Raw genomic sequence first — 102,306 nt, forward strand, 5'->3', positions numbered from 1 at the left:
TATGTCGTCTAGTTAGATTTGAACATTTTCGATGCATTTTTCTCTGATCTCAGGGGTTTTGCGGTGAGTGCAGTTCGGCTGCTGATTGTTGTGTTGGTGCAATGTAACATTCAGACTGGCATTCAACTGATTTGCATGTGATTGAAAGTGTTTTACAGTTAGCCCCTAAAGACTCACTGGTTCTGGATCATACCTCGTATATCTCATACTTAGATCTACATATCGACCTATACATTATGTTGCCACGAATCAGCGACTTATGTAAATAACGTAGAAACAATATTTTTGAAATAAGTTTGTATCTTAAACACAGCATTTTCTTGGCCCGTTCCCCTTAATACGTTACATTATGAATTAATAAATCAGTGTGCAGCCGAAAAAAAGCGTATAAGAAATTATATGTATATTATTTTGCCCTAAAAATCTTCGACAACCAATTTAAAGATGTTACAAATGTTTCCGGGGAAATTGTTTACACGTATCTGTCTTTTTCATATATATAATGTGATACTTGGTTGATCTGTAAAGGCAGACTGGTAATTAACTAGCGACTATATTCGTTTAGTTTGAACTGGTTCTCCGAAGAGTCTCAAAGAAAGCTATTAAACTCGCTCACATATACACTCAAGCGGCGCCATGAGTTCTCTGCTGTGTACGTATCGTTTTTTTCAATAAGGAAACTAAAGATCTGAAATAAAACCGGTGTACGCGTTTAAAGCAGTGCATTGTCTTATTTTACAGGTTGTAGGTTTATATTGAATGTACCCTGTGTGCAGTGCATTTGTGGTGCACGTCTTAGTAAAACTGGAGTTAGAATTAAATAGGTTTTATTTTGGCCTTTGTGCTGGCTGCACAAAGCAAAAGGCCAAAATTGCAGATTCTGATATTGCATCGTACTCTGGTGATGATGAGGATGAAGGTATAGTTACCAATAACAAAATAAATGGCATTCGCACAAATAATGATGTTGGAAATGAATAATAAACAACATAATGCGCATAATAATAATTATAATTACAAGACGATCCGGTTTAAATCGCCTCCATTTTTCACGATAGAATGAATAATATAGTACTCAGTGTTAATATGGATCTGATATAGAGATCCTAAGGGCACTGCCAGAGTGATACGATTTTTTAAACGTAGCTACTATTTTCTCCCTTCCCATCTCCTCCATCATCCATAGTTGTCATCCGGGAAATGAAACAAACTGCAGACCTTTATATCTGGCGTGATTCCTGTATGCCATTAAATGCTTTCACATGCAGCTGGCGGTCTATAGCTTTAGCAGGCAGTTAACACAACATTTAAGACTTCTGCTGGAGAAATTGAAACGCACAACGAGCGTGTCCATCAAAAGCACATCAATGGCACTTTGGGAGCGAAACCTTCCAGTTAACAATAAACCTTTAGGTGTGTATGTGTGTGTTTTTGTGTGTCCAAGAATGAAGTGGGTCCGTTTTTCTTTATTTTATGCAATCATTCATAATCCCACGACAGGCCACCTTCCAAGAAATATGGAAAAATCAAGTCTGTGACCGCCCTGTGGTTCACTGCTTTGACCACAAAAACATATTGGTTGTTATGTTTTGACAACTTTTTGACAGCCGTCTACTTTAAACATGTGCCATCAACAAGACTGAAATTTGCCTGCATGTAGTTCGTCTTAGCAGCCCCATTTTTATAACACAATTCATGCTATTAACGATGGAAATTTACAGCTGAGCATAACTTTGAATAGACGTTTCCTCACTTTGCACAGGCTTCAGGCGCGTAGGCCGTGGAATAAATGTGCTCTTTCTGTCTTGCGCTGCGTAATTTGGATGCCAGTACAACCGGGGTTTGAACATTAATAATGATCTCAGAGAAAAGCCACTAGGCTGCTGTCAAATCCCACAGTGGAGTCTCAGAAACCTCTAGGGGTCATTCAAATAGCTCAAGAAGGGTCCATATCAAAATAAGGAATCGTCATATCTCATCATTATTTAGTTATCTCACTTGAAACTTATTATATAGCATTAAAAAAATACGATTTTAAATCTTCATTCAGTCGGATCGTTGCTATATTCCACAGCTTTTTGACAACTGAACAATTATTCAATGCCAAATCAACAAGTGTCTTCTCAAGTGTGTGTATTAAGTCTAACTCCATGGTGAAATGGGCATCTATTTGGCGGGACACTGTGTGCGCCGCTCCAGTAAAGTGTCTGTGTCCATTGTACTTTGGGATGTCTCATGTCTGGACGGACCACATGTGCACGCCGGCGTCCACCTTGGCGATGGCGCTGGGTTGTTGTGACTGTAGGACTGTTGTTAAGGTGTTAAGGATGAAATAATCTAAACCTGAATAAAGCATGAATTATCTGTGAATGGAATACCATCCCTGAAGCAAATACAAACAAAAAAGGCCTGATGGCTTTCACCCGGATAGATGAATGGATAGAAATCTCACTTGACAAATAACATGACATGTTAAGGAACGGTAAATGATTAACGCCACTTTGTTTATTTTGAAGCTTGGTTTGCTTACCTCGAGTACAGCGCCACAGGGCAGGCAACAGGCTTGGCCTTGTACAGTTATGACTCATTGTTGTTGCTGCATGTTGCTGCTGAATGATTTCATTAGACTTCCTTGTATGATAACGTTAAGACACATCTTGCCTACTGTCGATCATAGTTTGAATCACGTTTTATTTTACCCAGTATGTATTTATGTGATTTTGCAACGCGAAGTTGCGAAAGGAATCCGGACATTTAAGCTTAATTTATTAAAATCAATGCATACGTAATAAGATGTTCAGTCGAACTTGATTAGCTTAATCGTAAACTATATAAATAGTGCATGTAAAATGTTTATTAACTAAAATAGAAAGTACATATTGAACGAGTAGTAATACAATAAGGACGATATTTATCATTTGGAGCCCAAAAATAGCTTATTGTGCTTTATAAAATTGCAATTTTCTACGATTAACACTCACATGTTATTATAAAGTATATATTGGCCTCATAGGCGGTATAACCCTGTGTTTAATGACTGTTCCTCAAAAGGCCTTGTATTAATTTGCTATTTTTCACATTTGTTTAATCAAACACACATCATGATATTAAATAATTACAAAATAATAGTTTTGTTATTGTGATTTACGTTGACACGTTACCTCTACCAAATTACTTTAATTTACAAAAACATAAAAAATAATGCAGTCCCACATAATGTATTATAGTGTTCAAGAAAGGATGCACCTCCCCCATAGACAAAACATTATGTGGCCTACATTTCAACATTTCCGTGGTTACAACACACACCACCTTCCATCCTTGATTCTTAGTAGTAAGTACAATAATATTAGTTCATCATTGTTTGATGAACTAACAATGTGCCTTTTCGGCACTTTTGTTTAAATTTCCAAAGTACTGTTTTTTTTCAGTGCCAATAGGCCTTCAACACAAAACCCCAAATGGTTCAGAACATTCCTGTATAGCCTAACTGTGAACAACATTTAGCTAACATTATTCACCGTTAGTCATTTTGGGCTTTGAAAATGTTTAGTTTATGATTTATAATTTTGTTCATTTTCTGTATCATTCTAAATTACTTGATATGTTGTTTACGTTTTCTGTTTATATTTTCTGGGTTGAAGTTTAACTCTTGACATATCAAAGGAAGCAGATGAGACCAATAGACTTTTTTTTCATTTTCACTTTACGTCTATAGGCTGCATCCGTCTTTTACACACTTGAGTGGCAGCTTCTGTTGATGGTTGATGGTTATCCTTAAATAACAGATACAATACCAGCACAATTACACTGCAATGGGCCAAAACTAATGCTGGATGTTGAAACTCTGGTAACAAATACATTGAAGGCTCCACTCCACTAAGTCCATTTCCTATAGCAAAGAATAGACGGAGAGCGACTGGTCATAAACACAAAGCAGCAGACCGGACACGCACGCGCGTGCACGCACACACACGCACACGCACACACATACACACGCAAAACCACACACACCTTATCCCGTCCCCTCATTTCAGAGATCAAGATCATTTTCACACGTATCTGCCAAAAACACCTCCAAAAGATCTTCAAATAAAAAACGGCAACATTCCTTTTATATTTCCAAAGCTGGAATACATAGGCACCACCCAAGTGAAGCGGGTACAGACTAGTTCATGAGAATAAGTGGTGGAGAAAACAAAATGAGAGTAAAAGTTAATGTCCTCCAATAGCTTTCATTGGGACAGGAATTCTCACCCCTCTTCCGCTCTTTTCAAGCGCTCAGACAGTTTCTTTACAGCCTGAATAGCCCGACAGGCTGGATGGCTAGACATCAACTTTCAACTTGACCTTGGCCTCCAGCCGCGTCTTCCTCCTATGTCAGCACAGGCATGCACTGCCAAGTCCAATGCTGTTTTCTCTCTTTGCATATTGTAAACATGTCAGAAGTCTATGTCTTAAATATTCACCCAAAACCACGATTTTGAATCCGTTTGTCTTTGTTTCAATCTGAAATTGGCATGGGGTTATTGAAAGGGGGCCCTACTGACTTTGTTTCGAGAAACATTTGAATGGTTGAATTAAATTGCTTAAAATATGTCGACTGTAACCATTTCCACATCCCATACTGAATGCGCTGTTTTATACTGACAGTATAACACAGTGTATCGATCCATCGGTGGGCGGCAGAATGTTTAATTCCCAATATAACACAATGTCATTGAATATTGTTTGTATTACTGGGAATCTCTTTAGGTAAATGGCTGTGTGATGATACCTTGTTCATGTAGCGAAGCAGACAAAGGCTGGCCAGTATGCGAGCGTAAAGGCCATAAGGCTATTAGTCATATGTAGTAGCTGGTTTTTTATAAATTGTTGACCACTTTCAATAATCGACCCTTATCTGTGCTTCAGACATAAAAATATATTTTTTAAGCCATTCTTTATCCAAATCAAGCATTTGAAATTCTGAAATATAACCTAATTTGATTATAATATTAAGCTCGTGTGTGTTTCTTACTTTTTAAGAATAAAGAAACATCCATCTCAACAGAATCAAACACGGCGAAAGCCAAATCAAATAGGTACGGTCACCCTACTTCGCCGCATTTTTCTCCATTTAATTATCTGTACAGGGTGATGTTTACCGTCCTCTTTGCATAACCTTGTCACGTGATAACATCTGGGCCAATGACGGCGCAACCTCTGCGCTCTTGTGCGCGTCAGAGTTGTATTACTCTCTGGGAACCAGTATCTCCTTTTCTCAGTCTCTGTGCTTTTTAAAAAAGAGCCAGAAGCTTCAATGTTGGATGCCGTGCTATGACAACGTCACTGCTCCTCCGTCCTCGCTGGGTCGACCCGTCGGTGATGTTCCTCTACGACAACGGCGGAGGTTCCGATGAAGTCAAGAACATGGAGGGTTTTGCTGGTGGCAACTTTGCCGCGAACCAGTGTCGGAATCTGATGGCGCACCCCACGTCCCTGGCACCCAGCACGGCTTATTCGTCAAGCGACGTGCCCACCTCTGGTATGGGCGAGCCAGTGAAACAGTGCAGTCCTTGCTCTGCAGCTCAGAATTCCTCCAGCGCGTCCCTGCCATATGGGTATTTCGGTAGCGGTTATTATCCGTGCCGAATGTCGCATCACAGTAGCATTAAGTCATGCGGAGCGCAGCCCCCCTCTGCGTATGGAGAAAAATACATGGACACGTCTGCCTCGAGCGACGACTTCACCTCCCGGGCAAAGGAATTCGCTTTTTATCCGACCTACTCCACAGGCCCATACCAACCTGTCCCCAGCTACCTGGACGTTCCTGTTGTCCCAACTCTCAGTCAGTCAGAGGCCAGACACGAGTCCCTGCTACCTATGGAGACCTACCAACCGTGGACTCTCGCCACCAACGGCTGGAACGGCCAGGTTTACTGCGCCAAGGAGCAGCCCCAGCCCGGCCACATGTGGAAGTCCTCCATACAAGGTAGGCTACAACCCTCAAGGTCCAGCCGTTTCTGGACAGAGCTGCTGCTGCTTGACATGTTGGTTTGTTACCACACTGTAAACAGGATGCAAATTGTATATAATGGGGTGTTTGAAATGTCAGTTGCTGTGTCAACCTGCAAAACAGATAGCACAACAAATAGCTTGGTAACTATATTACTGAAGTAATGGAATGAGGGAAAACATATTTTTATTTCCTTAAAAGTGAATAAATAATCTCAGCGCATAGTGATTTTCTTATGTGTACTGATCATCTTTATTTAATTAATCAACCGTCATTATCAAAGAGTAGTCAACCTTATTTTAACTTGTTTTATACTATAACACGTCACTCTCCATAGCAAATCCAGAAAAAATGTTTTTGATTCTATAGCTAGTGGATATGTGTGGCTCAGTAACAAACAAATCACCATTTATTGATAACATTACATTTTGAGAGTTAAAAGTGAAACTGAACCACTTGTTGAGAAGCAGCTCATGACAGCATATTTTGTCTCTCTTTTTTTATTTATTTTTTAAGACGCGGTGTCCCACACCGGAGGAGAGTCTGGCTCTTATCGACGTGGAAGAAAGAAGCGCGTGCCATACACCAAGGTGCAACTGAAGGAACTCGAGCGCGAGTACGGCGCCAATAAATTTATCACGAAGGACAAGAGGAGGAGGATATCTGCCCAGACCAACCTGTCCGAGAGACAGGTCACGATATGGTTTCAGAACAGACGCGTAAAGGAGAAGAAAGTTGTCCACAAATTGAAACCCATCAGCTAGTTTATATTTATTTTTATTACGGACAATATGCTATCTGTGGGATATACACTAGACACGCACATATACACACACACACACACACACACACACACACACACACACACACACACACACACACACACACACACACACACACATGCACGCATGTATATGCGCGCGTTTGGACTCATGGATTGGAACACCAAAACTCCTTCCTGACTGAACATGATTTATTTGTAAGTTACCAAATGATTTCCCGGAGCTTCTGGAACAAAATTTCTGAGGCCTATGAATACTGGACCCTCCTGCCACTTGCTGTTAAATGGCTTTTTGTTTAAGGAGTCAAGTGGAGAGATAAAGACAACATATATAGCTGCAGTTATTTTTTTTTTCTTCTCTTTCTCAACATGCTCACTCAACACAGGAAAACTGACCCCAGTTCAGAGAGGTGTGTGCCACCGAGCTACGCCTTTATCTGCGACTTTATCGACGGTGATAAAAATGCGAAGATTCACAGGAAGTGATGGTGTTAGGGATTTGGACCTTGGAAATGTTAAATATTAATCTCTACTGGCTTCCTTTTTTAAAACCTAACTCGCATGCTTCGCTTGTATGAAGTTTAGTCTTATCATATGAACCCGTGCTCTCATCCATATCCAATCCATGGTGCAGTTATTACTATAATGCTTAGATAATCGTTCGGGATATGTGATCATGTCAATCATAGCTTTTTAGAATGTGTGCGTATTCATGTGGTTGTATATAAAGTAAATCCCGGCTTGTTATCCAGGTTATTTGTGTGTGAGTCCAGTATGTTGGTGTTAAAGTCCGTCCCAATAAAATATGGACTTTGTTGAACTGTATCTAGTTATGTTGAACATGTACCCCTTTCACGGCATCACACGATGCGAGCTCAGTTTACACTTTTTGGCGAATGTTCTCCTCCATAATCGCTGCACTTTTTAAAAACTGTTTTAGACCCATACTTCAGCTGCATGTGACACTATGGTTTGAATAGTGTCTTTGTGGCTGCTTTTCTGGGTTTGTAGCAGCTTTCTTTATCCAGAAGAAGGCTACTTTAAGAAAATGTCTGTTTAGAAAGTCCAATATTTGCAATGTGTAGTAGAGTTCTGTCTGTCTCTGGGAAAAGAGGAAATTAGTTAGTTGAGGCTGGTTTGTATTGAAATATAGGCTGACATTGCCACCTAGCGGCGAGTTTAAGATCATACCCAAAGGAATTATCAATGGTCAAATAGTGCTATACAGACTTTACTGAATAATAATTATAATAATAATGTTAATGATAATAATTATAATAATGATGTTCATTATTATTATTTAATTTTCATTTAATTCTATAATAATTAGCTAATGATTTTGGTCTATGATCGAGACATCTACAGTAATAAACCAACGCAGGTGTAAATAGCAGGAACAACTTTATTTTAATAATAAACATATAGGCATGTTAAACACAAAACATATTTCCTCTTGCTCATTCGTAGTGACTGTAAAATTACAAATCGCTTGAATATTTAAATGTTTGCACGGACATTTAATATTGAAGGGTAGTGAGATGAACTTGTGTATTTTATTTCTCCAAATATATTTCGTAGTGCTTTTGTTACACGTTGAAAGTAATATCCACACAGTTCGAAGTTACTTCCTAAATTGTAATAACCGTTTAATACATTTTTGTAATATTTAGGCCTACATTGCCTTATTGGGTTGTGTTTAGTGAGATGTAGCTAGTTTACATTTACGTTGCATGGAAGTTGCTATTGTATCTTTATTCTGATCAAAGAAACATACTTGTCAGCTTGAAAACCTATATTTTGACTCCATTTAATGATATTTGGGCAATTATTTTTAAACGGCGAAGGCCACCTCGTGTCAATCTGTTTTGTACGACTGCACATTACTAGCCTACTTTGTACGCACTCAACCGCGTTATTTTCTTCCTCTCTGAAGCGCAGTCCCAATAAGTATGAGTGTGTAAATATTCAAAGGCCTATTCACAAATGTCAGAAAGCATTCTAAACAATTGTATTTCTTTTATTACATTTTCTGTAAGCTTTCTATTGTAATTGGATTAATCGCGAACAAGAACTCAAATATAATTAGTCGTAAAATACTCTCGGTCACCGTGATGAAAATATTTTTGTTTTAAAATGTATTGATGTAATGTTGAATGTTAATTTGGTGCAATGATTCGTGGAAATGTTTTGCATGGCAGTGCGTCACTTCAAAAACGGGCCCTATAGAAACATATCTGTGATGTATCAACATGAGATGAATTGCACTTGTAATTTAATAGAATTTAAACTGAATTAATTTTAACTTTTTGCAGTTTCGTGTTTCGTGAAAAAAAAAACCTGTGCTTGCAGAAACGTCTTAACTGCGTCCCGAGTCACTCTAATCGTTCATTGTTCACTGACATTTGGGGCTCTTGTTCTAAAAGATGTTCCTTTTAAATGACAGTGCAGTTGTTACGCAGCTAACCACGCAACCAAAAACGCATCTTCCCACAATGTTTGTTTTGACTGCTTTAATGAATGTGATTCAGTCTTACTGGCAGTCAATTGTCAAACCCAATCCCTCCTCATTCAGAGCTCCAGGTCGTCTGGCTGGCCTTCACACCTGTTAGGCTGCCTGATTTACTTGGCGATTTAACTGTTTTATCCAATTTTGTTATATGGAACAGTTTGTCTTCCTTCAATAATTTCAAGCACAGCCTACTCTGTACGTATGGTTTATCAATCCCTTTTTTTTCTTTAACTTTTTGCAATAATTGAAAGCACATAGGCCTGTGGGTTATACTCGTACAAAGGTATTATAGTTATTTTAATTTATATTTGTTAGTTGATTAGTTGATTTGCATGCGCTATAAGCCTAAACGTGAATAGCTTTACTGACACACACACACACACACACACACACACACACACACACACACATATATATATATATATATATATATATATATATATATATATATATATATATATATATATATATATATATATATATAAAAACTAATTATCTTATTTTTGAATAAAATAAATCTACAAATCCTTATCCAGAACCTGGATGCTAAATTATTTGGCTACTATAAATATTATTAAGCCTATTGTTGTCAGTTGTATTAGTTGTAGTTGTTGTGACTTAAAAACAATGCTGTTACTGTTAGTTGTATGAGTAGGCTACTTATTCTTGTTTTTATTTATTTGGAGTTTTTAGCGAATAATATCATCTAAATGGGACTTTTTTCAACATTTATAACATGATCGTTAATGAGTTTCATTTACTATTCATAGTTCAGCCTCCTTGTTTCAGTTTTGTAAAAATGGCAAATGTTCAGCAACGTAAACGAACATGAATAGGGATTATTTACACGGTCGACTAAAGGCTGGCTTGTTTTCTAAACTAGTAAGCAGTCAGATATTTGGTGTTTATGATATCAACACGGCCAGCTGGCTGATTGAGAGAAACACCACAGAAATGTGAGACAGAAGCATATGCCCGCGAGCACGGAATGCAGCGTCGCCCTGGTCCCACGTCCTCTGACGTAGGCACGGCGGGGCGCGCACGTGTTACACAATAAACTCAGAGATGGGATAAATGTGGGACGTCAGACTGCTCAGTGCGTCTTGTAGTCCAGAAAACACTAACGAGCGGAAGAGCTGATGCTGTAGAGCGGAAGTTTAGTGCAGTCACGTGATCAGCTAGGCAGCTAATTGGCTGCAAGCGAGCATAGCCGCATTTTATTGGTTCGTGAGGACCAAAACAATGCTACAGGTCCCGCCTCCACTCTGACACATAGCGTGATAGTCCAAAGCTCACAGCACAATGATCCGCCCATCACTCCTCCTCCTCACGTCTTTGATACACTGCACGTGCAAAAATTGAGTTCTGCCGCCACACTAAGGCAAAAATAGTGAATTACAGTTAATTTCAGGTTTCAGAAAGGGTTCAATTTAGCCTATTATTCACTTTAAAAAGCTATACGTGGACTTCCATGCATTGTTTTAAGCAAAGTAAAGTGTAGCCGTGAAGTATGAAGGGAATATTTGTCCCTTAAAGGCGCTTTCAAACTAAACAAATGATCAAGCATGATCCATTTTTATTATTCGATTCCGTCTAATACTAACAGTGAAAATGGTCTCTTTAAAAGAAATAACCATGTCACGCTTTCTATTCATCAAATAACTGAATAGACTAGTCTCAGATAGTCCGTATAAACGCTAATCTTTAGGTCAGAAACTCAATATTATCCAATATACTAATACCTTTTGAGGTTTTCGGATCAGTGAATTGGTCAAATACATTACATATTCGATTAGTATGCATCTGGCCTGCCTGTGTGTGGTTGAACACAGACAGGGCCAGCACTGGGCATTGCTCTTTACATTGACCTTCGCTATCTCTGTGCGTAATGGTGGCTAGGCCTGCAACCTTGAGTCACTCAACAATATAGCTCTGGTCAAGCTTGAAAGGACGAGTTTGGAAGATAATCTCGTAATACACCACAAAGACCTGAGCAGACATGCATTTATCAAAGACCGTGGCGGCGGTCAAATAGGAGCACTTGACCGAGATTATGTGAAAGCCTCAGTCGGCGCCTTTTACTTCCTCAGACGGGGTTTTCCTGTCCTGGTTGAAATATAAATGCCAAATAATTTACCGTGTTAGTTCATGAAGTATAGGCATGTCTTTAAAGGAAAGATACACATTGTATATGTATGAGTCATGTATTACAGTGAAGGCAGAAGGTCTGTTTGCTTCGTGGGTCTTTTGTTTGCCATTCCCTGGCAATTCCCTCAAGACAAAATACATATTTCGCGTTGATAATGCTCAACGATTACATATAAAAGTGCAGAAGATATATTAAGGCAAGTTTGTGCAGCAGAACGCATGTTCTTGGATATTTGAACCCATACATATTTACAAAAAGCAATATGGGAGACTGTGGAAATCCGTCTTTGAAAATGTTTTTAAAACGCTGCAGATGCTTCATTTTGGTGTTTTATCTACGCAATACCTGTTTTAATCCACAATAATTGGATTTAAGGGCTGATTGGGGCTTTTCCCGAGTAAAATGGGTCATTCGTTAAGCTACAATGTTTTTAAACAGTGAGTAGAAACAATGATTGTAGGATGATTGGGTGGCCACTCTTTATATGAACCCGGTTCTGCCCGGTCCTGGATCAGTTCAGATCTGTGAATGAAACTACAATAGCCAGTCAAAAGATTCGTTCCTCGTTATTTGAGCTTGGTTGGAAAAAATTATGCGAGAAAAAAGTGATTATCAAATAACATTCTGCTGTTCATGAGGTATAAATAAAAGACAAGAGCGATAAATGTAATTCAGCGGCGACGTTTTCGTTGAAGGTCGTCGTTCAGTTGAACAACAATGTTTACCATGAGTCGAAATATATTTACCTAAAGGCTCTAGGTGACGAAGAGTAAATGCTGCGCGTGTATTGGACTGTTAAACGACATTTTCACACAATGACAAAAAAACTGTTTCGGGAGATGAGGAAAAAGCAATGTCATCTGAATTTCCTATCAAAAAAGACTAGACGTCACATTGGTTTGATTTAGACATATTCAAAATGCCATGTCAGCAACTGCAACTGTTAAATATTTACTAAGATTTGTTATCATTTAAAAGATGCTGAAAACCAAACATCTAGAGCATAAAATATAGATCTTAAAATAGACCAAGGGAAAAAGACACCTTTTAAATAATAAAGTTATATTTACCAGCTGAATTTTATTATTATGTATTATTCAAATGATTAATATGTACTTTTTGAGCATGTGCACATAATTCAAGAAGCGGAACTGGAAATTCACTTTCCAATTGTGCTCTAAATATCTTGTTCGTTCAGCCATCAATTAAGACAAGGATTATCTGACGCAATAGTAGTTTCTACATTGTGGCTCCCCTTTTCAAAATTAGATGAATCCCTATCAATACACTTACATTTTATTCTGTCTTTGTTTTTTCCTCTATCTTTTTTTCCTTTGTAAAATGTGTCCTCCACTGAAGTGCAGTTTATGTCCTTTTGTTCATGCAGGCCCACTCCTACTGACACCTCGTTTCCCAGGATACCCTCTACAGGCGAATCCAGCATTGTGAGTCTCCACTAGTGAGTCAGAGGTGCTCCCGTTGACCGTGGAGTTGGTCAGTTTCCCTGCATGCCTGTGTGGTCCGCCTGGCCCCTCTGTCGTCGCCATCGCTGTCGGCCCACATTTCTGTCACCTGTGGATAAATCAACAGTTGTTCGCCGAATCAGGTTCAAATTTACAAATATATATATATATATATATATATATATATATATATATATATATATATATATATATATATATATATATATATATATATATATATATATATATATATATATATATATATTGTTCCCCTCCTCGTTCATTTGTAGGCAACTTAGTGCTGTGATTGTTTCATGTTTCAGTCTGGAGTACGAGGGGGGGGGGGGGGGGGGTATTAAAAACCATCAGAGTCGTATCAATGTAGCCAGCAACATAGCAGCTGAACCAAAACCATATACCATTCAAGTTCGATAAGGCTTTTAAAACAATCTCATATTGTGGAAAACCAAAAGTAAACGCGTAAAGTAAATGTTCTACATTAATTAATTAGCTCATAGTGTTGGTTGTACGCCCACTGCTCCGTGTACACATCCCAAACCGCCATGTTTAAGTTGTGTTTAGTGATTGTTGAATGTATGTATAATAGTCTGAGCATCAAAAGGTGACAGTTGGTACCCGTATTGTTGTATAGTCACTATGCCATGTGTATCTTGTCGGACTCCTGCTCAGCACACTCTACTACAGACCGTGTTCTCCTTTTGAGATGAAGAATATAGTCAATAGATGCTTTGAGGCGCAGGTGTGGTGGCCCATTTTTCCACCATAAAATGAAAACAAAAACAGCCTGTACTAAAGCTCTGGGCTTTTTATTTCACTTCAAGACTTAAACTACAGGAGGTTTCTTTACAGGACACTGAATGCGCCTATTTAGCCTGCTTTACAGCCTATGGGCCTACCTGACGTGGCGTTAAACTGTACTTTCAGATCCTCCCCACACTTGATTGTTTACTTGTTGTCTAACAAGGTTTTATGGCACACGGCTTTGTCTGTCTGTCTCACTCTCCCTGACACAACCACTGCGCTTATATCACTCCAGAATGGAAGTTGCACTTAATTAAAGTGCAACTTCAAGTTAAATATGTTGTGTTAATATCTGTTAATTGATATATAATTGTTTAATCTTAGTGTTTGATGTAATCCAAATGACAACTGTGTCTATTTGTATCTGGCTATGTGGTCTAAAGAATACGAAAACGGCAGGAGACGGAGTAAAGCGCTTCTCTTGACTTAAAGGCCATAAAAACAGTGTCCCTGAGTAAATACTGATTATCTCCATGTCAAATCTCTTCCATAGTCATTCGTGGTTATGTATTACCAAAATCTATATATTAATGTTTATCTTTTAGGCTTTATGTTTCCTTTAATGTCCAAATCTGACATTAACATTGTCAAGATCAATTTATTATAAATATAAGGAGTTTTAATGAGAGCATTTCTCCAAAATAGTAAAATAGTAAGAGTCAGAATGAGTGGTTTACTATTTACAGCTAAATTAAGCTAACCAAACCTATTCAAGACGGTAACTTAAAGGCCTGCATCTCTCATGATGCACTATAAGTGCGAAGGTAAAGTTCGTTAGACTTTTCCTCAGCTCAGAGTCAGAAGTTCACATTAGTACTCTTGTAACCTAAAGCTTTCGTAAACGTAGAAGCAATTAAAGGAACTCCATCCGGGGCACAGTGGGCCCTGTGCTCTCTGCAAAGGACCTTCTCCCTCCCCCGAACTTGAAGTCGACCGTAAAGACAAAGCTTTGGCTTTGAGAGCTTTTACGCAGCGCCAGACTGCGGTTTTGGTGACCAACAAATCACACAACCAGGTTGGTGAGAGGATCAACACAAATACAAAACTCATTTCACATACATTTGGCCTTTTTATGCTTGTCATTATTCTTGAACGAATTGTTTTCAATTGTTTAGTCAAATGGTTAGAAAAAATGTATTTATTGTCGGTGGAAATCTTACCTTAGTTGTTTACAGACATAATATGTTTCTATTTCGTTGAAAATCCTCAGCTGCTGACTTTGAGTCCGCGTTGGTGGCGACTTCCTATCACGCTTGGCCTGTTTTGTGGTGTCTGTCTGGCCGGGGAGGGAAAAAAACGCAGCAGAATACTATAGCAGCTATAAAAACGCAGGTCTGTCCAGAGCTGGCTTTGGTTTTCCTGGGCATCCTGTGCTCAATTACCGGTTAAAAGCTTCAACACAAGTCATAGAATTTGTCTGGATTCAATGAGAGGCGGAGCGTATGGTCGCAAAGACACTCGAGTTGTTTGTGCCCCTGCAATTGATCAAATAAAATTGCTTGCAAGCACAACGGTACAACTCAGACTGCATGTTTTTTCCCCTTGTTTTGATAGACTCACGTTGTGTTAGTTGGTGCTTGCACAGTCTTAGTGTTTGTGATATTTTAAGGTTGTGTTTCACATTTGTCATCAGCAACCTCTTGGATCCGAATGTACATATCGGGCTGTGGGGCCAGGCCAGACGCGGCGGTCTTAATCCGAGCTCACGTCTCTCATTCACAGCACATTAGAGTCAAGTTGCAGCCTCTCCAAATCATGCTGCATGGTGGCCTCACAACAGACAGCCAGGGAATGTGCACTGTGGCATGTTTACAAAAGCAAATACAAGAAATCCATTCATTTTAAAAACATAATGGACAATTGTTTTCTTAATTTGTATAGCTTCAGGGGAAAGAAGACCTTTAATACCAAATTATTTGCAATTCCTGTGTGGCAATAACAAACGTTACTAGCAATCAGAATGTTGCATGCACATTTCGAGCTGTAACTTTGAAATACAGCTGCAGGTATTTAGAAATCCTGCAAAAATAATCCGTTAAGAAATGTTTACTCATTTTGTTATGTGCGTGTGTTTTATTTACGCAAATGTAGATGCGTCACAAAAATAGTGATCTGATGGAAATTAGTATTCATCAAAACCTGAGCTTTTTCTAAATTCTAGAATGTGTCTTCTAACTGGACAACGCACATTTTAGTAAATATTGGCACCAAAACGTAAATAAACTTCCGTGCGTAAAAGTCGAGAGGGCTTGTATGTTGCGACTTTTTGAGCCGTTGTTGGATCCATTAAATATGAGACAAAGCAGAGAAATAAGACAAGAATAATTCAGCAATAGAATAGGTGTATTATTCTAAATAGGTTGTTACGTTTGACTTTTGAAGCAGACTGCTTTAATGCATTTTCCTCAGTGAGCCTCGTCTTTTCTGAGAGGTGTGTCGTGTTTTACTGTTGATACTCACACAAATACAAAATATCATAATAATAAAATGTGTTTATTACTCTAAACGTTACAATTAAAATGTTATTGGTGTAAGGTTTCTCAGACCACAAAAGGTCACTGTCAGGTTTGTTTTCTGTTCACCCTAAATATTAAGGTCCTGTATTTATGTAGTCAACATTTGAGTTTGGTCTTTCTTATAGGCTACTGTTACTAACACAAGGCTGTATCCTGTTGAAACATTAGCCGCTACTTTGAACATGACCCTGATAACTAAATGCCCACTGGGCCAAATGCTATGTTGTAAAACCACCAAATGATGATGACTAAGAGGTTTCTAAAAGCAGACTTTACAGATAAGCTGGTTGTTTCCTTCCTCCAATTCAGGTCAATGTTGTCAATGCACAGTAATGCTGGTTCAATCATGCTATTGTCAGGTGGGGTTTGGAATTTTTATCTTGCATAATCATTTCATTTTTCGCGCATTGTGTACATCATTTAAAAACAAGGAAAACCAGAAAAGCTTAAATTACGCACACACATTTTTCTAGGGCACGTAGTGTGGAAAAGCACAGAACATCTGGGAAATTGATAATGATATTCGGGCTAAAGCTTCGATTGAAGTCCACCTTCTCTCTTAAAAGCAGCATTCAAGTTGTCTTCCTCTGACTTCGTTGCATGTTAAGGAATTCCTCTTTAAGGCGACATGGCGACAAAGCAACAATGCCAAGCTTTAGGACACATAGCAGTCATGTCTCTTACACTCCTACACACACTCGTTTTCTTCCCTTCACACGCGCACACACACACACACACACACACACACACACACACACACACACACACACACACACACACACACACACACGCAGGCACGCAGGCACGCACGCAGGCAGGCAGGCACGCACACGCATACACAGCCTGAAAATCTGTCAATTTCTGCCGCGTGGTCACGTGACCTCCTCCTCCGTAGAGTGGATGGAGATGGCTCTCCACGTCAGCCTACGTCTCCAAATTTCTGCTTAGCGAACCTGCTTCAAAGAGGCAAGAGGCACGGCGCTTCAGAGCCATGTTCAGGGCGGTTATAGAGGAATCAAACCCCAACATAGAGTTATAGTAGAGGGTGAACTACGATGATGGATTTTGACGAAAGGGTCCCCGTCGGATCGAACATGTATTTGCCCAGCTGCACTTATTACGTGTCGGCGGGGGCTGATTTCTCCGGTCTTCCCTCGTTTTTGTCCCAGACCCCGTCCACCCGCCCCATGACATACTCTTACTCCTCTAACCTGCCGCAGGTCCAACCCGTCAGAGAGGTGACGTTTAGGGACTATGCAGCCATTGAAGCGTCCGGTAAATGGCCGCACCGGGGGAACTTGCCCCACGGCTACCCCACCACGGAGGACATGGTGCACCGGGACTGTCTTTCGGCTCAAACTGCCGTCGTTGGGGACATGTTCGGTAAAAACAGCCCCGCAGCTGCCGCCGCTGCGTACCACCACCACCACCACCATACGAGCGCCGGCTCCGCTGCAGCCAATTTCTACGGTAACGTGGGTAGAAATGGCGTGCTGCCACAAGTCTTCGACCAGTTTTACGAATCGGCGTACGGGAACGCGTCGGAGAGCTCCTCCACGCATGGCTATTCAGGGGACAAAACGACGACCAAGCAGCCCAGCTCTTCGCCAGAGGACGAACCGTCGTGCAGAGACACCGAGGCGAAGGAGCAGCGGGATGAGGCGAGCAGCCCGCAGTTATCTTCCGGCAACAATGAGGAGAAATCCAGCAGCAGCAGTACGTATTAAAGTCAGCGCCTTGGTTATGAGAGAAAGTTTGCAATCTTACACACTGCTGTTAAAATTTTTATATGCTGTTTTATAAGCATATAAGGTTTATAGAGGGCCTGTAGACCCCCCACCCCCAACAAAACTTTGTTATAAACTGCAGGATCACGTGTTTGGAATTGAAATTGGCCGTGAAAGACAGGCCGGTGGTTTTTCTTTAACACTCCCTGACGTTTTGCAAAAACACCCAGTTATCAATGTGAATTGTTATACAGACCTGCGTTAATTCCACGTGTTATAAACGTGCTTGTTTCACGGCTTCTTAGCATTAAAACAGCACTTCCATGTAATGAGGTTCGTGCCTCTGGTTTAAGGTTTATCGGACATGAGCTCTTGTGTTAAAGCCATCATGGACTCTTGTGTTCCCATTTGTAGATTTACCCCTTTGTGTTCTATAAAACTACTATACCACTACTACTACTACTATTATAAAAACTGTCTAATGAACCGTGGTCTCATTTCCCTGTTGCTCTTAGTTGCTAATGTTTAAAAGCGAGCTTATTGTTTTCATTTGCTGGAAAAGGTCAAAGCCCAAGTATTGTCTGTAGCGATCCAGCACGAATGGTTTGGTAATCTTTCCAGTGTAATTTAATTTCTTTATATGTGGCACTTGTTGAAGTAGAAAATATGCTTTAAGTAGAGGAAATCCGCTCACGTGTATACTTGCAACACCCAGGACGTACAGAACGTACACAAATGTTTCTAACATATCAAGGCTAATTTTAAATGTTCATATTTTCTGTGACCAGTATACTTTATTTTTGTGTCTTTCAGATGGACAGAGGACCCGTAAGAAAAGGTGCCCTTATTCAAAATATCAGATCAGAGAACTTGAGAGGGAATTCTTTTTCAGTGTGTACATTAACAAGGAGAAACGCTTGCAACTATCTCGGATGCTCAACCTCACCGACCGACAAGTGAAGATTTGGTTTCAGAACCGGCGCATGAAGGAGAAGAAACTGAACAGAGATAGATTACACTATTATACCTCCAATCCTCTGCTTTAGGGGTCAACGAAGCCCCGTCACAGCTTCCATAGTCCTCCGCTGTGGGACCGACTGCGTTTACAGACAGACTGGCTCTCCGGCTGTGACTCTTCCAGTGTACAATGTGTACCACATTGGCCGCGACAGCAGCAATACTGCTCAATGGTTAATTTCAAGTTCGAGGACAACAGTATCCTGCGATCGGAATTACCCACAGAGTGAGCATGAATTAAGTCAGTCTGTGGACTTTGATTTCACTCTTCAGACTCTCTTTTTGAGAAAAATGTACAAACGGATTTTTGCCCTCTTGCGAGGGCCCTTGTTAATATTATTGTGACTCACAGACGCCTTGTTTATTTTTCTTTCACGCGGGTAGAAATTAGTAGTCACTGATCGACTGACCCAGTGTATTTTGTAATCAAAAGATTTGTTTAACTTTTTTTCTGTTTTTAAAGTCAGAAAAGTGGTGGATTTAGGATGATGGTGGCTATGTACTTAAATAACTGAAATTGTATTGGTGTGACCAAACAGTGAGTTCGAGCGGATGAGATTGTAATGTGTTTGTTTTGTGTGCTTATTTATTTTGTAGCCACTCGTTTACTATCTCCTTTAATGCCACGGCTAACCAAGTCGAAGTCCAATATTACAAGCAGGCTAGGGATTCCGTGTTGAGTCTGGGCTGGCCTTTTGTCGTCTTTGTATAGCCTGCAGAATGAGGGCTATACGTATTTATATGTTGCGTATCTACAACACCCCAATCCATGTTGTCCTTTTGGATTTTTGGAGACTATCAGTTGAGTATTGATAATGCAGGCCAAAACCAGAGAGATAAGCTTGTCCACTGGATCCGTGTGGAGTTGCACTGAGGTACACGCCCAACATGCACACACAGGTATATATGCAGCGGGCCTGTTTGGTCTGATATTGATACGCATAACAGAATATTTTTGTCATTACTCGTGATCCTTTGGTACTTGCTGTCTAAAGAAGATAAAAAGCTACATTTTCAAGTGTGCTAACAGGGCAATGCTGGTCAGGGTCATCGCATTGAATCAATTGCTTGGTATGCCCAATTGTGTATTGTACTATATTTCCAAATAAAAAAACAAATGAAAAGATCATTGACAAAAAAACTGCTGCCTTGTCATTGTTTTTTCCCCCACAAGCTTTAGGTTTTCGGTGAATGGAAATGCGCACGTGAAACATTTTACGCACGAAACACATTCAACTCGCAATAGTTATATCACAAGCATGTACCAGCGAATGTTGCAAACATACATACATAATATGAACTGTCCAACCTGATAGAGGCACACAGAGTACAAACTAAACATATGTTTATGTTAAGCCTTTAAAATAAAAGTTAATAAAGTAACATATTTAATATTGAAGCTGTTGTATAACCTTACATTTTAATGGGTTCTGATTGATCACATATAGAAACTAAACAAAGTATAATTCCTCTGATGGCAAATATTGTCCTGTTGTGCTACAATTACGTTGATCAGTATTTTGAGCCATTAACGACATTGCAACTATTGCATTCCAGAAGAAAACATGTGTCATTGAACCAATGCACATCCACCTTTATCCGTCTCTTTACATTTGTTGTCGCCATGTACACTTTATTTTCTATTCGTTTTTCACTCTTTCTCTCTCGCTCACTGTAGTTTGTGTGTGCATGCTGTCATTACGCTGATTGGCTTTGGAAACACTGTTCCAACAGCAGTCTCCTTTGGCGAGGGTCGCCATATTTGCTGTTATCACTGTGTTTATGGGAGCTAGCCGCAGCGCATTGGCGTTCATATATGACAGTCAAAAGGGCCATAAACGCGGGGATAGAGGCTGAAGTTTATGGTTGCCTCTCTCTGCCATAGTCCGGCCTTGCCTTGCGCATCCTTTACTGCGCGCTGGAATTCCGTCCCTAATTACGGGACATCCTCCCCGTTGCCGCAGCAACGCGGCCATAAAAGCTGTCTGAGTCTGGGGCATTTGTACAATTGGAGTGCAGTGCAATAAACCGTCTGAGACCCAAGGTTATTAACTGTTACCAAGGAGGCGAGAGCAGCGGCAGTGAGAGCACGGATAGGAACAGCCTTTGCTTGCTGCATCGACTTCACTTGAGATGTTTTGCCCCTCGTGCGGTTTATCCACCACGAATCAGTTTAGTGGCGACGGCTGCACTCGGGATTAGTCTTTCCTCTGCCACCGGGCGGCGCTGTTGGGACCAATGTCATGGCCGTGGATATTTTCGTCTCCAAGCTCACCTCGAATGCAAGCAGGTAAAAGGTGTTGTCAACACAAGCTGAAGCTTGAATAGTTTTCTCTGTTGCAAGAAACCTTCTGAATGTCCACTCCGTAGACTCTTCTCTTGCATGCGACTCCTGTTAGCTTGAGATGGGATCCGTTTTGTGTTTAGTCTCCACATTTCTCTGGTGCACAAGTCTTCCTGGGGGCCCTAATAAGGCAACACATCTGTGCCAAGCCTTCATGCTGCATGTGCTATTCATTTTGCTGAGCTTGAGGTTTTTAATGGTTGAAGAATAGCATGGCCGGCTTGTACCTGGAGAGATCTGCAACCCCGTCCAGTCCAACCACAAATGTTTTGGATTTGGGGAAAAATCTGCCTTAATTATAAAAAAAAAATGGATACAGTTAGTATGTTAACGATACAGTAAGCAGCGGGTGCTGGATACAAAACATATGATTTCATTTTTCAGATGGTTCACATGCTAATGCAGCTCATCTTAAAACACAGCAGCTGGCTTGCATGCTCGTTCCTCTTCCTCCTCTTCCTCTTCAAAGAATCCGCTAACAACATTTGACGTCCTTCCAAAGCACATTATTCTCTGTACGTGCCAAGTGGATACAAGCTGCTATTAGAAAAGTCGATCTGATTGTGATAGGGCAGCAACCGCGTCTCCTTTTCCTTCCTGTCACAGATACAGAGCTGCACTGAGGGTATTCGGTGTCAGTCCGAGTGGCGGGTTACTATTCTGGACCTAATGCTTGTGGACGAGTCTCTTTCTCCTTTGTCTCTCGTGAAAAATAAATGCTTCCGCTGGATGTAATAAAACGCCGCATTATTGTTCATAACTGCACTCGGGACGAACATGATACGACTCAAACGGCCTCTTCGGCCACGATTATATGGGCGGGATCAAAGCCAGTGGTCAGAGTGAACTGTTTTGGGGATATAATAGCCGGGCAGCTGTGAAAATGAAGATTTAATAGGAACAATTAATAACTGTAACACAAAGATATCGATAGGCCCCAATACCAGTACAACACCATGTAGTGTGTGCGTGTATAAGCCAAAACAATGTAATACTGGGCACAGATAATTCATTGATGTATTGAGTTTCCTAACTTTCCTTAAGGAACAGGCAACTGTGGGGAAGAGTATACACACTTTCTTTAGTAGGTCAGTTCTGCAGTGAAATATTTTATGGTTTTGGGGGAATTTACAGGCGGGCAAAACATGCTCGGCGCACGGCCTTTGTCTTTAAAACTCTCGCGCTGGAGAAAATGCTCTTTTCTTTATATATTTCAACAAATCATATTTTTTCTTTTGAAACATATTATTGTATTATATCCGTGTATACATAAATAACCTCCAATCAACTTTCAGTCATTTGAAATATGTGCGTTTTGAGCGCGAGCGATTGACAAATGTCCACCGTCGACGCGCTAAAATTCTAAGCCAGTGTTCATAAATGAGCTGTCAATGACAGAGCGTTTGAAAACCTAAATGGGCTCGATTTATGAATTTCTCCGAAATTTCCTCATTTCAGTACAACAGGCTGCAAACAAACCCGGGGGGCTAGCGGCCACCTGGGCCTGGTAATGGCAAAGCTGGCCGAGATTAACTTCAACCTGGAGAGAGCAATAGACTGCACATGGCCAAGGACACTACGAGATGGAAGGAGAGTTTTATTGTGGCCCTTATTGCCCCAAATTGGACCGACAGGATGACAAGCTTTATGTCTGCTTTCCTTTGGCACATTGAGCCTGTTCCTTGCACAACACCGTGATCAATTCTTTGACACTTTAACAAATATATATGTTTTGTACCGAGTAGTTTTTATTTTTTCAAATGTAAATTTGTTGTACCGCAGCTTTTTCTTAAAAACATATTTGTTCATATAACCTGTGAAGGAAAGCACATCCAGGTTTAACCTTTTTTGTGCAATGCGTAATGACTAGTTATAGGTACATATTAACTAGTTTCCGTATCCTAAATTGGTGAAAACTCTCAGGAGTACAACCATTATTACTACAAATCGTAATTTCAAAAATATCTAAGAAAGTACTTTGTTTGAGTGTGAAATGTAAAATGATATCCTGAGTAGTTTTATATCACGACGAAGAAAAGCAAAGCCTAATAGGCTCTAATACAGGAAATGACTATATATGCAGTAACATATGGCATTTTAATAATTTCATGTGTAAAAGGTAAGTCCTTGAACATTAAGAAAATAATTTATTCTTTAAGGCTTTTTTTCGTTATTTTATCTTTATTTGCTTTTTATTACTGGTGTCAATGGATTGGTTTACTGTTGTTTACGCACGGAGATAGCTTGGTTAATCTTACTGAATTTAACATAATCAAGATTTACATTATCCAATATTCGTCCACAATCTTAAATACAAAATGGTTATGTTTAAAGTAATAGTATAAGAAGACAGTTCAACGATGTCAACTTGATGTTGACCACTTCAAAGACGTTCCCTGTCCAGCAAAAAACGAAAATCAACAATCAGAATCAGCTTTATATGCCAGATATGACTACACGTACAAATCATTTGTTTTTGTTGTTAGTCCCACTGTACTTGCACAGAAAATAGACATACAGCTAAAGAAACAAAACTGCAACAAGAGTAAACATAAACATGTAATCATTCTGTATAAGTAGCCTACTAGGTGAAAGAAGTGTGAGTATGTATGTATGTATATATATATGTATATATATGTGTGTATATTATATATATATATATATGTATATATATGTGTGTATATTATATATATATATATATATATATATATATATATATATATATATATATATATATATATATATACATACAGACACACACACAGACACACGTCAGACCGTTTCTGTAGATTGTAAAGAAAGAACAAAGTATGTTTAACAGTACTCTTAATCTCCAGGCAACACTAATCTTAGCACCTTTACATTTAGTGCGGAAGCGCTCAGTCTGTCTTCAGGCTAATGGATGCACCAAAACGGCTTTTTGCCAAGTCATTTCGCTAGAGGCGAATTCTACCTACAATTAAACACATTTTATTACCTTTAAGTCCCATTGCTTTCTTATTGTTTGTCATTGTTGGTGGGTTCTGCAGCTTTTTAAAAACTGAATTTAAGGCCATATTTTTATAGTTTCATTTGACCATGACTCTCACTAGAGTATTACTTTTTTTTTTTATAAATCTGATACTTCTGTTTTGCACCTAATGAGCTTTGTGGTAACATTTGATTTGAATGTGAGAAACAGACAATCAGGTCTTAAGACATGACTTGTTGGGAAGGGATTTTAACGCTTGTTAAACTATTAAATTAATGAAATACTGCTTTTCAATATATATCTATTCTTCAACTTTGTATCATGCTGGACCTCGCCCCTTCTAGGGGGTAATGGTGGTGCATTAAGGCAAGGTGAGGGAGCACACTGATTGCTCTGCTGCCTTCTTTCTCCGTCTCAGCTCCATGATGGATATGGCTCCGGCTGCTACGTAGCCACGGAATGGGAGGGACTGCCCGTCTTCCAGCATTTCCATTGGTTTTGCAGTCTGCACGGCGGAGAGGGGGGTGCCTCTAATCATATCCAGCATGTTTTGCACAAGAAATGTCAGCCAGAAAGGGCTATCTTCTTCCCTCGCCAAAATACACCACAATAATGTCATGTTCAGACAGTCCGTCAGGAAATGCGTTTTTAGTGGATTCTCTGATCAGTGGCCGCACCGAGAGCGGCGGAGGTCACTATGCTGGGAGCGCGGTGTGCGTGCCTCATAGCGCCGCAACAGAAGTGCCTTACGGACTACACAACTATGGATACTTCCCAGGTATGGGGAAGCGCGGCGAGGTGGGTCCCCAAAACATGGTCTCCGCCTCTAGTGCGTACATGTCCAGCATGGAAATGTGGATGGACGCGCAGAGGTCATGTCGAATGGACCAAGAGCACCCGGTGGGTCCCCAGGTCGCACCCTGCTCGTTCCCGCAGAATATTAAGGAGGAGAGCACCTACTGCCTGTATGAGCAGCCGAAGTGCCCTAAAGCCTCAACCGCCGAAGATCTTACATATTCGAGGTTAACAGCAGCGGGCTTAGGCTCGAGTTCTTGTACAGTTACCGATGGTGGCGGCGGGGGCTCAGTGCCTGTGCCGGGCTACTTCCGCTTGTCTCAGACACACGCACATTCTCATAAACTTTACAACACCAACAGCCCCCAGCCGAACCCTTCCCATTCTCATTTTGGCCTACACCCCATTGCTCCTGCTCGCTTCCACACGCCACCAACTACTCCAGCCACGACGCAGGAAGGGAGGAACACCGAGGAGTCCGTGTCCTCGGGAAACGCCGACCTGCAAGCTCACGCTGCACCGGGGACCGAGGAGGCACGCGAGTCCTCGGATGCAGAAGTCTCTTCAGCTGACGAGACGGAAGAGCATGACAAAGAGAGACCAGCAAAGACAACTAAAGGTAATCACAGTTCATTCTAGGTGTGGTCCTGTGGTTTTATTTATATGTGCAGTGCAGGTAGAATGAGGCTTTTTAATGGCACCTGTGTAGTTCTATTTTACTGGTTAGACTTGCAATGCCAAGTCAAGACGGGTATGGGAACGTTGCATTGACATATTATATTATTTAAGTATTTTGTCTCTAAGTTGTTATAATATGTGTACGCAATGATGTATATGTGCATGAATACGCCCCGAAATATTATGCGTAAAACCGGAAAAAGTAAATTATTGAAGGACAAAGCTAGATTTGGATTAATTAAACAATACTACAGTGTTATTTCAAATAAACAAAATAAAGGAATTATTGTAAAATACATAAAATACAATATAATACATTTTAACTACCTATACCTTTAGCCAATATTTTTCGGAGCGCTGCGTAAAATGCCTACGTGTATTTGTGTAGGCCTTTTATATTTTCTGTGCCACAAAGTCTTTTTATTCTTTCACGACTTATGACACAAAACAAGATTTGTTTCATCGCACTATTGGTGTAACATGTTCATGTGATTTCAAACTATTACTGACGTTTCAACTCTAAGTCAAGTCTGAGTCTAACAAAGCAGCCATAGTTTACGCATAAGACATACACACAAACACACATGTTACTGTAACGTGTGTGTATAACAAACCATAAACACTCCTAGATACATATCTCTCTCTCTCTCACACACACACACACACACACACACACACACACACACACACACACACACACACACACACACACACACACACACACACACACACACACACACTATCCCATGTTCCAATGCGTAAAACCATGTATCTGCCATTTTCTGTAGGAGACACAAAAAGTGAAAACACGGCCAACTGGCTGACAGCAAAAAGCGGCCGGAAGAAACGCTGTCCATACACCAAGCATCAGACACTGGAGCTGGAGAAGGAGTTCCTCTTCAACATGTACCTGACCCGAGAGCGCCGCCTAGAGATCAGTAAAGGCGTCCACCTGACGGACAGACAAGTTAAAATCTGGTTCCAGAACCGCAGGATGAAACTGAAGAAAATGACGCGGGAAAACAGGATCCGGGAGCTCACCTCCAACTACGGATTTTCATGATGAACAAGGTGATCACATTGAAATAGAAGATCACATGGTGAAAGCAATGCCCCTCACCCTTTCTCACCACTCTGTCCACATATTGACTCATTTCACTGTGGGGTTTATTTCCAGACACGCTTAAAGTTGATGTATCGTCCTCTGTGAGCCACTGAGAATAAGAAAAGGGGAAAAAAGTGAACGTTATGAGTTCAATTTGATTGTTTTCCGATGTTGTGTTTTTGTATTGTCGAACTGTTTCTGTCACTTCTGTCGTATGGTTGGATAGTGTTGTCAGTGGACTTAAATTAACGCAATTTAAAAAAAACATTGTGCCCTGGAAGGTGGCTTAAAATGACCACTTCTCTCCCCACCGCTGACAATAAAATATCTTTAAATTTACTCAAACAAATATGAATTTATTTTATTTTAATTGGAATTGCATGATATAAAGTTATCATAAAAATCAGTTTCAAACCACTGGGATATAATGCCCATGTATCACCAAGGGAAGAATAATTCACCTTTGACCATTAGATGTAGTCTACCATAATATAGGCCTTTTCTATGTATGAGCTAAATGTATGAGTTGAATCTTTAATCACGTTGAGGGCGTTTACACGAGACCGGTGTGCAAAGTGTAGTAGGAATGTTTTTATTGTATATTTCTGTGTACATATGACAGTGTTTTTGTGTAATGCTTAATAAATTATCAGCTCGCATTGAGGAGTATCTGCTTGTATGTTTGTACTATGGGATTATATTCAGTCAAAGTGTATTCTACAAAATCACAAAACGAGATTTGTTGAAATCCCAAATAATACGGGCTCCATTGCTGGAGACTCAACAGTTTTATTTGATGAACTGGCTAACAAATGTTCTGGAGGCTAATGTAATGGAGATCGGAAATAATTAAGATATTAGGCTATAAGCCGTCTAGCTGCATGCCCAGCCGGCTATTGTAGAGTTTTATGACTGGCTGCTATATGAGGTTTCTCCCTCTCCTCTAAGAGCAGCTTCAGTCGTGGGAGAGTCTTCCAGACGGAGAGGAGGCCCGGCTCTCTGCTAGAAATTCGAACTGTACAGATACACTGTGGACATGATACATTACCTTCTGCTTTAGTTTTGGAATACTAGGATTTGTATTTCGAGGATCGGGTAAGTCCATTTATCAATGTGAATTTGTTCATTTTGCGCCTTGTTGCACCGGCTTCGTGTGTACAAAACAGTTGTACTTTCTCAATACAGACGATTTTTGGACACTTGGTGACGGGACCGATGACCACGGTGCATTACGAATTGGCTGATTGTGTTTCACTTGAGGCCCGGATCGACTGTCGAGTGGTTTAGGTAGTTTCATGTTGTTGGGGTCCATTTCTAACTCTGCAACATGAAACTGTCTTAATTGCCGCAGTTCCACACATCGAAACCAAAAGGGAAGCAAATCGGGGACAAAAAGATGATGTGATTTGATGAAAATTGTGGAGATGTGTTTTGGAAGCATGTTCTAAAAGTCCCTGGTTTATAAACCGAGGAAGGTTGACTGGCTATTTTGTAGGCTATATTCTTAACCTGTCTCCTGCAATGTTTTCTTTAGACTTCTCTACTTGTAATTCGTCTGAAAATAAGCCCACGCGGGAGTGTGTACTGAATCTAAACGTGATCAAAGCAGAGCTGCAGTATGCGTCGTGGACTTGGGATTAAGGGTTAAGCCGTGAGTGTTTTCCGTGAGTAGTAGTGACGCAGACACGCCAGACAAGGCCTCGGTTACGACCACTGCAGTGGAGGGGAAGGGGAAGGTGAATTGGGCAACAGCGACCTCCGTGGGCAATGAGACCGGATGCTTCCGCTGCGCAATAGTGGCTCAGACAAAAGGAGGGGAAGGGCTTTATGGCGATATTTAGATCCGCCAGACAGGCTGTTATCTGCAGAGGCAAAAGAAGTGAATAGCCCCTGCGGTAAACTGGGTGAAAAAAACACCCTGATTTAGGTTTACAGCCTGAGAGCCATTGGCAAAGTGGCGTCTTTTCCTCCTCTGAAGGTGTTTGTCTATTCTAACTTTTAGTGCGCAAATAGGAGGACAGCCGCTCCTTTGCCCCCTCGGCTTGTTTGATCTCTACTGGCCAAATAAAGTGCAACTACCATTGAGGTGATAGCTTGCAACCAGAATGCACATTATGGACAGCTTGCGCCCATTTCCTTTGCTTCTCTTCTAAATGCAATAGTAAGAACTGAGTGGAGAGTATTCCTGCGCGTTGAATTGCCTGTGGCCTTGTGGGGTGTTGGCCAAGCCCTTCGTTTATTTGCTGGTGATAAATAAAAGCCGCAGCGTAATGTGTAAGAACTCAAGGTTGCTGTTTTGTAGACGTGATTTGCAATGTGGAGTTAGGTTTAGGATATTGTGGAGGTTTATAAGCATTTAGTAAAAAAATCTGGATTGAGATTCAGTTCTTAATGCTTTCTGAAATATACATATACATTCTCAGTATTTTGTTATTATTGTGATACAATATTTTTAGCTAAATGCATTTGCCAGTTGACATATGAGTTTTCCACAAATACAAAGTTAATATGTATGCATTTATTAAATTATTTCTATGTTAATGATTCTAGCAGGCGATGTCCTTAATATTAATGAATTAAATTGAATATGCGTGTTAGCATTTTATAATCTCAATCTCTAGTACTCATATTTTAAATGTGCTCCTGTCTCCTGGTGTTCGCCACTGCTCGCACCATTTCATTTTAAAAGGGGAAAACCACAAGCACCACATTACGCATATTCTTAGCTCTATTTAAGTGTAACGTTACACCGAGGCACTGGCTGCAAGCAAGCATTACAGTTAATTTGTTGATGGCGGTGATGATGGCGACGTATCGGCCTACACAAGTGATAACGGCTGTGTGAATAATAAACGCTTTAAACGGTGCACGGGTTAAACTACGAGAAACTAGGATGAGCCATCAATGGTATTTGGAAAATATTCAATAAATATTTGGGTATCACAAGTTAATTCAGTGGGTCAAAATTACATTTTCATCACATTTATTCCGTTTCCCTTATCATTTTAATTCATCCTATAATATATTTATATTTTCAATGTTGTGACAATTTTGAAACGCAACTGTTGTTTCTGATTTAATAATATGCAGTCATAAGCCGTAAATGTTCTTTTGTATTTTAGGCCAGTGGTCTTACACCGTATAGCCAAACCAATAATGTGCTGGTTTGCAACTGCAACGAACAAGACAAACTGCTTGATTTTCTCTTTTGTTAATTTAATTGAACATTCCTAAATAAAATCTTTACCATTTTAAAGAAATAATTATGCTGATTGAGTTATTTCCCCGACTATATGAGAAATGTACATAGTCCTGCATTATCCTCGGTAAGACTGTTCGCTGTAATGTGGATTATTAGACGCTGGAGCTGTAGCCACATATACGTGAAGTAGGCTATCAACTAAAAGCTAAATTGCGAAATACGGTTATTGAAATATCAGCCCAGATACACATATGCTTATATGTTTTAAACAGCATAGGCCCACAAACGAACTATCTTTTTTAGAAATGTTGAACTGAACCGCATATATTTTAGTGCGTTATAGTCTGTACAATTGTTTAAGGTGTGAAGGGAAGTATACGGACGTTATTTGTCTGATACAGCCGAAAAAAGAACAAATAAAGAAAATTGTAATTTGTATAGTGGTTATTTGTGATCCAGGCTTTGTTTCAAATTTGAGATGCTACGTTTCTTTAATATAGCGGTGGTTACAATGTGTTTTGGTGAACAGCAATGGCAGGGTGCTTACGTGTCCTATAAAGAACCTCGTAAAATAGGGCCTCCAAAAACACACTGCATCGTTTTGGATAACCAAATGTAATTTCATCAGCAGCAGTTGGCTAAGATACTGTAAAACACCTTTTTCATTCAGTTATTCACATTTTCCGTCTCGCAGATCTAAATAATATCCTGATAATTCTTAGCTTTAAAACTAAAGGTTGTTATAGGAAAACGGGTGAGTATTTAATGACCAAAGGGATTGATTTATCCTTTATTGTTCAGCCTTTATGATCACGTGTGTCTGCTACCCAATAGCATGGCAGCCTGTCTCCCCATTACTAGCCCACTGTAGTTCTCTGTGGGGCCAAGTTGCTACTTGATTTCTCCACATTGTTATTTTGTGAGGCTGGGTTTACTGCGTGTGTGTGTGTGTGTGTGTGTGGTGTGTGTGCACGTTTTACTTTTGCATGAATCTGCTGTATGACTGCTTACATGTGAACGTATACTTTTTCTGCCATGTCGACATCCGGAACATTGACTAGTTACTACGTCGATTCCCTCATTTTGCCCGAGAGCGAGGAGCTCTCTGTGCCGAGATACCCCTCCGGTCCTGGGCTGCAGCACAGGCAGCCCGCCTCGATTAGCGACCACAGCGAGCTCGGAACCTGCACCTTCCCGTCCAAACCTCCGGTATTTGGGCCATCGTGGAGTCACGTCCCTGCTCAATTCCCAGGCACCGTTTCTTCTGTGTATCACCATTATGGGCATCCCCAAGGCCCGGTCGGTGCAGATACAGATGGCCGCTATCAGTCATGGCTGCTGGAGCCGATGTCCGGTTCCCTGCCCATGGCCGGATTACCGACGACCCATCACTACGGAATCAAACCGGAGGGTCTTGCGACGCGAGCTGACGGCGCGCTGCCCGGCTCCCATACGGCGCTGCTGCTCTCTGATTACGCCAACGGGACTGTAGCGACGGCTTCACCGGTGGAAAAGGACACACTGTCCGTCCAAGGAGGGGACACGAGCGGGGAAGCTGAAGAGAAACCGGGCCTTGATCCAAGTAAGTCGCTGCAGACCCCTCTATGTTTATAGTCTATTTACATCGCATAAAGCGGTGAGGACTGGGGTGCGTGATGGGGGTGCGCGTCTGAACAGATGCCATTCTGAACGTGCCATTTCCTTATGGGGACAGTTAATGGCCCAGCTCCCATTGCTATATTAGATAACCTTTTGCAGCTTAAAGTGAACGTGAGCTAGGAGAAATAGGGGTAGGTTTTATTTGGATGTAGCCATTTTCTTCTGATCAGAGGGGATATTTTTTTGGTCTGAGCCAAATTATGAGTGATGTTTTTGGGTTTTTTTTTGCATTTGGTCACCCCGGCACCGGCCCCTCACACCAATGTCGCACCCCACTCTTTCCAGATAACCCAGTGGCCAACTGGCTCCACGCAAGTGCCACGAGAAAAAAGCGCTGTCCGTACACCAAGCACCAGATCCTGGAGCTGGAGAAAGAGTTCCTCTTTAACACCTACCTGACCAGGGACCGTAGGTACGAGGTGGCGAGGCAGTTAAACCTCACCGAGAGACAGGTTAAAATCTGGTTCCAGAACCGCAGGATGAAGATGAAGAAGTTTAATAAAGACGGCGCACCGAAAGAGATTGACTGAATCGTAGATATACATTATTTAGCGAGCTTTGTGTGTGGAAGCTCTTAACCCTGCTGGACCTTGTTTTTAAACTCATTGTCTTATTGTTCTGTATAACAGAAGCTGTTAGGCTTATTTGTCTTGTAAAAAAAAAAGCATGTTGGGCTTCAGTTTGATGCGACTACCTTTATATTGCACAATTTTAACGGTGCACACTCGTTTTGTATTTGTTCTTTTCTCATGTTGATTTTATTAATACCTCGTTAAAGTGTATTAGTTGGCCTGGTCCCTGTGCTTGTTTGTGTATGGATGTTTCTAGCTGTGTGTGCTCTTGTTTGTAGTTATATTTGTTGTCTATCTCAAAGTCCCCTGAGCATATAGTTTATAAAATGTATTAATTTAGCTGTTGTTTATCCCTTACTGCTAGAACTATGACTGATGACCATGAGTTTGAATCTAACGTTGGACACGTATACCAGACCGATGGCATTTTGAAGTAGGTTCATAAACCTCATAAACCACTTGAAAATGCTAAAACACTAAATTAAAACATGTAATAGAAGCTGTATCACACGACACGATTGACTACCTAGGTCTTTCAACTACCTACAATAATATAATTTTTTTGCGATTGCGGATTATAGATTTGCTTGCATTAGATGCTGAACTGTGAATTTCAGGGAGTAACGTTTTCAAAGTACATAATGTTTGTTAGTGAGAGGGAAATAAATAAAACACTGTAGGCTACTTATTGAATACCTCACGGTCTGCTGACCGTCTGACTTTTGGTTGACAAATGTAATTTGTACTTTATTTATTAAATAAAACAAATTATAGGCCTGTCTGTGAATGCATGCACACTCTTATTACATTTTGGCCTGGCACCGAGATCTTTTTATTCTTCTAAAATCTCAATTCGCGAATTACCGCTGCACAAAAAAAGTATTTGATGGTGTTTTTTGCACTGCAATAAATATGAAGGTTACCGCCGTCAACTAGATCTCAACATACACCCCCCCCCCCCCCCCCCCACACACACACACACACACACGAAAATACATAAAGGAAACATACAACATATTTGGAGAATTTAACAATTACGAATACAAAATGAGGTCAAATTAACAACATTTTACAGGTTTTTGTAAATATCCTCAAGCCTTTCAATGTGTAGAGAACACACACACACACACACACACACACACACACACACACACACACACACACACACACACACACACACCTATAGGTGAATCTGTGCGTGTGTTTTGGATTGGGGACAGAGCTGCGTCTTGGCAGAGGATGTTGTTAGCTGTATGCAGCCATAAAAGACAATTACCGCTATAACCTTTTATGGGGTGCGAAGCGCTGCGAGGCGAGAGGACACAAAACCAAAAAAAAAGACATTGAGGGCTTCAACAGCTGAAGCCCAAAATAATACAGGCTATGTATTGCTGCTCAGCTCAGATATGACGAGGCCGCTCGGCCTAAAGCTCCGTCATTAGCGCCATGTTAATAACCAAGAACGGAGTATTATGAAATATAACAGCACAATGAATTTGGGATTTTAAACGCAACGTGACCTCAAATATTCTATCCCAAAGGTTTTAGAGAAGAGCTCTAGTTTTAAAATATGACCTCTGCATTTGTAAGGCTGCTTCAAGTCTCTGCATGTTGGTGAAAATATTTGGCACAAGGGCACAGAAAATGCAGGCAGTGCAAATCCAACGTGAGCTAGCTGCAGAGCTGCTAAGTTTGAAATACGTAACGGCTCTGTCAGATACACCAGCTTTAGTTCTTATTAATGACTTCACATACACTGATTGTGGTAGTTAGAGGGTAAGTCAGACTTCAGTTGGAGTGCTGTTGTGACGCGTTAGGGGACGCAGATGGACCCAAACTTCAAAGACTCGGCCAGAGACAGTGCAATAAAACGCCTGGTCTGCTATACTGTCTGGCATTCCAGTTTTAATGGCTTTATGGCCGTCCAGACACAATTAGGCTGTTTCCAGAATGGCAGCCATTTGTTTTTTCTTCTCTTTTTGTGGGACTGCGCCCTGGACAAAAGGCCGAGCGGAAATGATCAGCTTTATTGGACTTTCCCCGACGGGGACGCGCAGGACTCACGGTCATTTGGCGCGATCCTTTGTTTCTACCTGGGAACCTTCCGCCCTCTGCTCCTTTGCTGGGCCCATCCTAAAGGAAAAGGAGCAATAAAGTCAGCAGCTAGCTTCAAACGCAGTGGTTGGCCTATAGATGATGCTTTTTCGAAATACATCTGGACATGTCTGTTAAAACGCATCATCGCTTTGCTCGAAAAACAACGAGGAACAAACATTTTGAGCTTCATTTCTTCAAGTTTTGTCTTGCACTAAATACCAGATTGCAGCAGAAAATGAAAACGCCTGCGCACTGCTGTCTTCCCACCATGCAGTCCCCACTAGTCACCAGATGGTGGCGACACTGTTCCACAACATCACACTGCCATTTTAGCACTCCTCAATGAACCTGCACTGGGGAACAAAATGTAGTAACATTTTTTAAGAGTCCAGCAAAAATAATTTCACACCTTTTTACAGTCTCAGTGCAGAAGCTGCTTCTCCAGCCTGCGGCTCAGCAGGGAAGAATGAAACAGTCAGCACACGGTGACTGCTGGATTAGCCTTCTGCGTTCACCCTCAGAAAGTCGCTGTTTAATGTTTTTCTTTTTAGGATGTTTTTATAGGCTACCGCTTTATAGACGCAACTCATTTGTAACTTAGTTAACTTGAGTGATGGTAGGATTATTAAGAGTAACATAAATATTAGCAGTTTCCTCATCGCAAGTATTACTTTATTTTTGAATTTCCTAAATAGAATATATATTTCCACTAGCTTTTTCGATTTAACTTACAATACGCACAAAATATTCAGCTGTCACAAATATTGCAACGAGTTTAAGGTGTATTATTTTTTTTTATTATTATTGTTTCTGTTTTTGTAGTTCTGTTTTTTTTCCCAGTATAATTCTGACGATGTGTTCTTTTATCTTTGAGTGTTTATTGTAGGTATGCTTTAATTAGTTAATTATTGCTCTTATGGACCATTTCAGTAACAATGTAATGCCAGTAAAATATCTTTGCAGGGTGGATTGAGGCAGAGGCCCTGGTATTATTATAATTTGATACTTAAAGTAACAATTGTTGTGACATATTCTCACCTCAAACATCCAGTGTCAGTGCACAAATTCAAAGCTATCATGTTCCAACCTAGTAGAAAATAAACAGTTTATACACATCGTGAATTGTTTGCACTTATAGGTACATTTTAATCAAAATATTGTTATATTTGATCCATACGTTTTTTTAATCAAGTATTTAAAAAAAAAAAACACTTTCTGTCGGAGCTATTTTACAATTATGACACAATTTTAGCCAAATATGTACTTTTAATTAGTATAGCCTATGAGTGTGTGTAGATTATTTTTGTTATTATTAAGTAAATTATCTGTATACGACGGTGTATGAAATAGAAAAATAAAAATAAAGCTTTTTATTTAATTAGATGGTTTATATAGATGGTTACTTATAATATTAGTAGATATATTATTAAAAACATGACCTAATATAACCTAAATTCCCTCTAGATCACTGGGATTGTGAGAATTTCTCTCGTATGTGTTTACATGTGTGTATGTAATCGTGTGTGAAGCGTTAATCCCACTCTGCAGTCCTGCGCCATAATGATATCCATGTCTGCTTGCTGATTGGGTGCGAGCTGCCAGGCCCGAGTCACGTGGGAGAGTTCTTTGGTCCAGAGTGAAAATGGGTTTTGGTGTAAATCTAGGGTGTATTGCTGTCATATATCACGCTACCTCGTAAAAACGACACTGAGGATTCTGGGCCAACAAATCAGAGCGAAAAAATATGAGTTCTTATTATGTGGATGGTCTTCTTAGCAAATATACGGCGGGTAGTTCTCTCTTCCCAAACGTAGAACGGGCGTCTTGCAGTATTGGACCCAGTGGAGAGGACTATGCCTCGGCTCGCACTGCTGCGGCCATTGCGTTCTCACCATCTCTGTCTGGAGTGTACAGCGTCAATAATGCCGTGTACCAGAGCCGTCCCGTGTTTACCTCGGGATATGGCCAGGGGCAGGACGCACATACACTGCACTGCAGCCTGTTCGACCAGAGCCGCCTGTTCACCGACAGCTGCTGCCATCCGGAGCCGGGACCCCTTACCTTGCCGCCGGACAAACAATACCGGATGTACCCCTGGATGAGAGCATCAGGTATGGTACCGTCTCTTATGTTCTACTTTAAAGCCCTCAGGTCAATGCTTTTACAAAACATTGGGATACTTACATTGGCCGTTAGTGGTTCAATTAATTTCGTGAAGCCATTGGTGTTGCATGGAAAGAATCGTAAAACTTTTATTGCGCAACTAATGAGTTCTGCAGCCATAAATTCATTTGGCCAGCGCTTCTGTGTGTTCAGTACGCAGAGACCTTGCCGCTGGGGGTTTTCTCTGCACTCCTATTACTCTTACAGCCTCTTCTCCCCTTTGTGGTTGTAAAAAGACCTGTCTGTTGTGTAAATCAGTTCTCTTGCACTCTGCAGCTCCTTTCTAATTGGGTCTGCACTGCAGAGGCTCTGGTATTTTCTGAAACTCGCTCGTACACATTGCCGGATCAATATGCGCCAGCGTTGTCGGCTACATAAAGAAGTCAAGTGGATTTAGAATGCAAGCAGTTTCAAACATTGGCATTTGTTATCATTTTGAGGGAGAAGGTGTTGGTTGGTGCTGTAATCTAATTACTTATGGCTCCTCTGGTGCGCAGAGCATCACTGGCTTTTAATTGGAAAGGCATGCAGAGTATCAAAGGAGGCATGGGCGAAACATCCCAGCAGGACTGCTATAAATAGCTGCAGAGAACTTTACAAAAAAGTATTTCCCTTGTAGTGATATGACTGTGAGGAGTGTGTTCTGCGAGGGAGGGTGTTGATAGGAGTGATGTAAAAAATATGACCCAGAATGAATTGCTCAATCACAAATAGACTAAAGACGTGATGATGGTTTTATCATTTTTATTGTCAGTATATATTTCAACACCATATAATTAATGGTTTATGCTGAATAACTTTTAAATACAGTTTGCAAGTATAGCTCATCTCATCTTACACAGATCCAAACCGAAAGCGAGGGCGGCAGACCTACTCCCGGTACCAGACCCTGGAGCTGGAGAAGGAGTTCCACTTCAACCGGTACCTGACCCGCAGGAGGAGGATCGAGATAGCCCATGTTCTCTGCCTCACGGAGAGACAGATCAAAATCTGGTTTCAGAATCGCAGGATGAAGTGGAAAAAAGACCACAAGGAGGAATCCACGTCGACCCCCGGCGGAAAGGACGGTGATAACCAGGCGGTTTTAGAGTCTAGAGAGCACGAAGCGGGAGACACCCGGAGCTCTGGTTTGGAGTCAGAAACAGCTGCAAAGTAACGAAAGACACGGACAGAGAGCATTTAATGAAAAACACTGTTTAGTATGGATTAGAGATACATCTCAGATGTTTCTCACATACCATTCATGCATAAGAGCTGTGTAGGCTGATTAATTGAATGACAACTGAAGGCAATTATGTAATAAGCATTTAACAGTATATGCTGTATATTTCTTATTTAACCCCAAAACACATTCAAAGGCTCTGCAAGAAAGAGCAATATTAACTAAAGGCCTACCTATCCAAACTATATTTTTATATATGCAATACGACGTGTAATTTAACCTGATCGTACTACTGAGGCAACATTCCTTAACAAAAAACTACCTAATATTTACGTGCTAATAATAAACGCTGACACAAGGAATTCAACGTAGGTTGAAATTGACTGTAAATTAATCTATTCTACCTATTCGAGTGATTATTCCCAACAGACGGTTGTATTTTCTAAAGGGAACAAATACACCATTCTGCTCAAATGTGCCTTAGGCTGATTAAAAGTGAATGTTTTGTTAAATGCCTCCAACTGTGATTGAGATGCTTCGTTTGATTTCAGTTAGTGTATTATTATTTTTTTTTTAGATATAACTGCGTATCACTTGGAATGTTTATATGCCTGTTTTCGCTACGTATTTACCCCTCTATACATCCCAGGATTAACAGACATATTGTTTAGTTTCGGATGATCTCATGTAACCTACCTCGTCAACTTGCTTATTTTGCTACAAACAGGAATATCCTTACGTAAATGTTCTGTCGTCTTAGCCGTGTAGTGTAAAATGCCCTCGCCTATTCTATACAGAAAAAAGTAGGCTCAAAATGTCAGACGTGTTTGTTAATGCCAACAAGAAACGCATGCATATTTATTTAAACAGCACTTAATTTTAGTATCAAGTTATTAGTTTTTGTCGGTGTAAAATGAATAGGCTGTTGTAATCTAATTTGGGCAAATACTGTGATATATTTAGGTTAGGTGGCCACGTTTTCAATGTGAAGTATCAGTAACATGTGAACAAATAAATAACCTCTGGGAATGTCTCAAATCTGTAAATGAAAATATAATGGAATAAAATAGCTTTTACTTGTGTATTTGTTTGTATGTAATATTTGCGAAGTTAATATTGTGTAACGATAACCACAGTTAAAATCGTGCTAATATCACGTGCGGGTTGAGTAATAGCATGTTGGTCCCAGTCACAGCCTAAGTGCTGTTGAAAGTGACCAATATTAGGTTGCATGTAAGGAAACATGTTGCAGTTATGTTATGAGTGTTGGGTAAACACTTAAATTCGGGAATGTGAACTATGAGGATGCGAGATGGGGCAGGCTGCAGATGAAGGGAAATTACTGTTGAACTCTGCATTCCCTCTGTCCTCGGTAAGATGGCGCCTGACGGTGACCTGCCCCCTTCCTTCTTTGCCTCTCCCCCTCCCCTTTCTCCCCATCTCTCCCTCCAGCGCTGGGTCATAAATCCGTTGTTGTTTATGAAAATTTACAACATAGCAATACAACTTAACGACGCGGCTCCTCTTCCTATTGGCCGCAGCTTGTCACGTGGCAGGGAGCCGTGAACATGAACTTTTTATATCAAATTTCCAATAGCGGAATACAGCAGCCTTTCATTTAACGGTCTCGGGCTTCCACGCGGCTGTTTTCATCAGCGACCTTCTACATTTTTACACCTTTTTGGGGGAGTTTTCTCTCGGTCAGACAGGCTCGACGTGAAGGAGCTTTGCTTGGGACATGACTGGATCGTTTGGATTCCCTGCTGTCGCTTTCCTGACACGTTTGGGCAAGATGAGTGGAAGGAGCCCCGGTGCGTCAATGACCCCCGGGAGCCCCAGTTTCCGTCCTGGGACTCAACTATACTTCCATCCGTCACTGCCCATCTGCACCTGCAAACTCCTTTCGCCTCCCCCGTTCACAAGCAGACACCTTCACAAGGTAAGACAACTGCAACTTGTCACTGTGTTTGCTCTTTGATCAATTTGCAATGACAAACAACTTAATCAAATAATAATCAGAGTTTTATTTAAATATTGCACCCTCGCTTGTTTTCTGTTGACATACCCAGAGGTTTAAATCACGTGGAACTGGTTTAATGTTATAGTTTATTGAATTGTTTACTTAACTAAATGGCAGGTGCTACAATCCATCTGAAAAAGAACACTAGTGTTGCTTCAACATTCCTGTCGGGTTTTGCATGCTGTCGAGACATTGTTTGTTTGTTGTTGGATTTGAATGTGAATTGGCTTTCTGCTGCAAAATTCATTGGGTGGATGCTGGCCAAAATATGTGCTCTTTAACGCCCTCCTGTGGAGACACTGGGGGTACTGTGGTTGCAGTTCGGCCTGTTTTTGCTTCGAATGCCTTGTGGTGCAGGCTGGACAGGCAAGTCGACCTCTATTCCTGCGTGTCCATGCACAATGCTTTTAAGTTGTTATTAATACATGTGCATGCATTCCCTCACTGACTTTGCTGAAACGACCAATAAGACACTTTAAAGTGAACAATACAATTCTTATTTCTACCGTTTGAATGACCTTTAATTGACGCACAGGAATGTCCCTGTCGATAGAATTTAGAAAAGGAAAATATTTCTAAAATTTTCGAAAAGGTGATTTGCACTCGCTGTTTGCACATCAACATTGTTCACAGTGTTCCTTAAGGTGCACGTGTTTGAGACACTGCAGTGATTTGCTTCGTACAATCAATTATCAGTCGATCAAGCAACAACGTTATGAAAATTTAAATGCAAAGAAATGTTTGCAAGGTATCAATCGTGCAAAAGTTAATGTATAGTTAACTGCATCAGATATAATGTCCTTTTTCTATATTCCATATCTGCGTATAATGACAATTAATTTATATTTTGTTCCGAATTAGCTTTGCAAAAATACTACTTTTACATTTATTGAGTCTGTATCCATATGTGTTGACTGCTGTTGTTCCCGAAATCCAATTGCTTCTGTTGGAAAAGATGTTTGTCTGTTGCTGTTATGGTTAAGAATTGCTCATCGTATTCCTTAAAATGTCGTAACTATCCTGGATGTGTCCACTGTTAGTTTTCGTCGTGCCACAGACGTGCGTAATGATGTTTAGGTAGACAAAGAATCATAATAGTATTGTATTTGTATACTCTGAGATTCACGAGTGCTGGTGTGTGAGGGTGCCTGCAGAGTGCACTGCCCTCCTGTTTTCCTGCAGCAGTGGTCCCCTCGCTCCCAGCCCGACATTGTTTGACACCAGTGCGAACTCACTCTTTTCATCTCCTTTCTTTGGTCCTTATTTAGTTCCTGGGTGTGTCCCTGGCTCGACTCGGAGAAATCATTTTCGTGGGAACTTTGTTGCTATTGGCCAGTCATAAATCAGCTGTTGGAGCATTGACTGTTGAGCCAACACACACTCTGTAGTTCCTCTCTTAGTGTGGGTCCACTGGATGTGGGAGCCCGGTATTCACATCGTGCCTTCTGGGGGTCTGTAAACGCAAAGGGCGCACATACCTGGAACAGAATTAATAATCTATATCTCACTGTTTTTGGCAGTAACACATGATTGGGCTTGTGCTGGGTGAAGAGGCTGCTCAGGGGAAATAGCTTTTGGGGGGAAGCAAAGGACAAGTCACTGCCTTCGAGAGACGAAGGTACCATAAAAATTCCACAAGGAGAAAACCAAATGGAGAGCGCCAGACGAGGCGCCATGCCTCTATTTAGGCTTCGTGTCTGTGTCTTGCTCTGTGCAGGTCTCCTGTTTTTGTATTCCTGCTCAGATTTAACACAGACAATAGATGGTTGAAGTGCAATGGCCAGGTTACAGTAAGAGCTACAGTAATAGCTGGAGAGAGCTTCAGATAGCATACATTTTTATTTATTATTTTTAACATAGGCTACGTTTTTACCGAAAACTAAAAAGGTTAATCTACCTTTTAATCATTTTGATAATCAATCATCTTTATGTCTGTGCTGTTTTATAATCTACCAAGTAGACAAATGCTTTAAAATGTTACTTCAATAACACATATAAATTGTCTGTAGTCTATATTTTAATTTGTTTATAAGTGTACGTGAATTAAGTGCAATTCATATCCGCTACCAATTTATAGCCCAATGTTAAACGAATAGTTTCCAGTACAAATAAAAATTACGATTTATCATCTGAATTTTGTAGCTTTTTCTTTGATATTCCAAATACGTTGACTTATTTTTATACATTAATCGTTTCGAATATTTCCCCTTTGAATTCATTTCAAATGTCATTTATTTTCTGCACAGTGACTGTACGAATACTAGCTGCTAGAAAAGAAGTCTAATGTTTTTCTAAATTGTGTGTTGATCACAAACCTGCAAATACTAAAAATGGAATTTGATAAGATGTTGACTGTTTACAAGTCGATATGAACGACGAGTTGCCTTTAAACGACGGAGTAATAAAGTCGGGTTACATGTAAAATGCTCATAACATCTAAAGGCGTATTGTTTGGAATCGTAAACCAACCTACAATAAACAGTAAAGTGGTTTTACGTGCGTTCATATATAGCATATATTCAAAGTTATTTATTCTTCAATGTGGCATAAAACAAACAAAGGACTGTCCTTGAATGGCAGTCTATGTGTTAATATTCAACATTGTGATGTTTGCTTTTTTCTTTGCCCAAAACATTTATTCATTAGTTCTTTTCCCACATTAGTGGCTGTTCGTTTGTTTTATGATTATAAAAAAGTGTGAAAAAACGCAGACCTGTTTTGAATGGGCTTTTATTATATTAACTGCGCAGACTATTTGCACTCATCGCCTATCATAACATGCATAACACATTCTGATCGAATTATTTCTGTACACTATCTTCGCAGAGATTGCACTCTCAGCATGTCACTTGTTGTATTGTTTAGGAGCCCGTTGGTTTTTGCCGCAATGGTCGTTAACCTCTGAATGACCCCATGTGGAGCCCACGCCTCAGAAACCACCGCAGACAGGCAGTGACACCGTTGAGCCAGAGGATGGCGCACCACGACAATCCAAAACACCCAAACTGTGGCTCAGAGTTCGTCCTAGCCACGAGCGCATGGAGGCGCGCCCCCTTCACATCCCACCCAGTATTTCCTCCGTGCACGAGTCTACCTCTGGAGGTCACCAAGCAGGATTTACGACTGGTCAACAAAAGCACGTGATACTCCACCGTACCCCATATTTGGGTGCCTACGTAAGAGAGAATCAAGTCCATGTCCCACTCATTTCCATAATTCATCATAAATTGTGCAAGGGTGCTATAGGACGCGCTAAACCATAAGAGCCACAAATCAAGCACACAGGTTTTTGCTATTTTACTTCTAAAACAATAAAAACAACAACAAATACCTACAACGAGCAAACGGTGGAATTGTCAACAAATGAGCTCCTATTTTGTGAACTCATTCTGCGGTCGCTATCCCAATGGCGCGGACTTCCAGTTACATAATTATGGAGACCATAATACGGCAAACGAGCAATACAGAGACTCAACCGCCGTGCATTCCAGCAGGTATGGCTATGGCTACAACGGGATGGACCTAACAGTCGGACGGACCGATACCGGACACTTTGTAGGCAGCGAGCGGACACAGGGATACTCCCCGAGTCACTCAGCGGCGACAACACCCTCGGTGGAGCCGGTCAGGTACACTCAGTCCGCCAACAGCACCGGGACATCGTCTCTTTCTCCACCACCTGAACCACTACCGTGCTCCTCGGTCGCCACCTCGTCCCCGGTCACCGACACTCAATCTCAACACCGAGCTGTGAAAAACTCTCTAACGACCCCGTGCTCGAACTCCAACGGAGGCACGCTGCTGCTCAGCCGGGACTGTGTGTCCAAAGCTTCGCCCCTCGAGGAAGAGAAGCCTGCAGGAAGCGCACCAACAACTCCTCAAAATGTCACCGACTCAACACAGCCTCAGATATATCCATGGATGAGAAAACTACATATAAATCATGGTAAACTACTTCAATTTTTAATGATCTTGTATTAACTTTAGATACCCGGTGCTGTGTTCTTATTTGGTAAAGGTGTGATCATGTTTAGACCGTATTCAGACTTTTTAACAGGCCAAAATTAGACCGTTTTAACACAGAATGTATTTACTGGACATGAAGCGCCATATGCGCCTCTCGCCTGTTTGGTGTATTACTGTTTTTCAGTACTGTCAACATAGACCAGGTAGGGATCATTTTATGAAAAAAAACTATGTATATATGGTTAAAGTTAGTTAAAATATATAGTAGATAGCCAAGTGTGTTACAGGTTATATTGTATTTTTAAGGTTAAATAGCCCACGTTACATCCTTGTTACTTATTCATTTTCGCAAGTTGCAGTTGAAAAGGTGTGTATCTTACATTGCCACTGTTGTTTTTAATAATTTGGGGATCTATTAAACGTAAACGTAGTCAACTTTTAAGCCATTCCTGCAGAAACAAAAAAAAGGTTAAAAAAATTATAAAAAAAAGAAAGAAAAATGAGAAATGTGGTCAAAAGAAGTTTCTGTACTGTTTTGTTTTAACATCCACTTTGTCTCATATGTCTCCCCCCCTATAGATTTGTCAGGACCAGAGGGGAAGAGAGCTAGGACGGCGTACACCCGCTACCAGACCCTGGAGCTGGAGAAGGAGTTCCACTTCAACCGGTACCTGACCCGCAGGCGGAGGATCGAGATTGCCCATGCCCTCTGCCTCTCGGAGAGACAGATCAAAATCTGGTTTCAGAACCGAAGGATGAAATGGAAGAAAGACAACAAGCTGAAGAGCATGAACATGGCGGCTGCAGGCGGGGGAGGCTACAGGCCTTGATATTCCCTCCTCCACCCCTGATAGCGAGCACTATGAAAATAAAACAAAGATTGTCATATCAACTTACTCCTCCTCCTATTTCAAAAAGCGCAGAGACTTGTGAACGGGCTGTGTACGGGACAGGGGACACCCCACTCAAGTCCACTGTATGTTCAACAACCGTCCCATTATATTCCTTAATATTATTTACTTTTTATTTCCACCATGGTAATGCTTATGTGATTAAAAAAATGCATTATGTACAGTTCTGTCTAGATTTAGTAGAAAAAGAAACGAAATAAATGTTTGTTTAAATTATTTCTTGTTCAGACGAAAAAAATAAAAACGTCAAAGCTTGAAATGCTATACCGCAAATAAATCCAGTAAAAGTTGTGTAATGCACTCAGAACAATACCAGCCTGATAAATAGAGGGTTGAGGTTGAGCTGCCTTTGTGTTTAGCCTTCGTTTTCTATGTATGTACTGTATATGTATGTATTTATTTGTTTGATGTATTGTAACAACTTGTCAGATAACTTGCTTCCAAAAGTAGAGCCAGCAGAGTACGTAAGCCTTGTGTGGTTATTGTGTGCGTTGTGAACACATGAATGGACAGAGGTGGCGACTCAGTCTTGTACAGTAGCCGTGCCTTGCATCTTTGTTTTTTGTCTTTTGATTTGGCTGCTGTTTGCGTTGTTCACCTGGACATCTTAGTAAAAACGTGTTATGTCTTTGTTTTCTCTAGCTGTTTTTATGTGGAGGGTCCCCACAGTAAATCTCATTGCCTATTTGTATAACTCCATCGTGACTAGCTTTTTGTAAATGTTTTTCAAAGACTGGAAGTCAAGAATATACTATAATATTAATAATGATGATGATGACGATGATAATGGCCATTATAATAAACTTTCTACTGGAACGGCAACATTACAATGAGTGAACGTTTTTTGTAAAATGTTAAGGGTTCGTTCAGACTTTTGCCACAACTGCGTCGTGGAAAAGAAAGGTCAGAGCTTGCTGTTTGGTCTAAAATCTCTAAGTCACCAGTATGAGCTGTCAGACATTGTAAAAAGTTTCCTCTAGTAAAATCCTCGAATTCAACAGGTCCCCTTGAATGAAAGCTGCATGTTTTACTCACCTTGCTGTGGAGCGGGGAGTTTAGGGGTCCTTGGCCACTAACCGGCTCCAGTGGCCGGGCGTCCCCTTGCGCACAGACCGCTATTCCCTAAGAAACAGCTCGACTTTTCAAGCTTTAAACTTTATTAGGGCCGATTCTGGCTCTCTGACATTTGGGTGCTAAATGAATGGGGGTTTTTGTCTATGAATTAGATCGTAAAAATCATCCAGAGCGCGGCCAGATAGGCTCACTGGCCATAAACGGTCACGTGGTAGCCATTAAAGTAAGTTTTATGGTTTTGGGGAGTTGACAGTATATTGCACATAACATATAATCGCACTGACGGCGAGGCTTCGTCTGACTCTCTCTTTGCAGGCTGTAAGTGTTACTTGACCGGTGCAGACCGTCACTATTGCTCAGTCTGCCTCAGTATGGACCGGACGCTTTCCAGGATGAGGACCGCGTCTCTGGGTAAGTTTCTGCAGACTATCCGGTAGCCCGAGAACAGCCAGCCTGTGTTAAACAGCCTTATTATTGTATTTGCTCCCTCTATCTGTCCCTATTAGTCCATTACACTAATTTGTCAGTTGTGCAGTGCTGAATACTGGTCTCGGCAGATGTTGCGCAGGGTTGGGTCCGGCTCATGGCTATTTAATTGCTTCCTTCCCCGTGTAACTTGTTTCCCTCCATCTGTGGTGCAACTCATAATCCATTTTTACATGTTGGATAATTATCCCTGTGTCCATTTCCACCCCCACAAACTTCTAGTTGTTGTCGTTTTATTACATTGGAGAATTCACAGACCGTGGACCAGAAAGTTTCCAAAGGATGTGTGGACATTTCCTTGATAAAGTTAACTGCTAATGCAGGCCTACAGATTTACAACTAGCTCAATTTGATTGGATTGTGTATGTGCTGATGACTTTTGGAAGTTCTCTGTCCATCCCTGGAACAAAGAAAGTTGCAGTTGTTGTTTTGCTGAGCGCTGCGTTCCACATGTTGGCACCGTGTATGCCTTTAGGACGGGCTGTAAACCGTGTCAAGTAAACACAACATGGAAACAAACAGCAGTGGGGAGACGTTTGAAAAGGAATTCCGTTTTGTGTCATCCACGTCGTTTTGTGTTTGGGGTTGAAAAGTTCAAATGACCTCTTAAAAGTCACTCTCGCTTTGTGGTGACCTCTTGTCCGACCAGTGCCGGGACGAAACCAGCCACCAGCGGACCTTGAATCAAAAAACATGGACTGATAATAGGATGAATATAAAAATCATTTCAAAGGTTTTTTTGGAGGCTTTGGCCTTTTTCTTTTTACGCCTCTGCGTGTTTTTTTTAATTAAAGAGTCTGTGACTCGATGCGCCCATTTCAAAATTGAAATCTCCAGGCCAAATATGAAATTTTTTTTTGGATATCACTATTTGAGTCTTGTGAGTTTTTTGCAGCAATAAACTTGCAAAAAAACACCCAGATTTGTTAAAGTTGTTACCTGAGTGGATTTGAAAAGCTAACATTGTCCGTATGTCATCAACACTTAAATACCAAGTTTGATTTTTGGCGCAAAGGCCTGTATAGGCTCATTACTGGTTGTTTCTCAAATTTTCTGCAAATAAAAAAATGTAGTTACCACTTTAGATAACTTACTCGATCCATTTCCACCAATGCTGGAGTGGATTTTAAAATCTGGTCAACCTTTGAAAATACATTCTGGACAGATGAGGGGGAATTCTTCCAAAATGTATTTAAATGTTCACTTTTTTTCATCAAACAGAAATCAAAGGTTGCACCAATTGTAAAATTAGCATAATTAATCCAGACTGCTAATGTCCCTCGGTTTATTGTCTAACAAATTATATTCTTTATGTTTTTAACGAAATACGGAATTTCCACTATTTCTAACTTGAGTTCAGACACAGAAAAATCCAACAGGACATAGAATGTGTCTATTTAGAAATGAAAACGGTTGCCAATATTTCAAAATGAGAAATTTCGACAGGGCCCCATGTGCTACTGCCAGGCAGAGAGAGGGAGAGACGCGCTGTAGGTTCATCTGGAGGTCAGCCACAGCACCAAGATAAATCTGCATCCTCTCAGAGCCACCAGCAGAGCTCGCTTTAGGCCAAGTTCACTGTCACCCTGCTGTATATAGAGAGGGGAAACTACTCGCACATCAACGTTACCACGCACACACTCGCCTTCACTTTAATGACACGTGTGCTTGGCGTTGCCTATAAGCATAATGCATATAAATTAATTTACCGAGGGACACAAAGCCTGTGGTAACGTCCTGCACTGGAGGAGAAGACTATGTGAAGTGAGAGGGGTAGTCTAACTTCAAGTGTTGCCTCCAACAAAGACTTTTGGCTGCTTTGGTTGCTCTATAACGCTAATGAATGATTTGCATATTTTACGGCCCTATTAGTCTTGAGTGGAAGCCTATTGGATTTATCTTTTCACTCCCTCGTTGGAAACATCATACAGCTACAATTGCATTTTAGGTATTGTGCTGGCATCTTCACTAATTATGAAATTTGTGAAAATGATCATCGTGATGGCAAGAGATATACACATTGTTCAAATCAATTTTTCGTTTCGAGAGGGGCAGATATCTCACCGGGCCGGGACAGATGAGAGCGAGATAGCAGCAGAAGAGGAGGAAAAATTGGGGTCAAAAGTTTAGGCGCTGAACAAGTCTCCGTCATCTGTTCACTCCGAGCTTGATGCCAGCCTTATAATAGCGATCTTGACTCTCCACACAAAAGACAGAATAGCTTTGAATTACATATGTTGCACGGTGCACTCCAGGTGAACCCTGAAAGTGCGGTGACCTCGCGTTTGGGACCGGGGGAGGGGACCCCCCACCCGTCCCCAGCAACAAGATTGAGTGGCTGGCGTTTTATTAAGGCGGTTGATTGGTGAATTTCCTTTGAATAAATTGCATTTGATATGTTTAGGGACGAGGGCAAAATTTGCATTTTGAGGATTGATACTCTCGACCCGGTCACAGGGTAATGGGAAGGCCCACAGCCCCCAAATTGAGCCCCCGGACCCCTTAAAAAACATTTAGCCCCTCTCTTCCTGATCCGATGAATAGAAGCCTTTTAGGAAAACAGAAATGGCACAGATGTCTTTGTGAATCCTAGAAAGAACGTTTTTTGAAAAATTGTAGAAAAATATAAAAGACTTTATATTAATTTTATTTTTGCTGGGCCTATTTAATGCCCTTCGAAAATGAATGCAGATATTTCTTAGATAAGCTAAAGCATTGAACCATTGTTTGTATGTGTGAGAGCTCAATGAAACATAAAAGTGAAAACAACATGGCTGATAACAAACCCAAATTAACACCAAACAAACATTATTAACTATATTGGCATTATGCTTAAAAAGCCTTAAACTGGGTCTGGATTGAATCACATAACTTCTTATATGCAACTGACAACGAAACCGCATGGATCACACGATTTTGTTAAAAAAAATAAACATTCTAAATTTTAACCAGAATAGAAAAACAATCTGGGATCCCTTTGATAAGAAAATACCAATACAATCTGACTATATTGGTACTTCATACTATTTTTTTGGATTCATTGAAAAATGCCCACTCATTTTCACAAATATTTTACATTTTTTATTTTGTAGTAATTTAGCACGTTTCTCTGCACGTCCAGTGCGCGGCACAATAGGTTCATTGCACTTTGTAAAATGTTGAAATGTATAAAAAAAAGTTCAATGCAATTAAGAGAAGGCGGGTCGTTTGCTCATTCAAAACTTTGTTTATTGAATTAAAAATAAAAAAGCTTGTCAATGAAGAATGGAATTGTCCCGATATGTTGCAAGTGAGTACGCCTGAGAGTCAATGCGCAAAATGTTATTACTTCACTCAGGTTTATTCTGTGATTTTCAATAAAACGCATCCTTTCATACATTTTAAATTAAAAAATTGGCACTCTGATCTTTAACTTACCTTAAAGTGCACATTCCTACTTATTTAACATTCGTAATACGTCTATAACTTGCTTCAGTTTTTGAAACATTTGCAGTGTCGCCCTTCTCTCTGTCTCAATACGTTTAATTATAACAGCTCTTAACTTGGAGGAATAAAGAAGTTGACCATGCATTTTCTAAAGGATGGAGCTGCTTTTGTTCGTCTCTTTAACTACCGTTGAAGGCTTGAAAGTCACTATGTTTCTGTCTAATCAAAGTTTGCAGCTATAGGCTGTATTACATCTGCAGCCAAAGCCATAGTTATCGTGAAGGCTGGTTCTGTTGCAATTACTTGATGGGAAGTGGTGGAAAGGACAATCACACGTGACATACTGTATGAAAGAAAAACATTTTATTGCCAGTGTATACCTATATCAAAATATTTCCATAAAGACATGAAAGGTGTTTTCTGGCCCGAATTCTTAGCACATCTTGAATGCAGAGAGGATTTTTTATCCCGCCGTCAGGGCTCCGTATAGACAAGAGACCTTGTGAGAGCCATCTGCAATCTGTCACTATCGTTACAGCACTTCTCTGATAATCTAAATTTACAGTAAAGTGTCAGCTTGATGTATATTGGCTAAATAGACCTTCACCTCACAGTATATGCTCTGAAATGGAACACCTTGATCTGGCTGTTATTATTTAGTCTATAAATAACGATCTCTTAACACAAAGTTGTAACGGGTTTTATTCACATTAAGAGCAAATTAGGTCTTTAAATTTAGTGGAAATTTACTTACTCGTGTAAGCTATTTTTAGCATAGCTTCCAATTGCTTCCTTTTACTCCAATGGCCAATTTGATGATTTTTATGATGTCCTATTATATTTTCTGCATGCTGCATTGTTCGAGAGATTTCCCGATGCTTTATTGCATTCAAATATACAGAAGCACCTTGCAGGCCTGGACTAGATAACGGAGGCAGTACCAACACCGTTATTAAAAGACTTCTTTTGTAGCACTGAACCGGACTTTTGAATCATGATATGTTTTAATAAAGTCATTCACGAGTGAAACAAAGAAAAAATACTCCATATAGCAAAAAAAGAAGAATGACCTGTAAAATCCGAGTAAGTGGATAATAGCCAAGCTGATCTGGCCCATATTAATACATGTAATAGAATGGCAGCAGAATGTAAATTTAGATATGAGGTGAAGTTGTCTTACCGCTGACATTATGTTGACATATTGCCTCTCAGGTGGTCTCTTGGCCATATGGATACAGTGGATATATGGCGAGAAGTGCATCAGCTGCCATTTACAATGAGTTAGGTGCGAGAAAGCCTGTTAGATAGTAGCAGCTCATGGCTTACAGCAACAGTGTGCTACAAAAAAAAGGCAATTTTGAAGAGAATTTGAGGCTGGCCTCTGGTTGCTGTGGGGGGAAAAATAATTTACCTGTTAAGTCGTCTACATAAAAAAAAACTAGAGGTTTAGTGATGGAGATCAGCAATGTGAATTTTTTTGATCAAATATATCAGACCATCTGCAGCAGATTTCAATAGTTGCAAGATCCCCTATTCCACATATTCTTACACATAGTTGCACGTGTGATTTTCTCGATAGTTTGAAGGCTTTTGCACATTCAAAAAATCCTTTGGGAACTTTCCTGGGTGCTGACCCACGCTAAGTGCTCCCCCAACTCCCCAGGGCTGAACAGACCCTGCAAAACTGAAGTCCAAGTCCGGGGTGAACCCCAGGTCACTGCGTCTAACAGATATGAAAATGTCGCCTCTTTGGAAAAAGGGCACGCCTTGTTGTTTAACAAAGAGTGTCAATGGGAAAGATTAATCAGAAACAAAATGGAAACGGTGTCACTTTGGGGTCAGGCAGAAGTTATCTCTGTTTAGAGAAGCGAATAGAATAGGGGGGTGGGGGTGCAGGAAAAAAGGAGAGAAAAGAAAGCTTTCAATATTTCCAAAGTTTGGCCTCTTGTTTCTCTATGCAGAGGCCTTGTTGACGTGGACAGTGTGGATCCGCTTTGTGAAGAGCTGCTGCATCTTCAAGGGACACATATACAGTGTGCCACCTCGGACATGGGGAGGAAACAGGACCTGGACTTGATGGCTGATGTCGAGGAGCACGGTCAGATACTTTTATATTTTTTACCTTAGAAATATGCAGTTTCAAAATTATTGATGATGTTCAATCTATTTAAATATATGGAAGTTTCCCTGCAGTAATTACATTTACTGCTAGTATTATTATTGCTATAATTATTTAACCCCTTTAAACTGTTTGCATCCTCTCTCTTCAAAACATATTTTGAAGGCAATGCTATTACCTTAGCCTTGGTTGTTTGCAGTAAAGTGGTGCTGCAGGGCGCACAGGAAAGTCATGTTAAGATACTGCATATTTGTTTTGAAATGTTGGGAAATTGTTCCTTGGAAAGGTTTTAATATATTTCCAAATTCAATCCGATTTGGACAATTTTATTGGATAAGAGATTATCTGTGCTGTCGAGAGAAATGATGGCATGTACTGTAGATGGTCTATGTTGGTTGAAAATGCCACGCTTTGTTTGGTATGTGGCTATAAAGAAAGGTACGACCACTGTAATTGTTTGTCCGGTGTTTGGATGTCCTTTCAATGGCAGTTAACACAGCAGAATTGATGATACGTGATGTCCGTGCGATTAGAGCCAGATAACTTTCATGTGGTACAAACACAAAGCAGAAATAGCTTGAAATTATTGCTATGTCCTGGCAAATTTCTTAAAACAACCGTTTTCACACATGTACACATGGAATGAAGAAAAGGGAGCTTTTGCATTTACGGTGGTGCAACGTGAGACATTAGTGTTTTCTCTTGTTTTTAAGTGTGTCATAAGCGAGTATAACCGGGTTTCACTGATGCACAAGTCAGATGCTTTATAGACAGGCGTGTATGTCCGCAGAGCAGCAGCTCGTCAGTGCTTGCAGGAAGCTTGTGCATTGTTATATTTTTCGATCATTTGAATAAGCTATACAACATTACAGTTTGCACTGTTGTGGTGGCGTGTTTTTGTTTCCTTGTTTGTCTCTTTATTATGACTCAACATGTTTTCAACTCCAACAACCGATATTCACGACACTAGCTGTTAGAAATAGTCCTTTGTTTCTCTTAACCTTTATTTTGTCAGGGCTTGGATTTCATATCCACTTTCTGTTACACAGGAGGTGGATATTTTATCACATGGAGGAAAGCCTCACCCACATAAGTTTGGCCCCATGCAGTAAACAAGTTAGTTGATTGGTTTTGCTTTATATACTGTGATTTAATAAGGAAAACATCAACGTAAGCCAGTCCGAGCAGTGTTGGTGGTACCAATGCCATGCTTTCCATTGGTTCCTGTTTACATGATGCCCACAGGATGCGCGGTGATTGGTGGCGCTTCACACGTGACCAGGCAACTTTGTACATTTGACAGGGAGTAGGAGGGTTTTGTGGAGATCAGAAAAACGACAGCGCGATAAAAATTAGTATTGTTGCACTTCACAAATTAATGACCATGAGTTCCTACTTGATAAACTCCAACTATATCGAGCCTTCCTTTCCTCCATGCGACGAATATCAGCAGAGCGGATACATCCCCAACCCTGGTGATTACTACGAGCGGTCAAAAGATACGGGCTTCCCCCATCACGACGAGCAATCCTATCCGAGGTCAAACTATACAGAAACGGGCTACGATTACGGCAACGTTCCCGCCACCGGACTCGATGATTTCGGCGAAGGACATCACGCACAGCCGCAACCGGTTCCACAGAGCCACGGTCCTCGCGTTGCCGCGGCCCCAGATGGTGGCGCAGGGGAAAATGCCAGCAAAGACTGCAGCCTCGCCAGTGAGGTATATCCCGGTGTAGCGAAGGGCAAGGAGCCGGTGGTCTATCCTTGGATGAAAAAGGTCCACGTTAACAACGGTGAGTTATCGTCACGGCTAAATAGCAGAACCACTGAGAAACAACCACTGGAACACACGCGAGCCCATTGAGGCAGCACTAGTAGCAGCTCTTACAACAGCAATTTACGACTATCGAGCAGCAGGGTCGGTAATTAAGGACCCTCGTAAATTTTATTGCCTGTGTTCGTCTGTCGGGGCCATGTGCTTTTGTTGCTTTTTAACCCAAACTACCTCCACCACTGGAGCCGAGCCAAACTGTAATATCCAACCCCGCTGTTTGTTAATCATTTCTAAGCTTGATATGTCCCTGGATGCGAGTGCTTGTACACTCGGCATCTCCACATTAATGCCATGTCCGTAAACTGAAACAAGGCAGACAGTAAAACAGAGTGGCTGTGATTTCCCACCAAAGCCAGAAATGTTATAGAATTTTTCAACCATTTAATATGTCCTTTGGAGGAACTTTACTGGTTTGGAATAAACGCTATATCAGCCTGCATGTAACACCTGCTTGCATGCCTGTGTATGGCTTTTCCCCCCTCCAGTCAATCCCAATTACACTGGAGGAGTGCCCAAGAGGTCCCGCACTGCCTACACCCGCCAGCAGGCTCTGGAGCTGGAGAAAGAGTTCCATTTCAACCGGTACCTGACCCGGCGCAGGCGGGTGGAGATTGCTCACACCATGTGTCTGTCAGAGCGCCAGGTCAAGATCTGGTTTCAGAACCGGAGGATGAAGTGGAAGAAAGAGCACAAGCTTCCCAACACCAAGATCCGCTCTTCCAGCTCGGCCTCGTCCTCAGCCTCGGGGGCCCAGCAGCAGCAGCAGATCAAAACAGGCCAGCAGCTTGTCCCCACGCCGTGCACTGCAGGTCTATAGTGCCTGAATGAACCCCATCCCACAAAAAACCCAATCCAGACTGAGATGGCAAATATCACAAGTGGAATTTGATGGACCGATTCTCAGTATTTTACACATGGTGTTATCTATTTCACCTTGCCTCTGCCATTGGGCCCCTGTCACGTCCTTTGTACCCTTTCTCCTCTCCGGTCGTCCTCGCCCTCTTCATATAAGCTTGAAATTCACCTCTAATTGCCACGATGGCAACTGAAGTGTTTATATATTTGTTTATTATTATGAAAGAAGGATAACGCACATTCAAACGTATGGATCAAAATGTATCATTACAGTTACAATTGAGTGAGTTGAAAGTAAGTTTGGACTCATTTTTCTATCTTCTGTTTGAGTATTTTTTTTTTTTTAATTATTTCTCATGGAAAGCTCTAATATACTTGAAAGATATTTAGCGAGACTCTAGATGGCTGTTTAGAGGTATGGCATCAGTCAGAGTAACAGTGTAGTTTGTGTGTTTGAGTCAGTTGGTTTACTGTTGAATGTAGTCCATGGTGACTTTCACATTTAATGTACATAGGCAAATCATAATGAAGGCACAACAAGAGAAGCATTTCGTCACGTAGAAATATGTTTGTTGGTATTGTAAGGTCTAGGTTTATTTGTGCTAGTCCGTCCCATGTTGTGCTGTGTTCTAAACTGTGAATATTTGTATGTGTTGTCTCAGTAATGACCTTTGTGATGTAGGCTAGTGTAGGCTCAGTCTGTCCTTGTGAAATAAATATGTACTTCACTTATAAGGTTGACTTTGTTTTGGATATTATGTATTTGCAAATACTAATTCGATTTTTGCGAAATATGTATTTTTTTAAAGCCGTGCGTAATAGCATGCACGATGCATGTATTTACCTCTTTAAAAAAATATATGAATAATTTGGGGAATACATTTTCAAATTCGAACAGTTTACTTCCATGCCGTTTGCTTTAATTTCAGTGCATGGACCTGGAATAAAAAATAACTTTGATTCATAAAGCTTTTGAATCAGTTATTTAGTGTTTGGAGATGCATGCGTATAATTATGATAGTGTGCGTAAAATTGCATACGTAAAATTGAGACAGAACATTGGATAATTTACTGCACCACACTTTAATAATACTTTAACTATTGACTTTGTCTAAATATAATCAAATTCTATTTGGTTTATTTATACGTTATTTGCAGAGATGCTTCACTTAATCATTGCGCAAAGATGCGCAGTTTCTCTTCTGTAATATTTACAGAAAGGGAAACAGATTCAACATTCCAGGTGTTTAATATGTGTAACCTATATATTGTGAAGGAACTATGTTTTACAAAAAGTATTCCCATCTTCAAAACATTGCGTTAAAAGTATTTTTGCCTGACTCCATTATGTCTTTCAATCCTCAACTGACTGGAATTCTAATCCGAAATGTGTCAGAATGTCATGCGCATTTTCGTGGGTAAATATGAGATGTGGTTGGGATTTAGGAGGCAGCTATATCAGCTGCTTAAGATTTGCTGGCTTTGCTGCTGATACGGGAATCAAACCAGATTGTTAAATATATCCGACCTCACATATTGTTCTCTTTTGCCATTATAAGGAGATCGCAGCCAACCTCAGTGCACCAGCGTGTGAGTGTTGGTCACTACCTGATACATCCAAACAATAGAGAGTTCAACCCGGGGACACGGCCGACTCTGGCCAATCACCAGCTCAGAGCACTTCTTCTGAACCCTGACCTTTCAACACACACAATGTTCAGACCATACATCAGTGCTAAGACCTCCACGGGCTTCTTCTTCTCATTTACGATTTACCCAGAGACAGCGTGGAAACAAAAACGGTGTTTAGGTGTGAAACTGAGCCATGAATTTCCCCAAAATTATTCTTGAAGACAGCTCTTCTGCAATATATCACAGAAACTCCCCTGTCAGGTCGTTCAGAGAGGGCAGATGTGAACTAAAACATGCTGGCATTGTGCAAAATATTCAATATGTTTTGGCACTTATGGTTTCTGCTCAATATATATGCCAATAATAGCACAACGGATGGGTCAGCAATGCATTTCATAGTAAATTAGATAACACTGACACTCACCAAAATTCCCACAGAAACGAGTGACAGATTCATAGTCCGAATTCACACAAAAACGGTTTTATAGTTATTGATACAGTTTTTGTTACATCTTTCACTCAACATTTGTGTCTGTATAAGACAAATTATCCTGCAGAAATGTAAAGACCCTCTCCGCATATACTACCCAGCCCTCTGTGTAGCACTTGCTGCAGACATGGAAGCTGTGCAGAAGATGGCGTTGAGGCTGATTGGCACCGATTTTGCGCAGACTCCAAGAAGTCTAACTAGTTAAATTACAAGATTTCAAGTCATTTGATTCGCGAATAGAGGTCACTTCCAATGTACTGAAATTTTAATTCGCTCTTTCACGTGACTTGTTGAATAATGAATGCCCCGGGGTCAGAAATAGATCTGCAAATCTTCCTTATTTTCATTTGAAGTGATGCTCTGCAGGGTGCGAGTCAGATCTCTTCTCTTCTGACAGTCACAGAAAACTGTCCGCTGGACACAGACCGCCATGACTTGTGAGTAGATTTGGCTGTTTTTCCTTGTACCATTTGTGGAGGTGTTAAAGGATAGTATGAATATCCCAGAAGTGGAGTTTGCTTAATGATCTTCTGGTTAATATTCATGTATATTGTAATATATCTGCTTATTTCCAGCTATACGCTACTTTAGAGTTTCTGAGCATGCTAATATTCCAATTCATTATTAAGCTCAACTAATTTTATTTCTCAATTTGACTGCAAAACATGTTTATTGACTTACAAATAAATACATAACATGTGTATGTGTTTGTGCTTGAACGTTTAAAGATACTTGAAGCTATTGGAAATATGATACAGGACAGCAAGTCTAATTTTCCACAATTTCTTAAATCTTCAAACCACAACAAATTAGGTTGATGAAATGTAATAATCACAGTGTTTTATAAAAAACATTTTTTTTAATGAATTGGTACTACACATGTGATTGCAGAGGTTATGATGTGGGTGCAGCTGAAACTTTAGTGGGCAAAAGTACAATCATTTAAAATTGCCATGAATATAGCGAAATGAAACATCAGCCTGCAATTATGCTTGCAAAGTTTACCTCAAAAACACTAAAGATGGAACAGAACTTGATAGTTGTTTGTATGCATTTTGAATTGGCAACGTTTCTGTTTGTTATTAATTGTTATTATCGTTATCAATCTATCAATCTATAATTCCACTATTGAATTTAAAGATGAGAGTAAGTGTATTTCAACAACAGTAACAATACAAAGGGCTTCTGTGGTCTGAAAGAGCCTTTCAATGAGAGTGAACACAATGGGCAATTTAGACAAAGATTAAACATTAACAAATTACCTAGGGTATGTGACAATAATAATAATAATAATAATACGTATTTTGCAAATACCTCCAAAATTCAACGGACAGCAATTGACTAAAAGCCTTTTTCATTTCGTGACTATTTCACGAACTGCCGTGAGGCAATGTTGTTATATGATCTAAGAACTAGATTCAGTCATGAAGAGCCAATAAGTTCAACATGAAAATTGTTTTATTGCAACCACCTCTACGCAAACAATTACGTTGTCTTAGTTCGTCTGCATCCGTGCATGAGAGATGTCTCCAAGTCTGCTTAAGGCGTTGAATTTCGCATTAGCCTTAATGTTGGCTGATGTAAACCTCACCGAAAGAGTTATCTTCGCCTGAGTGTAGGTAACCCAAGCCTGGCTGTTAAGAGCTCTGAGTGTCAACATTGTGGGGAGATATGGACCGCCGTCTGGCCAACATCCAGAGGTCTGCGCCTCTAACTCCTCCTTGCTGACAGTGATAAGGAGCCCTGATTTGTGTAAATAACTCTGAAACATTTGTTTTATGCAAAAACAGTTGAGATTCAAGACCTAATCAATCATCTACTACTTTTGAGCAAAGGGCAGGTCTAGAAAAAGTGCAACTAAAAATGAAAAAGTAGGCTACCAGCCGCGGGCCTTTAATTGGTTTCCACCTTCTCCTTGTTTTTGAACCCAAAATAACTTCCCACGCGACTCTTTATGCCTCTGCCCGGGTCAGGGAAAAGTTCAGGTGCTGTGTCGAAAGCCAAAGTGGGATTAGCTTCCAGAGCACGGTCATGTCCAGCCATATAATCCTATAGTGACAGCTCCACATCTGTATTTGCAAGAACAGAGAGAGAACATGATAACACATTACAGACAAACTGTGTAACAAATACAACCCTCGTGCGTCTAAAACCTGTGCGTAAAACCTCTGTTCTAGTCCTGGTCATTGTTAATCCTCCTCTTTTCTTCAGTTGTTGAAGTGTTGAAGGTAAATTAATAAGAGCTGGTCTGCTTCCGTTCTTGTCTTTAAAAGTTTACCGCTCAAGTTGTAGTTTGAGAAGACAAAGGCTGGTGTGGGAGTGGGATGCTGTCTATGTCCGCCCCGAATGATTAATCGTTGTGGTGGGATTTTTCCACGCCCGCTGCTCGGTGTTGACGGAAAACAAGCGGCAAACGGTGCCGAGAGAAGAGAATCTCTTCCGGGATAGGACTTTTGGCAATTCACGGGGTTTATATCTATGTCACGCTATATAGATAGGAATTGGTTTATATTATGGTGGTTTTGGCAAACAGCAGGATTATGTCTTAGACGACACTTTTGCACCCCCCCCTTACAAAACGCTTAAACTCATCCTTTGCAAAAAAAATCAGTAATTTCTAACATCACTCAGTTGGTCACAGGACACGAGTAAGTGCATTTAGGTCAAATGGGGGTCCATGTACTGATCAGCGGGGTCGAGCAGCCTCTCTTTGGTTACCTCACCTCCACTTTCCGCTCACTGCTGACTGACACACCCCCCTCACGACCACTAGGACACCCATGTAGGACAGGTAAATGTGTGACATTTTTTCGTTTGGCCAACGACATGCAGGCTTTCGCTGATGGAGAACTAAATGCTGATTAAGTGGCACTACAACCAAACCGTGCGCCTGTGGACGAGGGGGGCGATATTGAGTAAAGCTCTCCACAGCCCTGGCTGTGTTGTAAAGAGAAATGAGTAGACGTATGCTGGACATTATGCCACTCTTAAATAGGATTATGTAGGGAAAGCCCTCTTCATCTCACATAGTGCGAATTGTCACGCTGCAGTGCAAGACATTCTGGTTTTTAGCCTGGCTCAGAGCAGAGCTGGCTGCACTTGAAACTCTGCATAATACAGGCAGCCTTTGCTCTTTCAGCCGCTAACAGGCACCAAATATATGGCACTTTAAAAGTGACAGAACGGTCTTTCCCTCTGAATGGGCGACACGTGGAAAAGCTGCTTCTCTGCGAGAGACTTGCTCCTCTGCCAGATACATTGCAGTGTCACATACCCCTCTTTTTTCTTTTTTTCTCTCTCCGAACTGATCCGTTTCTCCTCAGGGGCAATGACTGCCTCCATTAATGATTCACGGGCTCAAATAAAGGGGATTTAAGTTGACGTTGCGTCACGTGAGTGGGGCGCATAATACTGCGCGATGTTATGGCACGGGGAAGAAAACCGGAGCCCCGGTCTGGCCATATGATGCTGATTATATGCGGGTTACCCCCACTTTCCGTGAGGGGAGTCCGGGCTTTATAGTTTGTTTTTCGAGCTGAGAAAAAGAAAAGAGCGACAAACTGAAAGAGAGAGGATCCCGGGTTTGTGGATGTATTATACTGCTGTCACGGACGGATATGTTTTTCTACGAGGACTGAGTCAGAGACCAAGCTTTGGGAGGATGGATTTTATTTTGAGGTATTTCCGCCGATTGTTCATTACTGTCGTGAGTTATTGCTGCGCGAGGCAGAGGTCAGTAAAATAGGGGTCCAGGGTTTCTGCAGGGCGAGACAATGTAGACAGGTATCAAGAAGCTATCGATATCAATTTATCTGTTAATATCTCCGATTCATCATAGCTAATTGAATGAAACATAAACAGACCTTCAGATTTTACACACAGTATATATAGGTGACGATTTGAGGTTTTGTGTGAGCCATTAAGATAGGCATTGCTCCATGTTATGCTTCCTAAGTTAAGCATTATATTGAAGCCATTATTAGTTTCCATGTAAACTTGAATAAGACAGACTGAATTATTTCTGATGTATTCATATTTTTAATAGTAAAATCAGCCATTTGGATAAAGGGGCCAGTACAACAGTTTGTAAATAAAGCGGCCATTTAAATATTGGCTTCCAAGAAAAGACCCCAAGCAGAGCGTGCGGCTGCTTTAAGGTGCAACCAGTCCTATAAAACAAAACATCTCGTCTTTACGTGGGGTTTTGTGCGTAAATGATACATCAAAAAGATTTACATAAAAAGTAGGGGAAAGCGGTGAGGTTGTGTCGCTCCGCCAGGGAAACGAGGATATAATGGAAGACGGAGTGCCATCCAGGATCGCGTGGCCGTGCTGAGGTCACGGCGCTCCTTCTTGATTTATGGGCGCAGGGACTTGGGGAAGATGGTGCGCGAGAGCTAATGACTATTCGATCCGTTTGTGGAGAAAATGCTTACCGGCCAGCAGGGAAACTACAAACACGTTATTTGCATTGTCCCATTTTATATTATTAGTGATATTACGCTGATAGGGAGCAATATTTGGTTGTAATGCTATTTTTGTCGGACGAGGGTCTTTGCATTCTGGCTCTTATTTATGCATTTGTCTATTGTTTCTTTTATTTTCTTTTGTTTCCTACTGATACATATATTTTGGTTGATATTTTGTTGTAAATGCAAAAAAAAAATGAAGATATTAATGCTCTCCCTTAGCTGTAAGGATATACTTTAACACAAAGACTTGGAGCCTGCTGATAAATCTAAAATCTTACCCAAATAATTATCTTGAAAATGCTTGCATCGAATTTGACTAAATTAGGGCTAGCCTGTTTTCGAGATGTTTCATTCCGCGCCTTTTAAAAAATAAGGGCAAAACAATTGCGTATACTAACAATAGACTTATTCATAATCAAACTGTCGTACCATAAAAAATAGAAATCACACTAATATATTTTCCAGAACACGTGTAAAGGTTGTATTATCTTCTGAGAAATTGAAGATGTTTATTCCTCTATGCAGAAATCCAGCAAAGTAAATTCAGGCCATCGCACGGTCTCCGAGACACCTTGAACTGCTTTCGGTAAGTCCATATATCTTTATTGATTTGTGTTATGAATGCTTGATGGTGATATCCTTATTCAATTTCTAATAAGTACCACACACGCCCACCAAAGCACTCGCAGGGATAGAGAAGCAGCCTATGGCTTGCACATTTCCTTCTAGCAGCAATATGACCAGCCCGAGAGCAATAATTCCTTCTCTTCCACTTGTCTTTGTGGTGTAATTTGTCACTATAAAAGTGACGAGGGGAATCGCAGCTCTTGGAGCGGTGCCTTACTCCTTTCAAAAACTACTTTCAGTGAAAGCCATCTGCTTGTAGCTGCTATAGTTTACTGCACTCAAGTTTTAAAAACGGATTTTCTTTCATCAACATTTTAGTTTTTTTTGTCTCCCACATTGTTTTACGCCATATTGTGCACGGCACTATACGAGCACCACCTCATGACATTTCACCCTCAGCTCAGGGCTAAACTAAAGAGAGAGACGAATCAGCATTTTATCAAAATACAAAGAAGTAAATAATTATACAATGTGACTACTCTGGTTTCAAAAAGAAAAAAAAGCCGAGTTGGCTAAAAAAAATCCTCACGCGTGAATTTTTGTCCCACTCAGTCTCCCACGCCGTCCGTGTGTTCTACGTAATTTTAATTGTCATTGGATTTTGTCTCAGAGCCTGAAGCCAGAAACGAAGCTGCAGCTCTGAACGTGTTTACCGCCCGACGAAGCTGAGAAGACATAAATCTATTTTCTTCCATTCTTTCTTTGGCTGCAAAAGAGAAGCATTACCCTGCAGAGGGATTCCCCCTGCTGCCGACTCTCTTCTCCCCTCTTCCTCGCTGCATGTCCTCCGCTCTGCCTTTTGGTGATGAACCTTCTTCCCATTTTTCACACCCTGCTCCCGGTGGGGTTTTCCCCTTGACATACTTCGAACACGGCTTTGATCTGAAGTTGTTGTGCTTTTTAATCTTAAACTAATACTGTGTTGTATTCTTCATACAAGAAGCCATGCAGGCAGTGGAATACCAGCGCTGGAATGAAAACAAATTGCGCGTCCCTTGAGCCTAAAGATTGAAGACTATATGCAAAAATCCGGGTTAATGATCAAGCCGCGGATAGAAGCCCTTTATGTCCCGTGGAAATGGAAATGCAGCATGGTCAGCAGCTGATTATTCCTTTGTATTCTCCCCTCTCTCCAACATCTCCTTCACTGGGAGAATAACTCCACCACATGACGTGGAGTAAATAACAACAAAAATATTTAAAACACTTTATGGATGGACTTCCATTATATTTGTAAAGATTTTTTTTTCTAGATACACTACCTCATTTGGTTGGGGGAGGAGGAGAGTCAGCCACTTGATTTGAACTGGCTTTCCAAGGCGCTACTTATTTGCATAATTTTTTTTGTCTATGGTGACGCTCTGGTTCGGGGCAGTTCACTGGTGTCTGCATGGTACTGGTGAAGGATCACATCGTCTAGCATAGCCTTGGCTGAGTTTAATATTGCTATGAAGCCCTGGCCATTGCTCTAAAGCATGACGATAAATTCAATCTTGAGGCCAGATAACTCTTATCTCGCTGACCCGACCGCTCACGTCTGCTTTCGTAATCTCGGTTTACCCATCCACGTCGAGTAGGGGGGGAAAAAGAAAAGGGGGAAAGGAAAGGGGGTTCTCTCGGCTCTTCCCTTTTTTGTTGTGGCTGCTAATGCCTGGTGCATGGCAGGGCGCACTCTGCTGCTGCTGCTTCACACAGCCAGCCCTGCCTTTAAACTTTTCTCTGGATTACTGCTTTGATCGATTTCGTCGCTGAATGAGAAAATATCGCTTGGTGCTCTGCATTCGTCGTCAGAGGATAAGGTAAGCAGGCCAGAAATAGGCTCCCTCGGTTGTAAATGGCGGAGTTTGTGTGTCGCGCGGTGATTTATCACCGTATGACTTAGATCTCGGTTCAGGAAGAGTTCACACACACAGTCAGGCAGCCAGATTTCTCTAACGTGGAGCAGAGGGCTGCGCAGAAAGTCTGTCATTTGTCTCTCTTTCTCTCTTTTATGACTATCGCAATGGCTCGCCGGGAGACATAGACCACAAAGCTTTCTGATATCTTCTTCAGTTCATCGTGTGTGCAGATACAGCGAAGACACCTTCTTTCACTCTGCGGTTTCACTACATTGAGGAGAAGCTCAGGGTTCATTTTATACCAATTTACTTTGCACGGCTGCACAAACCCAGAGTTTGCCGACATTTTCCTTTCACTTCTTTGCGTTCATTTTATGAAAATGCATTCTCGTTATATGTTTGCTCCGGGACTATACTATGGGCTACATACTATGGATTGGAATCAGGAAGTTTTTATTACAGCCCACAGTATTAACATCGTTAATGTTGGGATCACGTTTACTATCAGACACATAATACCAGCTTATTAGTTTCAGCAATGAAAATTTGAAGAGAGGCTTGCAATCAATTTTTTTTGATTTTATTGAGTTATTATTTATTACATTTAGAGTCCAAATGATCTGCTTTCATGATTGGATCGACTGCAATTGTTAAATCTAGAGTCCAGACAAAGGAAATGCATAATTTCACAACCAAACAGTATATGAATAGTGCGGTTTTCATTTTATATTTGTGGGCCTAATGAAAAGTATTCACTTTTATTTAAAAGTGAGTATTGTTAATGTGATCATTATTACTTTTTATTGTTTTTATTATAATAATTATTATTGTCATGCATTTTACTTTCCTATTTAAAATGAAAATGGTTAAAACATCGGAAGTCCACATTAAATATTTCGCTATTTCATTAGTAATGTGACATCATAAAATATTTCCCCATGATGACCCATGGATCTGTGTCTATTATGGTTTATAGTTTCCCCAATAATCTTTTAGAGAAAGATCCCCATGGTTACCTGCGTGAATTATGGTGGTTTAGCAGCAGGCTTTACCTGTACCATGCCGGGTTTCTGTCCGCCCTGAGTACCGGGCTTAGCTGCTCACCGGGCCACTCATTCTGAGCAGGCCGTCCCGGCCCACTGACCCCCATATATCACCGCGACGGGCCGCCGTGCACACAGCACCGACAGCAGCCATTATTATGGGCCTGCAAGGAAAAGTTCACACCGTGGTCATGGAGATGCACGAATGCTCGCCCGGTTTTTCAGGTTTCCTCGTGTTCCTTCCATGTATCTTGCAGCATGCAAAGACAAGAAAGAGAATGCGGTTGTTTATGCATTGCGTCAGGTGGCAAGCACAGCGCATTGAGATCTATCCTGTTTTCTGAAGGACGATTTTTTTGTTAAATCGTAATGAACAACAAAATGGGTTCAAAGTTTATGGGCCACATGGAATGCATTCACTTCTACATAAGACATTATATACAGTGTTGACAGCCCTGTTGAATAAAAAATAACAATATATCAGAGATATTATTTTCCCGTGTGGTTAGCCGCTAATCAGATTTCCCTACAGCACACTTTTTACTTAAAGCATTTTATGTAAAAGGTGTTCTGTAACTCTGTATTCACTTTCATTGTTAATAAACTCAGAAGTTTAAAATGGCATGCAGTTTCTTGTTAGGTCCTAAAATGTATTTGGCAATCTGAAATGCTTTTGAAAAGGTTTGTTTTGATGTGGTTTGGCACAGATGGTAATACAAGGTTAGTGCGTGCCTTTGTGCCCTGTGTAAGCCATAAGGTAAACGGTAATAGTCTACAGAACTGTTGGCCCTATCTTGCTTCCATAGTCTCCAGTGTCAGGCCTGTATTGAAAAGTAAGATGGATCGCCACCATTTCTTCTCCTCACAGTGCGTCTTGTAACCCTAGGTTCACCCGAGGAGGCCATTGGCGGAGAGGCGTCACGTGACCACGGGGTGCCAATGTTATTCTACAAGGGTGTCAAGACCCTGTCAGTTTCTGAAATAAATATTGGGAAACGGCGAGATGCAAAAGGCAACCTACTACGACAGCTCCGCAATTTACAGTGGCTACCCATATCAAAGCGCAAATGGCTTCAGTTATGATGCCAATCAGGTCCAATATCCCCGGGCCTCTCATGTGGAAAGTGAGTACCATCGACCTGCCTGCTCCCTGCAGTCTCCTGACGGCTCCGTGGCTCTGCAGAAGCCGGGGGAGATGGCGGAGAGCTGCGACAGGACCACAGCCATTCAGGCGGCGCAGTCCAAGGTTCATCCCGAAAGCAATCAACCACAGGTGCCCGTGTCAGGCCCACCCCCTCCCTCGCAATCCCCCGGTGCTATCAGCCAAAACACAAGCAACGGGTCCAACCAGCCCAGTGCCAAGAACGGCTCCCCGACCTCTACTACTCGCAAACAGATCTTCCCCTGGATGAAGGAATCCCGCCAGAACACGAAGCAGAAACCCACCAGTAGCTCCAGTTCAGGTACTTTCAACCTAAACACTGCTGCTGCTGCTGACACACACATAACTAGAAAGCCTCTGACCAGAAAGTTACATACATTTGTTGAGGGAGGACATAAAGAGGGGTGGGTGGTGGTAAGGTGGGGAGAGAGGGGGCAACCAGCAACTGGACAATGTCCTTGTGAGGGGTAAAATGTTCAGCATTTTCTGTGCTAGTGTCAGATAGGTGTTAATTTGACTCTATAATTGTCAAGTCAGTTGTTTGTGGTATTATATTGAATTATATGTATGTATATATTTTGTTCCCTCTGGGGAACCCTTAAGTTATTCAGGAACTACAGCCAAAAATGACCACAGAGTTTTAATCAACACCTCTTTGATACAGTCAGAGTATATGTTTTATCCTGTATCTTCTTGGAAATTCTCCAAAAGTATACCCCAAACATGATATACTATAAATACACTATACATTATAGACTGTAGAAGAATGATGTGCCTCAACATTGGAAGTAGAGTCCACCATTTGTTGTCCCTGTGCCCTGCAACTGACCTGTCCTTACTGTAAACATCATCCACTGATCACATAATGTTCCTGGAGAGACAACAAACAAACACGCACAACAGTTGTTTCAGTTTGTCCTGCTGTTTTGATGAGAGGGAATCTTGGTGGGTCAGAGTGGGGGGTTGTGTTCGGAGTGTTTATTTACAAAGAGCCAAACTAAAAATTCATCAATGCTCATCTTCCCATGACCTTGTTATTTTGTAAATGCAATGGTCACTATTTCAAATAAGGTAGATAGTATTCAACAGAAACAAATTAAGTTCTGTGGCTTAATTGTGATTTATGTGTTAACCATTTAGACATTTTCTTATGCACGTAAGCAAGCCAGATCCTGCTGTTTTGATGACAGGAAAACGTAGTGGGTCATGTTGGGGGGTTTGGGGTCTTTATTTGTTGTAAATTAAATGGGTAACTTTCATACAATACATTTTGAAACATGTTTTTGGAAAATGTCGCCTTTTAATAATTCTATATTTTTGTTTTGGAAATGTTTTACATTAGTTTTTACAGCATGAGGACGTGTTAACAAGTCGAAACAAATTTACGCACGATTTACGCACATAGGAAGGTCTGGTCCTGCTATTTAATTGGAGGAAATCTTGGTGGATCACAGTAAGGAAGTTGTGTTTAAGATGTTTACTTGCATAGGTATACTTAAAATGTCAGAGACGCTCATCATCTTATGACCTTTCTATTGTGTAAATTACGTGGGTAATTTTCTAATGACGTCGTAGGTAGTCGTCTACAGTATAGGCTAAAATGCTAAGAAGTATGGCACCCTTCATTGTTATTTATGTGGAGAAGATGTTTTATTATAATTTTTCATCAACTGGTAAAAGTGTTCCAATTTATGAAAACTATTTTACCCAGGTCAGATTCTGCTATTTAAATAGAGGAAAACTTGTTGGGTCAGGGGGAGGATTTGTATATGTGTATAGGCCAATAAACAATCCCAATCTAAAAATGTCAGTGACGCTTACCTTCCCATGGCCTTCCCTTTTTGAAATAAATGGATAATTATCAAATTAAGTTATGTATTTCTCTGCAGTAAGAGTTTAAAATGTAAAGCAGCATGTTTGGTGAGGGGTTTTCATTATTTTAACACCACATTGAGGTGCTAACATTGATGAAAAACCTTTTACGCACGCACGCCATGACAGATAACATTAATCCTGCACTTAACACAAATTTCCGAAATCAGTCTTAGTTAATATGAAGTAAAGTATCATACAATAATAATCGTTATCACAATTGATAACGATGCCCTACATACATGAGTATTCCCTGTGCTAACTTCTCTTTCATCTCTATAACCTAATAGATACGGTTATGTCATGCTGCATTCCTTTTGCTCCACGTTTAGACGACAGGTAGTGAAATTTATTAAGTGTTGGCCGCATGCCACAGCGGCAAGACCAACACCTTGCTATTCTGCAGCCAAGCTGCAGCTTCTTAGAAGGGGCGGCTTATCAGTGAGGGCAGTGGTTTATACACCCTGAGGAATACATAATGCTTATGTTTGCATTACGCTTGTGCTACTTTGTGACTACGGGGGAAGAGGAGGGTCAAAATGTTTTAGAAGTTACCTGATTCGATATCAAATATTGACCCACTGTTCTTCAGGTACATTTTTCTATGTAGTTAGTGTAGCGTGTACACAGACACAGTGCCCATACACTGATTGTTAATTGTGTTATGGAGCCCTCATGATAACCCTTGTGCTTTGCAGTAGGCAATGGGTTTATCAAAATCTGCGCACATGCTTACTCGCCCGTAAGGAGAAAGAAAAAAAAGTCGATGATAACACCCCTATTTAAGTTGTGGAGCAGGGCATATTTATCTAGTAAACCACCCCCTCTTGATGGTTGAAAGTTCTGTTATCAGCTGTGTGCGTGTTGTCAGACGATTTTACTCTCACTCTCCTGTCTCTGCCTCTCTACCCCTCTCTCTCTCTCTCTCTCTCTCTCTCTCTCTCTCTCTCTCTCTCTCTCTCTCTCTCTCTCTCTTCATCTCTCCCTCTGTAATGGATTACTGATTGACACCCTCCTCTCCTCCTCCCTGACAGTGGAGAGTTGTCCCGGAGACAAGAGTCCTCCGGGGTCAGCAGCTTCGAAGAGGGCCCGGACAGCTTACACCAGCGCCCAGCTAGTGGAGCTGGAGAAGGAGTTCCACTTTAACCGGTACCTTTGCAGACCCCGGAGGGTGGAGATGGCCAACCTGCTCAACCTCACTGAGAGACAGATCAAAATCTGGTTCCAGAACCGCAGAATGAAATACAAGAAGGATCAGAAAGGTGTAGGAATGATGCCTTCCCCTGGCGGGCAGTCCCCTCGGAGTCCCGTGGGTCCGGTCTCCGGTGGTGGTGGTGGTGGAGGATACCTCAACTCTATGCATTCTCTAGTAAACAGTGTACCTTATGAATCCCAGTCGCCGACGTCTTACAATAAACCTCATCAAAATGCATACGCTATGGCCACGTCATACCCCCCTCCTTTGAACAGCTCCCTCAACAACTGCCCGCCCTCCCAGAAGAGGTATCCCGGGACCGACTCGGCCACGCCCGAGTATGACGCGCATCCTCTCCAAGGCAATGGCAACTACGGGACTCACATGCAGGGCAGCCCCGTTTATGTCGGCGGAGGTTACATCGACTCAATGCCCAATTCTGGGACCTCCGTTTTCGGTCTCACCCACCTCCCGCACCCGTCGTCCACAAACATGGACTACAATGGAGCAATCACAATGGGCAACAGTCAGCATCACGGAGTGTGTGATCCGACACCGACGTACACAGACCTAACGTCGCACTACTCTCAGGGAAGAATCCAGGAAGCGCCCAAACTGACGCATCTGTAGCGGTAGCGCTGCCCGGATCACTCCGCCCATTGTCTTATCCACCTCCAGACACATTACTGCTTTGTTTCTGCGCCTCCTCACGGCTTCCACCTTCTCTCAGCCTTTGTTTATGTTCTCTATAGTTTGATGTGTGAAGTAGCGTAGGATAAATAATCACGACTTGCTTGAATTTTTCTCTATTTGCTCGTGTCATTGTCTCACAAAGACCTTTATCTGGGCTGTAGGACGTCTAGAGTGGGAGGGAGGGGGGCACAGTATAAGCATAGGCCTATTTAATCTTTTTTTTTTTAACTTGTTTTAAAATCGAAACTCAAACAGGGTATTATGAACATATGTTATTCATTTTAATGTGAATTTGTCCGTCTTTTATTTATCCGCAGTTGAAGAATTGTGTTTTGCATTTTGTTGCACTTGTGAAAGGATCCTTCAAGAGCCACGAGTTGGGATTATGAGGGAAATACATTTTCAAAAACAAGGGACATGAGCTCACACGCCGCCTCCCTTGCTTGTGTTGTTCTATTGGACTTTTTTAATGTTATTTATTTTGTTTGATGTTAAGATAAACGAGTCCTTTAGTATTATTTGACACCTCTGCGATCTTTATGTGGGACAAGGTTGATGGGAAATTAGCGCCTCGGCCCTTTACCAGCCCATACATGTATTCAGAAGCTCCCCAGCAGCAGCACACCATGTTGCTATTAGGCTATGTTTCCGTTTATTCTTCTTCAGTGAGATGTTTTATTTTCTCAACGAATGTAAAATCAATCAGTCATGCAATAAGGGTGGAAAGAAGGACACACATTAGCATTTTCTTTTCTTGAAGTAAAAAAGAAAAAAGATATTTTCTTTTTCGATGTCATACATTCCTCGCTGCTCCAGTTCGAAGAAATAAATAAAACAATTGAAATATAATTGCAGCAAACCTTGTAGTTTTAATTTAGACACATCGGAAGCATTTCACGTCATCACCAATTTAAATACAAGACAGTTTCCTAAATAAAAATGTCATTACTTTTCTAGTTTTCCAATTATTACATTCAGTTATTGCTGTAATACATTTCAAGACGGTATATAATTGTAGAGGTGATAACAAAAAATAAAAACAATTTTTTAGACAATTGGCAACGTAAGAGACAATACAATGTTAATAGTTTAATAAACCATCCATAATAATTGGTACTATCTATTTTTATAAGATGTATGCATCCAAAATAACGTGAAACCAGTGGCCACATGTAATATTCAATAACAGAAAGGGAAATGGTTGCAGATAAAGTCAAATATTGAATTAAAGCTACTTGTTTTTCTCTCCCCTCCTCTTGATTCGACGTGAAGAAAACGTCGGGTGGCCTTCTCACCTCCTCTCATCTGCGTGGGCACATCCATAATAATACAAATGTCACACGGGCCCTTCTGGAGATTCTGCAAGAAGACAACAAGCCAAATGAGAAATCGTTCGAAAAATAATTCCCTGATAGTTCAGTCAGTCAAATGCGGTCAGAGAGCATAGAGGAAGAAGCAAAAATCGTAACGGGGCTTATTTGTGTCATTATATTACATATTTGCAGATGCCAGCGTGAAGCCAGGTCAACATGAAAAGCCTCGGTCTCGTGGATGGCTACAGCAAAGCAAATTATAAGTGGAAAGCTGAAAAATGGGTTTGAATTCCTTTCGGTATTTTTTGTTCGGATAAAGGGCCCGCATACAAATTAATATACTTTGTTTTATCTTGAATTTGAATTTATTTTCATTGTCTGCAGAAATTCAAAGCATGAAGCTAAAATATCTGTTTTGTAAATCTGTCATTTCTTTCAGTATTTTTTGTTACCATGCTGAATGACTTTTCTTCTTCTTTCGTCAAATTACCAACACCTTTTCGTACCATGTTTACTTTTTGTGCATATGCCTTTGTGTAACTGCAGTATTATTTGGTCTTACGGATTTTGCACCCAGAAATATATTTTTCTGCGCTATCTGATTGATATAAGAGGGCATGGACATTAGTAACCCTGACATATGGTTAGCAGGGAAACCTAGAACAATTGAACCATGGTGTGTCCCAGTAAAGAAAAAAAAAACTGATGCACTGAGTATTCCTGCATCCAACACAGACACGCGCACACATGCACACGCGTGCACAGCAAGACGCTGATTTGACCCATATGCGCATGCAGGTAGCACATAAATAACGTTTTAACTAAGATACGATTTGTATATCATTCATTGCATTTACATCCGTGGGAAAGTGGTCTTAAATCAATGCTGCTGTAAAGACAAGTGTGTAAGACAGACTGGGGTCCACTAAATGCCGCCACCCACTCCTTTCCTTGCACACAAAGCCTGTGCGTAATTCCAAAAAAGCCATCCATCTCTTCCCCTAGCAACTCTGTCCCACATCACACCGTCTGGTCTGCTCACAAACCTGCACGTCTACCAAAACGACAAAAATGCTTGTCTTCGTGGAAATGCGTTTACAATTCGAAGATAAAAACCAGGTGGAGAAGCTGCTTCGCCCTACTCACCGTTGGCGCATTACCGCCTCCACAAAAAGGAAATGGTTGCATCTTGTGTCGATGGATTCTTATTTATCTTATAAAAGATCCCTCCAGCGACAGCCCGGCTACAACTGCGAGCAGAAACTGGTTCTAATCTGAGTGGCCAGTGTTTCTCGCCGCTTCCTGGCTGCATTTGATCCGGGGGAGAGTTAGAAGCCTTAAATGTGTTGTGAGGGCACCGAGCTGTCAGACCTTTTGGCGAGTAAGATTGATCGCGCACAGGCTTCCAGGACTCTTTGTTTGGTATATAAGCAACAAACTGAGAGAGGCCTACCACTTCTCTTCTCCCCCTCTCTTACTCACCAAGTCATATATTTTGCAAATGAAAATAAAACATGTATTGCTTGACAAAAAACATCCCAAATGTGGCTTTCACAGATTATTCTGGAAGGGCAATGAAACAAAACACTGCAGGTTAGCCTCATTCAATAACAGCCATTTACATAATAACGCTGCAAACGCTGCAAATGGATTCATTGTAAATGGTCTATTCTAAACATGATGGTGTTTGCTTTATTACAATTCCATGTAGAATTGATACTGGAAATACAGTGAGATGTTTTTCTCAGCATTGTAACTACTGTCCTCCTGTACACCCAAGCTTTGTCTTTTTCCACTATTAACATGAACATGAAACCATCCTTAATATTATGATAATATTTAAAATAAACGTACAATTATTGCAGCCTTTAATTATCGAAAAAAGGGGCCATTACCAATCCTAAAAAGAAGATATCCTATTTGATTAGCACAGTGTTTTTTTGTTGTGCACCACCATGGCCGCGCATCACGTCGTTATTAAATCGATCTTTTGTGGAATAAACGAAAAACATATGTGCCTTAATATATATACAGAAGCCACATAAATAGCCCACAATAAAACAATGTTCATGATTGCGCATGCAGACTACATGGGTGTGGGTCTTTCTCTTTTTTTGTGCAAGTTTCTGGACCTGAGCTGTAAATGTTAAACAGCTGTTATGGGATGAAATGGTCTGAACGTGTCATATCCGTCAGCATTAACTTAATGGATGGGCTTTTTATTGCTACACATGTCGATGGGTGCACTGCATATTTCATTATTATGCATCTTTGAAGAATCACATCTACTCTGGAGTCCACACTCACTGAACAGACTGGATTATTGGGGGTTGTCTCTGTCGACTTCAGTCTCAATATCAGTTTTGGGTTTATGTTATTTTTTTTCACCTCTGAAGCCTGACTCTTGCCTATATGAATAGCCACTGGCGTGAAATGTGTGTGTGTGTGTGCGTCTGTGTGTGTGGTGGGGGCGTTCTCGACTGACATCCTCAAACAATACGAGAAAGAGGAGTGCACGAATCCGCGCACCCTATGCTGGTCTCCTTCCCTGTAATAGTGAGCGTCAGCCATTCTTAAAAAACACATTTTGTAGCTTAGTGGACTGGACTGGAAGGGCGAGAGGAGGATAAACTGAGCGGACAAAGATGTAAATAAAAACAGTCGTCCCTCAGCTGATCGAGGCGTTCTTCATCAGCGTTTTTGGATCAATCAGGCAGACAGTGGCTCCTTTTGATTAAACCCCAAATTGTCATTGGGCAGAGGTAATCATGTGACAGGCAATTCGGTCCAATTTCAACCTTGTCTCCATGAATTCAATAGTTTAATAGTAGCTCGGTCCCCATACAGCCGTAATCAGTGATATAGAATAAAAACACCACCAGGATATTTTTTAATGACTTTTTCTTCCTCGTTCTCACTGAGCCGCAACATTTATAAAAATACGCGTGCAAACTTTCCTCGGCTCTCAGGGAGCGGAGATGAATTACGAATTCGAGCGAGAGAGCGGTTTTATCAATAGTCAGCCGTCGCTTGCTGAGTGCCTGACATCTTTCCCCCCTGTCGCTGATTCATTTCAAAGTTCATCAATCAAGAGCTCGACGCTTTCACGCCCGACACTGATTCCTCCTCCCTTTGAGCAGACCATTCCTAGCTTGAATCCGGGCAGCCATCCGCGGCACGGCCGGCCCAGACACAGCCCCGACGGATGCAGCCCGCTGCCCACCGCCTCCTTACCCCCGGAGTACCCCTGGATGCGGGAAAAGAAAGCCTCCAAGAGGAACCACCTGCCGACCTCCACCGCTACCACCATATCCAATGGACCTGAGTGCTTTTCTCCTAAAGGTGGGTGATTTCAAAACACGGGCACTTTACTGCAAAAGTGTTTACTATCTGTTGCTAAATTTGAGCTCACTACATACGCAGGCCATTCCTAAAAACACAAATAGGCTAGTTACGTTTTATTGTGATATATTTGTGGTTATTGCTTTGCTGTGATTGTGGAAGAAGTAAGAAAAAAAACAAGTTTGGGTAAAGTTTGGTGAGATGATTTATTCCCCTAGCCGTAGCAGAGTTTTGATGTGTGACAGTAATGAAGAGTGATGGAGTGCCGTTGCCGAGGAGGGCAGCTGGAGCATTCATTAGTGTCCCACACCAGCATGGACCTCACTGCTTTTAGTGCACCGTGTTTGCTTCACGCTCATACTAGACGTTATTTTGTGTGTAAAACAATCCGATGAGTATCTGTATGCCCTAATGATTTTTGGGATAAATGGTGTACAAGCTATAAGCTTGGGTCAGTAGCTCCAGCGGCCATTTTGCTGCAGCGTGTTGTGAGCCACTCTCTGGTGGTTTGTGATAGCCATAATGTTATATTCAGGAGCAGCGGGGTTATGTAACTGTTGTGTCCTGCGTTTTTAATCCCATGCTACCGTGATGCTTATTTTCCAGGCTCGCCTGAGATTGTGGAGAGTGGTGGGGGAGGAGGGGGCTCTCGTCGGCTGAGGACAGCGTACACCAACACACAGCTGCTGGAGCTGGAGAAGGAGTTCCACTTCAACAAGTATCTGTGCCGGCCGAGGAGAGTGGAAATAGCGGCCCTGCTGGACCTGACCGAGAGGCAGGTCAAAGTTTGGTTCCAAAACCGGCGCATGAAGCACAAGCGGCAGACCCAGAGCAAGGAAAACCACAACGGGGAAGGGAAAGGGCCGGGCGCCGAGGACGGCATCCACAGCGACGAGGACGACGAGGGCCCCCTGTACGAGCGGAGCGGGGCCCTGCTGGAGAGAGATACCTGCTCCTTTCAGAATAACTCTCTGAGCTCTACACAGCAGCTCCACAATAGCGAGTCCATGAGCTTTGCTGCTGCGCCGCTGAACAGCAATGACAAAAATCTGAAACATTTTACCAACCCGTCACCCACTGTTCCGGGCTGCATGTCAACAATGGGCCCAGGCTCGGCATCTGGCCCGGACAATAGCGACAGTCCCCCGGCCCTGGATGTTTCTATACACGATTTTCAACCTTTCTCCTCGGATTCCTGCCTACAGCTCTCCGATGCAGCCTCGCCGAGCTTATCAGAGTCTCTGGACAGCCCCGTGGACATTTCTGCGGACAGCTTCTATTTTTTCTCGGAGTCCCTAACAACAATCGACCTGCAACATCTGAACTATTAACTGAAATCAATCACAAAAGCTTTCTTTTTTGTTCTCCTTGGGACAATAAATATCAGGTTGCGATGGTATTAACTCTGCTGTTATTTGTATATTCGGCACATTTATTCTAATGATATTTGACTTGACGATTAATACAAGGTAAGGATGAAATTAAATCACTGAAATAGCTATACTCACACGTGGCTTGTAATTTACATAACAAATTGTTCTCTTGGAATGATAATTATGAGTGTTTGTGAATAATTACACAATATTAGGCCTATGGAACCTGGTCATTTTATTTTTGTATAGCTTCCAATGTCTTGGATATTTTTGTTAGAATACAATTAACTTGCTACAATCCCTTTTTCTGGTGTTTTGAGTCGTTTCTTATTATATTTACAGACTTAAAATTTTAGCTTGAACTATTTATGTAGAAATTATGCAAAATAAAAGAAGTAGGACATGAAAAGATAGAGGCGTTATGCAAATTCAACAACAGGTTGGTAATGAATACAAATAGTCTAGATCGCGTTGAGTTGTGAAAACACACACATGATTGAAATTTACATTTTAATGTAGAATTTAATTTCAACATAATGTTTTGAATAGTTACCTGAAACGTAGGTTGTCTGTCTTTTTATAAAATGAATGCTATGGCAGATCATTTTCGAATACTAAACTTTGGTGAAAAAACTTTTCTTTTAATATAGTAAAATTACTTTTAAATGTCTGCTAATTAGCCGTTTGTCAACCAATGCTAGATGCAAAAAGTAGCATTTGTTTTTCTGAAATTATTTTATATTTTTTCCCCTAGATTTACACAGACATGTTGGCACTATATTTAAAGCTGCCTACAGAAACCCTACTGCAGATTATTTTTATTTTCACCTTCAAACTTCATACTTTTGAGAGTAAAAGCAAACAAGCCAGCAAGGATCTTAACATGACAGGGCTCTTAACATTGTGTGCATGTTGCAGGCGAATACCCGAGCCATGTTTGCCTTCAGGAGCTCATAAATCACTCCGTGGCATGAATGAGACGGACATTAAGGAGACCAATTGTGGCGTAATGTGCACAAATAAAACCTCACTTACATTTTCATACGGGACTCCCCAATTCCTGTGCTAGAAAGAGACTGAGTCCCCGCATGCGTTTGGCAATAATTCATTTTTATAGCTTCTTTAAACACGGCTGTGGCTCGGGGACAGCGTCAGCATGCAGTAGCAGGCTGCTGAGGTTATGAGGCTGCGCTCTCTCCCCGCGTATTGCTCAAACTCAAAACAGACAACTTTTCGACTAGATGTTATTCATCAGAAACACATTTACTGAAATTAGCTCTCGAGTGAGGATCATTAAGCAATATTTGGCTTCTTTTATCAGTAGAGTTTGTGCATTTTACGGGGATTTTTTTTAAAACATTGTTTGGAGCAGTTCTGTTTAAATAGGAAGTCTGGAGTTCAATATAGGGATTATGAATGGTCTTGCTCTATTGTATTGCACTTGACTTTACTTATGGGAATCAGTTATTAGCTCATGCACAGCTTTACTCAATAGGTTTTTCCACTTCAACAGCTTTATGTGTAAGAACAGCAAAAACAACCACCGGTTGCGACGCCGGCCTGTACGGATCGATTTAGAAACTCATACACAAACTGAGTGTTCAGCGGCGGTTTATCGAATAATCTGGAAGCCATAAGAAGCCATAAGAAGCCAATCGACTGGTTTAACATAAGTCTACTGGGTAACTCGAGTATGTGTGTGTTTACGGAGGGGGTATAGTGAAAGGGGGGTGGCAGATCCTCCACACTGCACTCCAGCAACCAGTGACTGACCACGGGGCCAGCATAACCAAATCATTCCGAGACAGCGCGCCTTTTCTGCTCACATGTGTTCACACAAAGAGCCAAGAAAGCTCCAAGGCCTGGCAAAGTTTTCACAGGCAGACAAGGCAGGATCTCCTGCGCCCACTCACTACTGTTGCAGAGGCAGCTGGGAAGACAGAGAGGAGGGAGGAGGGGGGTAGTATTGACCCCACTGCGCTTTTTTTCACTGGTGGGAAGTTTGCATCACCCTCTCACTTTCTTTAATGTCCCATGAGTTTCAAGCAGCTGAAAACCTTTTTGTATGAATTTGAGAAGTCGGCCATTTATATTTAGGCTGCTTATATTTAATCTTGTTTACATCAAATCCAAAAGCAGTGGTAGAATACGTTTTCCGTTCCTTTACTTAAGTAAAAGCAGCACTACACTCACACTCCGATACAAGGGAAATACATTTGAAAACTGTATTTAAGTATAAGTATTAGCAGGTTATCATTAGACAACAAAATGCCCACTGCCAGTGTTGCCGAATCACATAGCTTAAACTATATTATCAGGTTATTATTACTGATAATGGGTAAGCTCCATTTTAATAGCTGGTCATGGTGCTTCTAAATGTAATTTCTTTGCAGTCCTGTTCTGTACTCAGTTCATCCTAAATGTTATTTTCTATCTATCTATCTATCTATCTATCTATCTATCTATCTATCTATCTCTCTCTCTCTCTCTCTCTCTCTCTCTCTCTCTCTCTCTCTCTCTCTATCTATCTATCTATCTATTTATCTAGCCACACTTGAGATATTTAGGTGTTTAACCACAGACGACCATTGGGGGCGCTCATCCCTCCGTGTGATTCTCTCCTCCCCCCTCCTTCCGTCTCCCCTTCTCCCCTCCCCGTTCTTTTCCTTCCTCAGTGAGAGGTTGTCTCTGCACTCTGCTATCGCTACACTGCAGCTCTCCCACGCACGCTCCCCCCCTACTCTGTCTTTTTTTTTCCAGCGCAGCTTTTCGCCATTAATTCCAAGCAATAAAGCAACAGCTTCATTTGATGAACTTAACAGGATAATCAGCCCACAGTCGCACCTCGGGCTGTATGTGCGCATTAGCTCTACATCGGGCCTCGCATTATCAGATCATTTGATCACTACACATTCATAATGAATACACGTGGGAGTGAAATGAGAGTAGATGGCAGACCCTATGACCCCGGGAGAGGAAACATTAATACTAAATCATCTTAATGTTTAATAGGTTTTCTTGTCGTTACATCACCTGTGACCTCCCAGCAAGTACTGAAAAGCAACCAAACATTTCTAATGCGACCTTGATGGGGAACAAAGTTATTAGAAAGCTCTCTTTGATTGAAATCGGGTACTTTTTGCCTGTCAGGAGAGAGACCTTCCTGCCTCTCCCTCATTGTCACACTGTGAACATATTTGCTGAGCAAATCCCTCACGGTGTTAAAGCGTGAAACACTTCGCATTGGAATGGGACACTGATGGCGCACATAGCCTGTGGCAGTGGCAGACACACACTGAGCTATCTATCCATCGAGGAGAGAATGACACCATTATACATATGACATCACGGCTGTTACGCGCGGGCGGATACAGACACGCAATGAGGGCACAAGCACAACCGCGTGTGCGCATACGCATCGACACATACACGCACAGCCACCTATTCTCCTCTCTATTCCAAAAATACCGTACCTGAGGTCAGAGTGCTAGGTCGTCCTCATGGAGAGGTTGCAGAGGGTGAAGCGTTAATCTTTCCCCGGGCGGGAGAGCGCGCAGCGGGGGTTAGAAGACGCCGTGTTTGCCGTTCACCGCTCTTCATGCGACCCCGGAGCTGTCCACCACCGTCTGCCTCCCAGCTCATTGTTTGCACGGCCAATACATTAGTGGTGACGCGCGTCACCTTGATCGACGAGCGCCTGGAATTTAAATAGCCACTCAAACACCAATCTGTCACCGGCTAAGGGGATAAGCACAAGTACCTCACTGGCTGACCCGGGCCCACGTGACAGCACGCGTTCATTGATATCGGCCCGTGCGCCCCCCTCCCTCCCTCCTCTGATAAGGACACAGTATAGGTAAAGATTGGCACGGTCACTTGGGGTAAGAGGGGAGCGAGGAATAGATCAGAGGGTGTCTGTAGAGCGGACGGTCCCTCGGTCCCAGTAGAACAATGCTACAATGAGCAGCTTCTTAGACTACTCGGTGATGAGCGGCGAAGGTGGCTCATGCTCTGTCAGGGCTTTCCACTCGGACCACGGGATTACAACTTTCCAGTCCTGTGCAGTCACTGTCAACAATTGCGGGACTGATGATCGCTTCATGGGGAGCAGGGCTTCCCCTGACGGCATCTCTCATCAGCCGGGGTCATACCAGTCTAATGCGAACTCTCTGGGTCTCGCCTATGGGGCCCATCCGGCCTGCAGCTCCAGCTATGGACCCCAAAGTTTCTGTGCTACTTATAACCATTACGCGCTTAACCAGGAAGTAGAATCCTCAGCGGGATTCCCCCAGTGCGGCCCACTGATGTACTCGGGTAACATTTCCTCCTCCATGGTCTCTCAGCATCGCCAAGGTTACAGTGCCGCCCCCTTGGGTCAACTGCAGTATGCCCATGCTGCCTACGGCGGCGGGCACGAGCAAGCAGCCCCTTTTCCTGGGTGCTCAAACCCGCTGTCACCACTACACGCAGCTCACCTCGATGCTTGTTGTTCACCGCTGTCTGATGGCGCATCTTCTGCACAGACTTTTGACTGGATGAAAGTCAAGAGAAACCCTCCAAAAACAGGTGCGTGCCAATGTGCCAGTGGAAAAAATGTATGTCTAAAACATTGGCTTACAAGTGATCCAAGCTCTTTAAATGTAAGTGATGTCAGACAATGTTGGTAAATATTTTTGCGCGTGAGACACACTGGAAAATAAGCACATTTAATGCCACATTGTGGAGTTAAATTTGTATACTTTATGCTATCTTAAAAGACAGAAAGCTGGAATAACTCTTATTGTACAATGAAGTTTCACAGATGCTGTATTTTAGTGTTCTGTCCGTTAGACCATGTATGTGCACATTACAGCATCTTTCAGACACAAACAGTTAATAGTCGAATAACTCACAAGTGCTGTGAGCAGACAACATGTAGGGTAACTTTTCTACTCCAAGTTTACGGGGATTTGTTTCTCTGTCTGCAGGTAGGTCTGGGGAGTACGGTTATGGGGGTCAGCCGAACACGGTCCGAACCAACTTCACCACCAAGCAGCTGACCGAGCTGGAAAAGGAGTTCCACTTCAACAAGTACCTGACCCGTGCGCGGCGCGTTGAGATTGCAGCTGCGCTGCAGCTGAATGAGACTCAGGTGAAAATCTGGTTCCAGAACCGCAGGATGAAGCAGAAGAAGAGAGAGAAAGAAGGTTTGCTGCCGGCCAAAGCTCCGTCCTCAGACCCGGGAGAAAGCAATCAAGAAAAAATGGACGATGGAGCATCAGAGAAGTCTATCTCAGCCCCCTCTACTCCGTCTCCCACATCCTCCACGGTGTCTGATCCGTACTCCTCCAACTAAGAACCAACTGCCCCCTTACCTCTTCGGGCCACATGGCGGCCATATACCAAAGCTCATCGCCAGTGTATCAAAGCCAGAGTCCTGTTGATGGATGACAAATGTGTACATTTAGGAAGGATTAATGCGCTATGTGAAACTTTGGACAATAATATGGACCATTTTTGAGTTATAGATTTGTTATATATTGTGTATTGTTTTCGGAAGAAGGATGACATTGCCGTCCAAACAAATGTAGGGCGATGGTTTAAAATGTGTCCACTTTCTTTTGAAATTTGACGTTAAATACACGTTCCACCACGACTATGATGGTGCAAAAGATATCCAGCTCCTTCCTTACACCTGCTCCTGACCAGTGCGGCTGGATGTGCCAATGTAAAGTCACAAAGCTGCCCACACAAAGAAATACCTCAAATGTGCCAAAGTTGTGCGTGATTGAACTGGATGTGGTCAAGTAGGCATCACACAATCAAAGAGATGACCTCGTTTATTAATCGTTATAGAGTGTATTGTCATAATACCTCCTTAGTCACTGTCACCTCTGTGTTTAAGGCCTGTGTGTTGGTGTGCCACGACTGGTTGAATGTCTATTTTGTGAGAATCGCATGATGCGTAATGCTTTCATGTATTATTAGCGGGGCGCTGAGTTTTATCAGTTGGGGAACTGGTCATGTAAGGCCATGTATGTTCCAGGCTTTTATCTGTTGTCTATTTAATCCAGTGGAGCACTATACAATATGTTGTGTCCAGAGAGACGTTTACGGGTCAATCATGTGTATTAAAGTGCGTTTACCTCTAAAAAAATGTATTCATCCGTGTCATTGCTGAGGGGAGACACAATTAGAGAGGCTTTTCTGAGTATTTCAGAGCAAGTCTTCAATCTAAATCCCCCAATCAGACCTTTATTCTATCTCCACGGAAAAGGAATCACTGTCCATTTTCCCTTCGTTTGAGAAGCTGCATGTGTCTCTTTTACGCACCACAGATTCTCTCAATGTATGCGGCCGTGCGCGCTCCCGTCCCCGGGGTAAAGAGTTATTGGCATAATAAAGGCATGTTTATCCACGGAGGAGATGAGAGCGCGGATGTCAGCGTCATTTGTGATGACAACCTTATCGAGCTCTTGGCTTATTGAGGGGACAAAAAAGAAACTCTATCGATTAAAACATCGAGGTTAGGCTATCGACAAGGATGGGGCCCCACTGGCCCTGTCAGCGTTAACTCCTCAGTTCGCCAAGTCACAAGGAGGTGTCATCTTCCCCACCGGATGAAAAGATGAACAGTGAAAACTTGCAGCACTGCATGTCGCACAGTCAGCTACACCGATTTGCTTTTACAAGTATTTCAAGTTCTATATTTACGCCTGACTTGTTAATCTGCTTTTAAAAGATATGCATTTTGAATGAATAATGGTCATATTGACTCACAGTAAAAGTTGAATAACTTGTATTAATATACAGTGATATAAATCAAACACGTACGTCTAAACTGCATTTTAGACAGAACATTTAGTTTAGTTTTAGTTTTACTGCCATTTTTTCAAGATAGTCTACATCCTCTGTCCAGTTTCCATACAACAAATGTGTTTCCTGATTCTTTTCCTATTTTAATTCCTTGTGTTCAGGCTCCGAGTCCATCATACCATAAAAGGCAAAAAAAAAAAAAAAAACGCCCAAAGAGCCATGATTAATGACAAATGTTCACCTGGGATCTACCTGCAGAAGCTGTTATTTTGGAGCTACGGAGACCTGCTAAGGCTGAAGCACAGGCTGCACAGTCTAATTCAGCAACAGCAAACATAGTGAGTTAGCCAACCTCTGTTTTAATAATCTCACATTGTTTTCTTTTTATATATATATACTGGTAATGCGTTGTATCAGGTGTTTTTCCTGCATTCACGACAGGATGGCTTGCTCTGTATGGAACACGTGAAAAGGTTAGTTTTGATAACTTCAGACCCCCTTATTTTGTTTAGAGGAGTTGTTTAGGAACAAATAGTAAAGTGCAGACGTGTTGCTCAAGGGGCCTGTTTGTTGTTCTCAGGTCAATCTGGATGAGAATGAATTTCCCCCGGATTTTTATATCGGGGGAAAAAAGATAAACAACTAAAAAGGAAGTGTATGCGCTAAATGCAAACACTATTATTTGAACAAGAGGTGTGAATTTGAATCTAATGTTAATGTAATATACATTTCTAAATGTTTACTTTATCAAATATGATATAAAGAATACTTGTACATTTTAAAACAATGGGAAATCATTTTGTTGGTGCGCCCTATTTTATATATATCTTGGATATTTTTTTGTTAAAACATTTAACATATTTTAAAATTATAGGGATATTGAAGTTTTGAATGATAGGTGGATGAGAGCACATGGATTAGACTAACAAAGCTTGTAAATAATGTATTTAATTTCGAAATGTTATTGTCACATTTTTAAACAAAGGAATACACATGTCAATGCTGATATTAGACTGATTTAAAAGTCTGTCAATTGTTAAAATGTTGACTTATTATGGCCAGAACTCCTAAAATAATTATTACTTATCAAAACGCATCCAAACATTTTAGAAATACCAACATTTTAAAAATATTAGGAAAATGTTTCTACATATTTATGTATGCCAACGACTTTATTTAGGACCCTCGAGCATTTTATTTTTTACATTTTTCCTTTTAATCAGCAACCAAATTGATATCACATTTTCACAGTGATTCCTCTAAATCTAAACATCTGGTGTTCTATCTTGCTTGCAATTACAAATCCCCCTCTGTGCAACAGGGACTGACAACATTTTGGCACATAGTTATTCATTTGGACACATATTCTAATTTCTGATTTATTCTGTGTGTACGTGATTGTGTGTGTCCAAACCTGGCAACTTAAACTTCAACAAAATAGAAGTTGAAGTTGAGAGCAACATGATAAAGAAAGTTAATTTATTCTCGCATTTTAATAGTTATTATCTATTTTTTGTGAATTCTAGGATACAAATAAATGGTGAAATTAAAGCATGTGTTCCTGGAGACAGACCGAAATCTCCTCAAAGACCCTTGGGTGTTCCCGGTTCTCCCTCCAGGATCCTGTGCGCTATGCAGGAGCCACACAGAGTAGATTAAAAACGCAGCTGACCCTCAAAAGAAACCACGGGGTCAATTCTCGGTCACAGTTTGAGTTTGTTGTCGCAGCACCACCCACACCTAAACAACAGTTAACAGACCACACTGGGCAAACAAGCACCTCAACAACGCAGTCACAGTCTAGCTCCGACGGCCTGTTTTACCAAAACACCATGAGACTCGGTGCTAAATGCAAGAAATGACCTCAGAAAAGAAGATCTATCCGGACGTTTTACTGGTCCGACCGCCAGAATCTCGCCCCGCGCGGCCATTAGAGCCCTCGGATAAACACAGGGACGGTGACAGATGTTTGACGAAAATCATTAAGGTTTTGTGAAGGAGGAATCGACGTTTAACACTTTGGATTTAAGGAAAAGACGCAGAAACTATTTGGAGATTTAATTTGCGCGTCCTTGATGTGACCTAAAATATAGGTGCGCCTTGTGCCAACCAAGCAATTGTGTCATGGAAATGATTTGGATATAATATATGAAACAAATATATATTTTATAATATATATATGTTGGTGAAATAAGTAAGCCCTTATAACAATCATAGCAACGGGAATTTGACATGGAGTTAAACAGCGAATCTCTATTTAAAATACATCTAAATACGAATTTGCATATTTCCCTGAAGATCTCGGGAAATACACAACTATTCTGAAACTTTGTAAGACAATCTACCAATGATGTTAAAATATTTAAAGCAATTGAAGATTTTATCTCAAACATAAATGTATGTTATATATACAACACGTATAATTTCGGATAACCCAACAAGAGAAAAAGTCACAACAAAGCCAATTTAGAAACATTGTTTCTTTAAAATATCAAATGTAAATATGAATATTGTGTTCTGGAGGAAAAAATAAGTTTAGCTAAGGCTTTACACATTCTTACAAATATTTAAGCAAATGCTACCTGAAATATATATTTAAATGAGTTGTTTTAATTTTTCCAAGAATTACAGTAATTACAAGGAAATGCAATTCCCCAATATTTAAAAATAAATTGATTTCGGATTTCTATGATAATCATTTTGATGGGCTTCTAATTTACCATTAAAATGTATGTCATCAAAATAATCTATTAATCGTGATTTGTCACTATTTTGGAGAATGTCAGGAAGCATTTCACCTGAAGCCTTTGTGCTCAGAACCTGCTGTGAAGAAGACGCTTTTCAAAGGGTGTAGCAAATTGGTTAAAGCTAAAGTTTCCTGTCTGCGACTGAATGACAAACTTTTTATTTTATGTGTTCGTTAAGACTGGATTGAAGCAGTAAAAGAACAAAAAGCTTGTGGTCATGTGTTTCTTTATCTCCTGCAGTATCGGTGGACACAGAAAGATAATTTATGAGACACGTAAAGGAAGCAGAGTTGACAACAATACTTACAGTCGGCCACCTGACAGTGCACAGGTATTCATCGCATACACACACTTTCACACACAGACTCACAAGATATTTGAGGTCGTTCATAGGAGTGCAAACACAGTTGCTCAAGGATGCTAAGGTCAGGGATGAGTTTGCACGTGCATACACTGGCTCTACCATACATTAGAAATACATTAAAAAAAGACTTCACCCCTGGATTGTCAAACTATTTCTGCCTAACCTTGTTGATTACATTTTCTTATTTTTCTTAGACACTTAATTGTGTGTGTGTGTGTGTGTGTGTGTGTGTGTGTGTGTGTGTGTGTGTGTGTGTGTAAAAGACAGAAAAAAATCCCCAGAAAGTTCATAGAGAATTCCCAAGATAGAAGAAAATAAAAGGTTTTAGACTCAAACGGAAGGCATTTACAGGCAAAGAGAAATTCAGAAGACCTTGTTGTTTTACCACCTATGGTAAATATCAATTTGACATTGCCATCAAACCTTTTGAGGTCCAGCCTCATTTCTCTATTGTAATGTAGAAATCCTAGGTGTCCTTGAGCATTATGAAAATGAAGGTACAGCGATATAAACAAAAATATTTAGTGTGTTCTTGAGGCCTCTGATCAGATTGTGCTTTTACACGTATATCTTAGTTGTGGTTTGTTTATAGTCAACTATGGTACTCTGACCTTGAGACACACACACACACACACACACACACACACACACACACACACACACACAGCTGGGCATGGTAAAAACTAAAACAAGAAAGTGAGACAGACACTTTCCTAGTCTAGTTGTAATCACACAACAGCGGACAGAAAGTGCTGGAAGCCCAGAGAGACAGAGAGGCAGACAGGCAGAAGTCACTCATCAGGGTAGTCGGGGTATTGGCACATCTGCACTCATTGACCACTCCCCTGTTGTGATTGGCAGCCAAAATGAATTCCTCCATCGACAGATGTGCGTCTCCAGGTGCCGATAAAGGGACAGAGCCGATAGAGGGATTGACAGTATGATGGAGGAAGAGAAGACGGGGAAAGAGAGGAGAGATGACATCATGTGGTCAGTTTTCTGTGTATATGTGATGAAACGGTGACTGAAACAGTAGAGCTTTGTTGTGGTGTTTAGAGTGAGGAAAAGCAGAGAATTGAGGTGGTAGGTTAGAGGTTGACTGTAGCGCTGCACGTCCACAGCAAAACTCACCTCAAAGACTTGTCCACAGTTTTCTTTAAGCTCCTTTTGTCTGTTGAAGCAGTCCTACTTGGCCAAATGGAGTGACTGAAAGTGAACAGAGGAGAGAGCACAGCCAGGATGCTTTAGCAGGTCTGAGGCCCCGATGAGGAGAGAGGACTGGCAGAAGCGCAGTGGTCTGGAGACAGAGGTCCATCCATCACACATGTCCTAACCTCAGCTTGACCCCAGTATGGCAGCCAATGAGGCGCCCTCAGTCTCTAAAGAAAGCCCCCCACCATACACACACATAGACAACCATACACACTTACCTACTCACACACACACACACACACACACACACACACACACACACACACACACACACACAGAAGAGATCGGGTGACGCTGAGTGGAGTCTGGATGCTCTTTGTGCTTGCAATTGTCGCTTCCCAGAATCCTTTGTTTCTTACGTGACTAATGTGAGTATCAACACCTGACAGACAGGCTGTTCATCCCATGTTTCTCTCTCTCTCTCTCTTTTCAGCGTACACACACACACACACACACACACACACACACACACACACACACACACACACACACACACACACACACACACACATCAGACAGGAACATCCTGGCTGAAAAGATGCGTAGGTCAGAATAGCTATACACGTATAAGACAGACTTGTGACTTCTGCAAAATACAGTCAAAATAGCTCCAAATCAATACTGTAACTGTTCAAAAGAGAAATACTATTATGTTTGACCTGTGTATTATCTACATGTGGGCTCTTTTGAGGCTATTTTCAAGGCATACGGTTGATTGAAATCTTCGGTTTTCTAAGAATGTGCCTACTGTATCTCAAACTTAATGACATTTTATTACTAATTACTCAACAGTTAAACAAGTAATTAGTTGCATTGCTTGGTAGCATTACTTTTGTAATGCAGCACAGCTCCATCAAAGCTGCCTTTTTAACAACTCAAATTCCTCGACACCCACACGTCACATTTTTGTATTTAACAAGTCTACAATTAGAAAACAGCTTAGTTTAGCTTAGCCCCAGTGACTGACCACATGCAGCAATCCAGGGAAGTTTTCTCAACTGAAGGTTCAATGGAAAGAAGGCTAAACCATCGAAAGTTGTCGAGCAGCTAAGAAGACACAACTAAATTAAATAGAACTAAATAAAGGATAGCTTTTGAGTGGACAGGAGCCACATTTAGGTACATTCTGCGCCAAGCTAACCCAACCAGCAGTTTCTCCGATGAGAACTTTTAGCAAACTCTTGGTAAAAAAGTCCCCCTCCAAATTGTCAAAGTAACTGAGCAATACTGGGATTGGTAACTTTAATATAATTCATTAATTTGTAGTTTAGATTGTAATCCAATTAGTGTAATGCTGCCCAACACAGATCTACAGTATGTGATGTTAACCAGGTGACCCATTTGTCACAGTGCATGTGAATCTAGAACACAAATAAAGAAGTCACAAATTCAATTACAAATAATGATAATAGACTTAGCCCTCTTTGGCAAATAATAAAAAAGCGTGCATATATCTTCCATTGTCTAATATTTTGTCCCGGAGATGATACAGTTCTGTGTTCAGTTCCACAGTGTGCCATCATGACTCTAGAAAGTAACCTCTAAAAATCTTTCCCTTGTCAGGCAAAGACGAGAAAACACCAGTCGCTCTGTACTGTGTATATATACTATGGTTTTTCATACACAGTTGTGCCTTTTGCTTATTATTGAACCAAAGATGTGAGATTAACACACAAAACTCAAACATAATCCCAAACCCTAAAACTGTATAGCCAGCAACGCACCCGACAGAAAGTACAGCCTGAGCCAAGCCTTTGATATCAAGGACCTGAGCCTTTGCCTTTGGTCTCATGATTCACTAGACAGGTGAAGTAGCATGTGTTAAAATGGCCTCAAGGAGATAGTTGCTAAAATATGACAGAAAGAAACACAGAACCACTACTTTCACACAAACACACAGAGCTCCGGGGCAGAAGAGAGGTTTCAACACCTCAGATTAAACGTCTCCATGTCAGGGAGAATTTGGAGAGAGTGTGAGCGTTGGACTCTGCTCGGAGCGATGTGCAGCAATCTCGGGACATTTGAGCTCACCTGACACCCTTTTACTTGTGAGCTACCTGTCAGTCCACCCCATAGGAAGAGCATTGGTGCTCACGTGCGTTGTGACAGAAGACCATAGTAACACAATCTGAGAGGGATTAGAGAGCAATTTGTGCGTTAACTGACACAAAATGAAGCGCTCAACCTCTTTGATGGTTGCTGTCAAGAGTTAGCAGACCAGATAACATCAAGAAATTTAGATTATTTTCAGAAAAATTTGACACAGTTGTTGCACCTGACAAGATTTCTCCTTCTGCCAGTAGTTTGACTGACGTGTTAGAGCATTTCTTGTTTTAATAGCACTTTCACACCATTACGTAATCTGCCCCCTTCAGAAGCAAAGTCAAGTTTACTGATCTCAAATACGAGGCTCCTAGTGCGTTTTATGAGTGTTTTGATGCCAGAAATCACACACACACACACACACACACACACACACACACACACACACACACACACACACACACACACACACACGCACAGCTGTAAAGCTGGATGTTAAAACAGGCAGTGTTAATACAGCAGCTTGTTATTGTAAAGAATGACAGAGATGTTTCAGTGACAGATGTTAAGCTTAGTGTAACTCTAAGCCTCTCGTTTGTACACGCCCTGGAGCGTATCACACTGTGGGAGTCTGAGAGGCAGAGTGAAACTATGCACTGATAGGGTGCCTTTCCCCTTTGGGCAAGGAGCAGTAGATTTGAATCTCACAACAGTACCAGTAAGCTTAAGACAAATTGAATCTGAGTCAAATCTGTGAGATACTGTATGTTTATGGTTGTGTAAACAAAAAGCTTCTTATCATACTGTTGGAGTTGAGACATTGACAGAGCAGCAGTGGCCATCAGAAAACATAATCCTACGTAAATAATGATGTTGTGAAAGTGGAAGTCTTCCCAGTTTCTTGGGCCTTCTCTGGCTTTTATTGTGAAAGGATAGAATGGATCTGCCATGCACTGCTTTAGTCAAGGTTGAAAGGGTTAATGCCCAGGCCTTATAATGAATCCCACTGCACTTCTTGGCAAGACCCGCCCTGCATAGCTGGTTGAGGCAGAGATGATTGGTTAAGCTTAGGTATTGACCTCTTGTAGTAATGGTGAGGATTGCCCATTGGTTAGGAGGTAGGACCCAAACAAATTAGATCACCAGTACCTGGGCAACATCGCAATTATGTGACAAACTGTGTATGACTTTTTTCCCGCTATATTATATTATGACTTTTTTTCCATCACATTAAACTATGATTATCTTGCAACATATGAAAGATTATAGAAGCCCATTTCTGCCAGCAATAAATAAATAAATAAATAAAAAGGTTTTTTTGCTGGTGGAAAAAAAATAAAAAAGTAAAAAAAAATGAAATTATGAGATAGAAAGTCCAAATTATGAGATACTTTAACACAACAGTCATAGAAGCAGCTCTTAGGTTACCCTACATTTGACATATAAATGGATTGTGAGTACATTGAAGACTACTTTAAACATGGCTTTACAACAGATGAAATACTTCAATTGCTTGTTGTTTTACATGGGATTGTACTAAGCAAACGCACCCTTGAAAGGATTTTAAGCAAGAAGCAGCTCTGGAGTAGAAAGAATAAAACCAAGGTGGAAACCTTCATTAAACAGCAACTGGAAACATCTGGTCTGTGTCATGGTTACAGATGAATGCAGCAAAAGTGTTGGTGCATTGCACAGTGTCTGCCATTTTTTATGACATCCTGAGACTTACTAAACTGACTTTTTTTACCTTCATTTTACTCTCTATGTAATGAGTTTCATTTTACATACTGTGTTCTGTGAACTGGTTTAGCTCACCTGGAAGAGCTTGTGCCATTTAAGATAAGGTTATGTTGTTATGTGGTGGGGTGACCGTGGCTAAGTGGAGAGCAGGGTTGTCGGTTCAATCCCTTGCTCTTGCTCCGCTACTCCCATGTCAATGTGTCCTTGATCAAGACACTTAACCCCAAAATTGCTCCGGTGTATAGTTACTGAATTGTAAGTCGCTTTGGATAAAAGCGTCTGTTCAATGACTGCAATGTTTGTCTTCAATAACGGCTTAAGCTTTTTCTCTTCATTCATGAGTTTTTTCAACAAACTATACTATGACTTTTTTTCGACATATACTTGGTCTTTCAATTACTTTTTTTGACATAAAATGCAATACATTGTTTTGGACATATACGATGACTTTCTATAAAGTTTTTCGACATTCTGTAGCGTGACTATTTATGACTTTTTCAATATACTATACTATGACTGTTTTTCAACTTAATGACCTTTTTGACATGAAATAGAATTAGTTGTTATGGACATAGTATACCGTGACTCTTCATAAAAAAATGTCAACATTCTATGTTTCGACTTTTTATGACTTGTCTTTTGACATATTATACTTGGTCTTTTAAATTACTTTTTTTTTTACATAAAATACAATGAATTGTTTTGGAATACTATACAATGACGTTTTATGACTTTTTTTCGACATTCTGTGTATTTACTTTTTCGTCATTTTTTCGACATATTACTCGGTCTTTTTATGACTTTTTTGACATGAAATACGATGAATTGTTGTGGAATACTAAACAATGACTTTTTATAACGTTTTTTGGACATACTATACTATGACTTGTTTTCAACATACTATTCTATGATATTTTATGACTTTTTTTGACATCCTATACATTGACTTTTTTTAGCTTAATTTGACTCTATATAATGAGTTTAATTTTACAGACTGTGTTCTGTGAACTGGTTTAGCTCACCTGGTAGAGCTTGTGCCATTTAAAAAAAGGTTTTGTTGCAATGCTAGTGTTCAATAATGGCTTAAGCTTTTTTTCTTCATTCGTGAGTGTTGTAAATGTTTGGAACACTTGAAAAGCGCTATACAAGTATTTCAATCAGGAGAGACTTATTTAGAATTTAAGAATTATTTATTATACATACATGAAATATGAATAGTGCAAAGTCTTTGTCGATTGGACTCCATCCTGAAGTAGGATATCCGAGGGGTATGCTGAGGTCAGATAAGGCCTAATCCCCCCCTGGAGTCCAAACAGTAGTTGTGGTGGTGATGAAGGGAGTTGCTGCAATCCGAAGATAAATGAGGAGCATGACTGTGATGCTGACTGGAGGTGACAGGGGTGGAGGAGGGTCGCATCTGATATGAGCTGAAATGACAACTGACAGCAGCAGAGGGGAGAATATTTTTAAAGTTTGACATCAACGATATGATTGGCTTAAGGAAACTATGCAGAATCTGGTTGGTTAATTTAAAGTCCACAATCAGCTGATAGAGCAATCACAGGGAGAGAGAGACTGAGAGATTATGAATGAAAAGGAGTGTAAAGATATTCTTCCTGACTGAACTTCTGCTGAAACTTCATGATTACCTTTTAATGGCGTTGTTCGACATACTATACTATGTTTTTTTATGCCTTTTTCGGACATGCTATGTTATACATTTCTTATGATGTTTTCTACCAGCTATGCAATTACTTGTTCAGGATTCTTTTTCGAAATACTATATTATGACTATCAACTTACTATACTATGAGTTTTGTATAATTTTTGTCCACATACTATACTATGACTGTTTTCGATATTCTATACTATGACGTTCTCATGACGTTTTTTGACATGCTATATAACTACTTTTTCATTACTTTTTTGACATGCTTATCTATGACGTTTTATAGCATTCTATCCTAAGAATTTTTGTCCCTTTATTCGAAACACTATATTATGACTTTTTTGGACATTGTATTCATGACGTTTTTTGACATACTGTACTATGACTTTGTTTGACATACTATATTATTACACTTTTATAATTTTTTTCAACATGCTACACCTTAACTTTCTTATGACATTTTTTGACATAATATACTATGACTTTTTCAAAATAATATACTGTCTTTTTTAAGTTACTATACTATGACTTTTTTCACTATTGTCAACATACTATTCTATTACGTTTTTGTCACTTTTTCATACGTGCTATACTATCACTTTTTTTTACCTACAGTTTTTTTCTTTGACATACTGTACTGCCACTTTTTCATAACTTTTTCGGACATACTCTATGACTTTTTATTTGATTTTTTCAGGATACCACACTATGACTTTTTTGTCCCTTTTTTCAAAACACTATGCCATGACCTTTTTTCGACAGGCTATACTTAGACTTTTTCATGACGTTTTTTTTACATTATATACTATGACTATTTTTCGATATACCATACTATGACTTTTTTATCCCTTTTTTCAACATAATATACAATGTCTTTCTTTCACTATTGTCGACATACTCTACTATGACTGTTTTCAATATTCTATTCTATGACTTTCTTGTGACGTTTTTCGACAAGTTATATAATTACTTTTTTTCGACAAACTATTCTAGAACCTTTCATGACTTTTACTATTCTATCAATTTTGTCACTTTTTCATACATGCTATACTATCACTTTATTTCTACATACTATACAATAATTTGTTTGGACATACTATATTATTACTTTTTACAAATGGTTTTCATCATACAATACTCTGACTTTTGTATGACTTTTTTTGACATGCTCTACCATGACTATTTTGACCTTTTTTCAACATTCTATACAATGACGTTTTCATGACTGTTTACAACATACTATTCTATGACTTTTTATGACTTTTTTCGAAACACTATATTATGACTATTTTTCAACATACTATGAAAAATATTATGTTTTTCATCATATTTTTCGACAAACTGCATTTTGATTTAATTTCAACTTACTATATTATTACTTTTTTGTTGACATACTATACTATTACCGTTTTTGATATTGACTCTCAAGACGTTTTTTGACTTGCTATATGCTTTTTTGACTTCCTATTCTATCACCTTTTATGACTTCTTTCAATATACTAAACAATTACTTTTGTATGACTTTTTAAACTTTTATCAACAAACTCTGCTATGGCATTTTTATGACTTTTTTTACAAACTATACTGTGACTTTTATAGCAGAGTATACTTCTATTTTTTCATGACTTTTTTCAACATACTATAATAAGAGGGGTGACTGTAGGTCAATGGAAAGGAGGGTCGTCCTTCAATTAGAAGATCGGTGGTGCAATCCCCAGCTCCGCTAGTCCATGTTGATGTGTCCTTGGGCAAGACACTTGGGCAAGGCTACCCATATTGCTTACATGGATTAGAATGAATAAATGTGTCATATATATTTGTGTTTCAGCAACAGTTATGTTTACAACAGCAAAGTCAATAAAGTATTTAACATCTCACTGGAAACAAAAGTAAAATGTTATTAAAATAAATAACATCTATAATTTAATATAAAATGAAGAACACTGACATCAGATAACATCAGTCATTCCTCCTGTCCTCTGTCCTCTTTGTCTCAGGCTACATCCACACTAATACGTTTTCGTTTTAAAACGGAATTTTAAAACAAAAACGATCTCCGTCCACACAGTGTTTTGGCATTGTTTTCGAAATGATCTCCGTCCAGACTAAAACGCCTGAAAACGAATATCACATGACTATTCACGTACACTGGGCATGGTGGTGCAAACAGGAAGTAGATTGGTTTCTTCGTTAAAAAAAATACGACAGAGTAATAAAGTAGTCTGTGATAATGAAAGGTTGTGTTTGAAACTTAAGATCTTCCTCTAGAAACTCAAACAGACACATTTCGTGGAAAGTTTTATAAGTTTTATTTTTCAGACTTAGTTACAATGCTGTGGGTCTTGCTCTATCTCTCTCTCATCAAATTGACTTTAATATTAACACTTACAGTTGTGGTCAAAAGTTTACATACACTTGTAAAGAACATAATGTCATGGCTCTCTTGAGTTTCCAGTTATTTCTACAACTCTGATTTTTCTCTGATAGAGTGATTGGAACAGATACTTCTTTGTCACAAAAAAACATTCATGAAGTTTGGTTCTTTCATGACTTTATTATGGGTTAACAGAAAAAGTGATCAAATCTGCTGGGTCAAAAATATACATACAGCAGTGCTAATATTTGGTTACATGTCCCATGGCCATTTTCACTTCAATTAGGCGCTTTTGGTAGCCATCCACAAGCTTCTGGCAAGCTTCTCGTTGAATCTTTGACCACTCCTCTTGACAGAATTGGTGCAGTTCAGTTAAATTTGATGGCTTTCTGACATGGACTTGTTTCTTCAGCATTGTCCACATGTTCTCAATGGGATTTAAGTCAGGACTTTGGGAAGGCCATTCTAAAACCCTAATTCTAGCCTGATTTAGCCATTCCATTACCACTTTTGATGTGTGTTTGGGGTCATTGTCCTGTTGGAACACCCAACTGCGCCCAAGACCCAACCTTCGGGCTGATGATTTTAGGTTATCTTGAAGAATTTGAAGGTAATCCTCCTTCTTCATTATCCCATTTACTCTCTGTAAAGCACCAGTTCCATTGGCAGCAAAACAGCCCCACAGCATAATACTACCACCACCGTGCTTGACGGTAGGCATGGTGTTCTTGGGGTTAAAGGCCTCACCTTTTCTCCTCCAAACATATTGCTGGGCATTGTGGCCAAACAGCTCGATTTTTGTTTCGTCTGACCACAGAACTTTCCTCCAGAAGGTCTTATCTTTGTCCATGTGATCAGCAGCAAACTTCAGTCGAGCCTTAAGGTGCCGCTTTTGGAGCAAGGGCTTCCTTCTTGCACGGCAGCCTCTCAGTCCATGGAGATGCAAAACACGCTTGACTGTGGACACTGACACCTGTGTTCCAGCAGCTTCTAATTCTTGGCAGATCTGCTTTTTGGTGGTTCTCGGTTGACTCTTCACCCTCCTGACCAATTTTCTCTCAGCAGCAGGTGATAGCTTGCGTTTTCTTCCTGATCGTGGCAGTGACAAAACAGTGCCATGCACTTTATACTTACAAACAATTGTTTGCACTGTTGCTCTTGGGACCTGCAGCTGCTTTGAAATGGCTCCAAGTGACTTTCCTGACTTGTTCAAGTCAATGATTCGCTTTTTCAGATCCATGCTGAGCTCCTTTGACTTTCCCATTGTAGCGTTTGTGGGCGTTTGTATCCAATGAGCCCTATTTAAATGGCCTCAGAGAAGTCACCAGCTGTAGTCACTCATAATCACTCACAAGAAGTTAAGAGGCCATGCTATGAAGCTCATTTCATTGACACAACTTTCTAAGTCACCAAAATTGCAAATTCATGTTGCTGTATGTATATTTTTGACCCAGCAGATTTTGTCACTTTTTCTGTTAACCCATAATAAAGTAATGAAAGAACCAAACTTCATGAATGTTTTTTGTGACAAAGAAGTATCTGTTCCAATCACTCTATCAGAGAAAAATCAGAGTTGTAGAAATAACTGGAAACTCAAGAGAGCCATGACATTATGTTCTTTACAAGTGTATGTAAACTTTTGACCACAACTGTACATATAAAGATTTACTAGATTATGGGTCGTTTTCTCTCGGTTTCGTTGTTGTCTCTTCTTACTCGTAGCTCTGCTGGTGGCTGAAGTTTCTGTCCTACTGGAGAGCAATCAATGTTTTGTTCCTTTATAGTTTATGTGTGGACTTCACAATAGTTGTGCAGATCAAAATAAGCATTAATAACCGTGACTTCAGACAGCCGCTCCGTAGGGCTAACGCCACTAGTCACGCTGCTCTCTAATCGCTCCAATAGCAGCTGCTTCCTTTAACTGGACAACAGCTGCTAGTAAAGACAACAAGGTCAGCAACGCCTGTAAGTTATCAGAATTAACCTGGTAGTCGATCGATAATCAAGGCTATTGTTAGGGATTTTCCGAGAAAGGGTCACGTGATAGGGGTGTGACGAATCAGGGAAGGACACGTAGTGACTGCTAAGAACCAATCAAGTAGCAAACGTGGGTGTGGGCGTCATCATTTCCAAACGTATCCATTTTCGACTGTCCACACTGAGAGGCAACCCTGGAGTTTTCAAAGTTATCCGTCCTCTGGAGCGTTTTCAAACTCCTCCGTTTTTGGTGTTCGAACACTCCGGTGTAGTGTGGACGCTCAGTGTAAACGTAGCAAAACATATTTCAAATGGACATGGTGTGGACATGGCTTCACCCAGCAGAGAAGTTTACAAAAGAAAAGCTTTCCGCTGATTGATAGCTGTGCTTGTGTAAACATTGCCGCAGTGGAACAAGACTGCATACAAAGCCGATTGCATTAGGTTTCACTTTTGTTTACATGTCCATCCTTGTTGTGGAGATGTGTTGATAAAGTATTGACTTTTTCCTCACAAATATTTGATTGCACGTACAGTGACATGAATGGTTGCCGTCAACTGGAGTACCCTTCCCTTCACCTGGTTCACTTCACCACAGTGGCCTCTTTGCTTGCGCTTTGTGTGTGTGTTTTTGTGTGTGTAGTAGGAGGAGCTCAGCCCGACAGAGAAAGCAGAGCAGATGTGTGCTGCAGCGTGATAATAACTTACACCAAAACATTAAAAAGTACTAATTAATAACACCAACGTCGGGGCTTATCGATATCCCGGTCTTTAATAATTTAGCACTCGGCCCCGTTTAATACCGGGTTTTGGAATGCATATCTACCTTCAGGTAATGTAGTTTAACTTGTTCCAGTTTCAGGTGATTAACACTGATTCAAACATAGTTATAGATATTATATTACATTCCATTTCTGCCAATTAATCTCCCTAAATGTTACAAACTGTTTCTTTAAGTGTATTAGCATGCATTATTTAGTTTTTCCTTTAAGGCACTTCATTGTACGTGAGCCGTTTCATTTTCTTTTTGTTTCTTAAGAGTTAAGAACTCAAAAAAATTTGCAGATTTTAATACTAAAATCAAACAAAAGTTGACTTTTTAGATATCAACAAATTGAAGTTACCCTGGTTAAGCTTATCATACCCTCAAAGTGCTGGTGTTAGGTCAGAGTCTGTTCCCTTGTGAAATAGTGTTTTCTCTTGTTGAAATGATAGTGCCCCCCTCGGTGGTTTGGGTTAGGGATAAGGGTTGGTTCAGGTAGGGGGAAACACATCAATGGGAAAACAGTATATACAGTGCTGTGAAAAAGTATTTGCCCCCTTCCTGGTTTCTTATTTTTTTGCATATTTGTCACACTTAAATGTTTCAGATCATCAAACAAATTTTAATATTAGACAAAGATAACCCGAGTAAATACAAAATGCTGTTTTCAAATGATGATTTAATTCATTAAGGGAGAAAAGCTATCCAAACCTACTTGGCCCTGTGTGAAAAAGTAATTGCCCCCCCTTGATAAATCATGAATCAACTGTGATTTTTTGGAAAGCTGAGTTCAATTTCACTATCCACACCCAGGCCTGATTACTGCCAGACCTGTTGAATCAAGAAATCACTTAAATAGAACCTGTCTGACAAAGTGAAGTCGGCTGAAAGATCTCAAAAAGCAACACATCATGCCGCGATGTAAAGAAATTCAAGAACAGATGAGAAACAAAGTAACTGACATGAATCAGTCTGGAAAGACCCCAGAACAACATCTAAAGAACTGCAGGCCTCACTCGCCTCAGTTAAGATCAGTGTCCATGACTCAACAATAAGAAACAGACTGGGCAGAAATAGCACCCATGGGAGAGTTCCAAGGCAAAAGCCACTGCTGAGCAAAAAGAATACAAAGGCTTGTCTCACATTTGCCAAAAAACATCTTGATGATCCCCGAGACTTTTGGGCAAATATTCTGTGGACTGACGAGACAAAAGTTGAACTTTTTGGAAGGTGTGCGTCCCGTTACATCTGGCGTAAAACTGACACAGCATTTCATAAAAACAACATCATACCAACAGTCACACATGGTGGTGGTAGTGTGATGGTCTGGGGCTGCTTTGCAGCTTCAGGACCTGGACGACTTGCCATAATTTATGGAACCATGAATTCTGCTCTCTACCAGAACATCCTGAAGGAGAATGTCGAGCCATCAGTTCGTGACCTCAAACTCAAGCACACTTTGGTTATGCAGCAGGACAATGATCCAAAACACACCAGCAAATCCACCTCTGAATGACTCAAGAAAAGCAAAATGAAGGTTCTGGAGTGGCCTAGTCAAAGTCTGGACTTAAATCTGATTGAGATGCTGTGGCGTGACCTTCAACGAGCCGTTTCTGATCGAAAACCATCCAATGTGGCTGAATTAAAACAATTCTGCAAATAGTTCTGGGGTCTTTCCAGACTGATTCATGTCAGTTACTTTGTTTCTCATCTGTTCTTGAATTTCTTTACATCGCGGCATGATGTGTTGCTTTTTGAGATCTTTCAGCCTACTTCACTTTGTCAGACAGGTTCTATTTAAGTGATTTCTTGATTCAACAGGTCTGGCAGTAATCAGGCCTGGGTGTGGATAGTGAAATTGAACTCAGCTTTCCAAAAAATCACAGTTGATTCATGATTTATCAAGGGGGGGCAATTACTTTTTCACACAGGGCCAAGTAGGTTTGGATAGCTTTTCTCCCTTAATGAATTAAATCATCATTTGAAAACAGCATTTTGTATTTACTCGGGTTATCTTTGTCTAATATTAAAATTTGTTTGATGATCTGAAACATTTAAGTGTGACAAATATGCAAAAAAATAAGAAACCAGGAAGGGGGCAAATACTTTTTCACAGCACTGTATTTTTTAGCATCAGCCAGTGAAAGAGAATGAAAAGCAAAGCAGACATATGTGCTTGAAGTTTCTACCCTGTGTCCATTGTATAAGTGTGTGTGTGTGTGTGTGTGTGTGTGTGTGTGTGTGTGTGTGTGTGTGTGTGTGTGTGTGTGTTAAAGCGAGCTGACCTCTCCAACACCAAATGCTCACCTGCAGACAGCTGGACAGTCACCCTCATCAACACGCCCCTCCTCCTACTCCCCCTAGCTCGTTATCATTTGAGCTCCACAGAGACTCTTCTAATGACAGCGCTTGTCTATAACGTCGTCGTCACGGCTCGTGTACGTGTGTGTGTTACTCCGTGTGTGTGCGTTTGTGCACTCGTACGGGTGCATGTTTGCCCTGTAATGACAGCGGCTGTCTATAATGGCTCGTCCTGGCTGGGATCATTTGGTCCTTCTTCTCTCCCACGTCCGCTGTCCGATGTCACCCGTGTCCGGGTGGACGATGATGTGATCTTTAGTCCCCTCTGCGATCTATAGACTGGCATTTGGCTCAGGGAGCGTCCCCCGGCCCTGACATGCATGCTTAAGCTTGCGCGCTGTTCTGCCGATATCCCCCCCTGCCGCCCTTAAACCTCCCCCAACAGGAAGTTAATGCCAGCCAGCGCAATACTCCGACAGGCAGCATTAGATACCGGAATGGCAGTTAGCCACTTAAGTTTGAGCCCCTCCAGGGAAAGTATAGACGATTTGCGTGTATGAATGAGTGTGTCGTGCAGTGTGTCTTTTGTTGGTTAGTGGTTAGATGTCATGAACATTCGGTTTCATTTGTGCAGATTATTAAATAGCTTAATTTTTAATAGTAGAATGTTACTTGTATTGAGGCAAACTTTTTGATGTAGCCTAGTTCCATTAAATGTAATTTTCTCGGCTCATAGTGCAGCTCAAACTCTTTTCAACTCTTTTATAATATCTAGTTTCACATAAGCCTGATGTGAATACTCATCGTAGGCAGTCAGTAAGCCGATGAGGTAGCTACTTCAAAGATAAGCCTGAAAAATTAGCAAGCATAGCAGTGCTGCAAATGGTAGCTAGTTGGGAAAGCAAATATGTAGACGCCTATTGACAGTAAACTATTAGGCCAGATTGCTGGTTGACGCTATAGCGTTAACAGGTGTACCTCCAAAGATACCTACAGCATTTTGATTTATGATAAAGCTTCCGATTTCTCTTGTTGATAGCACCACCACAAGACTAGATGGATGTATTGTAGACCGACATGATCAGGCTGTATCGTGCCGTAAAGTTTATTGCCCACAGTAATTGTTTTTACATTCTTTCATTAACTTCAACATTTCCTCATACAATCGTAGAAACGTGTTATTAGCATAAAGTCTAAACTTCATTGAGAAATCTGAACAAAAGATGTAACAGGACTGGACACTCTACATGATTTAAAGGGGGAACGCCAGGAAAGTCCATTTATTAATTCATTTTCTATATCTTCCATATGCCCCTGGACAGGGCACCAGTCTGTCACAAGGCTAATTGAAAGTACAGTGCAAAATAACACATAAATCAACACTTGGCCCTATAGACAATGTTGTTTCAATTAAAAATAAAGAATTTAGCTTATAGACTATTGCTTTAAAGTACGAGTTCCTTTAAATGTGCTCATCAAGTTTCTTTTGAGTTCATGTGTTTGACCAGAAAGTCTCTATCTCGACCCATACGATCTTATTTTGTTCTGTTTATGATACATGTTTTCTATCTCTAATGTAGGCTTTCATGCTCTTTGGTGTGCCATTAGGTATGTGTGTTCTAGATGGTGTGGTCCTGAGGGACTGGCTATGTCCACTCCTGCATTGATGCCATCATGCTCTCATCTGCATACCTGACAGCACAGACCTTTTTCTTCCTACTTCCAACCCCCTTTCCTCCATCTCTCTGTCTTTTGTCTTCTCTTTATTCATCTTTCCTGGATGTCCTGAATTCTCTCTCTCTCTCTCTCTCTCTCTCTCTTTCTCTCTCTCTCTCTCTCTCTCTCTCTCTCTCTCTCTCTCTCTCTCTCTCTCTCTCTCTCTCTCTCTCTCTCTCTCTCTCTCTCTCTCTCTCTCTCTGCGGGTCAATACTGTGTGTGTTGGGGATTCAGTGGTTGCAGTTTCTAGATAAACACCCTGTTAGCAGGATTATCCCTGTTGTCCTAACAATGTAAACCTGGGATTAGGCCTAACTGTCCAGGGATATATGTGTGTGCATGGTCGTGTGTGTGTGTCGTGTGTGTGTGTGTTGTCCAACATGTGTATGCCTGCTGTCAGAAAAGGCTGCCTTTCAGAGCATGCAAGGTCCCAGTAGCTCACTACACACAAGTTAGTGGAGGCACTGTAATTCATTGAATGTGTTTAAGGTGTCAAAATGTGCGGCTTTATTTATTTTATAATATAAAATCTATGGTGTGGAAACCTCTACTTGCCGTGGACACTGTGAGAAGGATTACAAGTAGCCTGTGATTTTTATTATAAACAAATACAAGTTATGTTAACATTAAGTGGACCAATGCACCAAAATGCATTTAGTCTATCCTTGAGATGTAGCAAATTGGTTGAGTGCATTTTCTTCCCCATAAGACAAAGCCAATTGCAAATGTGATGTTTTGAATATCTACAATAGTGTTATATTTTTCTTCATTGCCTTTGGGGGTGATTATTAGCACAATGCTGCCACTAACTGTCAATCAGTGGACTAGTGTGAAACCAGCAACAGGAATATTTATTGCATTGCTGTGCATGCTCATGCGTGTGCTGGATGCAAATGAAAAGGGGACTCACTCGAAAAGGATTGCTCCATAGCACTACAAGTGGTCAAAAAGCTCACAGGGTTTCCTTCAAGGGGCGTCAAGCCCAAAAACATTGTTAAAGTCTCTCTTAACACGGCCTTAAAACTGTGTTATGAAAGGCCTTTTCAAACATAAAATATCTGAAAGATGTTGTGATTAAACAGAAGCAACTTCTTTACATTAGAACTTAGAGTTCATGACGAATAAGCCA

The 102,306-nt window shown here is 40.9% G+C and overlaps 10 protein-coding genes across 14 annotated transcripts; all 10 read left to right on the forward strand.

Moving 5' to 3' along the window:
• The first annotated feature begins 5,190 nt into the window (after positions 1 to 5,190).
• hoxa13a (homeobox A13a) lies at positions 5,191 to 7,594 on the forward strand. The gene is given in 2 exon segments (XM_068710579.1): positions 5,191 to 5,974; positions 6,515 to 7,594. Coding segments are annotated over 2 exon segments (1,032 nt in total). The 3' UTR covers positions 6,763 to 7,594.
• A 9,665-nt stretch (positions 7,595 to 17,259) lies between these two features.
• On the forward strand, positions 17,260 to 20,075 carry hoxa11a (homeobox A11a). The gene is made up of 2 exons (XM_068710581.1): positions 17,260 to 17,954; positions 18,779 to 20,075. Exons 1-2 carry the CDS (start codon positions 17,294 to 17,296, stop codon positions 19,009 to 19,011), a joined length of 894 nt encoding a protein of 297 aa, XP_068566682.1. The 5' UTR covers positions 17,260 to 17,293; the 3' UTR covers positions 19,012 to 20,075.
• Positions 20,076 to 21,203: 1,128 nt separating this feature from the next.
• On the forward strand, positions 21,204 to 27,534 carry LOC137872662 (homeobox protein Hox-A10). 2 transcript variants are annotated; one of them, XM_068710994.1, is made up of 4 exons: positions 21,204 to 21,272; positions 24,716 to 25,711; positions 26,559 to 26,841; positions 26,948 to 27,534. In XM_068710994.1, the coding sequence occupies exons 2-3, from the start codon at positions 24,859 to 24,861 to the stop codon at positions 26,831 to 26,833; spliced, it is 1,128 nt and encodes a 375-aa protein (XP_068567095.1). In that variant the 5' UTR covers positions 21,204 to 21,272; positions 24,716 to 24,858; the 3' UTR covers positions 26,834 to 26,841; positions 26,948 to 27,534. The 2 variants fall into 2 exon arrangements, with proteins under 2 accessions (XP_068567095.1, XP_068567094.1); XM_068710993.1 differs by having other exon boundaries at positions 26,559 to 27,534.
• Positions 27,535 to 31,007: 3,473 nt separating this feature from the next.
• Positions 31,008 to 32,647, forward strand: hoxa9a (homeobox A9a). The gene is made up of 2 exons (XM_068710995.1): positions 31,008 to 31,659; positions 32,022 to 32,647. The coding sequence occupies exons 1-2, from the start codon at positions 31,113 to 31,115 to the stop codon at positions 32,264 to 32,266; spliced, it is 792 nt and encodes a 263-aa protein (XP_068567096.1). The 5' UTR covers positions 31,008 to 31,112; the 3' UTR covers positions 32,267 to 32,647.
• Positions 32,648 to 36,086: 3,439 nt separating this feature from the next.
• LOC137872377 (homeobox protein Hox-A7-like) lies at positions 36,087 to 38,775 on the forward strand. The gene is made up of 2 exons (XM_068710582.1): positions 36,087 to 36,516; positions 37,411 to 38,775. Exons 1-2 carry the CDS (start codon positions 36,150 to 36,152, stop codon positions 37,722 to 37,724), a joined length of 681 nt encoding a protein of 226 aa, XP_068566683.1. The 5' UTR covers positions 36,087 to 36,149; the 3' UTR covers positions 37,725 to 38,775.
• A 646-nt stretch (positions 38,776 to 39,421) lies between these two features.
• hoxa3a (homeobox A3a) lies at positions 39,422 to 70,321 on the forward strand. 4 transcript variants are annotated; one of them, XM_068710996.1, is made up of 6 exons: positions 39,422 to 39,669; positions 46,017 to 46,112; positions 51,575 to 51,711; positions 61,544 to 61,604; positions 65,413 to 65,989; positions 68,595 to 70,321. In XM_068710996.1, the coding sequence occupies exons 5-6, from the start codon at positions 65,530 to 65,532 to the stop codon at positions 69,383 to 69,385; spliced, it is 1,251 nt and encodes a 416-aa protein (XP_068567097.1). In that variant the 5' UTR covers positions 39,422 to 39,669; positions 46,017 to 46,112; positions 51,575 to 51,711; positions 61,544 to 61,604; positions 65,413 to 65,529; the 3' UTR covers positions 69,386 to 70,321. The 4 variants fall into 4 exon arrangements, with proteins under 4 accessions (XP_068567097.1, XP_068567101.1, XP_068567100.1 ...); XM_068711000.1 differs by lacking the exons at positions 39,422 to 39,669; positions 46,017 to 46,112; positions 51,575 to 51,711 and adding an exon at positions 56,884 to 56,983; XM_068710999.1 differs by lacking the exons at positions 39,422 to 39,669; positions 46,017 to 46,112; positions 51,575 to 51,711 and adding an exon at positions 59,868 to 60,224.
• hoxa5a (homeobox A5a) lies at positions 42,976 to 45,442 on the forward strand. The gene is made up of 2 exons (XM_068711001.1): positions 42,976 to 43,696; positions 44,296 to 45,442. The coding sequence occupies exons 1-2, from the start codon at positions 43,114 to 43,116 to the stop codon at positions 44,544 to 44,546; spliced, it is 834 nt and encodes a 277-aa protein (XP_068567102.1). The 5' UTR covers positions 42,976 to 43,113; the 3' UTR covers positions 44,547 to 45,442.
• hoxa4a (homeobox A4a) lies at positions 51,733 to 55,159 on the forward strand. The gene is made up of 2 exons (XM_068711002.1): positions 51,733 to 53,528; positions 54,055 to 55,159. Exons 1-2 carry the CDS (start codon positions 53,111 to 53,113, stop codon positions 54,384 to 54,386), a joined length of 750 nt encoding a protein of 249 aa, XP_068567103.1. The 5' UTR covers positions 51,733 to 53,110; the 3' UTR covers positions 54,387 to 55,159.
• Positions 70,322 to 73,321: 3,000 nt separating the features above from the next.
• On the forward strand, positions 73,322 to 75,774 carry LOC137872378 (homeobox protein Hox-A2a). Its single transcript, XM_068710583.1, has 2 exons — positions 73,322 to 74,103; positions 74,710 to 75,774. Exons 1-2 carry the CDS (start codon positions 73,740 to 73,742, stop codon positions 75,432 to 75,434), a joined length of 1,089 nt encoding a protein of 362 aa, XP_068566684.1. The 5' UTR covers positions 73,322 to 73,739; the 3' UTR covers positions 75,435 to 75,774.
• Positions 75,775 to 79,429: 3,655 nt separating this feature from the next.
• hoxa1a (homeobox A1a) lies at positions 79,430 to 80,811 on the forward strand. The gene is made up of 2 exons (XM_068710584.1): positions 79,430 to 80,042; positions 80,444 to 80,811. Exons 1-2 carry the CDS (start codon positions 79,436 to 79,438, stop codon positions 80,809 to 80,811), a joined length of 975 nt encoding a protein of 324 aa, XP_068566685.1. The 5' UTR covers positions 79,430 to 79,435.
• Positions 80,812 to 102,306: the final 21,495 nt, after the last annotated feature.

Source organism: Cebidichthys violaceus, unplaced genomic scaffold, assembly GCF_023349555.1.
Source record: "Cebidichthys violaceus isolate CVI_PGR_0920_01 unplaced genomic scaffold, fCebVio1.0.p SCAF_16, whole genome shotgun sequence".
Lineage (NCBI taxonomy): Eukaryota > Metazoa > Chordata > Actinopteri > Perciformes > Stichaeidae > Cebidichthys > Cebidichthys violaceus.

What these genes read in the sequence shown, in the direction of transcription:
- hoxa11a (XM_068710581.1), top strand. Translation starts at nt 17,294, where the DNA reads ATGATGGATTTTGACGAAAGGGTCCCCGTCGGATCGAACATGTATTTG. An exon ending in GGAGAAATCCAGCAGCAGCA is followed by an intron (nt 17,955 to 18,778) that starts GTACGTATTAAA and finishes TGTGTCTTTCAG; the next exon opens with ATGGACAGAGGACCCGTAAG.
- LOC137872662 (XM_068710993.1), top strand. Translation starts at nt 24,859, where the DNA reads ATGTCAGCCAGAAAGGGCTATCTTCTTCCCTCGCCAAAATACACCACA. An exon ending in ACCAGCAAAGACAACTAAAG is followed by an intron (nt 25,712 to 26,558) that starts GTAATCACAGTT and finishes CATTTTCTGTAG; the next exon opens with GAGACACAAAAAGTGAAAAC.
- hoxa9a (XM_068710995.1), top strand. Translation starts at nt 31,113, where the DNA reads ATGTCGACATCCGGAACATTGACTAGTTACTACGTCGATTCCCTCATT. An exon ending in GAAACCGGGCCTTGATCCAA is followed by an intron (nt 31,660 to 32,021) that starts GTAAGTCGCTGC and finishes CACTCTTTCCAG; the next exon opens with ATAACCCAGTGGCCAACTGG.
- LOC137872377 (XM_068710582.1), top strand. Translation starts at nt 36,150, where the DNA reads ATGAGTTCTTATTATGTGGATGGTCTTCTTAGCAAATATACGGCGGGT. An exon ending in CCCCTGGATGAGAGCATCAG is followed by an intron (nt 36,517 to 37,410) that starts GTATGGTACCGT and finishes CATCTTACACAG; the next exon opens with ATCCAAACCGAAAGCGAGGG.
- hoxa5a (XM_068711001.1), top strand. Translation starts at nt 43,114, where the DNA reads ATGAGCTCCTATTTTGTGAACTCATTCTGCGGTCGCTATCCCAATGGC. An exon ending in AAAACTACATATAAATCATG is followed by an intron (nt 43,697 to 44,295) that starts GTAAACTACTTC and finishes CCCCCCCTATAG; the next exon opens with ATTTGTCAGGACCAGAGGGG.
- hoxa4a (XM_068711002.1), top strand. Translation starts at nt 53,111, where the DNA reads ATGACCATGAGTTCCTACTTGATAAACTCCAACTATATCGAGCCTTCC. An exon ending in AAAGGTCCACGTTAACAACG is followed by an intron (nt 53,529 to 54,054) that starts GTGAGTTATCGT and finishes TCCCCCCTCCAG; the next exon opens with TCAATCCCAATTACACTGGA.
- hoxa3a (XM_068710996.1), top strand. Translation starts at nt 65,530, where the DNA reads ATGCAAAAGGCAACCTACTACGACAGCTCCGCAATTTACAGTGGCTAC. An exon ending in CACCAGTAGCTCCAGTTCAG is followed by an intron (nt 65,990 to 68,594) that starts GTACTTTCAACC and finishes CCTCCCTGACAG; the next exon opens with TGGAGAGTTGTCCCGGAGAC.
- LOC137872378 (XM_068710583.1), top strand. Translation starts at nt 73,740, where the DNA reads ATGAATTACGAATTCGAGCGAGAGAGCGGTTTTATCAATAGTCAGCCG. An exon ending in TGAGTGCTTTTCTCCTAAAG is followed by an intron (nt 74,104 to 74,709) that starts GTGGGTGATTTC and finishes CTTATTTTCCAG; the next exon opens with GCTCGCCTGAGATTGTGGAG.
- hoxa1a (XM_068710584.1), top strand. Translation starts at nt 79,436, where the DNA reads ATGAGCAGCTTCTTAGACTACTCGGTGATGAGCGGCGAAGGTGGCTCA. An exon ending in GAGAAACCCTCCAAAAACAG is followed by an intron (nt 80,043 to 80,443) that starts GTGCGTGCCAAT and finishes CTCTGTCTGCAG; the next exon opens with GTAGGTCTGGGGAGTACGGT.